Genomic DNA, 108,204 nt, shown 5'->3' with positions numbered 1-108,204 from the left:
TATCATAAAACCTTTTCCAAAAACTCCATTAATTTCTCCAGCAATTATCAAAAGAACATGAGACTACTTCACTAAACAACAAAATCAAGAATGTATTAAATTGTTTTTCTGGTCTGAAATGAATTATGAAAGAAAACACATCTGCAAAATAAACCTAAAACACTGGTTCTAGAGCTTAAACCACTTTATAATAAAAAATATATGTAGTGACTTCAGAGACCCTACTGTTGCTAGATCATAAAATCTAATGCTTAACTGCTATCAAGAAATGTGTAAAGATACATAATTAATCAGGTATATGCACACACTTTGCTTTTCCACACCAATAAATACAAACACTGCACAAAACTCTTTGCAATGTCCTCCACACTACTGAGAGATTACACAGCATCTGCATGAAAACACACTCCTTCTGCAAGGAACACAGAAGTAAATAAATACTGCATGATCTAGAAACAGCAGGACATCTAGTCCAGGCAAGTATAACGACTTTGCTGTGTTTTCTTGGGAAACAAAAATACTCTCCTTCATCCTTTCAGAGTCCCAAGATGGAGATAACCAGCATCATTTCTCAGAGCTGGTATCATAAAATGAATTAAAATAGTAGGGACATGTTGCTAATATTAAATAAACCTGTTGGAATGAAAAAGCATCCATATACATAGGATTAATAAGGACATTCTCCCCTTCTCTTTACCATGTAAAATAAGAAAACTCTAAAGGTTTTCAATGCATCACCCTTACAGGAAGTATCTTTTATTCCTCCTGGCAGACTTTAAGTATTCAAGCTGGAAGATGTGGGTTCTACTTTCATCTTCTTTTGATTTATATAATGATCCTGTTTGTTTTTATGAGCTCAGTATACTGTCAACAACAACAGGACTCTCAGCTGGGCTTTGTGGATGCTGATGCTGAGCTGAAATTGAATTTAAATGGCTCTGAAATTTGTCTGAACCACAACCTTCAGATTCATGACCAAACTTAGGATGGAATGAGACCCGTGTTCTGTGCCAGGGCCATTCTTCTTCTACATGGTTGTTTCATTCCCTTGACACTCCAAGGATAACATCCCTCAGGAGGGATGGAGGTTTTGCTTCTCTCAACAGCAGAAAAGATGTAATACTAGGAGAGCCTTTGGAACTGAAAAAGGATGGCCACATAGACATTATCAGCCCATGTTTCTGACCATTTCAAGAAAGTAATGGAAGCAGGTGAGCATGCAAAATCTCTAATCACAAAATTGAATTTCAGTGTTAGTATTTTGGATCGGTGTTTTAACTAAAAGGATCCATAAAAGGTAAACTTGGAAGAGGAAAAAAAATCAGGTAACATACAAGATCTGTTAGACGTGTCCTCTTAGGGGAAAATATCCATAAAGTCTTTATCTCCCATGGCTCAGGCTCACTTTCCATGAAAATTCCTGTAAATGAAGATAATATCTGGGGGAAAAAAAAACCAAAAACATAAGTCAGGGAAGTGCATGAAGCAGCTCTTGAAAATACTGATTAGTGAAGTCATTGCAAGTTTCACTAATGTGATATTAATTGCTGTGGCTACATTTGTTAAAGAAGGATCCAAAAATACCTTTCAATAGCAGGAGCAGAATCAAGAAAGAGCATTCTGTGCTCTTCCAGGTTGTGACACGTGAATACAAAAAAGTTCTTGTTTTGTTCTGCTAAAGAACATTTCAAGCACAAGTTCAAACTATTTATGTCTAAGTCAGAGGTTGCCTCCCACTAAATTCAATAGCACCAAGGGATGGACCTTCGAAAAGCTGCAGTTATGGGAAGATGTTCACTCCCATATGAAACTAAAGGTTTTATTTTTCACTCCCCATCCAGTTCTGCCGTATCTCTAATATGCTGTACTTACTCTCAGCTTCTAAAATATATTATTTTTTAAGATGAAGGGTGTGGGGAAAGCAGAGAAACAGGAAAGGACAGACTAAATAAGATCACAAAGCCACACCACATTTTCAGCAACTAGCTGATATCCTATGAAACAGGATTTCAAACCATCTTTGCATTCCCTACTAACAAATTCCCAAGAGCTTTCTGTGTATGATGATAGCAATTTATTTTTTTTTTTTTATGATTTTTCAGAAAGGGCACAAACTGATCCTTTGGAGAGATAGTGCGTTTTATCTGCAGGGACTTTGTAAACAAATTGATCCAGATGTTTTGCTTTAGAACTCTCCAGACACAGTAAATTATTCCTTACTACATCAACACTTCATTTCCTCTATTTGCAACTAATATCTCAAAACAGAACCCTTTTCAAAAGACAAATAATTGAAATGTTGTATCAGCATTAGCAAGATCATTTGGACACTTTATTTTAAAAAAATCTGTCTTCTATATATGGATGCATTTGGTTACATATAATCGTTTCCAGAAAGGATCAAGATCAAATGTATTAAGAATGTATTTGGATCCTTTTCCTAAGCCACTGAAAATTTATCAAAGAAATACTGAGAATTGGATTTTTCCTTTCCTTTGTTACATGATTTGTCGCATTTATCTTTAAAAAACCCCTAGACATGTGCAATGGTAATGGTCTCCAAAGTCTGAGTAAAAACTCTGACAACAACTAGTCTATGCAATTAGAATGAAACTAAAGTGAGAAAAAGGGCAAATAGACAGAATAGGCATATGGACTAGGCAAAAGATATTTAAGAATATTTGACAATATAGACACATATACATTAAAAAATTCATAGAGAAGAAAGAAACCTGCTCTCTGTGTTGCTTGGTGGCATGCCAAACAGACTGCTTCTCATAAATGCATATAAAGATTTTTTTAATTAATTTCTTTTAAAACCAGTAACAAAACCAGTTAATTTACTTTAAAGATATAAGGGGCTTCCAGGAATATGAAGACAAATATATTACCTGTAAAAGGAGCCCTATTAAATATATCCCAGATGAACATACTGTATCAAAACACATTTTGCTAACTTCCTTAACTACCTTTGGATGTTTCTCTTTCATTTTAAAATGTAAATGTTTCTCCATAACATCAAAATAATCTCTCCTATTTACATGCTTTCTGAAGATCTCATACTGTCAAATACAGCAACCAGGTTTCCATCCTGTGCCTCCAGAATTAGAATATTTGCTTTAAAATGAAATCATTGGTAGCTTTCCAGTTACTGTAAGGACAGCAGGATCAACTGAGTGCACAGCAACAGATTAGGAAGCAGGTGGTTTGAGGCTAAATCTAAACAGTTTCCTCACATAGCTTTGTAAAGTGGGGTGCAGATAACTCCTAATGAGTGTTAAGGGCTGTCTAGTCACTTAGTTGTATAGAAGGTCTAGACAGGTCAAGGTCTAAGGATCAGAGCTTCTAATTACATTCTATTAAATGCTCATTAGTTGTAAAAGATGTCACTAGAAGAACCATCAGAGATATAGTGCCTAATTATTTAATATTAGTGCCCTCTTAAGACCCTCAGGACTTGAAAAACTATGATAACTTGAAAAAGAAAAAGAGACAGCCAAAAAGGAGGTGAATCTGAGGACACAGCTGAAAATTGAGGTCATTGTTCTATATCACATTCCCCATGTAAAAGAGGAATTTGAAACTCATCATCTATTGAATCAGTCAGTATTTGGCAGCATCATTTCTAATGTTGAGTTAAACCATTTAGGAGACAAATTTGGAGAGTCTTTCATTGCAAAATGAGCAAATAATGAAATACATTTATTTCATAACCTGTATTTGCTACAAACACAACTCACTGAACTGTTGCTCATTCTCTAAAAGCTAATAAAAAAGAGAAATAATTATGACTAAAACCAGCAGGCCTTTTTACTTCCTTTAAAGAAAAGCCTCATATGAAATCTCTTGTGGTTTGGTGATGTGCGCTGTTGCTGACTGGCAGGACAGGATTTGGCCATGCAGCTCCCCAGAGGCTGTCCTTGTGCTGTTTTTCTCCCAGCACTCACACTAGGACAATACATCAAGCTGGACAGATAAAAGGGAAGAGCACCTGTTAGCCATGAATTCTGCAATGAAATATTTTAAAACAGCAACAACCAAAGTGAGTAGTAAATAAATAACAGGCCCAGGCTTTGGCTAGAGGGAAAAGGCACCCACAGCCAGGAACACCAGCACCCAGCTGGGTCAGAAGCAAAGGTAACTCCTGTGTCTCAGGTCAGGGAGTGCAGTATGCAGTGCCAAGGACTGATCTTTTCCAGCTGCGAAGATCCCAGGAGACAGAAATATGGTCCCCAGGTTTAGGAGAAATCTCCTGAGGTTCCCTTTAAGGGCAGCACAGCAGTGCTGGAATAACTCCAAAGTATTCTGACATTTCCCTCCCTCCTCCTCTCCTTTTCCTTTTCCTTTTCCTTTTCCTTTTCCTTTTCCTTTTCCTTTTCCTTTTCCTTTTCCTTTTCCTTTTCCTTTTCCTTTTCCTTTTCCTTTTCCTTTTCCTTTTCCTTTCCTTTCCTTCCCTTCCCTTCCCTCCCTCCCTCCTTCCCTCCTTTCTATTTGAGCACCCAAAAACATGACACTGTTCAGACTTCTTGGACCTATGAAACATTTTGGAAAGTGAAAGACTCCAGGTTTTACCATGACCTCTGGTGCTTCTCAGTCTCCTGACAGCCCTCAAATTACCTGGACTGCAGCCTTGCTTGCAATATCTTGGCTCCGCTGTTCCCTGTCTGCCTGGAACCAATTAATGCATTAGCACAGAAAAAGAAAAAAAATTAAAAAAAAAAAAATTAATCATCCTTCTCTGAACCTCAAAAGACTCAAGTTTTGGACAGACCACTATGGAGATGGGGCAAGATCTGAACTGTTACCCCTTCCTAGCTGAGAAAAAGTTTTGCTATTTATTTCCCTTCTTACCAACTGCTATCTAAGTTGTGGAACTGCATTTATCAGGCTTGCTTCCCTTCCCTTTGTCCTTTATAGCATCCTGGTAGAAGCTAAAAAAGGGCACCACCTCCCCTTTTTTCCTCCCAGAATTCAAACTGCCCAGTACAAGGTGGCAAGAACCTCCTCTTTATCATTTTGTCTTTTGGAGTGAATCTTTTTTAGCCTCAAACTGCAGTATACCAATGCCAACAGGAACACACAACCTTTTTTACCTCACTCATAAATTGAATAACTTCCTTCTTCCTTCTTCTGAGGCGAATCTCAGAACCTCATAAACCTCCTCTGTTTCCTGTAATCCTATCTATCCAGAAAAGCACCTTTTAGTACCATTCCCTTCTCCTGACACAGTGCTTCATCCTCCCTGAGACTCACAACTACTCCTCCTGCTCTGACAGCCCTCCACCAGCCCCTCCCACAGGCTCAGGGCATCCCTAAGCACATACTAAGGCTGAAAGAATCCTTAGACTCAGAATCTGCGGATACCCTCACTCCTGGCAAGCCTCTGCCTCCTCCTCCTACTCCATTCTATCTCTGGTCCTTGATAAGGAGAAAAGGAGGCTGTAAGGAAAGCCTGTAAGAGCAACTCACGTCAGCAGTGCACCAAACCCTGCCTTTGCTTTACCAAATCAGCCTCTAGATGCTCCTCAGGGCCAGCATGGAATTATTTAATAAAATCACACCATGCCCACAGCAAGCAGAAAGCAGCACAGACACAGCAGGATGGGGTTCAGTCACCTCTAGTGCCAGAAAGATGAAGCTGAACCTCAAGCAGCTTAACCACTCTGCAGATCTCCATGTCCTGCAATCCCAGAGCTACCAGAAGGCCCTGATCCCAACTTCAACTTCTTTTAATTTTTTGTCCCTTTACCATATTTTCATTTCTGTCCCAAAATATTCCTGTATTTCCTTTTTTACCCTTAAAAACACAAGAGTTGGCTTTTTAAAATGCCAATTAACCAAGAACAGAGGGGAAATGACACATCAGGAGTAAAATGGAGCACTCAATTCTCTGGCTTGCTAATTAGGATTTATGTACTGGAAAAATCCAATTCCTGGCACCGGTGAGTTAATAAAGAAATGAAAAAATGTCTGGAAAATTGGAAAAACTGGTAAAATTGTCTAAAAAAACTAGCACATCTGGTCATTTCCCCACACATTGTTATTAGCACCACAATTATTTCAGCAGGAGGCAAGCTGGGAAGAAGTAATACATGACCAATGAAGAAAAGCAGTAGCAAGAAAACCTATCACTCAGGCACTAACTCCTGAGAGAAAGCAGACTTGGCCCTAAACAGAAAAGTCTATTTTAACATGCACCCCCTTAAACACTGATTTATAGTGTTTAAACTGGAGATAATTATTTCCACTAGGGGTATCACAACTGCAAAATTACCCTGTTCTTTCTGTGAAGTCATTTACATTGGTACATGAGTTACTAATGTTTTGCTACTTACCTGCTTTTTCTAGGGGTAGGGAGGAAAATATGAGGTGCAAAACAAGACAAAACAGATCCCCAGATAGTAATTCATACAGCATGTATGTGTGTGTGAAGAGGATTCACTTACATGCTCCTGAGATTATAATGTTTAGCATAAAGATTTCTTAGACCATACCACTGAATGTGTCCTTCTTTCATAATTGTTTTTATGAGGAAGGCAAGAAAAAAATCCCAGGAATATTGCAAATTACAGCTTTGCTGTGTTGATTCTCCTTTAAGATTTTTGCTTTTATATATTTGCATAGTAATGTTTCATGATATGATAATTTCAACAGTATAATGGGGTTCTCTTGCTTATTCTGCAGCACAATCCTTCAGAAATCTTATACAGAATAAGCTTCTTGCTAACATAGTGATTACTAAGACCTTTTTCTTTTTAAAACTGTCCATATAATTACCAGCCATGCTTCATAAGTATGATAATTTACATTGTAGTTAAATTGGGCAAGATCCAGTAAGGGAGTAAGGGAATTCAGTGCTAAGCACTATCTTTCAGTACATCAGATCCCACTGGAAAATTCAAAAAGGAAAGTCTTGGGCTCTCTATTCAATTCAGAGGATAAATTCATGCCTCAGAATTTAATCCAAAGCAGCCAACATACCATGTAGGCAGCTGATGGCAACATATTCAGGAGGCAACCCCCTAGAAGTGGCCTAGATGAGTGCTCTGCTTTAAATCCTGGTCATTCAGGGCAGCAGTTTCATTTACAGAGTCTTTGGAGCCCAGAAGTCTTGACTCATGCTACATATTTATCTCTGGGGGGGAAAAATAACCCAACAACAACAACAAACAAACAAATAAAAAATCCATGGTTAATGCTTGCCTATTAAAAGCGGGTTAGGAAAGCAGATGGGCTCCTGTCTTCATATAATCACCCAGTAATTTCCCAGGCAGTAAAGGATCTCATTTCTACTCTTAGCTCAAGGGAGCTCAAAATCACATCTCCAAAGAAATGTTCCTACTTGCAAGTATGCTCAATCCCTGAAGCACAGTCAAGAAGATCTGGGCCCAAGACAGACAGCAAAAACTGAAGCCCAACAGGTCAGTAGTTTTACTTGTAAGGAGTACTTTTCCTCTTCTACCAGGACATTTTCTTTACTTTATCAAGCAGCAGCTCCATGGAAAATGCACAGTATAGGCAAGGAGAAGGAACACATCTCTCTCTGTGTTCTGAGCCCTTCTTCACATGCATGCTCAAGTGAAACAATGCAGAGTGAGCAGCTGACTACTGCCTACCCAGTGGCAAAACTTCATGGACTAAGATGGAAAAGGCTCAGCCACACAAACCAAGATTAAATGACAGCCTAGAGACCAGGTATAACTCATTTGGTGCAAGCTGTAGGATTTCATATTAGTCAAAAGGGAACTGGAGCATTCTCATTCTGCTCAAGTATCTCAGTCTTCAGGCTGGGTGAAACCCCTTGTGGTGACCTTTAGAAACAAGCCAGCAGCTGCTACTCTTTTAATTTTTTTCTTTTTTGTGAAATGACTGAATGTGTCAGCATGTGAATAGCCCTTACAGATGAGGCCCATCTGAAATTCACAAACCTGCTAGCTTTGCCTTTCCCACACTGATATATCATCTACCTCTTTAATTTAAACCTCTTCTTACATGTCTTCTGACCTCATTCAAACACCAACTAATTTACTCCAAAATACATTGCTTCAACATGTTTGGGTTTATCTCCTGAAACTAGCGAAACATTCTTCTCTGTCCCAAAAAAGTGGTCAACAAAATCCAACTATATTCATTTCAACCATGTCAAGATTTAACTGTTAACTATACCAAAGAAACACAGGGAAAGGGGAGAAAAGCATGAACTTGGACTAATGGGCTTGCCATGATTCAACTTGGAATGAAAAAGAAAGGAAAAAGTCCATACAAAACACATCCATTTGCTGTTGACAGTTACCAGATATTATGTTCCCATCCACATACAGAACTGATCTACTTTTGTATATTCTGTACTAATATGTGAAGACCTAAGGAAGGAATACTCTGTTGCTAGATCCCTTTCAGGTTTGTATGTGATTTAGATACTGAGATGCTTTGCCTTGTTAACACCATGTTAAGGTGTGTGCACAAAAGACAACACTCAGGCTCCTGGGGAATATACACAAGACAGTCAGTGGCTGTCCTGGATATCCTGGATGATGGTCCTGGATGATGGTCCTGGATGGCAGTAATCCTCTGTTATTACTGCTCATCGTAATAACGAGCAGTACCTACCTTGTTTTCAAATCAATGACTGCCCATAGTGACAGAGATGATCAAATTGTCAATGAAGGAGCCCCTCAGCTGTAGTTATTGACACCTGGGAATTTCTGACCCCTTACTCCTTTGGCTCCTCAACAGAAACTACCTATGCACTTCAGCCATTTCTAATGTCAGGATAAACAACAAATTCCATGAGAAAAATAGAGCACAGAGGTCAGCTGGAATGTCTTTCATATCACCATTCAGTTTAACCCATCTGTGTTCATAAATCAGTGCCCATGAAATGCAGAACATTCCAGTTTCAGATGAGGGCACAAGGGAAGAAAGAGTTCAAGATCCCTTTTGACATTTTTAATTAAAATAGATTTTATTTCTTTAATCTTAATAAAGATCATAAAACCATATAGCAGCAGTTGCCTTAATGTCTACTGTGCTTATAATTAACCTTTGGTCTCAGACATTAGACAGTGAATTCTGGATTCCTGAAGCATTAATTATATGGTAGTTATCCTATAATTGGTTTGAAATCAGTCTCTTTGAGACACTTGTACTAAAGACCCATGTCATTAGAGAGTATCCATGCAGTTGAATCATCTCATTTTATGAGGGATCATTTTGTTGTTTGGCCTCCAGTGGTGAGTGTTGCCCCATTCAATGTTTGCAGATTCTCATCAGCTTACACTGAAAAACCAGTATCTTCAATAGTCAGAAATGCACTTTTCCCTGCATTTCCCTACCATGCCCACTCTCATCCACAATTGATTATCAGCCAAGATTTCCAAAACTGATCATTGATGTCCTCTTCCCCAGAGGTGCAACTGAAAAAGCAATTTTTTTTATTTTCCGCCCCTTGGACAACCTGCCAGAATCAGATGGTTCAAAGGGACTAGATACAAGGAATCCCCTTTTTCTATTATTTTAATCACTACCATCAAACCAGATTATCTATTAAACTATCAGATTTATTTTCCCCCACTAATATATGCAATATATTAGAAATAATAACTTGTTTAATATGTATACTTCAAGTCCCAACAAGGGCTAATAATATTGTGTCACCCAAAATCAGAATCAAATACCACTTCTCCAACACAAAGAATAACTTGTGAAGAATTTTACATCTTTGAATCTTGGTGCACTTTGACAAAAAAATAGCATAAGTGCTCCCAGCCATACTTCACCTGATAAGGAACTAAAGTGCAAAAGGGTCACCAGGTGTGTTCCATGCAGGGCTGGAAGCACAAAGAGCAGCTCCTCTAAACATTAGCCCTCTGCATACATTTTTCTTTCCCTTTATTTTCTCTCTTTGTATTAGAAATTCTGCTGTCAATGACTCTCATGATTGACCACATCATATTACAAACTCAAGAGAGTGAAAACTAAACAACTGCCGAAAAGAAATTATTAGTTTCTTTCAAAAGCGAGACTATTCTGAAGTCTTTGTTTCTTCTTTTTGTTTTAAATTGCTTTTTATTTTTTCAGCAACTAACACAGGCTTTGATTAAGATTTTCTTTCACATTTTCACTCCTGCTGTTCTTTTGAGAAAGAAATGAATACCTATCCTCTGAGATACGCAGGAAATCACCGGGAAAACCATAACAGAGCAGACTTGGCATTTCTTAAATTTCTAAGTAAAAATCAAACAGCAAAAAAACCAACATGCTTTATAGAACATAAAGCAGCAAAGAAGACTTGTGCCAAGGCTTTAAATAAATTCTTTCAAATCTTCCTAAAAGAAAGCGGGCGGGGGGGGGGGGGAAGCATCATTAAGCTGGATTCCATGGAAAGAGAGTTGTTGTGCTTTGGGGTTTTTTTGGTTTGGACTATTTTTTTTAAGAGCTAAAAGAAATTCCAAGGCTTACACTTGCCTTGGAGCCTCAATGCCAATTTTTGTGGTTTTACAACCACAGTTTCTTATTTTTCTTTGTTTTTTCTTTCCTTTTTTTTTTTTTTTTTTTTTTGAGAGAGAGAGGGAGGAGTTGTTTGTTTATTTTTCTAAAGTATTTCTCTCTTTCCCATTGTCATGTATGATACCCACACACTAAACAAGGGAAACTAACACCAAAGGGCATTCAGAGAGACTGCCTATTTAAACCAAATGGCATTTTCCCTTCATCACCAAAGTGTAAAGGCTCTAACCAGCAGGACAGTTAAAGTGAGAATGGCATTTCACCCCTCTTCTCAAGCTGTCACTGAAGACCTACAGGACCTCAACTCCTCCACCAGCTTCTTTTCTAGCCTTTTACAAGAGGCGTCATTGCCAAGATGGAATTCTACCCAAAATGCATATGAATGTACAAGACAAGCAGGATGAGGGTACAAAATAGAGTATTTTTTCATTGCTTCTTTCCTTATACTTGCAATTAGGTTACTGCTACAGGCTCTATGTCTGCTATGAAGGAGAATGTGTAAATTATCATTGTCTAGTGTAAGTATTTTGTCCACTATTGGCTGGCACCAAATAAAACAGAAGAATCTTCTGCATGCACAAGCCTTCTCTGGATATAACTTAAAAACATTTATGGGGGTAGTCAAGGCAAAGCCAGGTTCTGACAGTGGCATTGTGAGCTACTTCATCTACTGTCCTGGGTAGCTTCAATATTTATGTGTTTTATCTTGAAAACCTATGTGAAGAAAGAGCAAAGGTTTGGGGTTTTCTGACTGCTTCAGGCTTCTCCTAATTTGTCATACTGTGGTTTATGTTATGGTAGGGGAAGGAGAACATCCTTTGCTGATTATGATGCTCATAATTTTGCAATCTTGTTTGAAGTTTTAAATAAATAACATCTTCTTAACAGTAGTTTGAAATAAACAGTGACATTGTCCCTGATCTGTGTACAGTATTTCTTGGATTAGGTGGTAGGTTTTGGCAAGGGGAGGGAAATGAGAGCAAGATGTTTCCCTCTGCCATTTTTCTTCTTGAACACTGCTAGAAAATCTAGTCTTACCTATCAGCATCCCCAAGCTTACAGAGATTACTCCTTGTATTTCCAGATCATCTCAATGAACACAAAGTTCTCCCAAAATTAAAGGGGAGACAAAACCAAAGATTTAGAGGTACTCTGCTTCAGTTTTGGGACTTACCAGACTCATTGCCTGCAATATCTTTGGAGACAAAGGACCTTTAAGGCATCCGTCCTTCCCAAGGCCAGTATAGGCACAGTCAAGTCCATTTCATGTTGTGTGATTGCCTGTGATTCAGACTTGCTTGAGAAAGTCTGCACTGTTCTCACAAGCAGCATACCACAAGGCAAAAGCTGAGCTGTTGATGGTTCCTAGTGGCTAAGTTTTGACAACATTAATAAAGCATTTTACAGTTTCTTAGAGTTCCTTTCCAAAGTATTTGACTATTTTCTGTTTAAATTATAACACCACCATAGAAGTCATTCAGGCCAATTCAGCTGATGCTCACTACCTCACAAGCTGATAATCCAAAGGGTGTTAATTTCCCTCTGCATTCTAAGCACTGCTCATGCTAAGTCAAGGCAGGACTCTCAGAAATACAGCTGAGAAAGAATTAGCTGGTTTAAGATTTGTTGTTTACTTCCTAAGCCCATGAAAAACTTATTGCTCTAATAAAAACTGAGTAAAATAAATAAAAGGAGCATTAAATTAAAGGAAATTAAGTTGACAAGCTTGACTAACCTGATCTTTTCTATGACGAGGTGACCCAGCTGTAGATGAGGGAAGGCTGTGCTTGTTGTCTACCCAGACTTTAGCAAAGCCTTTGACATTGTTTCCCACAGGATTGTCCTGGAGAAACTGCCCACTTATGGCTTGGACTGGCATGTTCTTTAGTGAGTAATAAACTGACTGTGTGGCTGAGCCCAAAGATTTGTGGTGACTGGATTTACATCCAGGGCAGCCAGTCCCCAGTGGTGTTCCCCAGGGATTGGTGTTGCTGCCAGTACTCTTTAATAACCTTATCAATGAGGGGACCAAGGGCACGTCAGTTTGCAGATGACACCAAGCAAGAGTGTGATCTGATGCAGGGCAGGATTTTGCACAGGGATCTGGACAGGCTGGACTGATGGCCCAAGGTCAATGGTGTGAGGGTCAACAAGGCCAGGTTCTGGTCCTGCACTGGGGTCACAACTACCCTGGGCAGTGCTGCAGGCTGGGGACAGGGTGGCTGGAAAATGGCCCAACAGAAAAGGACCTGGAGGTGCTGGTTGACAGAAACTGAACGTGAGCCGAGGTGTCCAAGAAGGCCAGTGGCACCCAGGCCTGTGTGAGGAACAGTGTGGCCAGCAGGGCCACTGCAGTAACCATCCCCCCCCATAGCCATCACTGTGAGGCCACACCTCAAATTCCATGCTCAGTTTTGAATCCGTTATTGCAAGAAAGACATTGAGGAGCTGGAGCATGTCCAGAGAAGGGCAATGGAGCTGGAGAAGGGTCTGGAGCACAAGTGATAGGAGCACATACTGATAAGAATAAGCTGAGGGATGTGAGGTTGTTTAGTGTGGAGAAAAGGAGGTTCAGGAGAGACCTTTTTGCTGTCTACAACAACCTGAAAGGAGGGTGCAGCCAGGTGGGGACTGGTCTCTTCTCCTATGTAACAAGATATAGGACAATAAGAAACAGCCTCAAGTTGTACCAGTGGGGGATGAGATTGGATATTAGGAAAAATCTCTTTACAGAAAGGGTTGTCAAGCAGGCAGATCAGGGAAGTAACAGAGTCACCATCCCTGGAGGTATTTAAAAGATATGTAGGTGTGCTACTTAGGGACAACCAGCTTGGCAGTGCTGGATTAACGGCTGGGCTCAATGCTCTTGAACTTTTTTCCAACCTAAACAATTTTATGATTCTTTTATAAATCAGAACAAATGCAAAGGTGTTGCAAGACCTAAGGAAAGGGCGGGTTTCTTTTGTATTTTATAGTATTTTTGAAGTTTCTTGAACATAAGCAATGTGTTTTACTCAGCAACATCAAACCCTTTGTTCCACAGTTTGAAAAACAAGTGCTCCTTTTAGCCATTGCTTTTTCCAGACCATGGGAAAATACCAGCAGTGAATTTGAGATTCATGTTCCTGAAGATGTATACATGTTGTTATGATCTCAAGTATGCTACTGCTTGAGAACTTGATTACACACTTTATGACTGTTTGTGGAAACTGTGACATTTTCCTCTAAAGATGAGGATTTACTATGAGTGAAAAGGGTTGCCTTGCAGCAGCTTAACCAAAACAGAAGTTCATTATCATGGCTATTGAAAGGCTAGAAAGAGACATTTCAGAAAGCAAAAATAAGAACCATACTCTTCCCCATTTCTCTCTCTCATTATTACTCATTCCCATCTTCTGTAACATCTTGCCATCTGTATTCAAGTTCCTGTTTAGCCCCTTTTCTTCAGAAAACAAATTTCTCAATGTATCAGTGTTTCTAACTTATATTTTCTATATTTTCTTTCTTCCTCTCAGCATTCTTTACTCATTGCTTCTCTTCTCAGTATTTCACTTCTACATTTCTTGAGGTACTGCCTTTGGATTTCAGGCTCCTGAATCAGTTTGGTCGTAGCATTAGAGAGGTTTTATCCCCAGGTGAGCATTTGTCTGAGTAGCAAAAAACCACTAAACCTGGGCATAAAAGCATCTATTATTTACAAAAACACAAAGTTCATCTGCAGGTAACATTCCCATAATAAGACCTGGAGTTCGGTTTCACAGCAAGGAATGAGAAAACATGAAGTGAAATTTGTCATCTCATATCTTTTAAATGAGGACATTTTTCTGGGTTCCCTGCAGCACAGCCTGATCCTCAGCTTAGCTTTATTGTTTTTAGAGCACATATTTTTTCATCAGCTGAACATTTGTGATCCCCAGCCATGCTAAGGATTATCTAATCCTAATTTTACTCCATTTTTCTTATATTTTGAATACTTACCTACATTTTTGCAGGATTTCTCCTCCTGAAGTTGCAAATAATCCCACTACCATTCTTTCCCACATGTTCAGATTCTTGTCTCCCAGTGAACCCACAATTCTATTGTCAGAGATTTTGTCAATGTGCTTCCACAGTTCTTTTGAGCTTTTTTTATATATGACTTAAAACCCTAGTGCTGAAGATAGCCAGCATAAGACAAGTGCTCTGTGACATACTTATCTATCATCCCTCCAATAGAAGCTGAGGCAGCAGATGCTCTCTGGAGTTTTCTCTGCTGATGTCTCCTGCAGGACACATGCCCAGAATCAGTGAGGACTGGAACTTTGAAAGTTCCTAAAATGCTGTAGCATATCTAACCTTGCTTCATGATTAGCAACACTGTTTAGGGATGAAGCTTCCTTTGTACTGGGTGCTGTGGTAACATAAGCAAAACATAGGTACTCTACCCCAATGAAATTACCTTATGGGCATAGAACAGTTGAGAAACAAATACCAAAGGCAACAATATAGCACCAGGTAGTCCAATCTGTAAGGAACAATCACTACAGACCTAGTTTTTGCCAAGGTTTCCCTTAGCCACCCCAAAAACTAAAAATAAAAGTTTTAGAGTGTAGAGTAAGACTATATATTTGTTTAGTGGCTGGTTACAGGAAATTCTTTTCAAGAACTAGGAGCAGTAGAAAGAAAAGCCTAAAGGTAATTGCTCAAAATAAAAAACTAGAAATGAAGATTGGAATCATTTGCAAAATAGAAGGCCAGTTTGGAGATAATATCTGAAGGTGAAGCTGAAAATACAAAAGACCACAAAACCAAAGCAAAATAGTTCACATTTGTTAGGAGACGTGGATGATTGCAGGTAAAGGAGAATAGCTGATCTTAGATAATTCTATAAAGAAAGGCATGAAGATCTGAAAGTGATGACTTAGAACAAAACTTCTGTTTGATATGACTTTTCATGTCAAAAGCCTGAACATTAGGAAAGGTGTTGATCAAGTAAGGATGTATAAGAAAGGGTTTGGGTGAAAAATTAAAAAGCCCAATTTTGGCCATGGTAGACTTATGCTGGTGGCAAATACACTCAGGAATTTCTAGATGCGGGCTAACATGTTTGTTATCAGCTATGGCAGAGAAAAATAAGTATGTTAATTGTCTGGGGGAAAAAAATCAGAAGTAAAATTCAACCCTGCAAAAAGGAATAGGTCCTTCCAATTTCAGTCTGTTACTTTATATGATTCTTTTGCCTTCATTGTAAAGTATATAACTTCTATTCTATGACTGTCACCACTGCTACATTGAATTCATGACAATACCAAAAAGAAATAAAAAGGTGATATCTGATAAAGAGGATCATCAGCAGATTCAGTAAGAGGGATTTTGCAAATGAGAAGCATGGCATATATTGGCAGAGATCCATTGATTCTATGGGAAAACTGTCAATCTGTGTCCAAGCATCAGCTTCGTCCTGTTTCCAAATAAATGAAGTGTTTCTGGCCCACAGGTTAACTCTGATATTTGCAGTATTCATTAAAATGTTCAATATTCCAGCTTTCTCTGTGTCTAGATACGTATGGCAAGTCACAGAAATATCTACAGATGATAAATGGACAGATGGAGGGTATCTGGAAAAACTGGACAGCTCCATAGGCTTTCAGTTGTTCCTGTTCTTTTTCTCTCTTCAAAATACCTGTCAGGATGTATGGTAGAAAACAGAAGATGCTCCTGGTAATGGGCAAATATAGTGAACCATCTGGAAAAATCTGGCCTGGCTTTTTTTTTTCCTCTGTAACATGTACAGATTTAGAGATCAAAAAGTGTTCCATGTAAACAGAAGAGAACAATTTATAGCATACATGGTTCTGGTGTAGTATCTCTCCAAACAGCTGTAAAGCTAGTTCTTCTTGTAGTACCGGCATTTTGAAGATATTGCCTTATGAATGATCAATAAAACAACTGGGAGCAAAACTCTGATTTATTTTTTTTTAACCCGTGGTATATTGAAAAGAGAATATTTCCCTTCAACTTAAATAATGAAGTCCCCCTACTAAAATAATCCAACTGAAAAATAAGTTAGCTGAAGATTAAATTTCATTTGTCTCTCAAAATTAATGGCCTAGTCCCAAGCACATCCAACAGTAGCCTGAAAGAAACAGAGTTGAACCACACATTTTGAAGCAAACAGGAAAACTGTCAAAAGTATCTACCTAATCAAAAGCATTTACTAAACAATAAGTATTATGACAGAGCATTTAGCAAGAATTTATGAACCAAATGAATCTGCTGCTCCACAATCCTGAATGTTTTACAGTTGTCTACATCTGTGCAAAAAGATTGCAAAATGTACAGATAAGATCACTTTGCACTGATGCTGATTACTATACAATATATAAAGCAGCAAAACATCAACCCTTGTGTCTCCCAGTTACCCAGCATGGATAACCAGTGATGTTTACTCTGTGACTGTTCTCCCTAAAACTTTAATATAGTTGTAAGAGTGCTATATGAAAAACACATTCCCCAATGGCATAATACTTTAAAGGATTCAACAAATAAATTAATTTAGCATGTTATGAAAGAATTAAACAATGCCAACATATTTTTACTGTTCCCATGAGAACTACTATTTTCTTATAGTCCTGCTCTTTGCCTCTCGCCAAAAGTCAAGATGGCCCCAGAGAAAGCCAGGATAAACCTGCTTGTCATTTAGTGAATGGCAATTGCCACTTCTGAGCTTACATCTGGTAGAGGCCACCTTCCTAAAAGGGACAAGACAGGGTGACATTTCTTCTGACACCAAGTCCTCTGGGAGTTAACTACAAACACGCTTACACCTTGTTTTAATACTGTTTTAACAAGCAGAAGCAAAGTATTCATATTTTTAAATATATATTTCCTTAGTAAGATTAAAATTCTCCTGTGATTGTTCTGGCATTTAAAATAATAATAGCAAAAAAATTGTAATGGTATTTATCTCATCTTACAAGTTTTTAAAGGGTTTTGTTCCACAGAATCATTCAAGATAATAAAATGTGACTGCATTACTACAAACCAATGTCACTTAGTTAAAAGAATTGGCATAGTTAGGGATAAATTCTTAAATGCTTAATCAGAAGTTCTAAGATATACCAGATAACATGATACATCTTCTTACTGGTGATTCAGAAATGCCTGTTGGTTTCTTTGCTCCAGAAAGGAAGTTTTCAATGAGCTGCTCTTGGCCCTTTGCAAACTCCCTCATCCTGAGTCCCAGGTCATACCGCCACTTCAGAAGAGACACATTTGCACATATCTTCTGAGAAAACAGATCTTTGGACATACTGAAATAATTTTTACAAATTCTGAAGCCAACAGAGTCAACAGCAAAACCATCACTGACTTTAACAGGGCCTAGATTTGTCTCTGAAGTCTCTTCACTGCACAGCAACTTTGCTGGTTGACCAGAGGTGGCTTCTGTGAGATGGCCACCTTGACTACCATGGTCAGAATGGCAAACACACTAGGCAGCTCACTCACAGGTAAGTGAAATTCTAACATTTTTAATTGAATGCACTGCTTAAAAGAGGTAGAAATTAGCTGGGTTTGGATTTTGCAGCATGTGAGGAAAGGGCCATGAGTCCATGAGGGAAGTATGCTACAACAGGATTCCCCCTCCCTTACCTACTCAGCATGTATACATCAACCAAGTGACACAGTGGCATCCTCTAAATACACAGTGAAATGTGAATTAACTCATGGAAATGCTGGTTGCAAACACATTTGTACTTTGTTCTCCAATTCACTTCAGTTTGCCTGTTGTGTTGTTGAGAAGATAGCCTTTACGCAATAGTTAAACTTTTACTCAGTGTGATTCTGGCAAATAAAGGGCTTGATACATTTTCCTATATTTTTTTTAAACTGAAGACAATGTTAAAGCTACATTTGTAATACACTTTAGTAAAAACTAATCACAAAACCACAGGAAATTTACTGTACATTGCTCATGGCATCCTGAAAAGATGAATACTACATTTTCTTACTTTGATTAGAGACACCAGTTGTTCTTGTAGCCCAATACACAATAGTAGGAAGAAGATAGGAAATGAAAGCATACTGAAAACATATTACTAATATACTGTGATTTGACACACATGTTCTGGAGCTGTTGTGAACAGCCTGGTAACAAATTCTAATGTGATTCATGTCTTTTTAAAGGGGTTTTGGCTTCCATTGACCGAATATACAGTGATATACCAATGATCAGAACTAAGTGCATGAATAGGATGAATACCATCACAGAAAGACATGGAAATCTACAATTTCAGTTTGAAATATCACTACAAGACAATGTTAATAATAGCAGTATGTGTATTTCCTATGCAAGAAGATGTATATGTTGCAGTTAGACACAAAACTAGAATATTTATATTTAGAACAAAAATTACATACTTTGAGCTACACAATCACTGAAAGACTTTTCTTTGCAAAAGTAACTTCACTACAGGAACTATAAAAGAAGAATAGAGAAAGTGCTCTGAGTGCAGTTGGAGAAAATGCAGAAAATTGATTCTATTTCAAAAACCTGAACATTTTTCAGTGGACACAACATAATTAACATATGTCATATGCTTGACTGCACACTTTTGAGGCACTGTAGGTTATTTCTTCTTCGGAGGAAAAAGAAATCATAATCAATGCAACAGTACATTAATCAATAAATTAGTAAAATCTGAGCACAAAAAAACTTGATAAACACAGCACCATGGTGCCTTACAGAGCCAGTAAAATCTGTGCATGGGAAAAAACCATGTAAGACATGATACTGCCCTTTAAAATAACTTGGGAAAGATTTTCTAAATTATGTGATACACCAAAGCTCTAATAATTTCTTTGAAATTAACCTTCTGACTGTTTTGTACTCAGAAGCACTAGCAGCTATAAATGTGGCTAGAGACACAAACACCTACCTTATGGGTAGGTTCTCTACTGTTGCAAAAAATAGTGCAAAGCATAGGACAACTCTCTCTGAGATAACTGTTAATAAATTTTAATAATATGAGCAATTATTTATATCTGAATATTTTGGAAATCAGGATAGCTTTGGCATTTTTGAACCACAAAAAAGAATTTCCTTTGCACAGGCCTAATCAGATGGGCTTTAAGTAGGCAAAATCTAAACTGATAAAATCACAAATTAAAAAAACAAGGACATTATGTTGTTGAATTTAGTGACCTGAGCAAGTAATATCCCCATTAAAAGAAAGTTTGTCACCAGATTTGACAAGATGTTGGTTACTAAGCACAGAATTAAATATTTTAGGCATTCACTGGAAGATTATTCTTTTCAACAGTGGCTGCATTTTTGTTATTAATTCAACAATCCAACCACAGAAAAAGTAAACAATTTAAAGTATTCTTTTGAAAAAAGGCATCAGAGAAGAAAGATGTACTAATTGCTGAACATTTCTGCCTCATCCATATATGTGGCTCCTTGATTGAATCCAGCCCAGCACAACGATAAATAAAGAGCACAAATTAAATACACTCAGGAGAGCTGGGCTTGGCTTCATGCCCACCATCATCATAGTTAAACTCCATTTCCAAGATCCACCATAACACTTTCCTCTTAAGCTTCCTCTGGGTCACAGTGACCTCTGTTAAACGTTACAACAAGTGATAAAATTAAGACTGGGAGTACATTTGTTGTACAGTTAAAATTGAAAGGAACCAGGGGATCTGAACCAGATTGCAGATAAATAAAAAATATTGCTCAGCTACATTCCTCTTTGTTCCAGATGTGTGATTTGTTACTAGTTATAACAGAAGGCAAGCTGTGTTTTGTAAAGACTAAAACCAACACATTACAGACGGCAGAAGCACCATCTATCAATTTTCTAAAAGGAAATTGCACCTGCCTGCGATCTTGTCCTCATTTGACTGAGCCCTCTGAGAAGCACAATGATTTAATGCAACAGCTCTTCACATTTGAAGGGTGTGGTTCAGCTCTGGCTTTGCAGAAATGAGTCTAAGAGTCTAAATTTAGCAGGTAGTAAAAGTTTATCCATGAAAAATAAATACAGAAAAACTGTTTTCACGTTAACTGTGTACATCAGTGTAATTCACAGATTGAGCCCTGCCACTTCCCTGGGACTGACCCACACCAGCTGTATTTTCATTCCTGCAGCTCTCCCAGGCAAAGCGGGCAGCACAGACACTGCTTTGCACCAATGCCATCCTTCCCACACTTTCAAAGATGTTGACTCCTAAGTTCTTATTAAAAAGTATGGGAGTTTAGCCATGTAGCCATAGCCCTAACAACTGGCTGTGATCAATGTAAAAGTAAACAGTTATTCAAAGTTACTCTGTTAAAATGTCCCAGTTTGTCTTCAAGCAAAAATGTGAAGCTTTGTTTCTATTTGCTCTTTCCAAAAGACAAAGATAAAGGATGTAGTAAAAATAATCATACTGCAAAAGGAAACAAGGTCTGCCATTCATAACATCTCAATTTCAGGAGAAGGGAGACAGGTGACAGGGAAAAACTCATTTCATTTGTTATTACTATGGACAGTGTTACAATTTTCATTCTCATCTACTCTCAGCTACTGACATTTTTTGATGATTTAACACAGTCCTTACCAAAGCAAAATTTACATGGGGTTCAGGAACATACTTGTGAGAGCAAAATTAAGTAAAACAAGGAATAGCTGCGCATGGAGATGATGATGATCTGGCAGCTGGGTTAACTCAGAGCCACGTACTGCAATGAATGGGGCTATTTGTGCCCCAAGGAGCTATTAAAAAACCTGTGTTGGCACATTACCCTGCATCCCCACGCAAACTTCAAACGTACACATGCCGTCTCCAAAACACAGCAGGAGCTGCCCTCAACACCAATACAGCTCAGTTCCTATCCATCACAGCTGCCCTCCCGTCCTGTGCAGGGCTCACACCAGGACAGGACCTTCTATTTTGTGTCCCAGCATGTTGCCACTCTGCAGGGAGAAGTGCTGCACGCAAAACACTTGCAGGAACTCAGCAGGAGTCACTGCCTCATGCAGAGTCAAGAGACTGGCTAACAGTGGGGCTCACTGAGGAGCAGCTTCCCAAGCCCTTTGCAGCAACCCACCTGTCCCTTTCTGCAGATGCAGAGGAGCAGACTGGTTCACGAGGAAATTTGGAGACAGATTTTGAATTCCCATTTTTCTTCAGACTGTGTCATTTTCCAAATGATTTTCTGTGGAAAGAAACACACTGCTGATCACTTATTAGGGCAAGCATTGTGCTGGAAGTCTTATGCAGAGCTACTTCTTGGGGAGGCCACAAAGAGGCCTGCCAGAGGAAAAGACATGGGATTGCTTTCAGCCTACACGAAGCAGATCCTTGAACAGGAACCAGAGAATGAGAGAGTAACTCCGAGGGAATGCAGAAGTCAACCTCAAGAGATCAGGTGACTGGTGGCATCATGTATTGGTATGAAGCAAAGTCAGCCAGCTCTCACCAAACAAAAAATCTCAGCAGGAACACCCAGGCAGGAACCCCTACACTGAAGAACAAGACACCATATCCCAGTGAGATACCACATGGGCAGAAATTGCTGCATTATATAATGGTGAGCTTGGCTCCTACCTCTCTGCATGGTAGGGATTCTCAGCTCCCAAGGAGTTCACAACTTGGAGGAGCTGTGAGATGTTGCCGCTGGCCATGGGTGTGGCTTTAGCAACTACCATAATTTCCTGGCTCTTCTGCCTCTGTTGTCCATGTCAAGCGTTTTGAAGTGGCACTGTTACTTATTTCTAAGCGCAGTTGCCACTGATGCTGAACAGTGATCCATTGTTCCTATTGTTGCTTCTTCACTCAGTGGTTCATAAAAACAATGCTTAAGATGCAGCTTCAGCACAGGGAGTCCTAAAACTGCCGAGTGTCAGAAGCTGGAAGAATCACTCTGTACTTGCCCTGCTTCTTGTGTTTCTCCCTGAGCACCTTCTGCTGGCTGCTATCAAGAAAAATGTGCTGAGACCTTTGGTACAAGCATGCACTGTTCCTCTGACATTATACCCTCCCTCTGACATTTTCCCCATCAACACTAATAGCTAAGGTGCAGTTCTTTTGACTGACCACATTAATGCTCTTCTCCTGTTGTTTAAAAACTGCTTTCAAAGTCTAACACCTTGATTTTCCATGTCAGCATCCTTCCCAGATTGCACTGCATTGACTGAAGTAATCACACCATGGGAGTGAAGCAATCTTTGCTTCACAAAGAAAAGCCTGAAATAAATATTGGAACATATTGATATACGCTGGTTTGGACATAACTACCCAAAAACATCAAACACATCCCCCCCTCCCAGTGAAAAAAAAAAAAAAAAGAAAGAAAAAGAAGAAAATCCAACTTGCATTCAGTCACCAGGTTCTCATGAGGATTTACAAATTCAACCATAACAAGAGAGATTTTTGAGGAAGGGGAAAATTAGCAAAGATAAATTTTACCAGCATTTTCCAGCTTTTGATAAAATGTCAAATGAGTGTTTATTTAATTTTTTTCCATTTTGAAATCCTAATTTCACCAGCTATTTTCTTTCTCCCCATGAGAAAATGAGATAAACATTTCAAAAACATAAACAAGTGGCACTGTTTTCTACCAACAGAATCCCCCATTTCATTAAGAAATTCTGAATCAGAGGGTTTCTATTTTTTAAAAATAAAAATTAAAAAATCAAAAACTTTATATTTAAGAAACAAGTAAACAAGAATTTTTCTTTGCTCATAAAAAGGAAGAGTATAATGTACTATATGTGGAATAGAAAAACTAATGATCAGAGCTGCACAGCAACTCTGAATTTTAAACATATGGCAGAAGAGTACATAGATTTCAAAGCAAAATAAAGCTTAAAATGACCTGAAAATTTTGAAGGTAGAGACTTAAGATGAGAGAAATCAATACCCACAGGACCCAAACAGGCACACCAGAAAATGTGAGGACTCTGGGGAAAATCTTCTATGGCTTCTGAAGGGAACTTTTCTTTAAGCTATTTAATAAAACAATTGTTCAATAGATGCTTGCCTTTCTCTTGAGTAAGAGTTATTCCCAAAGGAAACAAAGCTCAATATGATTGAAAATATTTGTAAACATATATTTTGAAAAACAGAGGAATGTATTTACTAAAGAATGGGTAGCTTATCTATAAGGAACAACTAATGAAATATGCTGTATCATTTGTTATCACAATAAATGGCAATACTTGAATATAAAGCATATTCAATGCTTTGACACAGCATTTTTAACAATATAACTATAAACTGCATATGCCACACCAAACTGACTGAAAAAGGAAGATACTGTGTTATTCCTGAACTCGAAAACAAAGCTAGTTTTTAAAAATACATGAAATTAATGACAAATCAAATCTTAAATCTTGAAAAAAGAATTCATAAATATTTCACAACCATTTAAGGTTTTTTTAAACAATAAAATTTGTAAAAAAGATACTTGCAAACAAATATTACATTTGAGATTAAATTAACCAAAACTATCTCTGCCTATTTAAATGCTTGCAGAGGTTTGTTTCTGGATAGCAATTCAAATCATACGTCATACCACAGTTTTGGATAAACAATGATCAAAACAGACTAGAAGAGCAATCATGAAAGGACTAAACAGAGAGAAACAATAATGATGAAATGTTGATTTGCCCCTGTATGGCAGATTAAGGAACCTGTACAGAGCGGATGTCACATTTTTTTAGCAATGCATGTACCCAAATTTGCTTTTGGCAAACATTGCTTAACTGCTGCTGTTTTTCATGAAGCCAATGAAGACTGGGTTAGATAATGAGCTGGCATGCACTTTTGAAATGTTTACTGTGTTCCTTAAAGTAAGGGGAACATGCTGGTTCTTAAACTAATTTGTTTTTTGTTGTTGGCTTCCCCCATCTCTCCCCTAGTATTCTGTTCTCCCTGTCTTTGGAATAAACAGAAAATGACTGAATCTTTTTATACTTTTTTTTTCCCCTCTTACAATTATACAACCAAAAAATCTGTAGTTTCCAAATGGCAAACAACTGAGCCATGTCAAGAGCCATGGTAATCTCATGTGTTCACTCCATTGTTAACAAAGAAGGAAGGGGGATGGGGAGGACAAAATAAAATCTGTCTATTCTGGCCTAAATGCAGGACATGAACAAGGAGACATTCCACAAACAATGTAGTCTTTTTCTTCTGGCAGGGGGAGGTGATGGGGAAGATGATGGTAGCAGGACTTTTGTGGAAGGAGAAGCTGTACCCATCTTGACAGTCAATACAGCATTCAGAAAGCTTACATGGTGGGAAGAATTTCCCACCCTTTGTTAACTAGGAACTTGATTTGAAAATGCAGTTTTTTAATTAAAATTGGCACTTCCAAGCTTCATGCTGGCATCCACCATCTTGCTAAACACTGAGCTCATTTGTGGTTCCAGCAGTTTGCAAACGCAGTCTCGGAGGTGACAAACCATTTCCCATCCTGCCACCCTTACTCAATCCTTCATCCCCATCTTATCATGAGTACATGGGAAATTCACTCCACTAAGACAAAGCAAGGACTGTAGGATGTGGCCTCATTTGGCTAGAATCCACAGATCCTAGTCTTTATTACTTTTAAGGCCTTATTAACGGAACAGAATTCTTCAGAAATGGTTGGAGAAAAACAGGGTCAGTTTTTTTTGAGGCTTCTACATGCTTCATTTCACTCAGACATCCACAACCATCATAATGGATAGAGATTTGTTGCTTAGCTCGCATTTCATTCTCTTCCCACCTATGCTCCAGACAGCAGAATTCAAAGACAGAAATTCCAGACTATTACCACCAACAACAAAAATTTCTGGGTAGAAAAGATGCAGAATTTATCTATTTGTTTCACATGGATGGACAAAACGGCTTATTTATTTTATTGATTTAATGAATAGATTTGCATATGTAATGCATTCTGACTTGAGGTATCTCAAATGAAAATTCAGTTTACAGGACTACTGAAGAAACTAGCAAAGCATCTTCATAGTATCTTCATTAGGAGATCACATATCATTATTTAGGACCTTTTTCTAAATAGTCCTCTGGGGGAAAAATACTAAATTTTTTTTAAGTCTATTTTTTCTAGCTGTGCATATTCTGAGATGATGAAGAACAGTCTGGGAGGGTAATTTTTCTGCTTTTTAAATTTTATTTGGATTGATGTCTTTACAATGTCTAACATTGTTAGGTTCACTACAAAGGATTTCACTTCATCTTACAGTAAAAGAAAAATATTATGCAAATTGCATAAAGGACTTCACAAGACTATCCAGTTCATGTGAATACTAGCTAGCAAAGCAAGCTGTTGTTGGCTTTTGAAAAATCTGTCAACAATTAAGCTCATCAAAAGGAAATTCATAAGCCGATTTTGCAGAAATGTCTCACAAAGCCTGAGCCCTGTAAGGTACATTCATGTATTTAGTTCAGTTAAAGTTATATTCAAGAATTAAAGTAATTACCAAAGATCCATATATTTGTACTAAAAGCTTGCAGAATGTACAAATCCAAATATAGAAAGAACCTCAAGATTTCTAAATTACTGCAATTTGGAGTCATTTGCAGAATGATTTTCCAACAGGAATAAATCAGTGTTCCAAGCCTTCTCACATTATTCTGAGAAATATTATCTTTCAAAAAGTAGTACCAAAAAATGCAAGACATCTAACACCTACACTCAGTGTCCATCTACCAACATACATCTTATGTACCTCTGTACAACAAAACCCAGATCTTCATTACTGCATTTAGAACATTCTAAAGTTTTTATTTAAGCCAGAAGACAAGGCTTTAAGAGGGTTCCACAAAAAATGAGAGTTCCTCAATCCTGAAACCAAAGGAAGTAATCCAACAAAAGAATATGTCTGCACTGCAAACTGTCTCTCCATCTCCCAAAATCCTGTTACAGAGCACACAGAGCCTTGCAAAAAAATCGGGAGTTCTTTTGTCTTGTGACTTGTCCAAGCCATGCTTAGCAATCTAGAGAAGCCTCTTCAGGAAACCAGAGGCTTCATTATGGAAATTCTCTCTTCACTGCATGCTAATTTGATTATTTTTATTCAGAATTTTGCACGTATACACCACTTGACCAGATCTGACTCATCACACTTGCCCTGTGCTTAAGATTTTATCCTAGCTTCTTCCAGTAATGAATTTGAGTTGATTTTGTAAGATCCTGTTCATGACCTTAAAGCTAGTTCATAGGGTCAGACCTTTCATTTTTCTGTGTTCAGCTATTACTTTCTGCCACTGCTCTTCCATTATTCAACCTCCAGTCTTACAGGAATAGGACTTGGCTGATACTTATTTTTGCGAAATTCTTTGCCTTCCGATCTCAGGAATTTTGTAACTCTGTGCTTCAGAGTGTCTGATTAAATCTGCATTAGGATTCTGTCCTTAATCTAGAGTTCAGCAAATGCTTTAGCTTTGGTCTGAGGCAACTTGCAAGAACAAAAAAAAAAAATTATGTTTTATTTGTAGAAATCTATTGAGGGGCATCTGCTACACTATCTTTCCACATTTGTAGATGACACTTACTCATTGGCTACTGTTTGTTTCCTTTTACATACGAGCACAGTGTAGATATTGCCAGAAAAAAATCAATGTTGAAGTGAATTCAAGGTTGCATGACTGTGCTAGAAGTTTCAAAACTCAGTAGTAATTATGCCATTTCTCCCCAGATAAGCAGCCCAACACTTAACTTTCTTTGACAGAATCCAAATATTAAGATAGAAATCATATAGGTGTGAAACAAGCAATTTCCATCCCATCCTGTAAAAATACTACACATGAGCTGTACAGTTCTGATTAATCACAATACTGTTCATCGTTCCAAATCAGACTCAGTGATTTTTATAGACATCTGTTTTCTTTCACATTTACCACATACATGGATGTAGTGTCACTATTACAGAGATTTGACTCATCGAAAAACATCACAAGTCAACCACTAAATCAGTGAGGAATATGCAGCCCATCAGAAGCCATGAATAATATAAGATCCATATGGGCTTGGATAAAATTACCGAATTTGCGAGGCCATCAGGCTTTTTGCACCCTGCCTTGCTGGAGATGAGGTGGTGCTCAGCAAGCAAGCTTTCTGAGAAGCCAGCAGCCACAAAGCTCCTGGAAGCTGGTGGACATAACTATCTTCTACTCAGTCTAAGCGAGGGAGCAAGAAAATACTCCTTTTGTTTAGCAATGAATATAACAATAGAAGCTACAGGCTAAAGCACGAATCAGCATGACAAGGTTGGAGGAGGAACTGGGCGGTGCAGCCTGAGGGATCTCCTCCAGAGTCAAACGCAGAAGCAGGAGCTGGACTTTGCTTGTTATAACTACTTCTTGTCAGAAGAAAGTAACACGCAGGAGGATGAGAAGAAAGTCCAGGGAGGGGTTTGCAGAGGCCAGTCAGCACGGTAATAGAACCCTCAAAGAAAAGCAGAAAGCTTTTGGGGAAAAGTGATAGCTGCTGGAGGACTGATCATGGCCAGGGCCAGGGGACAGTACAGCCATTGTGCTGGTCACAACAGGGATGTGCTGTGTTAGAGCCAGCAGTACTACAGCACCACAGTGGAGCTGCGGCTCCTGCCTCCACAGTGCCAAACATTCTTTTCTGCCATGACAGAGGGTCTGGGCTGCAAAAGTGGGACACCAAAGAGCCAGGAAATTCACACCTGGCTGTTCCTGCCACACTTCTTCTCCCATGATACTGCCCTGTACTATACAAGAGGAAGGAGGCAGGCTCAGCTCAGCAATGTCAAGCAATAGGACAAGAGGCAATGAGCAGAAACTGAAGCACAAGGGGTTCCACTCAAACATAAGGCTGAACTTCTTTACTGAGTTGGACAGATTAATCAGAGAGGTTGTGGAGTCTCCTTCTCTGGAGATATTCAAAAGCTGTCTGGACACAAGTCCTGAATTATGTGCAGCAGGGCACCCTGCTCAAGTAGGTTGGACTAGATGACCTCCAGTGGTCTTTTCCTACCTTACTGATTCTGTGTGGTACTTCTTTGCCCAAAAATGTTCTTATACCAGGAGGAGGAGTTGGCACCAAGCATGTGCTTCCATTGGAACTGCTCATCTGGGTTCAAATCTGAATTCAAAGTGGGAATTCCACCCTTGGAGCTCTCTCCTCTCAAGAGAGACAGCATGGTTATTACCAGCTCCAAGGCAACCAGCTGGCACACAGCAGCAGGGATACCTGTGTGCATTCTCCTCTGGAGCATCATATTCCCCATGTCCCTCCGTGGATCTAGCTGATATTTTGCAATTTGTGCTTGAAGCAACTGAAAAATTCTGACTGACTTCACTAGGTTTAGATCAGATATTTAATAGAAATTCATGATGGAGAATGGCTGGCTAAATGCTGATTTAGCAAGTATCTTTATGAGGGAATGCACAATTTCTACTTGCTGCGTACCAAAATGCATACCTGAGAGGTATAAAAGTAACAAAAAAAACTTCAGGCTCCAAACCCCTATTTTATCTCTGAAATCAGGTATTTTAACCAAAGGGACAGAAAACAAGCTTGAATTTCTTTTCTTTAGCTTTTCCTACTGACTTTTCTTGGAATTTTTCTGCTGTGCATCCCAAGCTGAGGTTCATCTCTCTGCCCCCAGTCAGAGTATAGTGTTGGATGCCTAATTTTAAGTTATTATCTTTGTGATTCTTCACTGCCATAATTTTATTTCCAAATCAATTATTTTAATGTGCTTATACTAGTACAACAGTATTCCATTTTTACAAGACACCTATTCGATATTTAAGCTGTGTGCAACTCTTGGCAGCCTACTGACATAGCAGAGAGGCCAGGTTTGCAGAAAACTGTCTCCTCCTGCAGACCTTCTAAGAAGTATCTGATATTGAGCATATTAAAAAAAAAATTAACATCTTCTGAAAGCTAAGCAGTTATGAAGGAAAGAAAAAACAGACTGGAGTTACTAAAGAACAGAGAGAAGGCAAGTAATTTGTGCTAAGGCAGTCAGGAAATCACAAGCCTAGAAAGACCATGCAGAAAAAACTGTCAGTGTTTTGCCAGTGCTACTGAACAATACCCTACTGCCTGGCTTTTTAAATAGTTTTTAACATTTAGCCCTTTTTAAATGTGTAATTGTGTTATGGATACTTATTGCCTCAGAACTAAGTATAATTATTCTTCTAAATATTTGGTCCATCTCTATTGTAAACTCTTCTTAAGACAGCTACAAAATATTGCTAATATTTTTGAGTTAATAGTGTATTTAGAAGGTCGTGTCAGGTTATTGCTGGGAGGATTAAAAGATTTTCTTTCCTCCAGAGCCCTTTGTTATAAGAAACCAAGGAAATTTAAAACAGGATTTATTCCTTAGAACCACGACAAACCAACAGAGTACCGTGGCAAGAGCATGAAGTAAGAGCACTGTGGGCCAGGAAATTTACAAAGAGAGCTTTCTTCAAACTCAAAAGTTGAGTTGAAATTTTAAAGCTCTTAATGGTTCTACATTAAGGGCAGCAAAAGACAACTGGTTTCACAGTCATTCCCACTTACAAATTCTCTTTCAAAAGACTCTGGTACAATAACTGGTAAGCTAGTGGCTGTCACTAACACAGGCAGACATTCCTGGCACATATAAGCTTCATTTGGTGCTTGTCAAGCCAAGCCCAGCTGGCTGCTCCCACTGCCACTGGCAGGAAGAAAGGATAGTGATGAGCATCACTTCAGTGGAGAAACAGGAAAGATAGGCAGGAAGGAAGAAAATAAAAAGGAGAACCCAGGAAAGTTTGGTCTCAGATGTCAAAACAAATCCACTGACAGATATAATGGATTTTCCCAACAGATGTTAGTTAGAAACAAACAAGTCTCTCAAGCCTTAGGATCATGCCTGTAGGAAGTTTTAAGTCAGGTCTGCATCTTTATAGGAGTGCTGTCATTATATTAGTCAACTGCTTGGATAGCATAATGATGATATCAGGGAGAATGGTAGGTCAATTGAAGTGGATGTGCCCTCTGACTTAGTATAAGATTGGAATGCATCAGCCCTATGAAGTGATTGTGGATATCCCAAAATCCATTGCTCAGAAGGAATTTATTTGGAGCATGTCAAAACCCCCAAATCCTACCAAAACCAAGGCATTAGGTATTGTGGTGGCTTCCTCTTAATCTTTTAGAATGATCTCTCAAATAGAGACAGCTTAAACCTTGCTTTCTACATTACCTTACTCTGTTTACATTAGCTTTTACAGTACCTTATTCTGAAAAAAAACTTCTGTGTAGATATTTTTTCTCTCTGTCATTAAAGTCACTTTAGCATGACAGTCACTTCCAATCATTGCATCAAACTGGTTTTTGGAGCAACTGAAAGTAAGAGCATTGGTCACATGCTCATGTTCTACTGGAACTGGGCCTATAAATATTCTGACCATTTCCAAATGAGTGTGTCATGACATAATGGATATCCTGAAAAAGAACTGATGCAACAGCACCAACAGAAATATTTATATATCGTTTTTAAAGATTTCATCAACAGGTGGCTTTCATCTACTACGCAGTATTCCTAGCTTAGCTACTGCAACACTGTGAACAGATGTTTTTAGGCATCATCAATAGGATTACTCTAGAATTTGCTCATCATAAATCAGCACGCTGCAATGTCCTTTGTGGTGGGCAGTTAATATATCCTGCTTCCATCGGTTCATCTATATGATAGTTCACGGGAGGATGAATGAGCTCACTCCTATTTGAGATGACAGCTTGATGCAGCATTTCAAGGCTTAGCCTAACATGCCCTTACTTGAGGTCAGCCAGCAACCAGTCCCAGAAAACATGTTTGTTAGATGTAACTGAAAACAGTTTAGCACTCGCATTAAAGTAATAATTAAACATGAACAGTGTGCCTTGATGTTGTTTAAATGAATGACACATTCCATGCCCAGAGCAGTTTTCAACCCAGTTTTGTGACAGACAAAACACAATAACTGATCCAAGAAAGAATTAATGAAAAGAGTACCAAGAGGTTAAGCAGCTATCATTCTGACTGAACCATATATTATGGTGTCTCACTATAATGTACCTCAAAAAAGAAGGTGGAGCTCAGTTACATCCAGCATGCCTCCACTAAAACAGCTGGCACAAACAAGCAGATGGGCTTGTTAGCAGCTTCCTCTTGAGAGCTGTTATATAAGCATGGAGACTGTACCAAGAAAAAGAGAAAGAAATGGAAAATAACTAGATAAAAATTTCAAGGAAAATATTATTTATATGCATCTACCTTTGTAATTCTAACTTGGACAGAAAAAGGAAACATAAGTTTTTTCCTCAACTGTGTAAACTCTAATTTAAAATAGCTTTTCATAGAGATTTGTTTGCACAATTTGTACCAGCTAGACATTTCCCAGAAACCCAGAGCAATTGATAGTATTGACATCTGTACCTAGAAGTTTCTCTTCTCTCTCTAAACCACAATGCTGAGACCCCTAAGTCAAGTGACTCTAGACACACTGCAAAAATCCACTAAGCAGTAGGTGAGCACTTAGAGAAATTAACTTTTATTTGGGCTGGAGGCAGCTGCAAAAATGGGGCAGGAATGAACAGGTTAGAATGCCTCTATTTGAGTCATTAGAAATGCTCTATACTGTAAAAGAGTATCCATTTCTCTACTTAGAGTTATGAAAATACTCTAAAAACAGGTGCAGAAGCAGAGACATATTTAAGTAACTGAATCCCAGTCTCTGGTGTGTTCCTTTCCCAGTGACATTCCCAAGGTGCCCGTTTCCAGGTACACTCAAATGGGTTTTCCTCATCTTAACAATGCTCCCCAATTTAGCATCTGCAAATGAGGCTTCGCATTACACATGGAGTTCAGGCACTTTCATTCAGATGAACTATACTAGAATGGGTACCTTCAGCACTGTAACATTTACTTCTTGTGTCTCTAAGCTATATTCAAAGGGGTGCCTAGCCACAGAACTGCTTTCTGCCTGTCTGTGCCATGGGAGGGGACAGTGGCTCACATGAACAAGAAGAGATGGCTCAGCCTCAGGCAGTTGGTGAGGTTACTGTGCCCAAGTGTCCCCCTCACTCTCCCTGAGCTGATATTTGAGCTGTTCACAAACCAGCTGCTGAACCACTGGAGTTATTTAGCTCTTTAAGGGTGGGGTAAACAGCTAGAGGTGATAACCACATTAGCTGTCTCAAGCTGGCAGTAACACATAAATCAATCAGAGGCCTCTAGGCACATTGAAATGGAATACACAGACACCAGCAAACTAAGCAAGAAGCTGCTTAAACCAGCCCTTAGGAAACACAAAGACAAGTGCAGTATAAGATTGCACACACACTCACACACACATACCACTCACAAATGGCCCAATCTCAGGCTTGGTTTTCTGCTCTTCCTCTGCTGAGAGACTTTTAACCTACATCTCCCAGCAGAAATTCAGTCACCAAAATGCCAGAGCAGGTTCCCACTGTCCTGCCCACCATCTGTACACACACACACACACACACACACCCCCTTTAATTTTCTTCCTTTTAAAAAAAAATACTGTTTCACTTTCTAGATGCCTATTAGTCTCAATAAATACATCTACCTCTCCTTCCTCTGTAGTAAATATTCTAAGAGAGATTTTGTAGAAATCATTATTTTTCTTATTCCTCCAGAAACTGCATAGGGAAAATTCAGCAGGAACATAAGTAGGAGGGCATCAAGTACAAAAAACCCCAGCCCTGGATAGTGTTACATCATTCTCCTGGTGAAATGTTTTAATTCACCAAAACAGGCAAAAAATCTCAACATCTACTGACTGAAAGGTAAGAACCCTAAGGAATGCTTGATTAAACACCACAAAATAGGCCTTTTTCTGATGAAATTATACATATTCTCTACACACTTTTTTTTCTGTAACCACAAGCAAGACAGAAAAGAAAGAGGATGAGAACACATTTCCCTCAGTTTTAAGATGTGGGCTGAACCCCACAGGGATTGATGTGGTCAGGACACAGGCAGGTGGCACAAACTCAGAAACAGACTGATAGGTTCTGTAGGTATTTCACTAGCAGAAACTAGCCCAGAAAGGATTGGCATAGAAAGAGAAAAGGTAGGTGGGAAGGCTGGATAATGCCAGTGACACTAGAGATATCCTAAGCACTAAAGAGACATATTTAAATATAATTCCTCACATTAATAGATATAATTCCTCACATTAATCTAGCCCACTAGTTTTGGTGATTCAGCTGCCTGCACAAAGAATTGTGCTATTCTGCCAAAAAGCTGCATATCTATGGAAACATATGGAGAATTTCAGCCATCACCTTATCTGCACTGATCATTTATTTTCTTGAGATAAAAGCAGCAGCTGTAATGGCAAGAAAGTAAAAATATTATGCTTGTTCATAGCTTCTTTTCATACAGTTTAGACAGCACTTCCCCTCTTCTTTATGCTCAGCACTGGCAGATAGTGTGACTTCCCTTCTAGAACCACACACACTGTGTGTACAGTTGTGTCCAACTCTAACCTACAGAACCATTCTAAGGAAAAACACATAAAAGAGAAGTGCACTTAAAATAGAGTCACAACCATGTGTTGTACTCAGCGTGCTTAAACAGGGCACATAATACAGGTCAGTGTAATAACCACTCACTACTCAGGTTTCTAACATGAAGGAAGATACAGAATGGAACCATAATTCAGCCTGGAACTAATTCTGGAGTACTGCCAGATTCATGCAATCCATAAAAATTCCTGTGTCAAAATGATGTGTCCCATTGTCTTGATGCCTTGATCAAGGTTTCAAAGTTTCTCATTTTTTCTGACATCTCCCACACTAACAAACTTACGGTGAACATATGTTAAACTAACTGCGCCACCACTGAAGTTCTGCTCAAGAATCTACTCCTTTGAAATTTTTTAACCAGCAAATGTAGCAGTGAATGCTGTCCTTCTCTTCCGTACAAATTAAAGAGTGCCTTGAAAAGGTAGTGAAAATGCAAACATTATTGCAAAAATTCCCTTTGCCGGCAACACCTTACCAAGTTACATTCTTTACTTATGAGCCACTGATGAACTGACTACATGAAAATAACAGTAACAATTAGCCCTCCTGTAAATAATCCTAAACACAGAGTTCTCGATGATCACAGAGGTCTTCAGAAAATAAATCACCATCCCCTTGTTACATACTTAATACTTCCTCATTTTCACTCAGGTTTCCCATTGGAACAGAAACAAGGAAATCAACTTTATTAAAAGAATTTTTTTAAAGTTTATTTTCCCACCTCTTTCAGTCACTTGCATGGGAGAATCAGAATGGCAATTTACCAGAGAATATGGAATATAGGTAGAATGCACAAGAACTCAGTATGTTCATACAGTCTCTCCTAATCTGCTGAAAAGCCCTTGAAAGAATAAGAAAAACCAATTCATACTGTAACACAGTAGACCTTCTTAAGATTGTTAAGTAATCTTAATCCTTGCCCCAGCCATCTGATGCAGATGCTCCCAAGCGGAGCAGCAGCAGTGCCCCTGACAGGGGAGGAGCCTTGCCGGGAGATGTGTGCAGTGCCACACCTGCCTGCCCCGCTGGTGCACCAGCCGGGGGGGTTGGATTCCACAAGACAGGAATGCGTGGTTAGAGACCTCCAGTTCTCAGAGACTGAATACATATGAGGGCTATGATTTCTAAAGCCAAATTCTTATTAAAAACAATAGAAATTTGGGTGTACAAATCCCTTAGTCTCTGTCCAGCCAAAGCAATTCCTCTCCCCCCAGCCTCTAGCTGCTACCCATTGGTTAGCACTGCTGGTACCATTTTTTAGAAGGATTTGTTGCACAAAGAGAGAGACTTATTAAAAACAGAAAAGAATGTGTTGTGCCTCTGTAGCCAGAATCATAGTTTAAAAATCTGTGTGCCGTATTTTCCTGAATGCTCAAAAGATACAAAAGAGTTATAAAGCCATAGGAACCACCTAAGCTCAAGTATATGGCTGGTTTTCATCTCCACTGATTCAAAGGAGGTATGTTTACTACTGCACCTGGCACAGCACGCTTCCAGAAGAAACATTTTAAAAAGTCATGTTTTTGTTAGTATTTTTTTTTTAAACACTCCATTATTTATTGGTTCAAATTGGTTGTGATTTGTTTCAGTATAACAGTCTAAAACAAAAATATTTTCATCTTATTTTGTGATTATTCTCTTTTGCTATAAATAACCACTGAGTTATCAGGCTCTTTAGAGTGCTCTTTTGTCTTTCCACCTCACTCTATAGCTGGACTGACTAAAATACAAGAAGGATGGTTACTTTTTTTGAGCTAACAAGGTGTAATTGTTTTCTCTGTTCAAGGTGAAATTCACCCAGGAGAACCAGCAGCTTAGTGCATATTTGTGACCAGACCCTGAACTACTTGTACAACCATTTCTTCTATTACTTTCTATTTAAGTAATGTGAGTTCAGTTAGATATTTGTGATTTTGCCAGGAATGAAGGAGAGGAAATAAAGCAGTCCTTTAAAAACTCTCAAAGCCGCTGGAGGACAAGTCAGCTGATGAGTATGTTTATTGCTCTTAAATAATTTGGGAAGAAAAGAGGAACCATTTCAGTGTTGAGAAACCTGTTAGTGAATAGACCAGACACTAGGTAAATTGCTATGTTTTCTTTTTAATTTTTTTTTCTGCTTTGTAGATGACTATCGCAGCAAGATTATTTTTTTTCTGTTACAATTATTTCTGAGATGAACAGAGACGTCCATTGTCAAAGCAGTGTCCCAGGGTGTCAGCTGCCTGCCTGCCAGAAGCCCAAATCCGTGATATTGCAGACATCCTGCCAAGTTTCAGCCAGTGATCCAGCCATTGCCCAATGCTGTTCATGAGCACTAATAAAACTGTCAGGTGTGACTCAGACCAGACCAACCAGAAGTGACTACTGGCTCTAGGGAAGGGCTGGGGAAACAGGGACACAGGAAGTATTCTGGACAATCTTCCTAATGGAGATGAAAAATAAATCATCTCAGACCATCCTATTTTGTTCCATGTTTATGGCCCACAGGTTAAGGGAGAAAAAGAAAATAGGATCTCAAGTTTAGAAAGATTGTAACACAAGCTGCACAACATGCCCTCAGCAATTTCATCGGGAAACCAGTAGAAGAAAGTTCTTCAAAATACATTACCATATGATTCCTGGATGAAAACTGCATTATTATCGCTTTGTTTTGAAAATATTGACTAAAATCCAGCAGAATGGTGGAATATAGACTTCGAATTTGCAGAGCATCTGGCTGTGAAAATTAGAAAAACCTTCACAGGACAGGTTGAAAGGGTTGTCAATTAACCATTGCCTGTGAAACTAGTGGGATGAAATAAAAAAGACAAGCTCTGCTCTTCAGCAAGAAAATCAAATGAACAGCTACAAAGTAGAAAAAAGCAAGTTAGCTAGAGAGCTGTAGATGTTAAAAGTATAATTCTCTTGAGAATATGGCGTTCTATGAGAGGTAACTAATCCACACCTTCTGGCACTTGTGACACCTCAAACCAAAAATAAAGCTCAGTTTTGAACTACATCTTTCCAGATTCATGCGGATTTAGTCCAGAAAAGAAAAAAAAGAAAAAAGGTTGGAATATACAATCTAGGAAGAAAAGCTGAAAGATTTGGGTTTGTTTAGTCTAGAAAAGAGACTGAGGGAAGACATAAGTCTTCAAATATGCAAGATGCTGTAATAAATATGACAGTGATCAACTGTTCTTCAGGTTCAGCAAGGTTAGAAGAAGAGTTCCGCTTGCCGTGTGGTAAAAGAAGATTTGTTGGCTATTAGGACAAACTAACTAACAAAAACAGCTCACCAAGGCTGGTCATGGAATCCTCATCACTGGAGTCCATTATGGAAAAGTTAGACACATCACTGTCAAAAATAGTCTTGGCTCAGCCACAAAACAGAGAGATGAACTGGTTGCCTGAGCTCCCTCCCATTCCTACACTTCTATGATTTACTAGGGAATATGCAGTTTCTTGCTCAAGTCACTGTTTTTAGGGGTTTAGTAAGTCACATTGACTAATATATTGCGTGCAAAAGCCTCTATCCCAATGCCAAGTATTTCAAACTCTATTTAAAACTTTACCACTGTAAAAACTGTTATGTTCTAGCAGGAAAATACAGGAAGTAATACTCTGCAATATTATCGTACCAAGGGAGAACCCAAGTAATTTCAAAAGACCTTTCAAAATCTCATGTGTGACAACAAGGCAAGGTCAGAAAAGGCCAATGACATTTGTCTCAGAAGGTAAGAAAACCCCAACACAGTTGGGGTTGTCACAGTCTGACAAAAGCCAACACACAGCAGTGGCTGAAGGCTACATGGAAATTGATTCAACACACTGCTACAGCAGGAGCTCTCTGGTGTCCAGGACATCTTGAGAATAAATACTAACATCTAACTAGCTGACACATTTCAGAAGCTTTCATCCTAAAGGTACCTGGGAATAACCCTGGTGGATTTATTAAGCATGTCAGGCACTTAATAACGAATCCCTGAACATTTAGAGCATTGCATTAGAAAAGCTAATACTATTTTCTGCATCCAACTAGAATCAGCCCTTTGCAGAAAAGCACAGGAAGCACTCGCAGATTTTAAGACCCAGCAATGAGTCCATTACAGACCCACTGACAAAGGCATTGCTTCATACCATGTGTGACACATCTACTACAAAGAACCAAATTCCTGTCTCAGACCTTACACATCACTCAGTAAACCAAGAAAGAGAAAAGGAAGTCTTCTCCTTTGCCAAGAATGAGAAGAAATGTTAAAGACAGCCATACTACTGACTCTGGCAGAAAATACTCTTTGAAGAAGCGTGGTGACTCCACTCCACTCTAACAACTAATGGAAACATTAACAAAAGCCAGAGAAGGCACAATAGCATCCTGTTAAATTCTAGGTCAAAAATCAATTAAAGCTAAAATCTTCAATGAGATGATGTTATCAGCTCCACAAAAGATCCACTGAAATATCCATGATGATCTGGTGAGGCATAATTCATAAAAGTACCTCAGAATCTTGCAAACTTCAGGAGTATCCAGGCAATTGGTGTATGCTGTCTTGGTCAGAAAGAGTGTCCTGAGTTATTTGCCTTCAAAAGCTTTTCACAAAAGTGTCTGAAGACAGCATGGAAGAAAGCAAGCTACCTGCAAGGATAATTCATAAAAACAATAGCCAAGGGCCTGAAGGAGCCCAGTTTTCTTGCTAAAATGTTTCAGGCAAGCTTCTGCAAAACATCTTTCAGTTTTAGAACATTTCTACCATACAGATTCTATTTTTCAGAGATCCCATTCCTGCATTCCTTGCAAACCCAAAAACACCCGCTGACATCATTGGGCAATGCATTGGCATCAGGAATACAGGACCAAGCCAACAGAGGTTGTGGCTGGCCAAAACTGTGCTGGAAACAGTTCATCCTGGTTTGGTCAAACCAACTTTTGAAATCACAGCTGGTTCAAAAATAGTAACCTTCCTGGGGTACTAGCAGACCCCGCTCCCTGCCATGCTCAACGCAGATGACAGCTCTTCTGACCTCCTCAACCCTCACAAGGGTTGAGAAAATCCCTTTTCCTACACTTAGGGAAGCAGCTATTCCTGCTTCCTGGCCCAGCCCCATTCCCTTACTCCCTGGCCCCACTCCCGGAACCAATTCATATGCAGTGGGCTACGCATCCTGCTGGTGAAGAAGGACTAGGAGGGACTGTCTCAAAAAGATTTAAAATCTTATTAATGAATACAATATGAACTTCAAAGTCCTACTGGGGAGCACTATTTGTGTAATGGCAAGAAAGAAAAACAAATGTATCTTGAATCCTGACACTATTAAAGGCAGTGGAGAGAAACACCCAGGGAACCAAGATTTCAATCAACAATTGATTTGAGACTTATTCTTGTAGTGGATGGAAAGAATCTGCCTGAGAGAAGCATAGAAAAGGAAACTCTGGATGGAAAGAAAACAGAGATCACAAAGGCAAAGTGCAAGGGTTGAAAAAAAGCCAGAGTGAATTACAACAAAAGCAGCTAAAACAAACTAACAAAACCATGTTAGTTAAAATGGAAAAAATAGCTTTGTTGGTATTAGCTTAATAGGCTTCCTGTAAAGAGTCAATGGGCCCTTAATTTTCTGTTATTAGTGCTGTGCTTAAAGAACCTTAATCATCTTTTTACAACCCAGACATAGGACCACCATATAACCCCAGGCATATAAAGAGCAGGGACACTGCAGATTCAGGGCTAACTCTGCTCTCAAACTGGCAAACTAGTTTTGGCCACTAGCTTGCAGGGGAGGGAGCAAATCCAACCCTTGGCATGAAAATGTCTTATTCAGGTAATCAGGGTCAGCTGTTCCATGCAGCTGTCAAAATCTTTGGGAGGTTAACTACCTCTCTTGTCCTGAGCATGTTATGATCAACTACATTTCTGAAAAAAAACAATTCTTAGACTTAACAGGTCTCATCCAACTAATTACTGCTGAAGGTTGTTGATGTGTGACCTGTGATGAAACCTGAGGAAAACACAGAATCTCAAACACAAAACTCTGTTGAAAAAATCCCTTTAATGTAGGGGGATCACTCTAAAGCAAAAGTCCTTGTCCTTTTGTATATTAGAAAAGAGTTGGCAGACCAGTATTATATTGTAAACTTGGTTTCTCCCTACCCTGCAAAGCACTGCACCAGTCTTTCAACTATACCACACTCCTACCCAGTGAAGCAGGAAGATAGAAACATGATTATTATTTTCTTTACTTTTCAGGAAATGATAGTATACAGGGATAAAGGAGAAGAAGACAGACCTTTAAGAGGCTAAGACCTTTAAATAGATCAGTTACAGTTCTGAGTATTTTTTCTGCAAAACCACCATTGAAATACAAGGACCAATTCTTGGTAATACAAGTTGTTTACCCAGACAGCATATCAGTGGTACAAACTCTGTCAGCCTTCCTGCCAGTCTCCTCAGATTTTGGATGATGTTCAGAGATTGAACCCTCTGGATTACAAATATTCATAGGAAGAATCCCATTTTGCAGTTTTCCTCCTATTTGCCTTCTCTGCAATTAAATGTCTTCTGCTACTTTGTCTCGTCTCTACCTCCAGCAGAACATTTGTTTTCCTGCTTCAGTAGAATCAGCGTTCAGAGGTTCCAAGGAAAGTTAAGAGCTCTAAAACCTCTCAAAATTTCTCTATTGTACTGTTTGACAGACAAGGAAAACAACTTTTGACACTACGGGTGTTTTTCATTATGATGGGGAGAAAAGACCTGAAACTATATTTCCCAACTGGCATGACAAATTGATTTTGATGGTGCAGAAGACTGTCATTAGCTGGCCATGACATTATTGTACTCATGTCATAATAATCATTATTACAAGTGGATCAAAAATAAATCACCTGAAAACTAACTAAATAAAAAACCTTCACACTTCAAAAGTCAAATCAAAATCAGCAGAAGTAATACCATATTCCAGCAGCCTTGCTTTCTATGAATACATTTTATGCTTAATATTCTATTTCCAGATTTATTTTTTACTTAGTTGCTATATTCACTTGCAACTGAAGAATGGGAAATAATCCTTCAAGCCTTCTTAAAGTCTAAAACCAATTGTGCAGCTTTGCTTTTAACCTTATATTTGGCTTTGGAGGAAAAAAAAATCAAAATGCCACAGTGTTTTCTTCAATCTTTTCATTAATTTCACAGAATTTCTAAAAAAATGCAAGCCACATACCAAAACTTTAAATAACAAAGTTCAATCTTGGGATCTGGAAGAGTCTGCAGTTCATATTCACTGCAATTAGAATTCTTCATTGTGCAGTGGAATCTGTGTTCAGTGGCTCAGTTAGAAAGCATTTTTTACGTAGATTCCAGCAAAATTTTCATGAAGCATTTGATAGTCAGAGGAAAATGTTTTTTGAATTAAGCAATAGATATAAAATCTCACAACCTTCTTTGACAGCAGATGAAATTCACCTTGTGCATCCTTGACCAAATCTGAAGTAAATGGGTTGATACCAATGGAATGAAACTGATGTCAAAACACTTGGGGCAGTCCTACCTCTTTTGAAATTAGTTGCAAAACTCCCAGTGACTTCAGATCCATCCCATACACATAGCTCACAGGCACAGTGCTGCTCTTGGTTGGCCTACTAACCTTTGTGCCTTTACACATGCTGCGCTTCCCCTTCCAGTCTCTGAGGAAAACCCTCTGTCTGTTGAAGGTTCCTGGCCTAAGGTATCTTTCTCTTTGTTTACTGTCTGGCTGCATAGATGTCTGGCACAGATTTCAAAGTACAGTAGCTCAAAAATATGCTCTGTGCATATGTGCATGAAGCCTGTAGTGGATTGCATCACACATCCAGCATCTGAAACTAAAAACCTTTACCTGGTTCTCTCTGCTATTTGTGGTTTACGAAGCAGGTAATAAAATGCAGCTGTATCAGTAACACACCTCAGTAGTTTAACATCATTGATTAAAGTGGATTTATTACAGAATTACCTCAAGTAAATGAGTTCATTATATTTTTCTTTATGTGTGCAAGAAAAAAATCCGGAATACTCTGAGTTCAGCACTGTTCACCTAATCCAGTTTCAATCTGTGCCAACATTCACAGTACATACAAGAAATTCTATACTGTACAGTTACTGAATTACATTTCTTACAGTTTTGCAAAGCTTGGCACAGTCAAATGCTCCAAATAAATTCAAAAGCACATTAAAAAAGTACCAACTTAGTATCAACAAAACAAGACCCTCAGATCAATAAGAAAACTGTTCTCTGAGCTTACAAGGAGGTTGCTTAATGTGGATTGCACTGAACTTGCTGAAGTCAAGAATTTAAGCAATATTTATTTTACATAACCTAGTGATACAGAATCAGAATTAAACTGCCCAAATGAATGAAGGCAGCAATGGGGAAACAGCAAGTAAGATTCTAGCCCACTCTTTATATATCCTTTTTAATATATAGCATAAATATATAATTTTATATCTATGTCCAGCTTCAGCAAAACATTGTAACCACTCCTGCCACTACTGTCCTGAATTCAGCTGGACTAGAGTTAATTTTCCTCCTGGTAGCTGGTGCAGTGATGTTTAGGTTCAGTATGAGAATTATGCTGATAACACAGATGGTTTGGCTGTTGCTGATCAGTGCCCATCTGAAGTCAAGGACTTTTCAGTTTCCCATGCTCTGCCAGTGAGGAGATGCACAAGAAGCTGGGAAGGGCATGTCCAGGACAGAGGAAGCAAACTGGTCAAAGGGATATTCCAAAGCATAGAAGGCTGTGCCCCAGTATATAAACCAGGAGAGCTGGCCAGGAAGGGCTGGGCACTGATCAGTGGGTGGTGAGCAACTGTACTGTGCATCACTTGTTTCTTTTGGATTTTGTTCCCCTCCTTCTCATTTTCATCATCATCATCATCATCATCATCATCATCATCATCATCATCATCATCATTATCACCATTATCATCATTATCATCATTATCATCATTTTTAAATTATTATTAAATTATTTTACTCCTTTTTATCAGTTATTAAAGCATTCTTTCCAATTTCTCCATCCCACCAGAGTGAGGGAATAATTAATGAGGGGGAAGGTTATGAGGGGAAAGTCAGGTCCATGATACTTAGTTGGCAACTGGGATTAAACCACAAAACAACCCCAACAGCCACAACAACCACAAATTTATTTTTCATTAAATATGAAACAAACCCTTTTCATATTTAATTGTTGATTTTTTTTAAATTTTTTTTTTACTGTAGTCTACCATTGCTTACCTACCAGACTTTCTAAAAAGGCTGATGCAGCTATGGCACAACAGCAATACTGGAGTCACAGCAAATCCTAAATTGTGATAGACTGTTGGTACAGGTGTCTCTTCTCAGACCTTGAACTTCTCACACATCATGGATCTTGTCAATTTAGACAGAGGAAGAGGCGATTTCTGGCCTTTTTATTCCAGGAAAAACAGGACAAACAGAGAAAGTACATGGTCCCGGGAGGATTAATCAACTTCTCTTTTACTCTGGACAGTATGTGCTGGCCCAACAGGAAAAATCTGACCAACAAGACTGAAATCTGGCTTTTACCCACTCCTAGTGAAAGCAAAACTATTATGCAGTCTAAATAGATGAACAAATTTCTTTCAAGTCAATTAACATCCTTGAGTTTAAAGCATTACCACATCATAGGTTGTTATTACTGTTACTCAAAGAAAGGCAAAAATCTGGTAAGTCTTACAGAATAGCTGGGCTTGGGAGAGACCTCTAGAGATCATCTAGTCCCTCCCTGCTGCTAAAGGACCTATGGCAGGTCCAGGCAAATTTTCCATACCTCCAGAGAAGGAGACTCCACAACTGCTCTGGGCGGCCTATTTCAGTGGTCTGTCACCAACACAAAGAAGCTTTCCTCATATTCAGATGGAACTCCCCTGGTTTCAATTTTTGCTAATTGTCTCTCGTCCTGCCACTGGGCATCAGTGAAAAGTCTGGCCCCATCCTGTTGGCATCCACACTTAGATATTTGTAGGCACTCAGATCCACTCATCTCTGTCAAGGCTGAACAGGCCCAGCTCCCTCAGCCTTTCCTCAGAGATGCTCCAGAGTACCCTTACCATCTTTCTTGCTCTCTGCTGGACCCATGCCAGTAGTTCCTTGAATTTCGTGAACAGAGGAGCCCAGGACTGGGCCCAGCATTCCAGATGTGCCTCACCAGGACCGAGCAGAGGGGCAGGATCACCTCCCTTGGCCTGCTTGCAATGCTCTCCCTAATGCAACCCAGAATCCCATTGGCCTTCTTGGCCCCCAGAGCACTGCTGACTCATGGTCCTTGTTGTCCACCAGGACCCCCAGGTCCTTCTCAGAGCTGCTTCCCAGCAGGTCAGCCCCCAGCCTGTGCTGGTACAGTGGGTTAGTCCTCTCCAGTGGCAGACTCTGCACTTGCCTTTGCTGAATTTCATCAGATTCCTCTCCACACAACTCTCCAGCCTACCCAGGTTCTGCTGGATGGCAGCACAGCTCTCTGGGGTACCAGGCACTCCCCTCAGTTTTGCAGTAGTGGCAAACTTGCTGAGTCTGTACTCTGTCCCTTCATCCAGGGCACTGATGAATAAAATGAACGAGACAGGACCCAGTGCCAGTCCCTGGGTAACACCACAGGCTACAGGCCTCCATCTGCACTCTGTGCTGCTGATCACAAAACTCTGAGCTCTGACATGGAGTCAGTTCCCAGTCTACCCAACTGCCCACTCATTCAACCCACTCTTCCTGATCTTGCCCATGAGGATGTCAGGCAAAACAGTGTTAAAAGTTTTGCTGAAGTCAAGGTACACAACATCCACCACTTTTGTCTCATCTACTCAGCCAGTTAGTCCATCCTAGAAGCCAATCAAATTGGTCAAGCATGATTTCCTCCAGTGAATCCATGCTGACTACAGCTGACAACTTTCTTCACTCCCACAAGCTTAGAGATGACATCTAGAATGGGTTATTCCATCCCCTCTCCAGAGATGGAGGTGAGGCTGACTGGCCTTTTTTAGTTTCCTGGATCCTCTTTCTTGCCGTTTTTGAAGACTGGAGTGACATTGGCTTTCTTCCAGTCCTCACATGTTTCTCCTGTTCTCCATGACCTTGGAGAGTGGCCTGATCTCAGTCACCTCTTCTATTCTCCATCACCATGGAGAGTGCCTTAGCAATAACATCTGGCAGCACATCTGGCATCCCTCAGCACTGATGGGTGCATCCCATTGGAGTCCCTGGATTTGCAGGTGTCACTTTGCCTAAATGATCTCTAACCTGATCCTGCTCAACCAAGGGAAAGCTTTCCTTGCTCCAGACTTTTTCTCTTGCCTCCATGGTCTGGGATTCCCGAGAGCTGGCCTCAGCAGCAAAGACTGAAGGAAACAAGACATTCAGTAACTCCACATACTCTGTATCCTTCATCACCACAGCACTCACCCCATTCAGCAGCAGGCCCACATTTTCCCTAGTGCTCCTTTTGCTGCTGATGTATTTGAAGAACTTCTTCTTTTTGTCCTTGACATCCCTTGCCAGATTTGATTCCAAATGGACCTTTCCATAATCCCTACTACACATCCAAAGTTGGACAGAAACACAGCACATGTTTGTGAGTGGACAAGCATGGATTTCCACAGGTAAAAGGGTTAAGGATGCTAAGTTTCCCATATTTCTTGATCAGCTGATCCTAGAGAAGAGCTCTAAACCCTGCAGTCCAATTCTGGCTTCAAAACATTGCCAGTTTGCCCTCGCTGCTTGGCAAGAAACAGCAAAATTGTGTTAACAGTTTCTTTCAAGAATACATGTTAGTAAGTGCCAAATGACAGTTGTAATGACCCTGATGCATTTCTCTCCTTAGGGCTTTTTTGTTTAGAAGCTGGTTGCCGCCCACGAAGAGAAAGATCATTCTTTGTCATGAACTCTCCCATCACCCTGAGCTTTCTCCACTGCCACCAGCACTATACCTAGTAAAGAGAGTAAAGTAAGAAACCACCTCCTATTTAACAAAGAGCTACTCCCACCTGGGATTATAAACAGCAGAGTACGCATTAAAGGCCTGCTAAAATTCAAGGAGTCTTTCCATCAATTTTAACAGGCTCTTGGTCAGGTCTTGAGAGTCTATTTTTATGAAATCACTCATTTCTTCCCTTGTTTATGTAAAGAACCTTTTTTAAAATCCATGTAGAAAGACTCTACTTGGACCTGTATCAGAGCAATGGTTTAATCATAAGTTAAATTAAGAAGTGTCACTGTCTGCAGCCAAAAGAAGGAAGCTAAGTCTGACACGGCACCTGTGCACTGCTTCTCTGGCTCAGCATTGACCTTGGTTGACAGGAACATGTGCCTGAAAAATGCACCCAAGGGGAAACTCATCACAACATGAACAATCACAGTAGAATGATAAACACCCACACTGCGCAAGAAAGCTGCCAAACCCTCACAGCAGCCAGGACTCCAAGTGCATCTGGAAGGAGGTGTACCAAAAGAATATGTGTGTATGCACAAGTACATACACACGTTTGCACACACTCTCTTGCCCCACTTTGTGCCTAGAGCACCATGTTTCATTATGTAATAAAATGCAGGCATAAAAATACCTTTCTACTCCCTTATGACAGACACAACTAAAATTATTGGGTTCCCCACATGCAATCACAACAGAAGGTTATGATATCTTGCAGTGATTTAATCATACTGATCCATTCACATACATTTTTCTCCTTAACAAGATAACTGATGTATTTAGCTTTGAGCAGCTTAGCTTTCCTTTTAATAATTTATGATTACATGCTCCCACAAGATCATCAAAGCTGTGAGAAAGCCATAAAAACACATTCAGTAAGAAATTAGTCTGTGTTTCCTCTTAACTAATGGAAGAAACAATGGTTTTAAATGTTGCATGGATGATTTTCTTGCACATGTGGTCTTACGCAAGATCCCTGCTGTAAAAGCCTAAGGTTGGCAGGCACCAAGGATGAGTTGAAGAGCCAAAAGAGTCTTTATGGGTTCAAATCTGTTCACCCATACAGGTAATTACACAAGCAGAACTCAATGCATTCATGCAAAGATCACCTAAACCATGAAAGATCAGGTGCATTCAGTGTTCACATTGTCAGAATAAGCCTTTCTGAAAGTAAAATGCACAAATGGCCTGCTGTGCCAATGAAGACTGAAAACAATTCTCGCTTTCTTCTATCCTCTTTCATCTAAAATATTTGCTGTCTCCTGCTACATGCAGCTATCCACAGACCAAGAGTAATGAGGGCAATAAAAGAAGTTGAAGGTGCTTAGTTCTTCAGCATGAGAAGTATATTTGCAGCAACACAAGCGAGAAATCCCTTTTTTCTGACCTGTATGTCAATCACAGGAGATCTGTATCACTATTGTAAGAAGGAGACTTGGAAAAGAGTTGCACCTCTGGTGAAATGTATGGATATTCAGGACTTAAGCATAGGTGTAATTGCAATCTGCTTGTAAGAATATCTGATAAACTTCAATTTGGAATGCCAAATCTGACACCTTTTAGGTAGCTTTCACATTGCAAATGCCAGCTCTGTTTAAGATGTGTGAAATTCTTGATGTGGCTAGAAAAAGCTGTAGATCAGCTCAGGCAGCAGCAGATCTTGCAGGGTGCTGAGCCACTAAAGTCCCTCCACAATCACTGGTGGAGTGCACTCTTCCTGCTCCTGCCCACATGTGTGCATTGCAGCACTCAGTCATGTCAATATGGGGAGAAACAGTGCATGATCTTGTTTTTGTTTCAAAGACTGACTGTGCCTGCAGCCTTGCCAGAGCCAGATGCTGTAACTCTGCATAGTTGCTATTCTGCAGGATGGGCCAGAATCTTCCAGTCGCTGGGTGTGGTGGGTGCGAGGTCGCCTCATTAGCATTGTTTGAAGCTGCGTGGGTAGTTTCCATTGTGGTCTAGCAGCCATGCAGGACACACCCAAGGGAGCTGGGTATACTGCATGCGGGAATTAGCCCACGCTAAATTCCACACTTGCACAGCTGGATTGCTACCCCCACTCCAGCAAGTTAGTTGAAAGCCCAGTAGGTACGTCTCCAGAGAGAAGAGATGGGTGAAATATTGAAACAGGAGGCCCTTCTTTCTGCATCCTACAGCATTTGAAATAAAGGTGAGTTTAATAGAAGGAGGCAGGTCTGTTCAAGAGAGTGTCCCAAAGAGAGAAAACATCAAGCTTTCATGGTTTCAGTCACCTAAGCTGGAAGTTCTGGAAACCCTGAGCATAAAAGGTTACCGTGTACAAGCAATACTTCCTACTAAGGGTACAGAAAACATGGAAATCCCAGTATTTTCCAGACTTTCTGATTGCTGAACTGTAAGAACAGATTGCCAGCTGGGAGCTTGGAAACCCTGCAACAGACTTCCAGTCAGCCCACAGAGCAGGGCTGCCAGAGCACCACTGATAGTGTGTACTCTGCAACTACTCCACAGAACTGATAGTCAGAGTCACCTGTCAAATGCCATTTTAACTGAGAAACTGCAGGAAGCAGACAGCATATTGATTTCAGAAATAAAATGTTTGTTGATTCCAGTAGGAAATTATCACAAAATTTCTGGTTGGCAGAAAAATTTCTTTTCACTTCCCAGATCAATTTTGACCAAAAACTTCTCCTCCCCCCACCCCAAAAAAAAAAAAAAAAAGAAAACAAGATTTCCCATGAACCAGAATTTCTCTTCTTTAGCCAATTAAAATCAGTAAGAAGTGAAAGGGAGAAAAGGAGAGAGGAGTACTGTTAACCAGTATAAAACTTCTCAAGACCTTTAAATTCCCTGACTTGTTTTCCTGTAGTCAGAGATGTTAATACCAGAAGGAACAAGAGCAATTTCTTATCTCCACCTTTACATGAGCTGAAGTTACCAAGGCTTAACAAGTTGCCACATGTCAGCTGAATCAAGCAGTCTTTGTACATCTTCAGCCTTTAAGTAGCACAAGACAATGTGGTTTAACATAACCATTTTTGTTACTGGCTAAACCAAGTTTCATTGCCTTAAACATGCCCCAGTCTAAATGTATAAACATTTCTATTTTGCCTATAGAATATCTCAAGTTAGGGACTGACCTCTCATTAACCTGCAGCAATTTGAAGAAAAAAATATATATGAAAAGAAGCATAATTGATTTGCAGCATCATTACTTTGCTGTGATACCACAGTGCCATTAGGAGCACCACATGAGATCAAGGCTCCCAACTCTCTTATTTAAGGTCTCTTCCCAGGCCATTCTGTGATTCTACAATTCCCTTACACAAAAAGCAGGAGCAACAGATGTTACTCTATCAGTTACTGATTAACTGAGCTAATTAACTAATAATTAATTAATTACTGGTTCTATTTACCCAACTGTTTCAGATCAAACTTATGTCTGAGTCTTATGAGAAATCTCTCCCAATCACAAAAATCACAAAATGTACTACAGATGACTATTTGAGCACATCACTCTTTTTTATGTAAGGATGTGTTGCTATGCCCAGTTTGCAGATTCAAAGGGGAACCATATTAAGTAATCTAAAAGTCAAGCAGGAAATCTGTGGTGTAGCAAAGCCTCAAATCCAACAGAATTCTACATCCCTTTTACACACTGATATCTCCTCAATGATCTCTCCTTTGAGACTGCAGCCTGTCTCAGTTTCCCAAGTTAGTTGTCAGGAGTGCTGGCTTATGATCATTGAAAATAATAAGATTGCTCCTATTGCTATCAACTGCAGCTTTGCAACTAATTTTAACAGGAACACTCTCATTGAATTCGGAAATCTAAAACTACCACAATGCTTCCCTTATATTGCAAACAGAGCAGTAGATTTGTTAACAGTTATAGGGAATATGTATATACATATGTATGTAATAATAGAAATATGTAAATTTAGAATATGTATGCTGTTGTAACAACATCAGACTTAAGATTTACTTCTGTAGCCAGAAACAACCTGCAGACCCCTGAAACATCCTGCACCTGACTTTTGCCTTGTTTACTTTCTCAAGGCCTCTGTTAACTTATCTCTCAGTCCATACTCTCAGTCCATAAGATTCCTAGTCTAGAGAGATTTCAAACTGCTACCAGTAAAAGGTAACTGCAATTATTCAAAAGGAAAAAATAGCCTACATCTATGGAAATTATTCTACTATTTTACCTTAAAATAGAGATGTGGGGAAAAGACACGTTTCAAAACTGAGGTCAATAAACAAGAGTCCTAGCTCACCCTCCAACAGGACTGTCAAATGTAAGGATCAAATATCCCATGGTTTGCTGTGATTAAGGACATGCTCACTTCCCAGGATTTGCTGCAGTTCTGGCAAGTCGTGAGACAGCAGACTTTAAATCTGTAACATGACTGATAGAAGTGTTGTTTTTAAAGGTTGAAAATGTTTTAGCACTAAATATTAAGTCACTCAGAGATTAGAATATGTATGGGATCAATTTTTCACCACATTTCATCAGACTTTTATGCTGTGAAAAATAGTGGGGTTACTCTGGCATAAAACCAATGCAATGGAATGGAGATTCATACCTGTGGTCACTAACGTGGCCCAGTTGTATATACAAAAAGATATGGGGAGAAAATATTAAGAAAAGGTGTCAAAGCCCAAACATGTTCTAAAGTGACTTTCCAGTGCAACACTGAGTAAAATCAACATTGTTTTTTGATAAACACTTTGGTAGCATTTGTTGGAGAGTCTATGAGTCTCACTTTTCACTTATCATTGGGACTGCAGAATTTATGTCCATATCCATTACAGAAAGTTGCCCCATCTTGCCACCAAGATGCAGGCAAGCCTGCAGCAGGACAAACTGTGTGACACAGAGGTCACATGCCATGCAAAGTTACAGATGGAAGTAGATTCCAGCAAAAAGCCTGACATCATTCTAGCTGTTAGGCTGTGCTGTCTCCATTTCAATTCTCTCTCAGACTGTTGCTTACTGAATCCAAGACTACCTTTTGAGTTTTGCCCTTGGTTTATGTTCTCATAATAATTACACTCATTTAATGTCAGAGAAGATTCATGAAGGCCACGAGAAGATCGGCCAAGCAGTACGGACGAAATTTCTGCGTTAGACAAAGCTGTGAGACACAAATCATGGAAGATGGTAGTCTGGAGAAAAATGGCTTGGCAAGTTGAAATGAAGGCCATAAAGTCACAGAATTATAGAATCATTTGGGTTGGAAGGCCCTTAAAGCTCACAGCCTTCAGTTAGAAAATTCATTTAAATCAACCAAAAACGAGAAGGTCCACAGTGCTCTTTGCTCCTATGGGTTTGTTTTCTCCAGTTTAGATCAGCTCTGCCTTTGAGCTCTTTCTGCCAAACTCTTGACAAGTTTAATTTTGAAAACTGACAACAACAAGGAAGCTTTTAACCATTTTTATATTAATCTACTTCAACTCATTTTTATCTAGCTAGAGGCAGGGTTTAATCAATTACAGGTTCTTTCTCTAAAGAAGGCCTCAGTTCAACTTAACCACAGTTTACACTGTGGCCTACATTACTAAATTCCAATGGCATTTAACTTTTCAAGGTCTTTCTTTAGAGTGGTAACACTGAGTTTTACATGATACACAGACAAGGGTTTAGGAAATGCCAGATGGTTACTCCTGAAAGGATTTACTGATGGACTACGCCACCACTAATGGAAAACTGAAGAGCACACTTAGCCAGAACATTGTCAGACATCAGGATTTCTCACTACTCATCACACACACACAAACAAAAAAAAGCCCTTCATGCTTACTGGGAAGCTCCTGGAAGAGCCCAGTTCTGCATTCCCTGCAAACCCCCAAATTCCCTTGGATTTCACTAACAATTTTGAGTTGCACAAGCATAATTCCCTCTCCAACTAGTAACTTCTGCCAGAGCCACAAAAGGCATGACTCTCCTACAACTGTTAGCCAGAAGATTTAGCCTTTTTGAGCTCAAATTGTCAAGCTATTCTCTAGCTCTGGTAGTTCCAGGTTCAATTCCTGGTAATGATTAGGCCAACAGTTACTTCACAGGGAACAGAGAATCCATCTCTAAGTACTTCAAAAATTCTTAATATAGAGGAACACCTTTAGTTTTATTTTAGTAGGCATAAATGCATACCAACATGCTTTCTCAATATATGATTGGGGGGGGGAAAAGCATTGAAAACTGATTTGTAAGAGGAGATGGAGATGAATAATAAATACTTATATAACACAAAATGGCACATAATATTATAAATCATTAACTGCAATACAAACCAGATGTCGCTGTGTCTGTAACAACCCCACAAATTTCTACTTGTCTGTTACCTCTGGGGTTTTTCTTTTACATATACACTTGCATGTTAAAACTTGCAATTTCCACGGCAAAGACGAATCAAGGAGCTTTTATGTCTGAGCTTATGAGGTTTAATAATTTTCTAAATTTGCCTAGCATAAAACACATAACAGCTTCAAGCAGATGACTCAAAAAATCATATAACATTATCTGTGTATGTATTTACAGCTTATGTTTAGAAGGAAAAACACATTCAGTGAGAGAATGACATCTTTTCAGGGATTTAAACAAAACACACCAAAAAACCAGAGTGGAATTTAGGTTTACAAGCAGGAAGATATACAGCAATAATTGCATAACAGCCTTCCTGATTTTTTGCACTGGCTCAAGGAAGCTCACTGTATGAGCACACACTCTTTGGTACACTGTAGCTAAACACAGAAACTGCTTAAAATCCCAACTCTGGAAAAACTTCTGAAAAAACTTAATTTGAAATTCTGCTGCAGTCAGTGGGACATGCTTATCCATATTTATATGCTTGGCAGCTGAGGACCCATAAGATCTACAGCAGGTTCCTCTTTCCCCTTGCACATTGAGGTCCTTTCAAATCCCACCAACCATTTACAGAGCTCCAGCTCTCAGATGAATAAAACGCTTACCATGATCTGGAGAGCACAGTCTAGACATCTCTCATCCTGAGAACATATTTGCTACCACAGGGTACCAAAGGTCTTCAAAAAATTGTAAAGAAGTAGAGAATTTCCTTCCCTTTGGAAAGAGTGAAGTCCGCTGCATGTTTTAACTCAGACTCACCCTAACAATTGCTTTTTCCTTCACAAAATGCATTAAGGGCCCAATATCATACTCCATTCCTATAGTGATCAAATTCTACAGACACATAAATTATCAAATATCAGCATGCAAACTTACAATCCTTGTTGTCGGGAGCAGTAAAAGTCTATGTGTTTATATGTTTAATCAAGATAAAAATTATTATCTAAAGCAATAGGATGACTTGACTTCTGTCTTCATAGAGAAGAAAACACAAGTTCCTTTTCTTTTTTGCAGAAAAAAATAACAGTTACTGATGATATACAAATGTTAAGAAAGAAATGTATGAACAAACAAAAGCTGTTTCATCAAATTCTCTGACAGACACAAAAAGGAAATGCCAAGATGCTTTACATTTATAAGATGCACTTTATGAAAAGTAGTTACCCTTTTAAAAATCACAGAATCATAGAATGGGTTAGGTTGCAATAAATCCTAAAGAATATCCAGTTCCAACCCCCAGCCATGGGCAGGGACACTTACCTCTAGACCCGGGTGCTCAGGACCCTATCCAACCTGGCCTTGAACACTTCCAGGGATGAGGCATCCACAACTTCCTTGAGCAACCAGTGTCACTACCCTCACAGTGAAGAAATTGTTCCCAATATCTAATCTAAACCTGCCCCCTATCAGTTTAAAGCCATTACCCCTTGTCCTTTCACTCCATGCCCTTGTAAAAATTCCCTCTTTTCAATCTCATTAGGTACTGAAGGTATCTAAAAGTGCCCCCAGATCCTCCTTTTTTCAAGGCATGAGTGATGCTGAAAACCATGAGACTGACTTAACTCATTTCCCTGCATAGTACAATTTGTTTATTCTACAATGGGAAGTTCCCCTTTTTTTTTAAGTCAACTTCAAAGTTTATTTTAGTGCAAGATTCCCCTCAGATACAGCAATGTGACCACCTGACCTAAGCTGGAGTGTGCTAATACACATCATACTGCCCTTCCTCCTGCAGCATCTTTTGCAATGTGTGCTGTTCACACGCCAAACACTCTTTCACCGATAAACTCTTTATTGGGAAATTAGGTAAACTGACCAACTATGGGTACCAATTAAGGGTAAAACTGATAAAAACTGACTAGAGGAACACACAAGCAGGCATTTATAATAAGAGAGAGAAAGCCTGCTGAAGAGGAAAGAGCAGGGGTAAAGATAAAAGTGGTCTCTGAAAATTAGAACAATTCAATTTGTGTCTTGTATATATCATGTATTTGCATTTCACCATGATAGTAACAGGATCCACCAAGAAACAGTATCATTGTATGAGGAGAGACCCCAACAGTTTTCTACAGGACTCTGCAGGGAAAACTTGTTCTGGAAAGGTCTTCCCCAAGAATCCTACCAAAACCTGCAAGCAGTTTGTAACTTGCTCCCTGGCAGAGCTCAGACACTCACAAATTGAGCTGACAGCTGGGCATGGTTTTATGGAGCCTAGCAAGGCCCACACAGCGCAGTTGGGTGCCTGCATCCCTCTGCAGACCTATCTGCTAGAATTTTACTCCAGTTTACACAGGCCATCTGTGTGACAGCCCAAGTGACAATGCCGGTGCAGCGCCGCCCACCGCGCCAGTGTCTGAGCAGCGACGCCGTCTCGCTCTTCGCAACCACCTCCTGCCACAGAGCTCCCCACTACAGCCACTGGCTGGGAAACAGAACCCCATGCAGGGCCATTCCCCATGGAAAGCAGAGTCAAACACCGTGGGCACCAAGCTGTAAGGCACTGGGGATCCGAGAGGCAGATGCCCCAGCAGGGGCAGATCTGGTGCTGGTTAGAGAGCCACAGCCTGGAGCACATTTTGAACAGCTTACATATTGCACAGCTCCTTAGCTACTCCACACTGTGCTTCTGTACACTGCACTATAAAATCTCCCAGTGCAGTAGGTGGGCTGGCTATTTTTAAAGTGCTTTGGATGAGTTTAGGCTGATTATTATGCCTCTTTGATTCTCCTCTCCTTTTTGCAAAACAGACTGAGTTTTGACTCAGAAATAAATATGTCTGGCAAAAGAAAACAAAGTCAGGCTTTATGTAAAATTTACACTGAACATAAACCTAAGTCTAAGTACAAGGCAAATCATTTTGATAAGTGGTTAATAAGTTAATAAAGATACTATTCATCAACCTACTGGAGTTGAACATTATAGTGATTTATAATTCTCTGGAATGTTTTTTACTGGTGTATTTATAACTGCTTACACCACATGGTCCTCACATGGCTAACCAGCTCTGCAGGATCTGTTTGTTATTTAAGAAAAGCATATTAATGAAATCTTAACATAAAGTGAGTGACCAGAAAATATAGTGACAGATAATATATTTTATAATCCATACATGAAGTAATAAATTTACCAGATCATTCTTTAAATAACTGTTAACATATTGAGCCAACAACAGTCATTCATACATATTAAATAAACAAGAAAGTAAAGGTTACAACGGAAAACTGTTCTATTGCTGTAAAAGTAGAACCTAGTGAGCTCCTAAGTTCACAAGATGCTGCTGAATCCATTCTCAGGTTGAAGAGTTTGAAGCTCAGCCTCAGGAAGTGTTTTAATTAAAATTTAATTTAATAACAAAGTGTCTTATGAATTCTGCCTGGCAGGTTAGAGGAGGCTGTTGTATGCACTATCTGTCATGCAGCTGACAGCAATGCTGGACTTTCCTAGGGCTCTGCAGGAGCACCTCAGGAAGACCTCACCACCTCTCATACAGCAGGCACTCAGTGTTCAGACTGCACCGCCAGTTGCTGCAACAGAAGGGTTATGAACTCTTGCACTTCCACAAGTCCGTTTCAAGCAGACTTTCAGTGCCAGTAGTCTTGCACAAAAGCTTGTTTACAGATTCAGAAAATGAACAGAAAAATAATGCAGTTGCTCTCATGTCAAAATTTAACTGGACTCTAAATATTTCAGGATCCAAGGTCCTAAAATTCACATCCAAATATAGATGTAGACACATAAGGAATAAGGTAATTTCAATTATCAAAGATAATTATCAAAGATAATTCCTAGAACATTGCTTGAGCTTTATTGACTGGTTAGAAAGACAAACTAAACAGCCAGCTTATCCTGGAAAGAATGAGACCCTTTTTCACAAATGACTATGATCTGTTTATTGGGACACAAGACTGGACTCAGCATATCTAAACTGCATGCACCCTCTGGGTCTGAACTTTGGTTATCTTCCTCCTTGTCTCTATTCTTTTGAGATCTAGCACTAGCTGCATTAACACTTTTCCCTAGTTTCATCTAGGTGCCTTAACTTTGAACTGCAGCAGCGCAGAGGAGACTTGTTTGCACAGCAGCCCCCAACCTTCAACCATACAGCAACAATTAACAGCAACTTCTGTCACCACCTCTTTGCACTGAATAGATAACTCTGAGCAAACAGACCCTTGCACAGTAGCCCCAGGAGCCTGAGAGGCTGCAGAATCATCAGCAAGAAAACCCACAGTCCAGAGTCTGACATGAGCTGGGTAGACTAACTAAAGTTACATCACAAGCTCAAATGAAGTTTGAACAAAGTGCAGCTACAGGCAACACCTCTGTTCTGTTTCCAGATCAAATAATAAGTTGTTTGTGTGTTTGAACATTTCTGTTTGTTTGTTGGCTTGTTTGTTTGTTTTGCATCCCTTTCTGAGACCCTCTTTGTCTGACCTGAGTGCACTCCCAAGAGTTCTATCTGGACCAGTATATTTCTCACTGCAAGTGCTACATCAGCAGCTTAGCACATTGGAGAGCTTCTTTCTAAATTCAAAATTGCCCTTGTGCTTGGAGGCGTATGGAATGTACTTGAGAGCATCACAGGCATATCAGTTTTCTCTCTGTGTAGCCAAGGATGACGTTGCAGGGTACCATCCAAACCATCCCACTTGCAATGTAAATAGTCCAGCACTGCTTGCCTTCCATGCACACTGAGGACATCCCTAAGACATGCAGTCACTGCAAACCTTTCTGCTGGTAAAGGTTAAATGCTCACCCACAGTCCTACGGCTATATGGGATCATGCCCAGTCAAAACCTGGTATTTCTGCAGCACAAATAGACCCTGTGTGCTTATACTGTGCTTGGAGCATTTTGATATAGTTCTGCATCATTTTGCAAAGTTGTAAAGTCCTCCAGGACCTCATGAAGCCTCTGGAGAAATGGGGGGGGGAAAGGCAGGAATGGGAGGTAAAAAAATTAAGAAATTACTAGCAGTATCTGTGAACTTCATGAACCTATTACAGAAACCCCAGACACAAAACACAGTATAAAGCTAAGTTCCAGCACCCATTACTCACCCTGCTTTTGAAACATGAGTAAGTCATGTGTGGAATAAGATACTGCTCTGTATGAGACATCCGTGGTTCAGTATAACCTGGACCACACTGCATGAGGGATTTTCTGTCCCAAAAGCAAAGAAGCAAACTGAGTGAAAAAGAAAGTAAAAAATATGACAGTGTGAAAGTTCCAGGTAAACAATATCAGAAGGACAAAATATGAGTTACATATATATACCCTGAACTGTGATTTCAGAGTAGATACAGATGTTGTTGTCAAGCATTTGCCATAGGGTAGATTATTTTGCTGGACCTTCTGGAGGGAGAAGGGAGAAAGACTGGTCAAATATTTTTTTATCATCTTTAAAATTACAGGAATTTATTTCCAACTTTGTTCCAGCTGCAGCTTATTTTTTTTCCAAGATTCTAAGCATACTCTACCCGATGTGTGGGCTCGGCAGGCTTTAGAAATGCAAAAGAAACAAATTAGGGAATTGTCTCTTGCTTTTTCATTCTGTCTTTACTTTCTCAATCTTTCACCATTCCACACAGATTCCAAGCTGTATCCCCACTGAGAAATGCAGGGCATGTTAAATAAGGAGTAGTTTGATCAAATAACAAACTCTGAACACAGCTGTCTCCACAGTCAGTGGTCTGGTCTCCTCCTCTCCCATCCCATTACCAGCCATTCCACTGCAAGCCCCACATTTCCCATCTTCCTTCTGTGCCCTCCAAACTCCCTCTTCTTTCCCTTTTCCTCTTTCACTTGCTTCTCTGCCTTCTGTATACACGAGGACCCACCTCCACACTATCATACCAAGTCTCTCAATTAAAAAGGTGACATTTTGTATAAAAATAAAAAAATCAGCAATTTTGAGCAATGACGAAGGAGGTAAGACTTCAAGAATAATGCACCAAGGAAGCAAAAATGTCTCTATTGGGCCAGTGTAATCTCTCTGTCATGGCCTAATGACAAAAAAAAACCAAAAAACCCCAAACTGAAAATGCTGTTTGGAGCCTAACCTGTTAAGTTCCCAAAATTGCCTGTTAGTTGTTTGGGAATTTCCTGTGTTGCACGCAAACTACTATGCTTCATATCCATACATAAATTTCCTCAATTAATTTTTCAATGCCCTCTCATTTTGCATTTGAGAGAAACAGTAATTAATTGCCGCTTGAATCTTTTCACAGAACTAATTCACAATGCTTCCATTAGTACCCTGTATGACTGCTGAAATACCACATCCAATCCATATAGCCATAAAGTTTTGTTTCACATCCAGTCACAAACTGGTATTACCTTCCACAATAAAGCCAAAACAGCTATCATTATATCAGGTCTATTTTCTAGCTTCAAGCAAGTGTATAAGGGCAGCTTTGGAAAATATCTCCAAGTACCTTTTGCAGTTCATTACTCTGTAGTGCCAATGCTCATGCAGTGCAAATTAACTTGTATGTGTTTGGATGTAAGCCTGACAGTGAATGTCAACCACAGCCCAGACTGCACACATTCACAAATCATTGTAATACATATAACAATGCTTTGTTAAGTGCAAGTTTTAAAGGGGGGTTTATGTTGCCTTAAGTAGATCAGATGAACGAGGTAGTCACTGCAGCAGTTTTAGGCTACTTTTTAAGAGTTACTGGACAGCATGTGATGTATCTATATGCAGAACAGTGCTTGTATTTGGAAACGTGATTTTCAAGAAATTTCAAGTTTTGTTTTTCAAGAATTTGTGTCATTTCTGCAGCTGCATATCATAGGGTTTTCAAAATGGGTTGACTCAGGCACACCCAAGTATTCTTGTAGGGCTCTGTTATTTACAAGCCATTCTGTTAAAATGGCAGTTATGATTTGGCTATACTCATTACTTTGTTTTCATTGTCTTCACATTCTTTCATATGTCTTTGTCTTGATACTGCTCGGCTTCCTAGCAACATAGAGAAACTTAAGATTTGCTCCTTCAAAGAATTCATGGCCCCAACCCAAAGAGTCCCACTGACCACAGTGAATTTTAAGGTTAGACAGATAGAACACCTTCAAGAGCAGCAGGAAAATCTAAATCTGAATTAGAGGGATAATATGGTCTATTCTTGCAATTTTCTGCATTAATAAAACCTTCACAGAGGCTGAAATCCTGACCTCACTAACACTGACTAACCCTCTCTGGAAGATTTCACTAATACAGTTCCACTGGTACATGCACCTTACAAGCTAATTCACTTCTCCTTTTATTTGTAATTTGAGAGCCAGATGCCTAGAAAATTACCAGAATGTTTACTCCTTAAAAACAAGTAATAAAGATAGATATGAGGGATAGAGAATCCTGAATATATAAACTCAAAAGCTTAAGCAGTCAATTCCAATTTTTCATATATCTGACACAATTTTCTTAATTGTTGCATCACAATTTACTAACAAGGCATTTGTCTTCTTCATTTATTTTCTTTCCCTTTCTTCCCTTTAAATTCACAGCTGCAAATCAATGCAAACTCATTCAGCGATTACCCAGGAGAACACTTGTATTTTGTAAAGTGAACATTGTGCTTTCAGGACCTCTCACTTTTAACAATGTTACACCCTTGGGCCTTTCTGCCTTCCAATTCCTAGCTTGAAAGCTTGCATTCTCACTAGCTGTCCCTTTTTAAGTATGCTTTTGTAAAACTGCACTGAAGTGAAAAAAATGTTCATGAAGAACTTTGGTTTATTATTTTAAATAGCAAAGGTAGCTCTCCTGCCTCAATCCTGGCATCTTAAGATTTTTTTTTTCCATTTTGGCCAAAAATATCAATAAAATAAAGTAATTCTCAGTTTCCTATGTTACAGCCAACAAACTGATTACATTATTACTGGATAACATCACCTCTCTGGAATTAGGCTGCTAGCTGAGGTTTTATTATCGTAGTGAATTCACACTGCCATGGTTAGCAATGTCAGCATTTCAATTAAAATAGTCTCTTCCTCCTCCTCCTCCTCCTCCTCCTCCTCTGACTATCTTTTCTCAAAGGGCTGAAATTTGGACTTAAAAATGAACTTAAGGTAGAAGGACTGACAGCATAATCCATGTCACTAAATCCACGGCTTATCATTTTAGCACGTTTCTGACAAGTAGCTTTAGAGTATTTTTAAGTAAAGGCCCGACTTCATGCCTTCATCCTCTATCCAAAATTTGAGCGTGTACGCAGAGTATGTCACACTCATTACCACTACCTTTGTGGCTTGAGCTTCTTAATAAATGAGTTTTTAATAATCTCCTCATTTCAGGGAGCCACTGCTTTTAAAACTGCGCATCCAGCAGGCAGCTTGGACTGAAAGATGTGTGTTTCTACAGCTTTGCTTCAAAATTCTGTTTCAAAACAGGGATGTCATGCACGAAGCATGTTTCTCAAAAAGCACTGCTGGTGCTGAGGCACGCAGGGTAAAGGACCTGAAAGCACTCCACCTGGGAGCTCTGAGAAAAGGTGGGAGACCCGCTGCAGGCTCGCCATGAAGACATCCTCCATACGTTTTTGCTGGGACGTGCCAGGAGGGCTCCATGGAAACCGCAGGCAGCCAAAACCCAGCTGCGTGTTTGCCGAGCAGGGCAGAGCGCAGCGGTGATGACACCGGCGCTGCCCGTCCCTCGGACTGCCAGTCGCTGTCCCGGTGTGCGCCCCGCGTCCCCTCCCCGCCCCGCGCTGAGGTTCTGTGTTTGCCTTTGTCCTTGTGCGGGCGGGCGGGCGGCTGTCCCCGGGCACACGCCGGGCACACCTCGGGGACAGCGCGGGGCCACGGCCGGGGCTCGGCCCGGGCCCGGCCCGCCCGCCCGCTCCAGCCCTGGCGCCGAGGGACCGGCCACCCCCTCCCGGCCCCGACGGTCACTTACGGTGGGGGCGGGTGCCGCCGGGAGCGCTGCCGGCCGCGGGGACGGACCCCGGCCCGCCTGCGACAGGGGTGCCGGCCGGGAGGGGGGCGGCCTCCCGTTCGGTGTCGGAAGGGTGAATGTTTGCCGGAAACCCGGGCGTTTATTCCACTTGGCAGAAGCGCAGGGGGTCGGGGAGGGGGCAGGGGTGCGACGGGCGGCACGCGGTGCCCGGGGAAGGGGGCGAAGAGCGGGGCCCGATGTGCCCGCTCGCCGCTCGGCTCTCGGATCCGCTACCCGGCGGCTGCCGCCGTGAGTCACCCCCGGCCGCGGCAGCGTCAGCCTCGCCGCGGCGTTGGCAGCCAGACGAGCCGCGGCGCGGAGCCGCCGCTGTCCTCGCATGAACCCGGCGGGGCTGCCAGCGCCAGCCGAGTGCGCGCAAGGCGAGAGCCGAGGCTGTGCCGGCGCGGCGGCGTGCGACACCCCTGCGGCGGGGATGGCGGAGCCGGGGCGGGGGGCGGGAGCGGGGGGGGGCAGCCCCTCGGCGGCCGGGCCCGAAAGGTAAGCGTGGGACAGGGAAGGTGCGGCGGGGGCACGGTCACGCAAAGGGCACGGTGCGGGCGGGAGGCGCTGCCCCCGGGGCCCCGCGTCCCCGAGGACGTGGCTGTGCCGGCCCAGGGCGAGGGGAGGGGGCGGAGGGGGGCGTGGGGGGCGAAAGCGCCTCCGCTCCAGGCACAGGTCAGACGGCTTCCAACAGGGGATGCTCGTCGGTGCGAACGGCTAACCCCACCGGGCCCTGTCCTGTTAAAAAAAGAAAAAGCATCCTCTGCCCCGCGGCGCAAAGATCCCGCTCCTCTTGGGCGAAAGATGCCTCGTTGCCCAACAAACAGCCTTATCTCCCTTCTCCTGGCCGCGGGGAGCGGCAGGAAATCGGGGCAGCTGCCGGCAGCTGCTGGCGATGTCTCGAAAGCCGCAGGCAGGGTCACGGCCGCTGCCGCGCTCCCACCGCCGTGTCCCGAGGTGGCGTAACCCGGGGAGGGGGGTTCACGGGCTTATCCACAGCCTCTCCCTTTGCTCCCACCTGTCATCTCTAGTTTTTGTTCATTTCTTTGCTGTCCGCCCACCCCATCCCCTACAGCTGGAGCGACCCAGTCCCTAAGGACAAGGCAGGTTGCCCACGCGAAAGCACGGAGAGTTTGAGCCCCGGGAGGACATCTTCTGCCCTCTGCCCCTGCCCCGGGCGGTCCCAGCGCAGCGCTTCGCGCGGGGCATTCGACGAGCCCTGGGCACCGGACCGGGCTCCGCCGGGGGCGGTGAGGCGCCGCGCTACCCCCGAGGAGCCGCGCTGGGAGGTAGGATGCGCTCGACATCAGGGAGACGAGAGCCGGGAAAAGGGCTTTTAAGGAAATTCTCCCTCGGTGATGTGAGGTCGGGTGGGAGGGACGGAGCCCCTCTTGGCTCCGGGAGGGAGAGACCTATCCGCACACGCAGATCAGGTCATCGCAGTGCAGCAGGTGCCTCCGAACCCCTTCGCTTCTTCCCCGCTCCGTCTCAGAGAACATCGCCCGAGGGAGTCCAGAGACACCACCTTAATAGCCGTAATAATTAAAAACAACAACAACAACAAAAACCCCCTTCTGCCTGGCCTTAATGATCCTTTACACACATTCCGCAGCCGCTCCCTCCCCCGTCCCCCCAGTGAAGGGCACTGATTATTCGCACTCCTCTGTTTGCCGAGAGCGCAGCTTGATGAAAGGACTTTATCCTCGAGTGACTCCATCGCTTGCTCCTCCTCCTCTCCCCAGCCTCGCTTCCCTCTCAGCCCTAATTGGGCTCTTGCTAATATGATTAAAGCCCAGTTAAATGTTTCTTGATAAATCTTGTCAAGAGAGGATCCCCCTCCGTCCCCTCCCCTCTCTGTCGGTTGTCAGAAGCCCGGTTATAGACAGGACATGCCCGGCTCCTGCTGTTCATACGCTGGTGGGAAGTTGGCATTTCACAATTGTTCCTTTAACAGGGTTGTTTTGGAGCCGGTCCTGCGGATTGTTCCTCTTTAGGCCGGGCTTGCTGATAAGAACCGCCCGTGGCTTTTATGTAACACGTTAGGATTTGGTCCTGGTCCCAAAATCGCACTGTTTCTTTAGCCTTTTATTTCATACCCACCCTCCCCCTCCTGCTCTCCCTGCTCTTAGTAGCCTGTTCCCGGAAAGGCTTTTGCTCGATGTGAGCCGGCCAGGCGCGATCGCCCGTGCAAAAGCCGCGCAGGTCCCAGCGGAGCTGCGCGGGGGCGGAAGGTGCGCACCGGGGGCTGCTCCCGCACAGACGGCCGCCCCCTATTCCCGGGAAAATCCCGTTTTCTCTGGCTCCTCTGGCCGCGCTCGGAGCCCTCGGGCGAGGCTCTCCCTTTGCCGCCCGTCGCTGTGTGGGGCGCCCCGATCCCCCGCAGGTTCTGCGGCAGCACCACGGCAGCGAGCGCACTCTGCCCTTCACCTGCGCCTGTTTGCTTGAGGTTTCACTGCCATTGTACTCGGGGGTTAAACCCCACCCCGCCCCCGTTATCCCCGGGGTAATGTGGTTGAATTCGTAGGAATTAGGAACCAGCAGTCGGCGTTGGAGGGTGAGGGTGGTCCCCGGGCGCCGGGCCCCCTGCGGCCGGCCACGGGCTGGCAGCGCCGTGTCTGTGCTGGCGGCGCCCCCACAGTTCGGGGGGGCTCGTTGGTGGGCCTGTGGGCTCGTTTCCATTTGGTGTTCGGTTTTCTTTGGGGTTTCAGAAGTCCGGCACGGTCTTTTCGAGGGTGTTTGGTGGCTGCTGCTTCAGCCTTACTGGATTTGGAGGCTGCGGGGGCTGTAGCTGTCGAAGGGGGGAAGGGGACGGGCTGTTTGCTCCCCTGTCGAGCCGTGCAGCCACGGCCTGGAAGCTCTTCGATCCGCGGCTGGAGGTGGTATTTCCCGACGGCACACCTGGCCCTGGCTCCAGCAGCAGCCCGTGCCCCCGTGCCGGCAGAGCCTCACGGCATTTCCACGGGGGGCACACGCTGCCTGCACCAGTGGCAAGCAGGGACAGGGGTGCCCGAGGGACACGGACCGCTGCCTCTGTCCCACACCCGGCAAAGTGCTCCCGAATCCCTCCCGCTCGCCACCGTCTGAGCCCCACAGGCTGCTCCTCTTCGTGCCCGAGGCTCTCCCAGGGGCAGGCGGCGGCGCTGCCCCGTCCGCCCTCGGGGCCTCCGCTGCGGGGACGGGCCTGCGGGAGGCAGCGGAGGAGAAAGGTCAAAACCAAACAACGAAAAATCACCCCCAGCCCTGGGGAGCGCAGCTCCAACAAAGGAGCTTGTTCCCTGGGCAGGGGAAAACCCGAGCCAAGGGGCAAAACAGCGATGTCCGTGCCCGCCGAGCCCCGCTGCCTCCTGCGGGCGGCGGAGCCGGGGCCGAGCGGGGCGGGGGCCGCGGGGCCGAACCGGGCGGGGACCTGCGTCCCGCCGGGGCTGCTCCTCCTTGCTGCGACCCCGCGGAGCGTCGGCCCTCCCCAGGCGAAGTTTCAGCCGCGGTTTGAGGATGGTTCCCTCTCCCTGCTCGTTCCTTCCCTTCTCCCCTGTGTGTTCCCCACCGGGGGGGTCTGAGAGACCACAAGAGCTGCTGCCCCTCTGGCCCGGGACTGTGGATTTACCCGAGAAGAGTCCTAAATAAGCAGCTGTTTGTGCTCTAGCTGGAACGCTGGAGGCTTTCTAAGAATGGCGCTTTTCTTACACGAGGGTTGGGGTTTTTTTAATTTAATTTTATTTTTATTGGTGCATCGAACCAGCCTACAGCATTGCTGGCATCTTTCCACCAGGTGTCTGGGGCTCAGAGAAAAATTCAAATGAATCTGAAAATTGTGAGACAGTTTCCCTCCCCTTCTCCCAAATAAAATATAAGAATTGGTACAAACTGTCCAGGAAGGGATTCAAGATGGAAAAAGAAAAGCACCTTCACTCCACCAGAGTGGTGAGGACCCAGAAAGGCCTTCCGCAGTCAGGAAGGAATCAAAGCACCTGGAAGATGGAATTTGACTGGTTTGAGAACCAGCTTCTGAGATGTGGTTACCACCCACAGCAAGGAACTTGACCCCATGATCCCAAATATCCCTTTTAATACTCTTCCTAAAAAATAATAATTTGCCTTTCTATACACCAAAAAAAATTTTTCAAGTACATTGCACACATAAAACTACTCTGCTCCACAGCATTATTTTAGGTACGAATCCCTATTCCCATTCTACAGAGGATTTGCCGGTTTGCTGCAGGGGTCATGCTTGGAGCTGGGGGCACTTGCTGTGTCCTGAGACCCAGAGCTCCCACCAGCACCCAGCACTGCTCTGCTCACTGAAACCCCCTGACAATGATGCTGTTATATCTGCAAATATAAGGGGCTGCTTTGCAAAACCCAGTAAACAGCAATTCTGGATGTTGTTTTAAATCAATATACGGTATGAGGAAACAGACATGCAACTGGGGGGGTTAGGTTTTAAACTCTCGGTGTTTGACTGTTATCATTATTTACTTAAACACCACTTAGTCTAAATAAGTAGTCCTTGTTACTTTTAGAAGAACCTAGCTGAACTGACTGAAAGATTTTCTATTCACCTGACTTACAAAACAATCGTTTTCTGTCTGAATAAATTGAGAGGACTGACTGACGCTCATGCTTTCGATGTAGACAGCAAAAGCTAGACTCAAATCTACTTGCTTTTCTTATGCAAATCTTCTCACTGGATTAGAAGGGAAAGTAAACAGCAGTCCAAACTTAAGATCTTTTTTCTTTTTAGAGGCAGCCTGTTGTATAAATCTGAAATAGAAACTGTTTTCATTTGAAGATCAAATAGAAGCTATCTAGTGAAGCTGACAAACAGGGCTGCATAATCTGTTTGCATTTTTGGGAAAAGGATAGCTCTGGTTTTGTTTCAAGGCAAGGAACTTTTAAATAATATTTAACGAAATAATTGACCTTGATGTTTAAACTACAACTTCCTTCATGTCATTAAGCTCACTGTTTTTTAAAAAAAATGTTTAGTATCTGAACTCTGGCGTTCATTCTGCTAATCTCATAATAACATTTGTTTCTTGTGGAATTTTGTTTGATGAACTCATGGTGAAAGAGGAGAGAGAGTTCAGAACAACACGAGCTTTGCAGCTCATTTATACTTTTTCTCTCTGAAAAAAATAGCAAAAACATCATTATACAGAATGACTTTTCAGGAACAATTTCTCAGATGGATAGATCAAGAAGAAACTTTCTACAGCTGAACCATAAGCCTTGGGACAAGCTGTTCTTTTAACATGTATTCTGACTTTTAAAAAATATTGCAGTCTTTGACTACAAAAAAATGATTTTGTGGAGTTTGTCCTCATGATAACTAGACTCTGAGTCTGCTTTTGAAATGTGAGAGAAATGGAACTAACTCCATAAAGTGTGTCTATCACATAAAGCTTTTAGGACAGCCTAATTCACACTATATCCTGCTCTTTGTTCAACTGACAGATTTCCAACTGCAGAAAGAGGCACATATCTGGGGACTGCTATTATCTAAGCTAAATATGTACATTTTGGATCAGTTCTATTTTATTTGAATACTCACAGTTTCTGTTTGGGGATCTTAAGCATGAAAGGATTGCAGTGATGTGCATTTGATTAACTATCCATCATTCTTTGTACATGCACAAAGGTGCATAAACATGCACATTCACTAGTCTCTCTGCTCTGCAAGAGTTCAGAAAATTTCATGCAAAATTATTTCAAATAAAAACAAACAAGGAACAAAACAACATGCACATTACCATACAAGAAAGCAGGGAAACAAACAAGGTGGGGAGAAATTAAAGCAATAAATGAACAGAGTTTAACCTAATTTTTATTTGTTTGTAAATGAAAAATACCATGACAGAAGTGGATTTTTTTTTCCAGTCATGTGATCCTTGAATTGCAAAACACTGGTATCTACCAAAACACTGTTTTGTACCCTGCACGTTGTGTACTCACTCATAGATGAAAGCTCTTCCTTTTTCCCTGCTGGCACACATTTTTTCTCTCCAATGAGTACCTACTTTCAGAAGAGTATGACACATCAGGTTGCTTTACTCCCAACAAAGGACACGTAGTTAAATTTCCCCTGATAAACAATATTTGAATTCCCACCCCAGGGTACAAACAATCAGCTCAATAATGTTTAAAGACCTGGGATCTAGAGAGCATGGTGGTGTTACACAACTGGAGATGTGACGTTATCTGGCAATCTGAGCAGGGTCACACTGGTCATGGGACAATACAAATTCTGTGTCAGTCATCGTGTTGATGCAGGTTTTCTCAACTTCACACAGGTGTTATTCAGTACAAGCAAGAGTAAATGGTCAGAGTCATCTCCCATCTCATCACTGTCCTCTATCTCTGCCTCCCCTGTGGCATACTTGGCATAGGACATCCCTCAGAGCATGCCATGGCAGTCCCTCAGGTCCCTGTCCCCAAGTGACTAACCGGTGTGTGGGACACAGGGCAGCACCCACGTCACACCAGTGATGCGTTTGCAGGAGGTACAGCCAAGGGGCACTTTCTGTTACCCCCTTAATACAATCCCCACTGTGACTCAACACCAGCAAGGGAAGGGAGGAGGCACCCCCTGTTCTGTGGGGTTATCATGCAGTTCCCCTCCACAGGTTGCCTCTTTGCCTGCCAAGTCATATTTCTACTTATTTCTACTTATGCAGCTGCTGCTCTTCACTTTTACATAGAATGAGAATGTGGCATCTGGGCATGGCAGTTCTTGACCTGATAGACTACAGATGCTGCAACAGAGTAGTAGCTGTCATTTAGCTGTAGTTACTTGCAGAAGCTACTGGCTCTACTATTTTTGTTTGGTTTTGTTTTTGTTAATATTATGAGCTTCAAGGAAAATAGTACAGTAGCTCTTCCCAGTGAATTGGGTGCTGTGGCTGCTACAAGTCACATCGGACCTATAGCCTGTGTGTTTTGGGATATGCAGTCAGCATCTAAGCTGATACATCTTTTCCCAACAACCAAACATAGCTTGCAACACGCAGGCAGAGACAGAAGATGGCATTTCTGTCATACAGGGCATACATGCTCATTCCATCTTCTGCTCCTCTGATGATGATTTGTGAGGAACCAACCTGGCATATTGCCTCAGCCCAGGGAGTAAACTTCATCTCCTCAGCACAGGTGTTAAGCAGGCAGCTGTGCAAAACCAAACTTCTCTGTGAGACTGAATGCACTGTTGTTCCATATTCTCCTGAGAATTATTTACCTTGAGATTTTGCTTGACTGTGGGAATTCTCTCAGCCCAATATTTATATCAACATCCCCCACTCTTGATTAGGGAATCAGAAACAGTGACTGTGTCCTAAATTTCATCAGTCTCTGGTTATCTTACTTTAGAGTCTTCTATTCTAAAAATGTCTTCTTATCAGGCATGGTTATTCTTTGTATCCTCTGCTGAACTGGTATAGAACATTTCTGCACCCTGCAAAACAAGCAATGAATATTTCCCCCTGTGCTAAATTCAGTTGTTCTTATGGAAATCATGTCAGTCAACCTGCAAAGAGCTTCAGGGTCTGTATGTAACATGAGCTTAAACAACACCTGCCTGAATACATCTCCTTACTTTTCCTCCAAACATACCTGTGGGTCTGTCAGAGAGCCCTAGAGAAGCTGTAGCCACGATGAAGGTGGTAAGGGTGTGAATCCAGAGAGGATTAAGGCTGCTAGCCACTGCAGCATGTCCCTGCTGCCTGCACCTTGCTAAAGCACAAAAGTCTTGTGACTGGCATGTCCTCCACTTCGCTGGGTTACATGACACATGCCAGAAAATGTGTCAACCCACTCCCCATCTCTTCAGCATTATTAGCCTGGGGAGGGAAACACAGCCAAAGAACACGCACACAACTTTGACAGGTTCTGCCTAATCCACCCACATAATGACATTTCTTATGCTAAGTGCCAGAGCGGTGTAGGGAGGCCACTGTCTGTACCAGCTGCTGGTAAGTCAAAGTTAGTTTCATGGTTATGTTTAAGATATAGCCTGATGTTACGTTAAGAAGTCTTTGTCTCCTGTGGTGCAGCGCTCAGAGAATGACATCAAAAGCCTTCCTAATTCACCCCCCGGGTCATCTGATTATAGGCATGGCACAGAGCCACGCTGCCCCAGGAGCCTGTGAGTCAGGGTGACATCCATGACTATCCTCTTAGTCCATGGAAGGAAGTAACGTGCCCTGAGCATGAAACAACCTGGAGCAGATTACATCCTTCCTTGTGTCAGCTTAGCCCTGCTGGCTGGTGGGGCAGGCCCTGGGGAGGCAAGAGCAGCCTCTGATTCCCCAGCCTTACCTCAGGGAAGCTGTTTCTCCCCGTGCTGGGACACGTCATGCAGGCAAACCCCACGAGAGGGTTTTGCTCAGCCAGTCAAGGAAGAGGATGATCGGGCTCTCTTCTCCAATGTGGTGCAGGGTTACATCACACAGTGAAATATCCATCCCTCCTCCAGCAGCCCAGGCATATCTGATCATGAGGGTGCTGTGTGTTCTCCATCCCTTGGCATTTATCCTTGTAATTAGTCTATCTGTTTCTGATTTATTTATTTTCAGGCAGTCTTCTACACCCTTGCTCCCTCACTTGGGCACATGGGGCAAACCACAGACTTGCCCTTAAACTACACAGAAAAATAAAATCAGAAACAGACTAACCACAAGAATCAATAGCGAGGGGCAGACAGCACATGATTGGATAGTGGAGCTTCCTTCAGAGATCCATCTGCCTTGAAATGTGATGTAACTAGGCTCACATACCACGTCTGCGAAAGGGGGGAACAGATTCGCCTTCGTAACCTGACTGGCAGGGTGAAACTATGCTGGCTCAGAGAAGCCAAGGCATGTTTGAAAATCACTTCTAAGGAAGAAAAAGAAGTCCATTTTGTGTTCACAGAGCTAAAGCAATCACTTTCAAGTCTGACGTGATTCCTGTTAGTGTTATTGTTGCTTCCTAGAATTTAGGCTTGAATTTGGCAGAAGTCGAGAAGCCAAGGCATACACAGAACCATTTGTGAGAATCAGTGTGTCTGTGTGCATGGGCCAATTCTTTTCTGAATAAACACCAGTCCCTGGGCTGCTGGGTAAAGTGTCGATGTAAGATGGCAGTCAGACATGTAGGCTCATACTCATGAGGTAAGGCTATTTAGGGATGCAAGTCACCTTTTTTTCCCTACAATTAAACACAAACAGACAGTAAGCCATGCCTTTCAATGCTATTAAAATATTTTTGTTACCTTCCATACTGTTCCTTGTTTGTCTCCCAAAAGTAGCATCATTTCCTGGGAGAGGGTATCAAGACATTAATCAAAAATAGATGAACAGTACAAGAAATGAAGGACAAGCAGACAAGTATAAATATCTTCCTGCATATCCAGAATACAGAAGCTGTCTGAAAACCTTGTGATTAGAGCCAATACACTCAATCCAGCCACACAGACAGTGTGCACTGCTGTCATTCCTATACTGAACATCTCATTGGATACCCTGTGATTCTGCAGCCCTCCATCAGGTGAATGATGTGAAGTCATTGCTCATGAGATAGATCAGACAGTACAGAAACCCTCCAAACAGAAACCTCTGCTTGTTTCTGGCTAGGAAGAGTAAATCTTTTCTTTTGGGATCCGCAGAAATACAGATGCAAAAGCAGGACGTGGGTAAATGAGAGAAGATAAGGTATTGCTCCTGCAAGCAGAACATCCTGTCTTCAAAGTGGGTGAGTACTTCCAAACTTTCCAAATATTTCATTGCCCTCCAAGCAGATCATAGGTCTGACCCTCTTTCCTTTCCAGATACTTTCCAATGTTCTAAGCCATAATAGAGGCAGGCAGAAAGTATAATTTTGAGAAAAAGAGATTAAAAAAAATAAATGGGGAAAAAAACCTGAGGATGCCCTGATTTCCATAGTCAACCTCCTGGACACTGCCACAGAATTTTGTACATCTCCATGAAGATGTGGCTGATTCTGGTTGATCATTAGCAGAACTTGAGGCAGCTGTATAAACAGCAGATTTCTACACCTACAGGTCTTCATTCATTTCCTCCAGTGAGGTTTTTAATTTGACTGGCAGCTAGCCTATCTGTGCAGCTGATAAGAGAAGGAAAAAACCACCCTCCAGTGCTTGCATCGCCACTGCCTTTCCTCTGGTTCTCATCACAGAAGTGTACAAAGAACTAAAGAGCTCTCAATACATTTGTAACCAAATATTTACCCTAAGTGAGGTAGATTATATTTGCTTATTGTACCCATTGCCATGCTGGCACGTGTTCATGACTGCCTAATTCCTTGGAGTGCTATGGAACAGTTTAAAAACCCTTTGTTTATCATAAACTGTTTGGCAATGAGAGCACATTCAGTGTTGTCCAGGGTAGAGCAGCTCCAGAGCTCACACGCCTGGTGTTTGGGCATTTGGCGTTGTCTCGCTTCACAAACAGAGCACTGGGGACAGCTCTGGGATGCAGCCAATTCACCTCAGTCTCTTGCAGGGTTTTTAAGAGTATTCTGAAATTCTCTCAGGCATCTCATGAAGAGAGAAGATAATTAAACCATGTTCAAAGGAAACGTTCTTCAAGGAAATACAACTTCATCTTAATCAGCTTGCTTTTTTGAGAGCATACTCATTTTGACAACATTTTTAATGGAGACAAATTAAAATATTATTTACAGTAAATTATATTTAAATTATTGCTTTCCATAAAGTGAAAACATATAAGTAGTTCCTTGTTTTGTTTAATCTTGTTTTGAACTTTATATAGCATTCATATATTTAACATTCTCCTACTAAATTGAATATTTTAATGTCATTATAACTTTCGGGTTTTCTGGTGTGAGAATGATTTGACACTTACAGAACACTTCCACCATGCCAAATATATTCTCTTGGAATTCTCAGTCCCTGAAAACTTCACCACCTTCTCTTTTTCCCCGAGTGTTAGAATTTCCCATAGGATGGAAATTCTGTTTACTGACCAACTCTGCTAAAATGTCTTTCTCTATCAAAAAAAAAAGGGGGGGAGGGTGTCACAAATACACAACCGTAAACTTGTCAGGATGCATTTCTTATTGTTGGCTCATATGTTGCCCTCTTTTGGTAGCTTTTGTATTGTACTGCACATAAAATATTTAACAACTGCTGCAGCAACTCAATATCCAAAGGGGACTGAGTGCTGAATGTTAAAACTAAGCAAATGTATGAAGAGAGCAGCAGGTTGTGAGTTTGGCACATAAAGATCTTATAGAGACATCCTGTTGGGAGAGGCAAAGCACGAAGGTATTAATAAAGCAGTACAGCATGAAACTGGACTGTAAAGGTTAGTGAGAAAGAGGAAAAAGATCTGTAGATACTCACTCATGTGAATAATTTAACCCTATATCCTGCCTTCAATCCTCTGATGAGAAACCTGACTTTGAAAAATTTGCTCGATCAAGACTTGTAAAGGGTAGCTCTGCCCTAATCATCACTCATTTGGTCTTTCCCCGTTACTTATTTCATAATCTATGCAAGGGTTTTATTAAATTCTTGTGGGTATTGACTAGTAAAGCCCAGAAAAGTGCCTGCTAATTTTCCAGGAGTAAATCCCTACCAAAGTCAACACTTTCTTCACTAATTTATTTCTGAATGATGAAATTAAATCTGCAGTGATTTGCTAGTACTAGCTATAAAATCATGTGAGAGTTACAGTATTATAAGCCTAGAATCATTATTTAAGCAAAACACTGAAGTGTTAATTTTTTTCCAGAAAAGAGTTTTTTCCCCTACTATTTCTGACTTAATTTAAAAAAAAAAGCCCCTTCTCAGTCTGTGCCAATGATTAAGAGTCTAAAGAGATGGGTATTCACCTCCTCTTGACTTTGCAAAAGAGCTGAGTGCTAACTCCCCCAAAATACCATTCTTAGAGAACAAACTGCTCTCTGCTCAGATAATTCTCAGTTATAAACACAATAAATGGTTACTCAGGAGAGATATTCCCACCATATCTGTGATTCCAGTTCAGCGTTCCACAGCCCTATTCTTTAAAGATTAATTTTCTTTGGTTTGAAAACCAGCATCAGGAATTCAGCCTCACAGTAACTGTTTTATGAACAGTCACAGAGATCATTTCAGAGTTCAGAAGGGAACTCTTCCTCCCACCTTGAATTGTGAAGGCTCTGTGGTAACTGGAGGAATTCTTGGGATAGGGAAGAACACTGAGCCTTCCAATGTAAAGACATACATTCTCTAGTGCTTAACTCAAACCTAACCTAAACCCCCAACAGTATGAACTCCTCTTGAAAGACCATCTGACAGTCTTCCAATTTTCACCTTTAAAAAAATAGACAGGAAAGGCATGATTTAGGTGCCACCCTCTCCCTCTTGTATAATGTTTAAGACTTCATAGACCTTTGTTCCATATCTTGTGGTAATAAATGACTGCCTGGTGATTTTGATGCAGCCAGTATGCACCTTTTGGTGGCCAAGGGCTCACAGATTTTTGATCAAGTTTCCTCCCAGATCTAACCAAGCTCCTTCCTGCTCCAGGCTGATGAAGTGCTTTAACATGTGCTCTGTTTAACCTGATATGTAGTTCCTTTGTTAAAGCCACCTAGCAGGGCTGTAAAGGGAGTTGTAAATCTGCAGCACAGCTCATACACTTTAAGTTAAGTTTATGCTTAATGAGATGTTTGGTTTGAGCCTGAGTCTTTCCCCCAAGTGTTTTTTCCAGCCTTTGAATCGTTGTGGGATTTCTTCCAAGTCCTTCCAGTCAGCCAGTGGCTGGCAATATTGAACACAGAGTTGAATGCAATAGCACAGATCTTTTACACAGGCACTCTTACCTCCCTGCTTCATGGTACATGTCTGTATGTGCACAGCTTTTATGCAAATTCATACCTCTCTCCCACCTGGTCTTCTCCCTGCTATACCTTGAAACTCTGTCAGAAATACTGATGGCCAGGACATGTACATTCCAAAAAACCTTTGCATTTGTTTTCTTCTTTTTTTTTTTTTTTTAATTGTGAATTGTTTGGGCGATTTTGTGCTTAGCTTTCTAGTATCTCCCATTCCTTTGATATCATTATCTGCATTCTTCTGTTTACATTCTTTCCTGGTTTAGTATCATCACCACATTTCACTATTTTGCTGTTTACCTCTACTTTGAGATTATCATACAGTTACTAAATAGAACAATGTCTGTCAAAAGTCCCTGACATGACCTATAAGATATTTCCACAAGCTACAACAATTGATCATTGCTCTTTGTTTACATTCTTTCTCCCATTTCAGTCTACACAGCAGTGTTCTCCGCCAAAACAATTGAAGTTCTCTCTCTCAACATGAATACCTGAAACTGTGTCAAATGACACATTCAGTGCGCCGCACAGCACTCACCCACATTCCCATCGTGCTGTGGATCTCTCAGTTCACTCACTGAGCATACTGCCTTGCTTGCTGAGTGTCAACTTGGAGCATCCTGGCCACAGCCTACAGCCCTGGCCCCCAAATCTGTAATATATAGAATTTATATGTTGCATATTAACATGAAAGGCATACTTAATATGTTTTACTTTGTGCAAGACCATACTACTTGCTGTTCCTGATAATATTTGCCTCAGTGTTTCCTTGGGATTAGCTGGATGATTTAGCTGTAAGAAACAATCAGAATTTGGCCTAAAATATTATTAAATATTCAAATTATTAAAGACATTGTCCTTGATTTATGGCCTCTGCAGTGAGAAGTGTCCATTAACTGCCCTGTCTAACATTTTCTGTCGCAGACATTTCCCGATTCCCTATATATGGAGCCCAAAATTTCTGCTTGGCTGACATGTGTTCTCCAGAAAGAGATTCAATTTTGACATGTACACAATTGCTTTCTTGGGCTGTTTGTTTCAGCAGTTCATCACACTTACTGCTACAAATCCAAGCCTCAACGCTCGCTTAAATTTACTTGGCTTATATTTCCACCCACTGATTCTTGTAATATATTCATCTGATGCAAGACACTTTTTTTTGTTGTGAAGGTAATTATACACTGTAATCCAGTCATCTCATTTTGGTAAGGGAAACAAAACGTACTTTCCAATCTGCAAGCAGTTCTTGTACTTTTTCTCCCACCCTTTTTCAGATTTCTAGCACCCACTGTGCTGCAACGCACTCCAGCCACATAAGTCAACTCATACATCCCTGCTAACTTGTTCAAAGAGGATTTTATTCCTCTTCCACACCATCAGATCAAGCTCTGTGTCCAGTTGCTTCCCTGCAGTGATACCATGGACTCTTCAAGCACCACCCTTGGGATATGATTTCTGTTGCATCAATACTGACACTATTTGTGCATGATTTAAGATTCTTTTCTGCAGAGGTCCTGCTTACTGAATTTGGGCAGCTCCATCTTCAAAATTTATTTATCGTTCCACCAATTTTAATTTCCTCCCTAATTTACTAAGCACTGTTTAAATAGGGATGTACTTGTCTCTCAACCATTAAGGGCAGTACTGGGGCCTGCCAAGAGTAACACCCATTTCTGCAAACTGACTCCAGAGCTTTCCTTCAGAGCTGACAGCTGCTTTTTGACACCTATCAGTTAGTCAGTTCTTAATCCCCTCAGCAGTCACTCAATACCTGTTGTACAGTACTCATTTGTATTAAATGCTTAGACAGAGAAGGCAAACAAGTGTATTTGAATGCTGAAAAAATGGGCTAAGAACTTAAGTCCTGGAAAGTGTTAAAAAGCCTAATCCCAACTGGTGCCTAAACACTTACAAGCACACAGACTTACGTGACTCATTGTAGGTCCACAGTTATGAAACCTCATGCTTTGTATATTTTTCTGTTGATATTAATTTCTCTTATCTGTGAAAGAAAAACTTAGACTGTTGGATAGACCACACATTGCCTTTTGTAGTCACACACACAGAACTTCCCTTTTGTTTCTCTGCATCTTCACAGGTAACTATTCTTTTTCAAAAATAATTGTCAATGTCAGTGTAAATCTTTCAGAGAGTATTTCTAATATTGTTGAGTTCAGATCATGCAGCTTTGGTGACTTTCATCCATATATTCAAGTATTCCCTCATCTGTTTCTATCAATAGGATTTATTTATTTGTGTCACAGTGTTTCTTTCTTGTTAATTGCTTCAAGTTATTTTATGTAATTAAAGACAGATGGTAAAGCAAAGTTCAGTATCTCATCCATTTGTTAATCGGTGGCTTATGCAGCTCTATAAATGTAGCAGGGATGTTATGATTTTGGTGTTTTGTGTGCTGTGCTTTAAATTAAATACTGGGACCAATTCCGAGTTACAGTGAAGCCAATGACAAAAGCTGCCATTGACCAGGATCTCACAGTGGGAGACCATGGATGAGGAAAGCTGTGAGCCAGCTCAGTGTAATGTTTACACTTTACAGAGGCACACAGCTCACTCCCTCCTACACTCAGGTCTCACCACAGACCTTTGCATCAACAGCTTCTACAATGTGTCAGGGGCAAAGGGAGCAGCCAGGTCAGGGCATTGATGAGGAGGTTTATGGAAATCCATCAGTGGTTTCAGCATTCTTTCTGTTTATTCTATTTTGGGGAAATTATATTTTTTTCATATGCAAGGGAGGAAAACATCTGTTTTCATTAAGGACATCTTGTTCTTCAGATTAGAGGAAATAACCAGAAAAGGGATAACAAACAAAAGTCTCCAGAGGAAAAGAAGCCGGCCACGTGCTCCCTTGGGCAGCCATCTTGAACTGATCCAGGGCCTTGGCAGCCTGGGAGCAGATCCCATCATATCCCAGATCCCAGCACAGATCCCTCACTCCCACACAGTCCAGGCATCACTCTCTGCACACCCAACCTGTTCATGGGCTTATTTTACCCCAGCTATCTCCTACCTACAGATCAGTCTGCAGGCTCTACCATACTGTGTTATTTTGATGCCCTTATCTTTCCTCTTTCATAAAGAAAAGGTTCATGGCATTCATGCTGGCTTGCCTGTCTGTCCCCCATGCTCCCACACTGGGCAAGTACCCTCTGTACAGGCACTGGCAATGGCTTTCTAACCAACTTACTAGCTCCCATCTTTCAGTCCAACAAGCAATTTGGCTTTATCTGTTTTGACTCAGTACTAGCCTGCTCCTATTGTTTCCCACATTCTTGCATTTCCACCACAGTATGTGACTGACAGAAAAGCAATTCCTCAATTAGACTACAAGGAGTGTGCTGGGAATCACAAGTCAGCCTAAGGATTTATGTGCTAGACCAAATTATCGTAACTGACACAACACTTCCAGCAAGTGAGTTTGGAAATACCAGAATCTCCCCCATCCCCTCACCACCACCACCCACTCCCCCCCCACCTCCACTCCTCCTTTCTTCTTTGGGAAAGGCAAATTAGAGAGGATAAGGATTCCTCATCACTACTGTGAGTCATGCTCACATTGAGCACATGGCTGGTGAGGTCAGCGACAAGGGTTGTTGGGGTTCAACTGCAGAAAAAAATGGATTTTTCTAAAAGGCATCACAGTCAGAGCAACATGAAAGAGGAGGAATGCAGCAGCCACCAAGGCCCCTAAACCACAGGTGAAAGGGAAGCACAGTTGGACTCACATTTCTCAAAAGAATGAGCAGAGACAGGTGGCATAGGATACCGTGCCCTTTTATTCACCCAATCTTTTGGCCTTTAACATAAACTTTTACTTCCTCACCATGGATGTTCACCAAAGCAAAAAATTAACCTATTTTACTCAGCCTAAGATAGGATTAAAAAAAAAATGTTAGCACTACTTATTCTGGGGAACAAGCAGTGAGGCATATTTGAAAATAACTGAGTAATTTCTGCCAAGCAGGTGTCATGCCTAAACCCTATTTAAAATTCAGACATTGAACTTTAAGCACATGCTTAAGTCCTGATAAGAGACAATGCAATTTAAGCAAAGTGGAATTCAGCATGTGCTTGGCTGAGTACTGGAATCAGGTCACAACCACTGAAGGATTACTGGCACCAGCAGTCCAGCCATGGATTGTAGGGTGGCACTTAAACTGCTGAATCTGCTATAGCAAGTGTTGGGTTTTTTTCCTTATACTCATTTTTACTACTTCTTTTTTTGTGTGTGTTCCTGTAAAACAGGTTTCACCCTTCAGGAAACCATCTGTATTTGGGCACCTATTTGGCACATTTTTACCTATTGTAAAAGAATGACAGTTGAAAATTCCAAGGTACTTTAACTATAGAGAAAAAAATCTTCTAATGTTGATGTTGAAACAGAGCTTAAAGTATTATAGGTTGATAGTTCTTTTTTTTCTTTCTTTTTTTATTGTTAAATGCTAAAGCATCAAGTAAATACACTTTACAGTCTATTGCATCGGGCTCTTTTTCAGTAGGTTGGCTCCTGCCAACAGCAGGTTCAGAACTGCCAGTTCTAATTAAAAACTTTATTTTAAAGATACATTTCACAGTTTATTCATGGCATCCTGAGAAATTTAAATTGTTGGATTGAGCAAATGGATACAGTTTCTTTTCTATTGATTCCCAAGTAATGGCTTTAATTAATAGTTTCAGCAATTCACAACTGATGTACTGTGGCTGTTGAAATCAATTTCTTCTTTTAGACAAGTCACCTAGAGTGGTTTCCCCTAGTTTTGCCTATTTCTTTGCACAGGGTTTTTTTTTAATTTAAATTTTATTTACTTTTTAAATTTTGCATTGCATCAGTCTAAAATGGCCAAAGATTATTCTGGCCTCAAGAATTTCAGTGGCAAATCCTTCTAGTAGTCCCAGTTGTAACAAACAGACAATTGCCATCATGAACTCTGTATAAGTAGCATTGTGAAATCTCTGATTTATAAGCATATTGCATAGCAAAAACTATTTTGATAACCCATGCTTTTCTCTGCTATGTCCAGCTCTCTGGTTGAAGAAAAATATGAGTGAAACAGTTTTCTGCCTTCTAGATTTGGTGGGAAAATAGCGCCTTCAAGAGCTGAACACCAGATCTAGAAATGCCACACCTATGGGTGGCTAAATTTCCTGAGGCTTATTTCTCTGCCTTAGGTGGCAGAGAAATAACTTGAATAGCATAGGATGGAATTAAAAAGGAGAAAAATATAGCCTAGGCTTTTGATTCCTCATGTTTTTATAATTGTTAATCAAATGCACAGTATACTTCAATGACTGCCACTTTTAATCTTGTATCCTTTATAAGCTTTTCAGATTAAATATATAGATTGCAATGTTCTATTAGGTGATTAAATAATATATCACATCTTTATTTTATTATTTGGTGATCATTAGCTGCTGTAGAGCATATTACCAGCAGCAAGTCCTCCAAATAACTTGTACTGACAGTATCACATCAGAAAAAATCATTACAATTCACGAGCACCCTGTCTGCATTGTCACAATGATGTGAATACATCTCAGTTGCTTAGTGAAGTCAGATGTTTGCCTTTACCAACAGGTTTTAAGCAGGACATAGACCAGAGATTCCTTAAGAGTTTCAGACTATAGGCAGCATCTTCCTAAGTTTTCTCATTAAGACTCACCCCTGCTTTCTGATCACACAGAAACCTTCTGGTTTTGATGGCTGAATAACAGCCCTGAGGCAAGCACAACTGTTAGCATTTGAAAGTGCTAGCTAGGAAATATTTAATGTGTTTTTAGCTACTTTTAGCACCATTAAACTGTTGGGAAAAAAAAAAACAAATCACAAACAAAAAAATGAGAAAACGCAGTCAGTGCTATCTGATGAGCCAGCTCTTGTACAGACACTCCCAGGTCTTTGGTGGTCTGCAGACCTCAGCTTCAAATCCACTGCAGCATTTGAAATCTCACTCTTAGAGCAGCTGAAAGCTCTTCGCACCTGTGTGTTTCTTTTTACAGTAAGAGCTGGATCTGGCTTCAGGTGCAGGATAAAGAAAGACGTATAATTTCGACTTAAGAGACATTTAACTAAACCACCAATATATTCTCTTAATTCAAAGCAGGAATAGGATGAACATCTCCAAATCCAAAGAATGTATTATATCATCAACTCCTTATTTTTAAGTGGTTCCAAATCATCAAAAAGATTGTGTAAGAGCAGCTGATTCCCAATATAGATATCCTTTTCTTGGGCACCAAGTCATGCCAAGACCCTGGCTGAAATTTTACAAGCGTCTCAAATTGTACTTTAAATAATAGTTATTAGTCATAAGGATTGGCTACCTTTCTTTTCTTTGAAAAGAAGCTATAAATGTATCATCATTTATTCATTTCTGAAATCATCATATTGTTCTCCAAAAGAGTTGGGTTAAATTTACAAAATTTAGAAACATATGTTGTGTGACATGTTTAGGATGTTTCTACTCCTAAACTCAAGTTTAAGACTGTGTGTCCCATCCCAGTTGTGAATTCTATGAAAAGTATGTTCAGTCAGAAGTACAAGCATTTCTGCAAATTTCTGAAGGTGGGATTTCCTCCTTATTTATGTAAACATTTTCTTCTTGAATAAAAATAATCTCATAATTACTTTTTTTCTTGCATTGGTGTACCAGTTCCAAGGCCCAGTCATTAACTAGAACTCCAAGTTAATAAGTGCTGTATGAACAGGGAGAAAGCAAATTTTCCCTGCCCCAAAGGGTTTGTAATGTAAACTCCTAATTTAAAATTCATTAATTTTACACATCACCTTACATAACAATCACAATGCCATAAAGGAGTGAACACATGCTTGTAATTAAAGCCATGGCAGTCTCATCCCATTGTATGAAAAATAGCTCTATCATAATGGTCCTGAGTTTGTGCCAGACTAGCAGCTAATCATGGGAGAAAGATGATCTAACACTTGCAGAACATGAAAATAGAAATGAAACGTTCTGGTTCCAGCCTATTTTCTCTAGACTTGCTGGGTGATCTTGTGCGTGCTACTTAAGCTTTCCGCCCCTCAATTTACCCATGTGCAGAACAGCAATAACAGTATTTATCTGACTCAGAAATGTTTTGTAAGAATAAATTCATAAATCATTAGGTCTCTTACGCACTCTCAACACGCTTTCTACACGGCACCCATTATAGACACTCGAGAAGCACACATGAACTACTGGTTTTAGTCCCAAAATGTCTCTAAAAAGTAGAGTTCGGGAATGTGTGGCAGGAGCAAATAGATCTATCTCAGTCAAAACCTTTCTATTCCTGTACTATTTGCATTTCACCTGCAATATGCAATAAGGATAAAGTTAATCAAATTCATTTTGTCGCTTCTTGATTTACAATATGTTAGCAAATATATGTTCAGAAACTCAGATCAAGATTTTCTACATAAAACTTCTGGAGAAAATCTTTTGATTCTTAATCTGTATACTGTTTTCATAAGAGATATCAAACTCTTTAGAAACTGAAAAGGTCTCTTTAGAAATACCTTACAAGGAGAAAAATTCTGGTAAATGCTACTTTGGATGACTCTTCATCTTGAAAGAATGCAGGGATATTGCTCACTAGTCATAGCATCACTGTGCTCATACCTAGCAGGAAATGCCAATACTAGATCATCAAGGTCAGTAGTCCCATTCATTGACAAAACCATTCATGATATGAGAATGAATGAAGTGTCTTGAAAGTTAGCACTCTCTGACTCTCTGTGCAGATTTCACAGTTCAGGACAGAGCCAGTCTATCAGTGGAATACTTTCAGCATGTAATCGTCGGTAAAGTCACGTCCCAATAGAGATAATGAGGTCCCATTCATTATTTGCCAAAGTGCAGCAATTTAAGCCTGACTCTCTTCTGCTGTAAAGTTCAGTGTTTGAAATTTGGACCTGATCCTACCTTCACTGAAGTCAATGATAAGGCACCACCTGATTTCAAGGGAGCAGCGGCAGATTTTTTGTAATGCAGAGATCACATTAAATTCACTCTACCCTTCTCTCACAGAGTGAAAAGCAGGTCATGGGTCTGATGTTTGCAGCAATAATGAGGAGGCTTTAGAAACTAAATGGGATGTAGCTGATTATTTTAGCACAAATTGAACTGAAGTACTAATGACTTACCAAGCATTATTCTTATCTGTTGCACAATCAGCACATGACGATGTCCAGAAATAGTGTAACATCATACTTTGTTCAGCAAAAGGCTCAAGGGCTGATTCACTCTCTATGACATAAATCAGGAGGCAACCTCACCAAAGTAATTGAATTACATAATACTAAAATTAGTGGCAGAAGAGCTAGACCTGAAAAGGACCTCTCCAAGCAGTGAAAGGGAAGGTGCCACCTGCCCCCCAGCCCTGTCCAGCTGAGCCAGGACCACCCCAGCCTGCTGTGCTTGTGGAGGGCTGAGCCCCAGCAGGGACTGCAGCAGCCCTTCTGTCACAGTCTGTGCTGCCTTTGCTTGGGGAAAAAAAGGGTTTGAGACCAGAGAAAAAGTGACTTGATGGGGCCACCCCAAAGGAAGCCACAGGGAAGATCAGATACTTGGATTTTACTGTGACACCAACTTGTGTCAGTCAGAGCCAGGCCAAAGAACAGGGCTGCTCTGAGGCAGTTTGCCTGGCCAAAGAGCTGGCACACAGATTGCAGTGAATATCCTGCAGATATGCTCTCTTTTTGACACTTGTCCTAGCTCCCTGACAAACATAGCTGCCTCCAAGCAGAGAGGCATTAGCTGCTTCTCACATTGGCTCCTAATTTCCATATTCAGTGCAAGATATTAATTTTTTCTCCAGTTTTAATGCAGTTTACTCTCATGTTATTCAACAGTGAAAATGCAAATTTCCTGGCCCAAGTATTCAGCTCCACTCCTTCTTAACTGTGTGACATTCTCACCTACAACACAGTGATGTGCTCTGAGCACTGCCCTGCCATGTCCCCTTTATTGCACCCAGATGCAGGGTGCTACCACAAGTACCTGGATTGTCCAGTGGAGATCACAGCCACTCATAACATCCTGCAGGACACACAGTAAGGCTACAGGTGGCCATACAAGATCCCATTTGCCAGTAAGTCAGAGAGCATTATTCTAACACCAAGAACCAAAAACCAGCCATTGAGCAGGACTCTGAGGCTGACAGAGCCATGCCCTTCCCTACTGAATGAGTGTTTTTACATTCTGAAGTCAGAGGGACACTGAGAGTATCACCAAGCAGCCCCTTACATCTTTTTACCCAAACCCAGCATCACATTTTAGCAAGAGAGCCACAGTATTTCCAAAGCAGTAGCATGTTCATCGGGAGACCCTTAACTCATTCTTCCACTTATGCACAGCAAACACTTGTACTTCTACAGCTGTGAGCATCCTCTTTTATGTACAAAAAGCTAAAATTAAGATTAATCGTTCCTGTGCAGAAAATCAGCATTCATTATAACAAACAATTCTGGCTTGTAAAGTTAAGGGATCTTTTATATAATGAATAAACTGTTCACCAGCATTATATCTTTAAGCAGCATTTTAGCTATTGTAGAACTATCTGCAAGTCAGCATCTTACATGGCTCAGAGAAATTAACTAAATTGAAGACTTAAACTAAATCAATGCTCAGCAGAACTCTAGCCTTATTTTTGGATGCCAAGCCACACTACAGAAAACTTTGTTAGAAAGCAAAGAGAATGTTATTTTTCAACAGAACATGTGTGTGTGTAAAGGAAAACATTATTCACAGCTAAAGTTACCCATGAAATACAAATGCAGAAGATTAGGAAATCTGAAAATTTTATGTGTACTTTAGGAACAAAAAAATTTGCATCTTTCTATAATGCCTTACACTTGAGAAGTTTTAATTAGATCACAATAATTAAGTCTGTCTGATAACATCACTGTGATATATGTCTTCATTTACAAATGGGTAAACTGAGACTGAAAGTGGTCCTTTGTGCCAATTTGTGCCTTACCCAATCAATCAAAGAACAAAACAGCACAGAACTTCTGATGTCCTGGCTTCCACTTCACTGGTCAAACTTTTACCAGATCACATCTCATGCCAACAGGACCTCATGCTAACAACCTCTTTGTATTTGAGAGTGGGACCCAGAGTTTTCAACTCCATTATTGCAGTAACACTTCATCACTTGTATTCCTGTCTATTAGTTTAGCGTATACAACTGTTTTTACAGCCAAACAAAACAAGTTTACGAATTCACATATTTTTATTTTAATTATTAATTACATTGTTTTCCAAGAACCTCATTTAAAATACCATTGAAAGTCTTTTTCTCATTTGTCAGAAGCCCCAGTAAATTTATTCCCCTTTTATGTGGTACTGGATTATTTACTCTTCATTTTCTACATGAAACAAGCCCCAACTAGTTACTAGATGGCAGACGTGTCATGTCCAAATCCCAGAAACCTGCTTATTTTACTTCATAGGTCTTTTGAGGTTTTGGCTGGTTTCCTGATCTCGCATATGTGAGCTCCATCTTTCTGAGAATGCATCAGCCAGCCTGTCTGAGCTAGTCACAGGCAGGATTAGTAAAACCAGGCATCTGCAGATGTTAGGCTACCAAAAATGAATACCAGTGTTGTATTCTAGGGGCTTTCATTTGGTGAAGGACTATGGGCCTTGGCAGGGTGAGTTGGGATACTCCCTCACGATAACTTATCTGCAGGAAAAGGAGTGCCAGGGTTTATAGGACTCAGCAGCAGCGTGGCTAATGAGGACAGAGCAGCCTGACCTGTGCGAGTGTTGAGCAACCACAACTCCCATTTACTTCAGCACTTTTGTAGATCAGATCCTCTAGGTTATTTGCTTTTTGGAATTAGCCACTTGTGGTCTGCATCAGCCTTTTCTCTTGGCAATGGTGGCCCATGCCATTTGTTGTTGGCTTTGGCCAGCCGTGACCAGCATGGTTCCTGATCACAGACCATGTGACACAGTTATTTTTAGCATATCAAATTCGCAGAAAGACTAAATGCCCAGTTTTTGCAAAGTTGTTGAAAAGACAGTTTCCTCTTGTTCAAAGCATTTCTGTCTCCTGGTCCAGCAAACTGCTGCTTTTGACAAACTACAAGTCACCATCTTGCTACTGAGCAGACTGTGCCTGGGAGAAAAGAATCAATTAGATAATAAAAGTATTAGAGGATTTGCTTATTTTATCACTTCGTTTATCCTTTCAGTGTTATTGTTCTGTCAAGAAACCAAAACATGAAGAACTACATCACAATTACTCTTTGCTTTGACTCACACAAACCAAGACGGATGGGTCAGTGAGGGCTGTCACGAGCTGCACCCATTACCACTGCTGTCCTTTGGAAGGAGCCTTTGATCATCTTTCCTCACTTCTGGCTACACATCAGGAAGGGCCAATAAGGAGGGAATCTTCTTTAGTGAGCTTCTACATTGTTTTCTGTATCAGGAAGAAAGAAAAGAAACTAAGCAACAATATAGAATTCTGATTTACAGAATGCTAAGTGTTTTTTTCCCACAGATTTTACTACCTCCCTCCATCATTGCCATTGATTTATCTGTTTCATTGTGTGAAAATCTCATCCTCTGAATAGCTGAATAGCTGAGGTATCATGTACTGCACTATTCATACCCTCTCCCAAGACATTATTTTCAGGGTTTTCATAAGGAGAGAAAATAACCTGACTAACACAGCTGTAAATTGATTGATTTAAAAAATAATAAAAAAAAGTTTTCTAAAAAAATTTCCTGAAACTCGTTGCAGTGAGTTCAAGCTTTTCTACAACAAACAAGACACAAAGGGGTCTATGCAACCAAATTCAATTGTACTGCAAATTACCTACCTACCTGAGTAGAGATCCCTTCTTAGTCTGATTGAGAATATAGCTATAGGCATGGGACTGCCACATGACTACTTTATTGTAGAGTTCATCTGCCTCTTTCCATCCCCCTTTCCCCATTTTCTGCCAATCTGTACTTCCTCCCTACTGTCAAATGCTCCCCTGGTCTACCTCTGAAAATGTAGCCCTTAAAATATCCTGACAAGCTCTATGGACCTTTACAGCAATAAGGAAGATTTGGCTATCAGAGGGCTATTTGTCACACACACTGAACTTAGCTCAGAGCCTCATTAGATCCACATATGGAGCTTCAAGGGTATTTGTTTGGGATGGGCTATGAACTTAACCAAAGGTAACTCCCATTCACAGGCAGATGGAGGAGGTGGTGCCAGTAACATTACTGGGTTCAGAAATACAACACAGCTTGTCATAACATGTTGCTCTGGCAACATCTGTTAACAGCCCACAGAGCTAAGTAGCACTGAAGCCAGATATAGCCATAATGTAGTCTTTTGCACTGAGCTGCAGCTATTCGTACCTTTCCCAGACAGCAACATGTATTATTTGTTCCTGGCCTCAGAAAACCCCACCATCTCTTTCAGGGTTTATTTTCATTTTTCTGGGATTAGGCTACAATGCCATGGCAAGTACATCTCAGTAACAGCCTTTTTGGAGATGTGAAACTCAGAATTACACCAAATTCCTTCAGGCACTCCTGACAACACCCAGCTAGAAGCAGAGTTTGGTCCAGACAGCATTGCTCCTCAATCAATGGAGCTAATTTCTTACAGGAACTCCTCCCAGCTTCACCAGCATCACTCCATATCCTTAACAACATAACATCCAGTTTCATGTACTCTATTCAGCAATGGGGAAGCTAGTCTGGCAGGAAAGAGTATAGAAACAAACATTTTTGCTTTTGAGTTTATATTTATGACCATTTTGATATGTTACTGCTGCAAATGGACCAACGGAGTCTCTTACAGGCCAAGTGAGGTCATATCAACACAAATTCTCTATGACAAATGTAGTCTGTAAAGAGGGGTAGGTGATAGGGAAGGAGACAAGGACTTCTGCTTTCTTGTGCACCATCAGGATTTTATCACAAATCACAAATTTTTTATACTTTTAGAATTTTGCATGTTCAGTGCATGAAAGGAGTGACAATTTCCAGAGTGATAATTACTTGAGAATATTTCTGTTGTGATAAGGGAGCCCTTCTGGGTGTCTACAGAGACAAAAGTCAAAAGAGGTTAATGCATGCCACAGCTGTGCCATACCCTTCCTCTGGGTCTAGTAAGCCTGGTGGGTTTTTCCACTGAAACAGCAAGGGATTTTCCTATCAGAAGGCAGCTGGTATCAGCAGATCTCCCAGCTTATCTAGATGTCGCATCTCTTCCAATTTAAATGCTACATCAGGGGTTATTAAGCCTGCGTTGCAAAGAAATAAAACTAAGGAAAACATTCTGGAGGGTGCTCTGGATTCCATTAAAGGATTGAATTTCTCACTATGTTACACTTTTTCCATATGGCTGAAACATGGAGCTGAATACATTCATATACTGCTAGTGGTATAATCCCAGATGGTGACAAATGACCTCATTTCAACAGCAACGTATAGATCTTTATGACACCAATGCTCAGCCATGCTCTTGGGATATTCTCTCCAAACAATGAATGACTGGCAGATAGCATAATGTTTAACTTCTGCCTTCAATTTTGTACACACTTTATGGCTAATGCTGCAGAGCTACTCGTTCATTAAGTACTCGGCCTTGTAAGAGCATTTAGATGACACGAGATATTCCCTGAGCTGCCAGCCAAGGACCTCCTTTGGCCCATGAAGATCAACTGTGGTGCAGGCAGTGTGTCACTGTGTGTGTGTAAAGATATGCTCTGGCAGGGTAGAAGTGAGCTGATAACGTCTTACCCCTGCTTGGGCCCTTCAGCTGCCTCTTGGGGAAGCGTGAAAGGCTGCCAAGCTCAAGATGTGCTGCATCCTGCAATTTGGCTTTCCAGAGAAGAACAACCCCTCCCCCCAAACTCACCCACGCAGTTCTTCACCCCAAGAAGAGGTCATCACACAAAAAGTAGATAGGAGAGAAAAAGACTGCACACTTGACTGTAACTGCAAAAGAGAGAAGTCTGGAGTCCTCTTGAGATGTTGTGTAAATGGAAAGCAATCTGGGCTGTCTCCATCTTTTACAGAAAGACCTCTGTGCTTTTGTGGACTTCATGGCCTGCCAGATGGAGACGGCTCCAAGTAACACTGAGATCTTATTGCTGCAGAAAACCAAGGAGAGCTATAACCCCAAGTACTGCAGGTGTAGGAGGGAGTACTTGCTCAGATGATGATTCATGTCAGCATCTGAATAAATAAGGTCAGACAGCCAGAGATTATTCCAGTGAAGGGGAGTTGATTTGTTTGGGGGGCAGAAAGGAGGGGCTGTTTGTTTGTTTCGTATCATTATACTGTAACCCTGGCCTACTCTGATTTGTTTTTGTTTTTTTTCCCCAAGATTTAGTACTCATTTATTTTAATTAAGACCTCCATTCAGCAGAACATATAACTGGGCGCAGCCTACCTGAACTGGAATAGCTGTATGAAAAGCATAAATCCTAATGTTAGCATCCACTGTGTAGTCAGCATAATGTAGCATTTATAAACATATCTGCAATCTGTTTTAAGGAAGATGTCTCCACCACAGACCATAAAAAATAAAAAATCACTTGCCTCAAAGGGGTGAAAAAGGATTAATTAGTTAGTGCTCGTGTAGCACTGTGGAGATACAAATCATGGGACTGTGTTATTGGTAAGCAAAAGATGCCAACAGGAAGCAGCATTGTTAAAGGCACGAGGACTAACAATGGTTTTGTTCTCGCATTTGTAAATGATTCGTCGGCTATTGAAAGGTGTTGGCCTTTCAGCCTAGGAGATTTCAGTCTCTTTCTCTCTCTCTTTCTTCAACCAAAAGAGCCTTCATGGGCTGTGCATAGTTTCTCACACTCCCTCACTAGTGTTCCTCACTCTTAGCTTATAGATGCTAGACAGTAGCCCATTCTCCATAGTCCTTTTATTGCTTGGCCTCTGCCTCAGCTGCCAAGAGGGGTGCCATTTAGACTCATTGTTATGGTAGCTTTTATGATCTAGACATGGTGTCTAGGATCAGAGACTTCCTAGCAATTTTGCATATGCTGCTGCACTGCCGTCAGAAGAGAAGAGCTCCTAGTAGCCAAAAATGTGGGCAGAATTCAAAGCAATGACCTACAGATGAAAGGCACCCCATCTGGGCCAGTTAAGCCATCCAGTCCCTGAATGCCAGCTCTTCACTGAATGAAACCGTATTGTGATGTGATGCTCAGAAGGAAAAAAAAAAAGAGAAAAAAGAAGCAGTTTTAAAATATCTGTGGATAACGGCTGTCTAGAGCTAGGGCTACAGACATTCAAACCTTGCTTACATAATATTTCTATCACGCACCATCCTCCCACCCAACTCTCCACATCATGCCAAGGTGCTGGAGGGAGGTCTTGTTCTTATTTATGCGGCATGAATACAAAATCAGAGAGGGTGGCAGAAACTTTCCACAGAAAGGTATGGTGCCTTGGCATGCTGAGGAAAATAGTAGAGCAGGAGCAGCTTGTAAGTGAAGGGGGAGGAGAAGGATTAAAGAAATTGAAATAACGGTATTCAAGTTTTTCCTCAAAAAAACAGGATGACTGCAGTCCCTTAAACCCAGAGACTCAGGGAGAAAAATACAAAGCAAAGCATCTTTTCTCCCTATGTTTGTTAAATTGCTCACTTAGACAAGGAAAATCTTTTTTTACCCCGTTGTCCTCAGCTTCTTTTTCACCCTGTTGTCCTCAGCTCCTTTTTCACCCCGTTGTCCTCAGCTCCTGACACACACTTGACCTCTGTCCTCCTTCCTTGCAAACATAGGCCAGATGAGGAAGGTGGTTTTGTCACCTGGAGTTAATTTATTCCAGTCTCCGCTGTGCTGTGCTGCTGTGCTGGGGTGGAACCTTTTCAGATGTTGGGATGACAGGAGAAAGAAAAACGAAGCAGCAGAGTATGTGTGGCGGGTGGCCGAGTCATCCTATCACCACGTATTTGTGTAGTTTCTTTTAGTGCCATCCAATCTTTCCTTCTGTCCCTAAATGGCCTGTGTTGAAAATGTCCCTGCTTACAGTTGCTCAACTGGAATGAGGACAAATTGTTTGCAGTGGCCCCCTTCCAAATGCTTGTGCTGTAACTTTTGTCTTGACTAGTCTCTGGAGATATCTCTAGAGTGAGTTTCCTATGACTCGTTTGTGCTACCCCTAAGTCATGTCAGATTTTCTTCCTCCAGTCCTTCAACTTTGCAGCAGAAATCTTATTTAAAACAGAAAAAGCCAGAGCAGGCAGAGGCTTAATGCTGTTATGTCACAAGTTGCCCGGTGAATTAAAAGCGAGGGGGTTGGGTCCCAAGGGTGCCCAAGGTTACAGAGGGGTTCCACGGGGGCAAGGAGACCCACAGGCACAAAGGGGATGGCCACACCAAGCAGCTCTGAGTTATTAAGTCCCAGTGGTGTCAGAACTGCATTGCCTCCCACACTAAGATATCAGCCACTTTTGTAGGTAGGAATGCCTGGCCCTTGGCCCTCCAGACCACTTTGGCTCAGCACTGAAGGGGTGGTGAAGGTACTCTTCCCCCTCACACTCACATGTGAATCAGTCCAGGATGACACAGCACCAAAAAAAGTGGGTTAGCAAAGCCTGAAGAACTAAGCCAAGAAAGGAAGGGTTTATAGTTCTAAAAACCATTTGATGGAGTTTTGCACGTAGACCCATTAATAGATGTTACAGAAGAAAAGGTTCATTCCTCCCCTGTTAGATGCATGATCTGTTAGACATGTATGTGTATATATCTATAATATTTTCCAAGGATAACTGAATTCAAAGGCTATTGTCTGCTTAAATATTAGTTTTTCATCGAATATGCAGTCTGCTTTTAGAAAATAAATACAGAGTTAATGGTATGAAATGGTCTCCTTCAACACTACTAGGACAGAAAACCAGGCCTGCATTTGGCATCTTCCCTGCCTCTTTACACACTTTGCAGAAAATCATCGGAGCATCCTCAGACTGAGGGAGAGTGAAGCCAGGAGATGAGACTGCCATGGTTCCTCACAGAGCCCCTGGGCATGCAATGGATGGGGAGCAAATTGCAGGACCATCAACCCTTCCTGCGTCTTGGCTGCAAGTAGCCAGCCATCACACAGACCCGTGGCTGGTTCCCCAGGGGGGCTTTGCCTGCTTAGATTTCTCAGACAGCCTCCCTCAAAGCACCTCAGCACTTTTGCTTTGTGTAACAGGAAATAGGAGTGTGGGGAAAAAAAAAGAACAATGGAGTTTAGTGAAGGCATCCCATGGTTCCAGTCATGGGGTTGTTCATGTTACATATTGGGTGGTGCATCACATTGCAATGGCATCTCCTGCTCTTTGACCCTTTTCTGGTCTCCTGACTCAGCAGAGAGGTTATCTCCTCTGGAGACATATCCCTGTATCTCTGAGATAACATTACCAGCTAGAAGTGGACAGAGCACAGCCAGCCAAGGCATTCCAGACACTGGAGGTTGCTCAGTGTTATGAGGCTTAGCAAACACAAGGATTTTGTACAACATTGCCATTATTCTGGGGATTTAAAATCTTTGTCACTGGCTATCTTTTATTCATTATTTTTTCTTTTCCTTTCCTTTTTTTTTCTTTTTTTGTGCCTCTGCCTCCCAGTTAGCCAGCCAAATGATTGCTTGCATTGCACCAGGATCTCACAAACACTATGACTACTTTGTTTTTCATTAGCACTAGAGGGGGAAAATAAACAAGCTGGGCTCATGGTTTATAATTGCATATGTAATTACCATTTTAAGACCACTCTTTGCAATACAAATTAGCTCACTGCCCTTTGTATCATCTCTGCAGTGCCTCTCAGAGCAAATGTAAGCCACCCCTGTTTTTGTCCATCATGCAGCCAGATTCCAGTCCTGGATGTGCTGAAAACAGTGTGATGTACCTCTAAAAATTATCTGCTCTGCTTGCAAACACAGTGACCAGTATTTGGAGCCATGCCTTGACATTCGCTATGTAGTTGGAAGAAGAACCTGTCCAGGCCAATCTTTGGGTCCAATCCAGCTGGCAAACATTTTATAGCACAGCAAATTTTTGTAGAGTTACTCCTGGTTTGCCTTGTTTTCAACATCTCAACAGATCCATGGGAAGAGATCTGCTGACACCACAAAGGCAGAGTCTTCCCTTGGCTTGATTGGTTTCTTCCATGTAAGTAGTAGGGAAGATGAGGAGCATATTGTCAATAAAACATCGACATTATTTACAATTCAACTTCTAAAAGCTGCCATAAAGTAGTGAATAGCAATGAATAAGTCCAAAGCCCTTCTACTCTGTTTTGGTTACTACTTTATGCTCCCAGAGCTCATATGTTCAAAGGGACAAAGCAGAGACGCCCAGAGGAGAGGAAGTCTCATTCTAAAAAAACATAAAAAGAAATGCATGGCCGCAGATCAGGGGATAATTTTATGTCTCACATGTTTTCTGACCCAATAAAGAGCAGCTTTAAATTGTTGCTCTCCTTCTTGATTTTAGAAGAGGCTGAAGCAGACACCATAGTTTACAAAATAGCAGGTGGGCATGAATCCTGAAAAAGTAGATCCATAACAAAATCTTGGTCACTGAGGCCAGAAGGACCCTACCCTTCTGTCTGTGGCAGGATTGATCTAATTATTCTATAACTGTTCCTGCAGATGGGTGTCTGGCCTCGAATAACTCCAACGACAGTGATTGTCCAACGGCTCTTGGCAGCTTGTCCAACTGCCGAACAGTTCTTCTACAGTTTTGCCTAATATTTAACCTAAAACTTCCCTTCTGCTTCAGCCAATTATTATTTGTCCCATCTTTGTTGACTAATGAGAATAATTGATCCTTGTCCTCTTTATAACATTCCTTTATGTCTCCCGTTATTATGTTCCCCACACTCTACTTTTGCCTTTTGGCTAAAGGTGCCAAGTTATCTTAACCTTTCCTCTTAGATCTGAATGCCAGACTTCTTACCATCTTTCTTCCACTCTAAATTCTTCAATTTGTCCACATTTTTTTGTACAGAAATTGAATGCAGTTACTCCAGTTATGCTTTAACCAGTGCCAAGCAGAGCGCAATAATTACTTCAGTAACCTTACTGACCCCATCTAATAACAAAGGCAAAATGCAGCATGTAATTAAAATCTAAAAAAATAACTATTTTTAAAAGCTAATTGCCTTAACAATCAGAACATTCTACAGCTCAGAGAACACACACTAAAGAATTTACAGGTTATTGTTCATTCAAAAAAACATCTTTTTCAATTATATTCCCAATATTATATTTTGAGCTACGTTCAGTTTTACTCCTATTAGGAATGGTCTGCACTGCATCTCCCACACTCCCTCACCATCTTTTTATTTCCTGCAGATTTAACTCCTAGAAGTTCCATGGTGTCCTGTCTATAGTAGGGATCTTCACTAAGGTTTTCCCACTGTTATTAGACCTTGTCCAGCTCCACCAGTATGGCACAGCAGAGAAATCCCACTTGTGCTTTTGATCTTTTAGGCTATTACTATGTCTTCCAGCTTCACTAATGTCAGTGGAGCAGAGCCAACAGTGAGGCATTTTTAGAAAGCTTCCTTTACAAGGACAAAATATGCATCTCCTTTGCCAAGTCCATGGTGCCCTACCTTGAATCCCCTTCTCTCTGTGGTCTGGCTGGTGTTCTTTTAAAGGGCCTTCTGTCCTCTTCACATCATCAGCATCACACACATCCATCACAGTCTGTAACTGCACGTACTCCTGCCTTTCAATGGGAACCTCTTCAGGAATAGAAGTCCTTGTTACAACCGACACAAATGATTCAACATTACTATCAGTCTGCTGACAACAGCTATTCTTGGAAAAGGATTACATGAATTTCTAGAATCCCTGAAAATAAACAAATTTGGCTCCATTTACAGGAATGGCAAATTCAGACTGTAAACTCACTTGACTGAGCCAATGCATTTAATTAAATTGGTTTGCTATTATGCTGATAAGCAGAGATATGACTGTTGTTAGTAGACATAATAGTTTCTATTCTTGTTGCCTCATAGCACCTTAATTAAATTACAATTGTTCTGTTGGAAAACATGTCTGTGAACACCTCCAGAGAGACAACATGGGAAAATATTCCTAACAGTTTAAAAATCAGGAGAGCAATACTGCATGGTAGATAGGACATACAGGGCTAAGATTGCAGTAGGGAAGATTCAGATTTGACTTAAGAAAAACCTGACTGTGAATCATTGGAATATATCATCTGGGCATTGGAATAGATCATCTTGATTTTCCTGTCTTGTGTTGTCTTCTAGCACAAGTTAAATGAACAGCTGATAGGAAGAACCCAGGCATAATTGGTCCTGCTTTGTTACACACAGATGACTGAGGTTCTTTTGAGGATCTTTTCGCCTATGTTTTTCTATGGTTGTATTTCACTTTAAATTTCTAAAAAATGAAGTAAACTCCTGATCTCATTTACACACATCCGAGCCTCTCATATTCTATAAAATCTGTACATTTACAAATGAGGTCAGAATTTGGCTTCCAATAATAACACATTGTAATATGCCAGCAATTCCTCCGTAACATGGAAAGGAGCAAAGTACCTTGTTGCATAGGTCCCTTGACCAGTCCATACAAGGCAAAATAATCACTGCTTTTTATGGCCAGACCTCATCCAAGCACTTGTGTAAAACCCTCTTATATAGCTATGTAAAGTAACACATGCACATATTTCCACCTGGAGAAGAGATAGGTTTGGAGGTCTGAATAAAATCAAACAGAAATATCACCTGCAAATATTAAGTGTACAACTAGGCATTGGTTGGAGTCCAGGCAAAGAAAAATTTAAAAGACTTGTGTTTGCAAACATATGTTTGCATGGTTCTTTGGTATATAGGTATTTTCTTCCTTCTTTGTTTATTACAGTGTTCTGGATAGAGATTAAATTTAGCAGCTCAGTATTTGGTTTTTTTCCACTTACCTTGTAATAAGATTTGCACACATTTTTGTAGCTAGATTAAAACCTGCCAAGTGGTCTTTTAAACAATCCTCAGTGCTTTCAAAGGAGTTGTTCATGGCCTCTTACACACAAGTGTGTCCCTGGACCCACATCAGGAACTGATCCCATTCCAAACAAATAAAGCTTTACCCGATTTGTCCAGCAGAAAAAGCACTCCTTAAAACATGCCAGGACACAAAATCCCCATTGTATTCCACTAGCAAATTCCACAATAAGACTCCATTTAAAGCCTATTTAGGTTGGTTAAAGGCTTGCCACCAAGTCAGTGAGGTTTGGGACAGGCCCTTAGCACAGGGGTCTTAAGGACAGGAAAGCCTCCCTATACACTACAGCTCTTAGGGAAATCACTGAGGTCAGCAGAGGCTGATGGACTTCAGCAGGTCGCTGAGGTCAGCAGATGCTCAGTGGGAAAAGAATTTTGTGCTGATCCAAAGCTACCGGAGAAATAAGAAGGTGGGAAGACTGAAGAGAGTGAGTCCTCCCCACATGCCATTCACCTGCAGGCTGCTAGGTCTGCAGCGGCTGGAAAAGCCAAGCAGAATTGTTCTTTGGAAGTGATTAAAGAAGTCAGCACTCCCACATTGTGTAGAAATGACTGCATGATGTGGTTTTTATTTTTAAAATAAATTTAAGATTCCATCCCCTAATTCACACAAAAGCTAAAAAAATAAGGTGGTTTTTTAATGATGTACAAATCAATATTATAAAAATAAGTAAATATTTTCCTTGGCAAGAAAATATCAAATACCTCATCCCTGTAACATGCTAGTTTTGTATTTACACAGCGTAAAGTGTCCCACATTACCATAATATGTTAGTAGCATGAAAATTTTTTATCTGCCATATCTTAAACAAAGCTTGAGTTACTGTCTGCAGTGCCCTTAAGCTAAATGTCATAGTCTTCACAAGATAGAAACAAAACACAGAAAGCAGTGAGCAGTAACCACATTAAGGTTTAATGCTTATAAACACAGAAGGTTTAACACTTGGCAAGCCAAAATTCCCCTATGACCTGAAGACATGCAGATCATGACCTGAGAATTAAGTGCTGCGTTAAGCAGTCAAGCTGTCTCCCTAAAGAAAAGACAAAAATAGCCAAAGACTAGCTGAGCCATTGGGCTGGCATATGTCAGGTGAGACCAGGCCCAAATCAGAGCTGACCTGTAGCCATGTGGGCCAAGCCTGACCTAGCCCAGCCTTTCTAGGCAGGGCTTCCTAAGAAGAAGGATTTTCAGAGGTGCTCAACACCCATTGTCCCCACTGACCCCCAGGGAAGGGGAGCACCTGAACTGTCATGCAACCAGTCTCAAAAAAAAGCTTCTGGTGTTAGCTGGAAGGAGAGAGACAAAGTGAAATTACTTTCTCCTGTGTTTTCCTAATTATGAAGGTGCCCCCTTGCTTGCTCTGTCTCCCTTCAAGGACTTTTCCTAAAAGCAAGTGCCACAGTCTTGGGAAGCTTGGGGATAGAGAGGGAAAGAGAAGGAAGCAGGGAAAATAAAATGTGAAACAAAGGTTTTGAACTTAATACTTAAAGATACACAGGTCAACCTCTGTTTAAAATAAGAAAAAAAGGAAGGTCTGCAAGGCAGAGAAGTTGATTTAGAAAGATGAAGGTCAGCAGAGCAACAAACATCTGAGATGAAGAGGAGGAATGCAGCAACAAGAGGGGAGTGTTAAACAGCTGCCATGGGGAGCTTAAAAGGGATGTTCAGCATGCTCAAAATGCTCTAATTTTGCCATAGTAGATCTGTTTGTGCCAAATTCCCACACAGAAAATATTCAGGAACATAAGACTGACCTCGGTATCATGGTTTTACTTCTCTTACTTTCTTCACTGCAAGCTGTGTTTAGCTTGTAAATACATGAATGTTCTATTCTCAAGTATTTATTGCATTCCTTACAAGATATTTTTGAGGGCTGATCAATATGAAGCTTATCCATGAAGTTACTATACAATTCCTACAGGACTAAAATTGGACATTTCTCTGCTTGTTGGTAAATTGCCAAACGCTGTTACAAGTAACACTCAATTGTAATAAACTTTTATTTAGGGTCCTAAGGTGCTCATTATAGAGAGATGCATATATATATATATATGTGTGTGTGTATGTGTATATGTTAAATTAGGCAATAAAATAATCCCATGCTGCATAAGACCTAATCAAAAGGCAGAATTTCTAATCTGGAGGGAATCTTGCTATTTCGACTTTCATTTCCATCCCTGAACAGGTCAAGAAATCAAAATATCAATTAAATTAATTGGTGGAGCACAGATAGCAGAATAATTTAGGTTTGAAAATGTCTATAGACAAAATGCTGTTTCTTCCAATTGAAAATATAATTGTCCCAGGCTGAAAAGTCCTGGAAAATTATCCTCTTCTCACATGGCTAGAAATCAAGGCTATTCTGCTAGAAATCCATGAAGTTACGTTGGTGGAAACCTTCACATGGGTAATAAAAAATACACAGAATTACAAGCATTTGATAAAGCCAAGTGCTTTGGAAAGCTTTACACTTTCAAGCTTCGAGGCATAAAGTAACCTAGGGATCAGGAGGAAATTTCATGGCTTATCCCCATGGCTGTGATAGTGGAGGCCTGGCAGTCACACTGCCTCACCAGGGCTGTGGGGAGCACGTCTGCTCAGCAGGAATACAGGAGCATCCCTATTCTCTTCTGTTTAGCAAATGCTGGGATTGTGGCACACACTGGACACGGGCTAGTGAACAGGACTTGTGAATGGCAGAGCCCAAACTGTCTGCTGGGCTTCACAGGCAGCTGAGAGACAGCAGGAGGAGGCAGCAGCTGGCCCTGCAGTGGGAAATACTGGCTGTCAGAAGCAGCCAGGCAAGATCTGGCAATGCACTCCCAAAGAAAGTGGAGACAAGCTGTCTGCCCGGCTCTCTGAATGCTGAAGTTTTGGACCCGTGAGCAAAGAAACTCTCTTCAGACATTTGACTCCTCTCCAGAGTTCAGGAAATTAGAATTTAGATATATTCATTGTGAGGGATACAAGGTGTCACGCCATTCTGCTACCAAGGGCTCCTTTTACTGAAGACAGCTCAAAACTGCTCTTCTTGTTTGGGCCTTTCCTGTTTTTTGGGGTTTTTTTTTAATGAGATTCTTTCAAAAGGCCGTAGCCCTCAGGCTACAAGGTAATCTTTAGTCATCTGCTTAATTTTTTCTGAAACGCCTGGTACCAACCTTTGTTGAAAAGTGTCACTTTGGGGGAAAAAAACATGGATATTCCCACACAAGGCTCATTCTGCAGGGGACAGCTCAAGCTCCGGACAAGGCAGATGTCTTATCTTTATCACCACAGAGTCAATACCAGCAAAATTGCCATTTTCTGATGTAAAAGGCAGAAATTGAAGAGGAGTGCTACTGCCATGTCTTCTAAGAGTGAGGACCAGAGTGTAACTTTTGCACCACCAGCTCTGAAGATGGTTCCTGTGTCTGGAGCAGCAAAATTACAGTGATGGGAAGCTGTGGTTTCAAATCTATCATACAATAAATATATTAAATGTCATAAAGTTCAGAGCTGAGCATTTAAATTCAGGATGTTCATTTGTCCCAAATCTAGTCACTTGAACCTCTGAACATGTCTACAGCTGCTGCTTGTAGAGGATTGTTAGAAAAGAGAGAAGAGCCTTTGGAGTACCTCATCTGCAGGCACTCATTGGTTGTTCATCATTTTTTAAAAGTTGAAATCACCATCTGGTTGTGTGTAATATGGTAGTGCTGTAAGGATTATACTACAAGGTAAAAGAAAAGACTTGAGGAAATTAATGTCCCAATTTTAAATTTGAGACTTCTAGAGGTATTCAAAGGTGGTAAAATCCAATTGCAAAAGAAGAAAAATTGGCTTTTCCAGAGAAACTATTATCACAGTCCAAAAAAGAATGCAGAATACACCGAACCAAGAATTTTATACATAACTTCAAAACTAAGATGAAAAAACAGGTTGATTTGTCCCCAGCTATTTATATTTAGTTGGGGGTAAAGCACTTCAAAGACAAATTCAGTTACCACCATGAGTGAGAGAATGAAAAGGAAAGGTCAGTCAAAAATCTCTCTGTGTAGAGACCTGCATTGTTCATTCCTGACTCCAACCTCCCAGCCTAACTCCATTCTAGTCTTGTCTAGCCTCCACAGTGATTTCATAAAGTCAAGCACAATGGAAGTGCAACAAAACCAAACTTCAAGTCATTGAACCCTCACACAAAATATGGACAGATTTTTCCACATAATTCTATCAAAAATTTTCAAGTCTCAGGCTAGGCTGTTGGCCATCAGATCATTTCTGCTGCCCAGAATAGGAAAGAGCATCCATTTCAGGATTATTGAGAATGCTGGAAAATCTGAAATTTATGAAATTACTTGTGATCAGGGCAAAAAGGAAAAAAAAAATGTCTAACTTCAGAAATCAGCTGGATGGATCCAAAACTCAAGGCGAAATTCAAGACAACTTTATTTACTGGAGAAAAAAAGGAAAGCCTGATTTAATCTCTCACCCAAAATCCAACCACAGTGTCTGGACTCAACAGGGTCAGGTTATTTTCCCATAGTATCAAAACCACAACTAGAAATAGTCAAAAGAAGCAACTGTCAAAAGAAGCCACTTGTTTCATTAAGTTTCCAGTACAGCTCTGATCAAAGTGACAGTTACACTTCAACAAAGTCTTTTGATCTTGTTGATGCTCAGCTGAATGGAATCATCACGTCTTCAGAGCCATGCCCAATGAGAACATAAATTCTGACTGCTCACTGTTGAAAAGATTGCTTGCTATTTTTATCCTGGTTGTTTGTTACTTTAAGAAAAAAGTTGAATTCGCTCTGTCAAAATCAACAGAAGAGTTATTTAAAGGTATGGCAAGATACACACTCACTTAATGGAATACATACAAGAGTCTTTACAATAATTTGATGAATTCCAGAAGGGGACTCAATACTACACAGCAAAGTCAACCATGCTGGTAGATACATTAAGCTAAAAATGCAAAACTGATTCAGAGGAAGATATCAAGAAATAAAAAAATCTCACCAACAACACAAGGGAAGAGAAAATACGAGGTGTGCATGGAGCAAATGGAGATAACATTAGAGAAGGAATGAAACACAAACCAGCTAATGTGAAAAATCTAATTGTGAAAAATCACAATTAGTCTTGCAGTTTTGCATGCTGAAGTCTCTCAGCCTGCAGTTCCTGAGCCATGATGTACAAACCACCACTGGCCAACACATCTTTGGTGGCAACCTGCTGTCAGCTGGCTGAGCATTATCTTTCTTGTCCCAGATGTTACATCACACTGAGGATGCTGTTAATGTGTGTCAGACTGAACCAAGCCTGTGGTATCATTGCTACAGAAGCTTTTACTGAACTGCACATGAGAAATTCATCAGAAAAAAGGGCAGAGAGTAAAAATTTATCTCACCCCTCTCTCCATATGGAGATACAGAGTATTCCATTTTAAAAAATAAAAAGATTCTTGTGTCAGTTCAAAAATTTGCACCAGGAAGTTTGAGAGATCGACTGTAGACCAAACCATGGCTGGTACATCAGTCAATATAGCATTCAAAAAGAGTTCAAGGAAAAAAGTAATTTTGATTCCTGACTTAGAGAAATTCCTGGCAAAGGAAGTAGCTATGCTCAACCCCCAAATAACCAAACACCCATCCACTGCATGTGGAAATTATTCTGCCATCATTTTACTACTCCAGCAGAGGTGGTGCATGGACTTTCAAAGTGTTGGCTCTTTTCAAAGGCTGTTATTTTAAACATTTTAGTACTGGGAACTGCATGGAGATGGCAATTATGGAATTAGAGTGCAGTGTGGAGAATGTCACTTTGAAATCATTAAGCTCAGTTAATTTCCTTTTCAAGCGCAATAGAAAGCAGATGGAGCAGGGAGGGCCAACACGCCACAGAACTCCCCAGGCCTTGGCCAGCACTCTCTTCCTCAGGTCTTACAGAGGGGTCACCAAATCCTCATGGAGTTATTATTCTTTAGGAGCACCACATGCTAGAGCTCTGCCAGGATCCTGGTCTTTGAGAGCAAGTTGCCTCAATCCTAGGTTTGTGTTCAGCATCAAATATTAGACCTAAATTGCTAACAAGGTCAAGAGGGACACAAGGCTCACACCAGAAGAGCAGTGCAGGGGAGCCAGAGAGAGGCCAGGGGAGCAGAGCAGGAAGATTAAGTGCTATGGAAAAGAGAGGCCTTGCTGGAGGGAAAGAGGCCTCCAAAGAGTTGTCCAACATGAAGGAAAGGCTGTTACCAAAAGAAAGCATTGCCATATGCAGCAAGAGTTGGACAAGAAATTTTAATCTTGACTCGCAGCAAAGATACACTGAGGTCAGGAGAGCAATAATAAATGAAGTGCAAGGTGCAAGGGGAGTGAAGCTTTGAAGCCTCAGTGTGTAGCTGATGCTGCATCACTGGAGGTGGCAGGGAGGGGTTAGAGGAATTTCTCTCAGGGACAATCGAGTTAAGTGCGATCTTTCCTCGGAGCAAGGGGACGACTTCCAGGGATATTGTCCTGCACAACGTCTCTTGGATAACTTAATAAAGTCTGTTATGGCTTATTCTTTGTGTTTTTTATGCAGAGAAAGAGGGATTCCCCAGAGGAGAATAATGTACAATAAGAGAAACAGATTCAAGTGCTGGAGTTGCAGTAGAGTCTAACAGCGACTTAGGAAGTCCAAATCCATTCCCTGTTAATGTAACAGGACAGATATTCCTCTCTCAGAGTCAGTAATGCAGAGAGCTCAAGCCTCACTGGCCAGGGTTACTTCCACCAAGCAGAAACCAGAGTGAGCCCCAGCCCCTGAACCACCTCCTGCTCAGCTCCAGTTTGAGCCATGCACCACACTCATCCCTTGTGCTATGTGTCCCACAGCACAGCAAGCACATTAAAGGTGAGTTGTGCTCCAAGCTGTCTGGTATCCATTGTCCTACATGCAGGCAGCAGCAGCATCACCACTGCTTCCCCTTGCTTCACCTCTACCAAACACGTTGCTTGTGCTCATCCACACAGCCCTTCCTACTATTTCCCACCTATCACAAGATCTGCCTTCTTAAAAACAGTCCATGGAGTCAGGTGGACAGACTTGCTCAGGTGGACCTCCAAGACATAGACAAGCCTGATGCCAAAGATAAAGGCACCTACCCCAGACTGGTGGCAGACATGGGACACAGTGATATCCTCTCTTCATGCTCACAGGAGGTGTCCATCCTCCCTGGAAGGGTTTGTGCTGTGCATCCAGGATTACCCTTGATGGAAGCAACACTTCTATATTCATCAGACCAACTTCCTGCAGTTCCCCTTCTAGAACCCTGTAGTGGAAACCTCTGCAGTTGCCTTTGAGACTTTTACTATTCTAAGTTCTCACCAATATTAGGAGTCATGGGTGCAATTGTGGTAGAGGTCTGTGAGATTAGCTCATTGGTCTGCTCATGCAAAGTGTCCACTGAAAATACAGAAGGCTGGTACAGGTTCTTAGCTATATGCACTCTCCAGATACCTAAAAAAACTAATAAAACTTCTTAGTATCCTCCAGAAATACCTCAGCAGAGAGATTTCCTCTCTTGCCCTTTCTGAGCCCTAAACAGAAGGCTCAGAGATAACTAACTGGCAACTTCACCAGACACCTGCAAAGAGCAGCTATTTGAAACACTGCTCTGTGCCATGGGAGCTAAGGTTGTCATCCTACCTCATATATTGACAAGAGAGCACTTTTCAGCACCTAGGCAAACTCTACTGACAGTCTCCTACAGAGATTCAGGCACTGTATCAATACAAGTATGGGTCTGGCTGCCTGCAAGCTCCCAGCAGAGCATGTGATCAGCTACTTGACCTCAGCATGACAAATCTGGGGTGACAGGCTGGACAGGTCATTGCAGCCTCTTGCATAACCCATTCCAGGCCACCAGTAAGCCACCCATAAGCCAGGTCACCAAGAAATCGTTCTGGCAGTGTCTGTCTTTTGCTTCTCTGTCTTTCCTCCCCACATGCCCTTCGGAGGCAGTGTCCCTTTCCCTGTCCTGCAGCACAGCATGTACAGAGGTTTCTTTCTTCTGTTCCAGCCACCAGGAGCTTCAGTCTCTGTCCAGACCAGAGAGGTAGCCCTAAGGCTACCAAATACTCAAATGTCTCAAGATTCCTTAGCCATGGCTATTGCTCCCTCATTTCTTTTCTGCCTACTCTCTCCTCCTTTGAAGTGTCTCATGTTCTTCCCTCTCTTTTTTAACTGTTATTATAAAGAGACCTGATGACCCACCACTCTGCAGAGGGGTCCAACTCACAACAGGCTGTGAGTGTCTCTCCAGCTTGATGCTGTTGCATACCAGCTACAGCAACAAACCATAGAACTGCTTAGGTTGGAAAAGAACTTTTAGATCAAGTCCCACCATTCATGCAGCACTGCCAAATCCAGGGTTAAACCATGTCCCTGAGTGCTACATCTACATCTTCTAAATATCTCCAAGTGTGGTGACTCAACCACACCCCTGGGCATCCCCTCCCAATGCCTAACAATGTTTTTGTTGAACAGAGCTTCCTAATATCCAATCTAAACCTCCCCTGGCATAACATGAGGCCATTTCCTCTCATCCTGTTTCTTACTTGAGAAGAAGAGATTGGCCCCCATCTCACCACATCTCCTTTCAGGCAGTTAGCTGTAAAGAGCAATAAGGTCTGCCCAAGGGTCCTTTTCTCCAGGCTAAACACCCCCAGCTCCCTCAAATGCTCCTCACAGGACTTGTGTTCCAGACCCTTCATCAGGTGCCTTTCTCTGGACATGCTCCAGCCCCTCAACGTCCTTCTTGAAGTGAGGGGCCCGGAACTGGACACAGGACACAAGGTGTGGTCTCACCAGTGCCAGTGCAGATGATCACTAACCTGGTTCTGCTGGCCACACTATTCCTGGTACATGCCAGGATGCCTCTGACCTTCTTGGCCACCTGGGCACACTCTGGCTCATGTTCAGCTGTTGTCAACCAGCATCATCAGGTCCTTTACCACTGGGCAGCTTGCTGCCTAGAGTGGTGGGGATGCTGGTAACAGCATGGCAGTATCACCATGGTGTCAGTGAGAGCTGTCAGCCTTCCTTCTAGGAGCACACTTCCAGGGCTGTGTCTACTTTCTCATCTGGCATCAAGAGGTCTCCACCTTGATGTCTCTTTGCCTCAGACCCACATCTTTACTGGCCTCAGGTATTTTTCCTACAGGCAAAAATCCTGGGGAAAAGTCTCCTTACTTTTGGGCACACACCTGTTTACTTTAGGTCTGTCATTGGTAAAGGCTTCAGTGTGGCCAGGGCAGCAACTGTTCCACAGAGGGAAGGTGCCTCCTCATTGCTCTGGGACTGCAGCAGTGCTAACCACAGCCCTGAGACCCCAGATGTGCTCCATGCAATGCCAGAGCACAAAACTCTGCAGAAATCTGACCATGGAGTAAGAAGGCTGCCAGGGTGTGACTGGATGGGAATGGCTGGCAGAGGGAGAGAGGGGAAGGTGTCTCCAGAAAGCTGGGGCTGCAAGGGTGTGAGCTGAGGGACAAGACTGCTGGATGGGGAGCAGTGACGGTAGCTTATTCCCATCTCTCCTGCCTCTCTAAGGGCTGGAGCACATGGGAGAACATGTACTGTCTCACACATCACTTTGAGCAGCCACTGGGAATAATCTGCGTTGGGTGCAAGACAAACTGGGTATTTCCTTCCTCACTGTGCTTCTGAAGAGGTTTCAAGAGACAATGCTCCTTCTGCATTTTGTTTTGAGGGAATCAGTTTGTTCAACAGGGAGTCCAAAAGCAATTTAACTAAAGAACATATGGCATAAGCTGTCAGTATAGTTTTACCCTCCCTCTACTGCCTCATCAAAAGTAGCATAACCTTCTTGATGAGGAGGAATGGCTAAATCTTTAAAAAGAGGCAGGAAGGTATTTGAACTCAAAGGGGAATATTAAAAATCTTTATTCAAGCACATTAATATGTACTAAGAGGCACAGAAAATAATTGCATGGTGTTTACACCAAGTTATTTAAACAGGAACAGAGTGCTTGGCACATTAATATATAGAACAATACTAGTCTGGTAGTTCAAATGATAATAAGACCTAATAGGATTTCCCTATCCCTAATTCTGCTGAATCCAAGTAAGACTGATTTAAAAGTTGTAAATGTACAGGAGGTGGCTTCCAAGACAACAAAAGGCACTTCTATGCTCTGAAAAACAAGCTTTGAGGATGTGACAACACATGAAAAATTCCTTCAGCTGCACCTCTGCCAGGTGAAGCTGGGTGAGCTGAGGCTGCCCCAGCGGCAGGTTTGCCATACCTTGCTTCATTTCCATAGGCATTGTGTTCCTGTGGCTCTCTTGGCGGCTTGCTCTCGGCTGGTACCGCAGCCCAGCGCCCCAGCACACCCAGAGCGAGTTCCTGGGATGAAGAACGGGCGGAGAAGGGGCAGCGCTGCCGGGAGCAGCGTCCCTGCCCGGGCGGCTCACGGGCTGCGCTCAGCGGGCTGCGGAGCAGGACAGAGGGGAACGGGAGAGTGAAAAGGAAGGAAGAAGTAAGGAAATAACTCAGCCAGCACAGACACAGCTCAGCTAAGTCTCCTGGAAGTTCCTCAGAAAATTAGAAAACCGGCAAGATGCGCGCATATGCTGTGCATGTGTGAAGGGCACGCACACACAGGTGCGCCTGCGGGGAGGGCTCGAGTGTGTGAGCGCTTGTCTGAACAGCAGCAACCTCCTGGTTCCATTCTGCAGCCGCGTCAGAAATAAAAGAGGTGCTGGAATATTTACGGGGACCAGCATAACAGGATGAATCTTTAAACACAGGCAGCAGCCACTCTGTGTTTAGAACTCTGCAAGTTTAGAAACATTACAGACAGCAGCACTGAACGGCTTTCAGTGAAATCCACGCTCATGTAAAATTCCAGCATCTTGGACTAAACACCTTTGTTAGAAGTGATTGAATCCCTAACAGCTGCGGCAAAATGCCTTCATTTGCAAGTGTTACTGGTGGATAAGCAAAATTATCTTGTTATTACTGCTATTTTTAGCAGCACCCATAACACTAGCTGATTTCCAAACAGATTTCTCTCCAGTGAGCTTGCTACAACTGTTGTGTGCACGTGGATGTTAAATTATTTTCTTCTGTAGTAAAAGCTGCTCACTGTAGGTTTCAAAGTTCAAAAAGCACCATGGTGGGTAAAATTGGAGTTAAACAACCCAAAGACTATAATTTCATGAGGGATATAAGAGCAATTCTCTCCCTGCAAGCACCATTTATCCTCTGGACAATAAGATTTTTGATGTAGAAAAGCATGTTTGATTTTAAATTCATACTTAAATTTGTAAGAAAACACTGTGGTACTCTATGTTTGAACTAACAATTTTATTTTCTTTTATCACTGCTACAATTTTTGTGGACAATATAATCATGAAATACTTCTGTGAATAAAAAGTAATAAGTGAAAGCTTAGAGATTTAGAGAATAATATTTCAGGAATTTTGCCTCAAATAACCAGGTCTTTTTTTTTTTTAATACACTTGTATGCACGAGGAAAAACAGTGGTGTTCTGTCAAATAAAAAAACATCTTTCTCATTAGGACTGTGTTTATCACGCTTTCAAATGTTCTGCAAACCAATGCCCCTATTTGTCACTGTAATTCAATATAATAAAAGCTGTCAAAACTGCTCACTTTGCTCACTAGAGACAAATTTGCTGAAGTTTTGCAGCATGAGCCAAATAACACAGCACCAGATCCTCCAACTTTGCTCTAGGCACTATTCATACTGGTTTCTGTGCAATTTTTGCTCAAGTAAGAGCTGAAAGTTTCAGGGTTTGAACATGGGACTTTTTTAGAAATAAACAGCACAGAAATCCCATTTACAAAGAACATTGGGTGACTGGAATGGTTCTGCTTGTGAGCTTTATCTCTGAAATGTCAAGCTTATTTCCCTCAGATTGTTGCAAAATACAGACTAACTACATCCTTGATGAAATTCTCTCAAGGTCCATGGGGTCACTCCCAGGATTAAACACTGCCTGACCTTTTTTATACAGAGTCCAGAAGCACTGTATTTTGGTGCCTACTACCCTTCCAGAGATGTTAGTCTGTTCCACTAAAAACAAAGATTACAGATCTCTTCCCTCGTGGGAAGAGGTTTGATGAAGCAACTCTCAGTTATTACCTTGTCCAGAGACTCAAGGAACCACACTGTGTCCTTCTGGCAATAGACAAAACAGACAAAGTTATCACTCAAGGACAGCCTTGAGTAATGGCTACATTTCCCATGGTTTTAAAAAACATGTTTTGATGCATTAAATAAAGAAAACACATGAAGAGCTATGTGTTGGGAATAGGTAGATCGGCAGGTCATGAGAAAAGCAGCCGGGACAGTGGTTAGGGCAGAAGATTAGAGTCAGCTGCTCTTTTTAGTCCTCACCACATTACTGACTTGTCCTGAGATTCAGAGAGGACTTTTATGGTAAAATCTCTAAACTAGAGTCCTTCGTCTCACTCTTTTGAACTGCCTTTCTGCATCTGTGCAGACCACAGCAGTTTAATATGTCAAAACACTTTCACAGGCTCCGATAAAAGCTGCGAAATATTAACAGCTGTACTGGCCAGCCAATGCATTTTTATCTCCTTTTGAACATGTGCCCAAAGACCATTTGATGAAGATGTGTTCTACACCTGTAAAGAAATAGATTTCCACATAGACACAGGGGGCCTAGTAAGACCAGAGAACATGAAAAGCAAGATGAAATCTACTGATGACTACAGCTCCTCTGACTGAATCCTTTATTGCAGCTGCTTGGACAGACCCCTCCCTGAGTTTTTACTCCAGCCATTATTGCTAACTTGGCATCCAGAAGTCAGCCTTGGCTTCCAACATGAAAAAAAAAAGGGAGATAGGCTAACACACACTAGCCTCAGTTAAGCATTCAGGGTATTGTGCATGTGATAAAGGATTGGATAAAACAGTGGCAAAAGTCTGCTATCTTCCAAGGCTCAGGAAAATAAACCACAAAGACAATTCAACAAAGTCCTCTTTGTTCCTGAATAGCACCAACAAAATGAAAGGAATCT

At 41.2% G+C, this 108,204-nt stretch overlaps 2 long non-coding RNA genes across 2 annotated transcripts; one reads left to right on the top strand and one right to left on the bottom strand.

The window, feature by feature from the left end:
- Nucleotides 1-1,362: 1,362 nt before the first annotated feature.
- On the bottom strand, nt 1,363-61,570 carry LOC135448599 (uncharacterized). Its single transcript, XR_010440516.1, has 3 exons — nt 61,241-61,570; nt 21,587-21,694; nt 1,363-1,439 (listed from the first exon to the last, which is right to left on the bottom strand). It is a non-coding gene; the product is annotated as an uncharacterized LOC135448599 (long non-coding RNA).
- A 601-nt stretch (nt 61,571-62,171) lies between these two features.
- LOC135448394 (uncharacterized) lies at nt 62,172-76,271 on the top strand. Its single transcript, XR_010440433.1, has 3 exons — nt 62,172-62,568; nt 70,917-71,002; nt 75,391-76,271. It is a non-coding gene; the product is annotated as an uncharacterized LOC135448394 (long non-coding RNA).
- Nucleotides 76,272-108,204: the final 31,933 nt, after the last annotated feature.

The sequence above is a fragment of the Zonotrichia leucophrys genome, chromosome 5 (genome assembly GCF_028769735.1).
Source record: "Zonotrichia leucophrys gambelii isolate GWCS_2022_RI chromosome 5, RI_Zleu_2.0, whole genome shotgun sequence".
NCBI lineage: Eukaryota > Metazoa > Chordata > Aves > Passeriformes > Passerellidae > Zonotrichia > Zonotrichia leucophrys.
The sequence above is the reverse complement of the archived record's forward strand: the minus strand, read 5'-3'. Positions and strand labels throughout refer to the sequence as shown.